We start from the raw sequence: 144,179 nt of genomic DNA, 5'->3' as shown, positions 1-144,179 counted from the left end.
CAAAAACATCTGGAGACCCCAGGTTGAGAACCACTGTCTTAGGGCTTTTCCACTTCCATGGGGGTCCTGCGCCCCTAACCCCCAGCACATGTGGAAGGCCAACTGTATATAAAAAAGCTTTAGTCTGAGGCCTCTTCTACACTGCTATATAAAATCCAGATTATCTACTTTGAACTAGATTATGTGGCAATGTAAAGGTAGATAAAGGTTTTCCCCTGACATTAAGTTTAATCGTGTCCATATCTGGGAGTTGGTGCTCATCTCCATTTCTAAACTGAAGAGCAGGTGTTGTCCGTAGACACCTCCAAGATTATGTGGCCAGCATGACTAAATGGAGTGCTGTTACCTTCCCGTCTCAGCAGTATGTATTGATCTACTCACATTTGCATGTTTTTGAACTGCTAGGTTGGCAGAAGCTGGGGCTAACAGTGGGAGCTTATCCCACTCCCTAAATTTGAAGCACCGACCTTTCAGTCAGCAAGTTCCGCAACTCAGCAGTTTAATCCACTACGCCACTGGTGGCTCCAGACCCCTACTACATTGCCATATAATCCAGATTATCTGCTTTGAACTGGATTATTTGAGTCTACACTGCCATATAATCAAGTTCAAAGCAGATCATCTGGATTTTATACGGCAGTGCAGAAGGGGCCCTAGAGTTTATGGAAAACTAAAATGTAGCTGACATAGTACAGTGTCATTTTTTTTAAGCAGAGGGAAGCTTAAAAGGACATGCAGCAGCAATGGATTATTGGGGTGGTGTGAAGTGACCCTGACAGTTGGCCAAAGGAAGTGAAGCATCAGCTGAAAAAAATCCAAATATCCTTCCCTTAACTAAAAATCCCAGGTACCACTGGGTGGAACCATGGCAGTTAAAAGTGGAATCTTAGTGCTATACTTGTCAAATGTGAAAGGCCCAGGGGTATTGGGCAGGGTTTCAATGACTCACTATAATGCTGATTTCTGGTGCAATGGAGGGCGAACCTTTTGGAAGGAGGGCCAGGGAGGTGGGTAGGCCACTGTTGGCAACCATTAGTCCCTCCCATTATAACAATAATTCCTGCTCTAGGCCAATTTCTCCCAAACGGGCGTATCGCTTTGGCCCACACAAAGCATAAAGAGAGGCCACACGCAGCGCCAACAGAGAAGCAAAAATGTGCTGCTGGTGGCCATGGCGAACATTTTGGGTGGCCACATATTGAGCAATTATACCCTTGGCTTCCTGGAAAGGCCTCGGGTTCCGGCACCTTCAAGAAGCAAGGGAATGGCCCTGGGTTCCAATCTGCTTCCGTATTCTACTTGAAGAACAAGCCAAAGGAGAACCAGAGCTAGGCTTTCCACATCTCTGCGCTCGGCCATCCAAGCTCCTCCCTGCCTTTGCTGTTGCTCCCAGCTGCGGCAGCCAAGCAAAGGCGGCGGAGAGGTGGCGGAGGGGGAGATGGAATTTTTTCCTCTGGCTCCCAGCCAAAGGCTCAGCCTGACTGCTGGGCTAGCGACTGGGGGAGGGAAGAGAGAGAGAAAGGGACGGAAGGAGGGAGCCGGGGAAGGAGAGCCTCTCTCTTTCTCTCCCTCTCTGCAGCCAACCAGCCATACAAGTGCATGCAGAGGAGATGTATGCAGTTGCACACACAGAGAAGGCAATATGCTTACAAACCTCCATGCCATCCAGCTCCCAGAGGGAGAGGCACTCATCAGGGTTCTCCCATTTGCGTGACCAGAAGACCACTCTGGCAGTAAAGGAACAACACCAAAGAAAGCACTTCCCACTCACTGTTGGTCATTTTTGTGCTTGCAGGAGTGAAAGGCTGGGGGGAGGATGTAAAACCAGTAGAACAGTTTTTCTGCATGTGTAGGAGCCGATACATGGAAGCTGGGGGATGAAAATGGAACCTGTCTCCCTCTCAGCAACCATTCTAGTTAGGAAGGTCCAAAGACCTGAAATTTCCAGGTCAAAAGTTGAGAACTAGGGAAAGTTCCTGGCAGAGCCAGCCCTAGGTATTTTTCAAGTATAGGCGAACAGAATTTTGGCGCCACCCCCCCCCCCCAAACCAATCGCTGAAAAATAAAAGCGTTGGATAAGCAAAAATGTTGGATAATAAGGAGGGATTAAGGAAAAGCCTATTAAACATAAAATTACATTAAGATTTTACAAATTAAGCACCAAAACATCATGTTTTACTACAAATCAACAGAAAAAGCAGTCTTGACTGCGCCCCCATATGTTTTGCGCCCCAAGCGACCGCTTAATTTGCCTCATTGTTGGACCGGCGCTGGATCCTGGTGATGCCATTAAGCATTATGCATTTAGTATCAACTATAGTTGCTCCCAGTTTGTCTCACACACACATGAATGCATACATGGATCCACTTTAAATCTGGTTTCCGCCTCCTACTCAATTCTGTGGTTTGTAATTTAGTGAGGCCCAGAATCTCTATGGCTGAATAGTATAACAGCCCTTCCCTAAACTATAAATCTCAAGGCAGATCCAGACAGCAGGAAACTCCATTTCGACTTGAGTTTATAAAACCCGGGTCAGGGCGGACTGTAGTCCACACACTGCCAAAAAAGTCAGCGCTTTCTGCGGGTGCTGTTTACATGTTCTCCTACTGGGAGAACAGGGAGACAGCCCCCACTCCTCACCAACCACCGCTCCCCCACCCCCTTTAAAAATAAAAAGTTACCCAGCCTCCATTAGCGTGGTGCCGGAGCTCTCTTGGTGCATAGGAATGAAAAGGAAGGGCAGGAGCGATTTTCCTCTTTCCCCCGTTTCTCCTGGTATGTCATTTCTATGCAGGCAAGGTAACTTCTTTTACTTTAAAAGAAGTTTTTGGGAGGTTTGGGGAAGGGGTTAAAGCCCTCTTGCATTTCCCAGATCAGATTCAGCCCGGAAAACACAGGGCGGCTGTGCAGATGGTCCTTTCAGAAGTCCCAGAACTTCTGACTGGCTAGTCAGCGGCCATAGTGCATTTATCCCGCACCTTCCAAACAAGTGCAGAACAAACCCACTGATAATTTAATTTGCTAAAAAGCATGGTTTTCCTGCTTTGCGGCTAAAGCATTCGCCATTTTGTGGGGCATCATCTGGATGCCCCCCATGAATATCCGAGAGGGCAGGCATTGTGTACCCTGTCTGGATGTGCCCCCAGAATTCGGCAGGAGGCAGAAACTGGATTTAAAGTGGATCCATGCTAGTGTGATGAGGTCTTTACAAATTATTTTCCTGGTTGAAACACTTAAGGGGTTGTTCCCAGATCAAGGTGAAAGGAAGTAATTTCTCTTCTCACATCAGGAAGAACTTCCTCACTGTGAGAGCTGTTCGGCAGTGGAACTCTCTCCCCCAGACTGTGGTGGAGGCTCCTTGTTTGGAGGCTTTTAAACAGAGGCTGGATGGCCATCTGTCGGGGGTGCTTTGAATACAATTTCCTGCTTCTTGGCAGGGGGTTGGACTGGATGGCCCATGAGGTCTCTTCCAACTCTACTATTCTATGATTCTATGACTCACGTAGGGAGATGAGGAACATTGGATCTAGCCTCCTTGCTTCTAGATAGATGGAGAATGCAGTGAATGAACCCAGGTACTATAACAACTGAAAAGGAAGGTTGAAGCTAACTCTGTAGTCCCATAGACATCATGGAGATTCTTTGCAAATTGAAACTTCCAACCTGTATCAAGCTGCTGCCCTATAAAACCAGTTGGAGAGTTGCGCACAGTCATGGGACTTCAGAAGATGGGTAAAAATGCCCTTCCTATGACACTTGCACCTCTCTTCAAGCACGGAGCCCACCAGATCCCATTACATGTCGATCTACTTCTGGTAGGGCTCTGTGCCTGAAGAGAGGTACAAACATTGCAGAAGACAGTGCTGGCAGGTAAGGCAGGTCGCAGGCCTCTGGGATTGCCCCACTGGCCCATGGATTTGCCACGGTGGCTGGTGAATTGCCCTGCTACCCCTCATCAATGTGATGGCTCCTTTGTCTCAATGTTGAATAAGGTCCATGGTTAGTCATGGAAATCAGCCTCAGATGGAGGCAACTGCCAACCCCTCCAAACAAATCTTGCTGAGAAAATCCCATGAGAGGTTTGTCCAAGGGTCTCCATAAATTGGAAACAACTTGACTGCACACAACTTTTCCTTTTGCCCAGAACTGAGTCCACCAAAACTAGAGAGTTTGCTCTCTTCTCACCTTCCTGGGGGCCGGGCTGTGGCACAGGCTGTTTAGCAGCTGCAATAAATCACTCTGACCATGAGGTCATGAGTTCGAGGCCAGCCCATGGCAAGGTGAGCACCCGTCAATTAAAAATAAAAAATAGCCCCTGCTTGTTGCTGACCTAGCAACCTGAAAGATAGTTGCATCTATCAAGTAGGAAATAAGGTACCACTTATAAAAGTGGGGAGGCAAGTTTAACTAATTTATGACTTGGAATGAGGAAGTGCCATCAGAGTGGATGATGAAGCAGCTGCTGTGGCCAGAATCGAACATCCCCTCAGGAGAAGATTACATTGCCTCTGCGTCTGTCTGTCTTGGTCTCTGTTTGATGTCTTTATGGGCATTGAATGTTTGCCCTATGTGTGTATAATGTGATCCTCCCTGAGTCCCCTTCGGGGTGAGAAGGGCGGAATATAAATACTGTAAATAACTGGAGACTCGGGGCTAGGCCTCAAGATCTAATTACAGGCTCTTCTCCTCAAAGCCTCAAAGCTAGGAAGACACACTCTCTGGTCTTTGGCTTCAGATTTGGAGGAGGGGAGACAATGTCTACCCAGGATTTATACTTCCAAAGCTTCTGCTTCCTTGTTGTTGTCCTCTTCCTTCCTTCTATAACCCTGGCTTATCTTTCTCCAAATGCTCCAATTTTGTCCCATTTTTTCCTTTAAAAAAAAAACCTCACAGTGAGGATGTTCTTGTTGAGGCGCATCATAGCTTAGGCCACCACAGCCCAGTTTTGGATCCAGGCACAGCAGCTGAGAGTGAAAACTATTGTGGCTGTTGTGTAGAGCTGCACCTCTAATCACAAAACTAACTTCCACTCACAAGCATGAACATTTCTAGATTATCTCCTGCTTATGGGTTTTATTTGGAACTAATAGAACACAGAGTCCAGTCAGTCATAAAGGCCATTGTGGCATTTTCCCCTGGGAACAGAAATAGTTGCCCAGGCTGGCAACAGTCATGTGATTCATGAGACTAGAGCCAGATCCAGACTTTATGTGAGATATGGAGGATGCCACTTAAATAAACCTTACTTTAAGTTGAGGATACTATCTACTCATGAATCATACAACATTGGAAAACCAATGGGCTTTCAGATACTGGTGAAAAGTCAGGAGAAAATGCTGCTAGAACATGGCCATGCAGCCCGGAAACCACACAATGTTCCTATTCAATTTGGCATACACAGCCTAAATGAATTATCTGCCATTCTATTTTGCAGCAGCATTAAAAATGTCTCTTGTTCTCTCTCCACCTCTCATTCTCTCTCATATCTTACTTCAAATATCACAAACTGAGTTCAAAGTGGAAAAGTGCTTTGCATTTAATGAACTGCGGAAGATGAAGGAAGGAGCAGAATCTTGCTCTTCCTTGTAGGCAGAAACAAACTGCTGAGGCTTTTCCTAGCTTATTTCTTCTTTCTCAATCATTTTTGCTATCTTTACCCTCTGATGGCACTTGGCCACACACCTCCTGGTTTTCATTTGTGCCGTGTTGGTGGGATTAGCCTTCCCAGTCCCCAACCTGTAGTAACATTCTGGATGGTTTCTATCAAGACCTGATTTAGAGCCAGCTTTGCTCCAAAGCTGACACAGCCCCAAACCCCACCATTACATATGAATGCCCTATCACAGATGAATTGCCACAGATTAAATTTACATATCACATGAAGTCAATCCAAGGCCAGGACTCTCAGGTTAATTCCCACCTGCAGTTAAGTCCTTGTATTATGAAACATCAAACGCTGCGCTAGTAAGAATGAATACGCAATTTATGAAAATTGCTCCAATTAGCCAGAGACTTTCACTTGCCAGCTTTTTTGTTTTTTAAAAAACAGTTCCTTCTCTTGCTTCTCTAAGAGCAGAAAAACACAGCTACATTTTGGAGGAAAACATTTTTCATTCTCTTACTTACTTACTACTTAGTCAATCCCTCTTTGTCCAAGTATGATGACCTTCCAAGTTCAGTGTCCTGATGGTGGATCCGTAGGTGACTATAGAGCCTTATTCTTGACCCACGTGTTCTTCCACAGTGAGGACATTTGTTTCCAGGTCGAAGGCGGTCCTGGCCAGGGTTGGCTTGACGCACCTTCCTCTTGGCACGTTTCTTCCTTTCGCCCTCAGTTCGTGCCTCTTCAAATTCCACAGCACTGCTGGTCACAGCTAACCTCCACTTAGAGTACTCCAGAGGCAGAGCTTCCCAGTTCTCAGTGTCTATGTCACAATTTTTAAGGTTAGCTTTCTCCCTTTCTCCCTCAGTTTGTGCCTCTTCAAATTCCACAGCACTGCTGGTCACAGCTGACCTCCAGTTAGATTGCTCAAGGGCCAAGGTTTCCCAGTTCTCAGTGTCTATGCCACAGTTTTTAAGGTTAGCTTTGAGCTCATCTTTAAATCTCTTTTCCAGTCCACCAACATTCCATTTTCCATTCTTGAGTTGGGAGTATAGTAACTGCTTTCGAAGCAGATCAGGCATTCGGACAACGTGGCTAGTCCAACGGAGTTAATGGCATAGGAGCATTGCTTCAGTGCTAGTGGTCTTTGCTTCCTCCAGCATGCTGACATTTGTCTGCCTGTCTTCCCAAAAGATTTGTAGATTTTTTCGGAAGCAATGGTGATGGAGTTGAGGAGTGACATCTGTAGACAGTCCGTGTTTCGCACATGCATAACAGTGTAGGAAGGACAATAGCTTTATAAACAAGTGCCTTGGTATCCCTACGGATGTCCCAATCCTCAAACACTCTCTGCTTCATTTAAAAAAAGCTGCACTCGCAGAGCTCAGGTGTTGTATTCCAGTGTCAATGTTGACTTTTGTGGAGAGGTGGCTGCCAAGGTAGCGGAAATGGTCAACATTTTCTAACATTACACCATTAAGCAGTATTTCTGGCATTACAGAGGGCTTGACTGGTGCCTGCTGGAAGAACACTTTGGTTTTCTCAATGTTCAATGAGAGGCCGAGCTTCTCGTGTGCTTCTGCAAAGGTTTTTAGAGTGGCTTGTAGGTCTTCTTCCAAATGTGCACAGATTACGTTATCATTTTCATTATCATAGCAGTGGAAAGAGCTTCATGAAATAAATGTATGGGTTATTTTTAATGCACAGGAGCATGGATTATGAAAATATGTGCACTTGTAAAAGGACCAGGCGCAGAGCTTTTTCTATTTCTGCCCCTGCCTTACGGAATGCCTTGTCGCCCTATATGAGAGCCATGCGTGAGTTAGGGCCTTTTACCCTAGCACTCAAGACCTGGCTCTTTACTAGAGCTTTTAATCTATGTTAATTTTATCAATATTTGTATGTATGTTTTTATCCTTTACAATTTTATCTTGTAAATTGCCTAGAGCATCTTGGATGGAGGGCGATTAATAAGTAATTAAATGATGATGATGATGATGATGATGATGATGATGATGATGATGATGATGATGATGATGATGATGATGAATATTTTTAGGAAAGAGTTTTTCTCCCTCCGAAGGTGTAATTAAACCATTTCAGGAAGCACCTTTCTATATATATATTGGATTCCCTTCCCTGACTTGCATAGTGTCCATAGTATGAGTTTCCAATCTGCAGAATAAATAGCATTTCATCCACTTCTCACAGCGAGGCTATTCTTTCTCGCTGAGCATCAAAGACCTTAGTAGCAGCCATAAACCCCATTAAACCTTGCTACAGAAGCCAATTACCACCTGTAAACACATTAGACTTGATCAGTGACAGACTAATCCGCCCAACAGCAAAGAAGAACTCAAATTGGGGGATCGAGAGACACCAGTCAAAACAGGTCGGGGAAGAAACCAGAAAGCTTCTCAAAAGGAGAAGGAAGGAGAGAAGAGAAGTCAAACATGGTGATACCAGATTGCAGAACTGCAAAGGGAGCTAGGCTTTCCTAGCAAAAGTGTGTCCTAAAGTGGATTGTTTCTTCTAATTCTATATCTTGCTAATTACGCCTGCCCCAGTTCAAGCCAATGCTAATCCCTTTTATTCTGCATTATTTTCCATTTGTCCTTCCAGTAGGATGGCTATAAATAAACTGGAGCAAACAACAACAGCATGTTGGGGAGTGACAACTTGGCAAGCCAGGAAAATGCCACGAAGCAGTTCGTAGTTAGAAACTGGGAATGGGACCCAGGAATTGAGGAGCCGGTCCGTTAAGATGGGTAGGGGGGTTATTATAAATCCTGCTGAAACCTGCCCATTTTGCACTCTCATTTTGTGTTTGGATCATGAGGTTTCCTAGGTCAGGAGGTATCAATGGTGGAGCCCAGAACTGAACATAGCATTCCAAGTGAGGTTTGACCAAAGCAGAATAGAATCATATTATTACTTCCATTGGTCTAGACACCATACCCCAATTGATGCAGCCTAGGACCGTATCACATTAGGAAATACTCCATTTGTGAGATTGTTTGAGAATGATTTTGAATGGGTCCCATCACATCCCGTCAGAATTCGATCGGGATCTGTCTGCAAAGTGTTGCAGAAACGGATTATTTGCAGATGGAATTCTAATTGTGTTTTCTGAAATACTACAGATTTTTCCGTTGCTGAAACACTGTTTTTATGTGCGATAGGAAAATCTGTATGCATCCCATCAGCAACAATACTTTTTAGAAGGACACAGAGTGATATAGGGGGTGTTTTGAATGGATCGGGAGGAGCCAGCCTTCCATGGTATCATGAGTCATTTAGCCAAAGAAAAAAGAAGAAAAAAAAAAGGTGAGCATTAGATGCGAGTAAATAGGGTATTTCAGGGTTGTTGTATGTCTTTCGGGCTGTGTGGCCATGTTCCAGAAGTATTCTCTCCTGACATTTCACCCACATCTATGGCAGGGCATCCTCAGAGGTTGTGAGGTATGGAAAAGACAGATGCAGGCGAAACGTCAGGAGAGTATACTTCTGGAACTTGGCCACACAGCCCAAAAGACATACAACAACCCTGTGATCCCGGCCATGAAAGCCTTCAACAACACAATAGGGTTTTTGTTTGTTTACACGATCACGCTGCTCTTAAACTTCCAATCAAATAGGAATGGAAAGAATATTTGTAAATATGCAAAACCTTGTTGACAAACATTTTTTGTTAAATTATTGGAAAAAATCCTGATTATGACTCTTGAAGTGATGAGACTCTTCTTCAGCTTGGAGAAACAGGACACCTTTGTGTCTTCATTTTTAGGCCTGTTCCTGAGGTTGTTTGGGGTGCTGATTCATAAAATTGCATTAGAGAGACCTCATCAGCTCTAGATGATTAATATGGTTTTCTGTGGGAGAGCAGATGGCTACTACAGGATGGCATATGTTTTGCATCAGAAATGAGAGCTGATGTGGTCAATCCAATGCAATTTTCTGAATCAGCACCCCAAATAACCAAACCGAATCTAAAGTTGACCAAAAACTGACTTGTAACCCTTTTGGTAGTAATGTTGGAGAGTGATCCCTGGTCAAGTGGTTCCTGGTCAAAAAAAAAAAAGGTTGGGAACCACTGCTGTAATTTAAACCCATTGCTCCTGGTCTCCAGGACCACAGAAAACAAACCTGTTCCCTCTTCCTTATGACATCCTTTCAAATATTTAAACATAGTTATAGTGTCTCCTCTCAGCCTTCTCTTCTGCAGGCTAAACATGCCCAGTTCTTTATGGTTAACTTGTGCTGCAAGGTGTCCACAGAATTACATTGGTGCACCTAGAGATTGCTAGAGAAAGTCTAAACCACAAATGTGGAGGGATAACTGTAAATTATGATATGAATAGGATACTCCTGGTGAAATCATTGCTTGACTTAATTCTTCATTTAGTATGGAATTTCCCTTCTTCCTTTCCTACAATAGGATTAGATATGACTCATTGTTGATTCAGGTCTAAATATGACTTATTATTTAGCTCAGAGTCTTTTGACCGAGCCTCTATCCAGAAACTTCATTTATATTAGACAGGGCTTCCACTCTCAAGGTCCAGTCAAACCCTCAGTCTGTAATTACTTTCCAGGATCTATAGATGGTTCCAGGAATGAAACATAGGCAGGTTGTTCTCCTCTGATTTCAGTGATTTTTTCTTTCTTTCTGTTTTAGATTGCAACATCCCTTTCAGCAACAAATACCATATATACTTGAGTATAAGCCGACCCTTATATAAGCTGAGGCACTTAATTTTACCACAAAAAAACTGGGAAAACATTGACTCCAGTATAAGCCGAGATACCAATAAAATTACATTAATTGAGGCATCAGTAGTTTACATGTTTTTGAATCTTTGCATCAAACTGTAATTTAACATATGACTGTTCAACTCTGATTAAATCATTATTATCATCTTCTTCAATGTAAATGTGCTTATGTATCCTTTTAATAATAATAGTGAAATAATAAATGTAATAATAATGATAAATGCAGTAAAATAATAAATGTAATAATCAATAGAGTAAAATAATAAATGTAATAATCAATAGAGTAAAATAATAAAAATAGAGTAAAATAAATATAAAAGTAACAACAATAATAAAGTAAAATAATAAATTTAATAATAATAATTAATAGAGTAAAATAATAAATGTAACAATACCAATAATAATAGAGAAAAATAATAAATATACCATATATACTTGAGTATAAGCCGACCTGAATATAAGCCCACCAGGACCCTCACCCAGCCGAGGAGGTTTTTTTTTTCATTCCTAAAAAAGGGCTGAAAAACTAGGCTTATACTTGAGTATATACAGTAGATGAAAGATTTAAGTAAAACAAAGTAGAATGGACTTAGTGGGAAATTATTCAGCACAGAACGCAAAGACATCTGTGTTCACCATAGGAATCTGGACTGAGCTATGCTATCACTATCATTCCTTCCAACTGCCCTAATATTCTAGAAGCATCCCAGTTAATCCTCTGTTGTCTCACTCTTTCAGCTACTTTTAAAACATCCTAGTTTCTTTCTATTTCTCCCACTTTTCTTGTTTGGCCTCAGCTTATTTCAGTTATTGCTAACTGAGCTCAAAGTACAATTTTCATTCTCGATAGTTAATTTAGCAAGGAAGAGAGGGAAGGAAGGGTTGATTTTTACTTTTCCTAGGAAGTGCAGGCAAGAGCAAAGCACAGGAGCATGTCCTAGCATGTCTTCTCTTCCTCAATCATTTCTGCGATATCGATCACACTCTGATGTTGCGTGGCCACATGTGTCTCAGTTTTCACTTGTGAAATGTTGGCGGGTATGTGCTATACATTTCCTATTGCTTTTGCTCACGCTTTGCTTTATTTCCTCCACTCCGTCGTTCCATTTCTATATTGTCCAGAATGGTTTAATAAACACATTTAAAACAACAATAGAACACATTATGTGTTCCCTCTTTGGTTGCCAGGTCATGAGGCTGCCAGCTGCCTATACTTTTATAGACCAGTGGAATCTGCAACAAAATGATGTGGAGTGTTCTAATTCAATATATTTCAGGGTACTACATTGGATCTCCAATCCCCATTTCCCATTCTCTTCTCCAACAGATCCTCAGCCTTCGACCCACTAAGTAGTATAATATGGACACTGTTGCATGTTCCACCAGCCCAAGAAATCAAATTCACATTTACCCAAAGCAAGACTTTCTCAGTGCCAGCTCCTCAGGTCCCATTCACACTGCCATATAATGCACTTCAATGCATTTAAGCTGCATTATGAAACTGCATTACATGGCAGTGTAAATGGGAATTCAGTTTTGGAATTCACTCCCAAGGGAAGTCAGGCTGTCTGGGTGGCTCCAAACCAACAGAACTTCTAGCAAGTGGCCAAGACATTCTTTCAAATAGGCTTTGATCCCTGAAACCAGGGTTGGCCTCTGGGAGTGTTTTAACTAGGTTCATATGTAGGTTTTGTGTTGGTTTGGTTTATTTATAAAGATGTTTTCATAGAATGTTTTAGTAAGATGGTATAATAACAATTAGATAGATGCTTTTGAACTGTGGTGTTGGAGGGAAATCCTGAGAGTGCCTTGGACCGCAAGAAGATCCAACCAGTCCATACTCTGGGAAAGTTGAAGTATTTTGGCCACATCGTGAGAAAACAGGAAAGCTTGGAAAAGATCATGATGCTGGGGAAAATGGAAGGAAAAAGGAAGAGAGGCCGACCAAGGGCAAGATGGATGGATGGTATCCTTGAAGTGACTGGCTTGACCTTGAAGGAGATGGCTGCGGCTGGTCCATGAGGTCATAAAGAGTTGGAAGTGACTGAAGGAATAAACAACAAATAAAAACAACTATATCATAACATACAAAGACATTTTTCATCTCTAACAGGCTGAGAGATGGGAAACAAATAGTTTGAATTATAATAAATATATAATTTTGGGCAAGTTATACAGCCTCAGAGGAAGGCAATGACACACAGCTTCTGAACAAATCTTGCAAAGAAATTCTCATATTTATTTATTTACAGTATTTATAGTTCACCCTGCTCATCCCGAGGGGGACTCAGAGCGGCTTACAGAACACACATATGGCAAACATTCAATGACGATTATACAATTCACAAGAACAGACAACACGAACAGAGGTAAAGGCAGGGTTGTTGTATGTTTTCCAGGCTGTATGGCCATGTTTCTGATGTTTTGCCCACATCTATGGCAGGCATCCTCAGAGGTTGTGAGGTAAAAACAGTTTTTCCCATCTTATTTCTGGCATCTTGGAGGCTGTGCTCGACTCCGGCCACTGGGGAGGAGGAGTAATGTTGCTCCATCTTCAATGCCGAGGAGCTTTCGTCCAATCGATGTCATTAAGGGCACTTTTTAAAATACTTCCATGCTAAAAACAGTACCTATTTATCTACTCGCATTTCTGCTTTTGACCTGCTAGGTGGGCAGGTGAGCTAGGGCTGATGGGAAGTGCTCACCCCAATCCGGGCTTGAACTGCCAATCTTTTGATCGGCAGGATTTTTCTGCAGCACGGCGGTTTAGCCTGCAGTGCTAAGCCCAGCCTCATAGATTCCATAATAATAATAATAATAATAATAATAATAATAATAATAATAATAATAATAATAATGACATCACACAGTCCTAAACAATTAGGAAGTGTTCGACTTGTGATTGTGTAATACAAAATCCAGCATATATATCTCATTTGCTGTGTCATACTATGTTTTTGTGTTGACGATAATAATAATAATAATAATAATAATAATAATAATAATAATAATAATAATAATATAGTCATGGCTCAAGGCAGAGTACAACTCAGTTAAAATACACAATCATCAAATACATTCATATATTAAAACATTTCATAAAATACACGTATTAACAATAATAATCTCAATGCTGATGCTGCTAAAATATCCTTTCACATAGACAAATGGCACTGTAGAAAAGCTAAACAAAGGAAAAGTATAAAAAGACTGTAAAAAGGAGCTTCTTTTTCAGAGGTTTAGTTAACTGATGTGTATCTGTGATGTCTTTCACAAACAGCATTGTATCATTCCATCGCAGCCTTCTAAACATTTGCTCCCTGGTTTTAATCGGACATTATTAATAATTTTTTAATGCAAGGTAACTCTTTATCTTTTGAGATTTCTATAAAGCTGGACCAGCCTTAGTACGATAGCCTCGCCACATGTCATAGTCACAGTGGGAGCTTCACTTGTGCTATGAGCCCAGCTTCAGAATTTGCCTTGTATATGTCCAAATTATAAGGCTGAGCAATGAGCTCTTGACTATGATTCATGCTTTTAAAAAAAAATCCATGCATTCATGTATACCCTGATGATATTGACATAACTAGCACTTTAGCCCAGTTTCCTACAGATCTTATCCATGATTTTATCACGATGTATTATATGTGTTTTTATAATTTGTTTTATTGTTGTTTGATTTGTTTTACTGCTTGTTTTTATATTGTCATGACCGGGGCTTGACCCCATGTAAGCTGCCCCGAGTCCCTTTGGGGCGGGGTATAAAATAATAATAATAATAATAATAATAATAATAATAATAATAATTATTATTATTATTATTATTATTATTATATGGTCACAATCTTAGTTACTGCCAAATCGATACCAAAGAATGAAAAGTTACTGTCTAAATGAACTGTGGCAAAACACAACCACAGAAGTAGGTAAATATATACTGAATTGTGTCACATCTAACACCTTCCTATGACTAATCTCACTCAGCCGACAAACTTTGGCAATCACAACAATGCAATGTTCAACATATGTATTTTGCAGTGGGAACAACTGTTAAATTAAATAATATTGTGAAAGGAGTTAAAATACACCTACATGGCATTACAACAAGCAATATGATAGATGCCATCGCTAGAATGCTGTCAAGCATCACCAACAAATCCACAGTTGATAATGACAGCAAAATGAATTGCTGAAAATATTTGTTCGGTATTGATAGCTAGATCCCTGACTCACTATATTATACCATGACTTCATTTGACATAATGCTAAACTATGGTTGAGGACTATGTGAATGAAACACTTTGGATTTGTCTGCTTTCCTTTCTATTCCTTCTGCTGCTAATGCAAGGAGTGCATTGGGATTTTTGACTTCTGTTTTCAAACATCATGCCCAGATATGGACAAACAAATTAACTTTCGCTGTGAACCATACAATGGTGGAACCGTAGAATATGATTTACATTAAAAGCATTTCAATATAATTTTAAAATATTCAAATTGACAAACATTTAAACAGAGTTAAAGATCAATGGTATTCAAAAAAATCCAAAGTTAAAATCCATATAAACATATTCAAAGCTAAAACTGCAGCAGTTTGGCACCACTTTAACCGCCATGGTCCAATGCTATGGAATAATGGGAGTTATAGTTTGGGGAGGCACCAACATTATTGAACAGAGAGGACAAAAGGTCTAGCTCCCATGCATCCATAGCATTGAGCCATATCAGTTAAGTGGTGTCAAACTGCATTAATTCTACAGTGCAGATGGATCCTCAGACAAGCTCATATAGGGAGGTACACAAAACAGCTTGGACCTAAGCTATAAAGTATTCTTAATACGTTGCACAGTCATACTTTTACCCTGTTTTTCTTGTTTTTGCAATTATCGTAGAAGCATTGCTGATGGATTTGCGATTATTAATAAACAAACATTGACATTTAGGTCTCTGTTCCCAGAGAAACCATTTCAGTCAATATAAAAAGAGGAAAGAGAGAGCAAGAGAGAAAAAATCTTCCTGTACCTTTTAAGACTAAATTGTTTTTATTTTGGCATGGGTTGTTGTAGATATAAACCCACTTCTTTGGTTGCAGTACTGTGGAGTATTAAGGCCCTTCCTCTTTTTTACACTGCAAGAAACCAATATGCATACTTGTTTGAAAACTTCTCAGTCATTATTAGTCAAAGGTATTATTGGTCCTACTATAGTTCTTGTGTTCTTCATTACAAACTAGTCAAACATGGTAAGATTGTGATATGATATAAATTCTTACTGCAAGAGTTAAATCTTCTCTCTCCCTTTTCCCATCAGCTACTTCCCGGCCCCTATTCATTTCTGGGAGCTTAATTTATGCACAATACCAAGGGCTTGCATCCCTTCCTTCCTTCCTTCCTTCCTTCCTTCCTTCCTTCCTTCCTTCCTTCCTTCCTTCCTTCCTTCCTTCCTTCACAGTACACACATACATACATGGCAAACATTCAGTTCCATTTATACATTGACAAGACAGTATATATAGGCTTTTCCCCATCGTCGGCATCTTGGAGGCTTGTGCCCAGTTCTGACCACAGGGGGGTGCTGCTGCTCCATCTCCCTGCTGAAAAGCTTTGTTCTTCCTTAATCGAATTGCCGGCATTTTTTTGGCATTTTTTATGGGTGCCTTAATACCTCCCCGCTTTTAAGAGGTAACTATTTATCTACTCACATTTTGCTTTCAAGCTACTACCCTGTTTCCCCTAAAATAAGACATCCCCAAAAAATATGACCTAGTAGAGGTTTTGCTTAATTGCTAAAAATAAGGCCTCCCCCAAAAGTAAGACCTAGCAAAGTTTTTGTTTCGAAGCATGTCCAACAGAACTCCAGAGCATGCAGGATCGGTAAATGTAAGTACCATAGAGTTTTGTACATGGAAATATTGGTAGAAACAAGAAATTCTTGATAGGATTCGGTTTGTCTGGTTATGCTGGTTTCTGATAACAACTACTGTACAGTATATAATAAATGTTCATTTTTTCGTTCAACAATAAATGTGAATTCTTCTTCATGGAAAAATAAGACATCCCCTGAAAATAAGACTTAGAGCATCTTTGGGAGCAAAAATTAATATAAGACACTGTCTTATTTTCGGGGAAACACGGTAGGTAGGCAGAAGCTGGGCTAAAGGCCAGGAGCTCACCCCAACCTGGGCTTCAAACTGTCAACCTTTTGGTTGGCAAGATTTACTGCAGCTGATGTTTAAACTGCTGTTTCTTCCCTCCCTCCCTCCCTCCCTCCCTTCCTTCCTTCCTTCCTTCCTTCCTTCCTTCCTTCCTTCCTTCCTTCCATCCATCCATCCATCCGTCCATCTCTGAATTATTGTTTTCACTATTCAGTCCTGTTTTCCTAGGCTACTTATGGTTCCTTTTTCAGATTACTTCGCATACTCTTTTTCCAATTCACTTTTCCTCTGACACATTGTAAATGTTTTGTTTGGCATTTCATTTTTGCTGCTTATTTACCTTGTCTTACACTGACTACTGTTTCAATGTCCGTTGTTTACCATCATTGTTTAAACTATCTTGTTGGGCCCTAAATTGGGTACAAATATTAACAATGTGGCTTTCTAGTGCTTCCCCAAGTTTCTCCTAATGAAGATTTTGGAACACTTAATCTGTAGATTAGGAGTGGCTGGCATGGGGGGATTACGGCGTGGAAGTTTTTCTCCACAAGTGAAAGTCTGGCTACTTGAATGATGGGCAAGTACCATATATCCCATACCTCTCTAGCAGTTGCCCTATCAAAGATCAGAATGTCCTCTCTGCAATTAAATTAAAAGAGGATGTATATACCACTTTAGTTGCCATGACTCAATGCAATGGAATTCTGGGAGTTGTAGTTTGGTGAGACACCAGCAATATTTGGCAGAGGAGGCTACAACTCCCAGGATTCCATAGTGTTGAGCCATGGCAGTTACGTTGGTACGGGGGATCATATTTTTAGTATGAGAATTTGGTTAACCGTTAAAATTCATGAGTAAATCAGGTTTTTCTTTTTGATCTGAAAAATTTCGGGGGTTGTTTGAATCCCTTAACTACGGGTTTCCTCCTGACCTATAAACAGAATACTGACAGGATGGGGCAAACCTCATGTGATGGGACCTGATCAAAATCATTCTCAAACAGTCTCAGAAACAGAGCATTTCCTAATGTGATAATGTACTGGCGTGACACTGCTTTATATTTGATCCCAGAGGAGGCGCAATGGGTTAAATTCTTGTGCTAACTGCTGACCTCAAGGTTGGGTTGCTGACCTGAAGGTTGGCAGTTCAAAACGGCGAGATGGGGTGAGCTCCCGTGTGTCAGCTCTAGCTTGCAGAGAAATGAGAAAATGTCAACACATCCACGTGTCCCCTAGGCAATGTCTTTGTGGACCAGTGGTCCCCAACCTGTGGTCCATGGATCACCAGTGGTCCCCAAGAACTAAAATATGTTCCACAGCCTCACTGTTCCTACACAGTTACAACAAGAGCAACTGATCTCACAAAAGCCATTTATACTGCCAAGGCAACAGGGATGTCATAGGAAGGGAGAGGCGACTACCCACAAAAGGAGCCACAAGCCTCCTGACTGCTGCTTCTCCTCCCCCTCCCTCCCCCTGAACGAAGCTGTTCCATGTGGTGCATGGAAGCGGAGGCACCTTGGTGTCTTTGTTTTTAGGCTTGTTCCTGGAGTTATTTGGAGTGCTGATTCAGAAAATTGCATTTGGATAGACCACGTCAGCGCTAGATTATTAAATTGGTTTTCTGTGGGCGAGCAAATGGCGACTGCTGGATGGCATATGTTCTGTATCAGAAACTGGAGCTGATGTGATCTGTCCAATGCAATTTTCTGAATCAGTACCTCAAATAACTAAACCGAATCTAAAGTTGAGCAAAAACTGATTCGTAACCCTTTTGGTACTAATGCTGGAGAGTGGACCTTGGTGAAGTTGTCCCTAGTCAAACTGGTCCCTGGACAAAGTGGTCCCTGGGAACAAGGTTGGGAACAAGAATATATAACAAGAGAGAAACTAAATGGAAGGAACACAAACACGAGGAAGAAGATTGGAAGTCACAATATGGGACTCTTAGAAGACCCTATTCCCCCTCCCACAGTTCCGATCCCTTCCCCCCCCCTTTTCCCTGTTATTCTCTCCCCAGATTCCTCACAATCTCCATATTTTTAACCTATGTAGAAGAAAAGCCTTAATAAATATCATTTTTTAAAAAAGGTTGAGAACCACTGTTGTGGACAGCCAATTCTCTCACACCAGAAACAACTTGCAATATGTTCCCAAGTTGCTTCTGACACGATAAAAATATCCCAGATTATCTGGCAGCGTAGACTCACATAATCCAGTGCGAAACAGATAATCTGCGATTTTTTGCGTGTCAGGAGCGACTTGAGAAACTGCAAGTCGCTTCTGGAGTGAGAGAATTGGCCGTCTGCAAGGACATTGCCCAGGGGATGCCTGGATGTTTTGATGTTTTTACCATCCATGTGGGAGGCTTCTCTCATGTCCCCACATGGAGCTGGAGCTGATAGAGGAAGCTCATCCATGCTCTCCCCGAGTGGTATTCGAACATGGCAGCTTTCAGATCAGCAACACCTTAAAGTCAAAATAATCTGGGATCAGATCCTAGGATATAGGGCAGTGCAGAAGTGACCCGTCTGGATCCTAGGATATCCTGATCCTGATCTAGATCCTAGATCAGATCCAGAGCCGGTCCAACAATGAGGCAAATTAAGCGGTTGCTTGGGGCGCAAAACATACAGGGGTGCAGACGAGACTGCTTTTTCTGTTGATTTCTTGTACAACATGATGTTTTGGTGCTTAATTTGTAAAATCTTAATGTAATTTGCTGTTTAATAGGCTTTTCCTTAATCCCTCCTTATTCTCCAACATTTTTGCTTATCCAGTGCTTTTATTTTTCAGTTATTAGTTTGGGGCTGGGCGCCAAAATTCTGTTCGCCTACACTTGAAAAATACCTAGGGCCGGCTCTGATCAGATCCTAGGACAATGATAGGCAAGCTTTTGCACTTGGTGTGTCAAAATTCACCAAAAAACCTAGCATGACTTCGGTGGTGTGTCACTTTGAGAAAAAAAACACAATTTCGCAATATGTATAGTTTAAATAACAAAAAATGTATAATTGTAATATTTAACTGTATTTAATAAATCAAAAACTATTTACTACCATTATTTCCATGTACAACTATCTATGGTACCTCTTGCAGTTTCCACGCTGATTTCTCTCTATTGTAGTTTCAATGTAGTCATGAATAATGAATAATGTAATAGTAGTAATATGATAATATACTACAATAATAATAGAATAATAATAGAATAATATAATAATAATCTATCTATCTATACAGTAGAGTCTCACTTATCCAGCGTTCTGGATTATCCAACGCATTTTTGTAGTCAATGTTTTCAATACATCGTGATATTTTGGTGCTAAATTCGTAAATGCAGCAATTATTACATAGCATTACTGCGTATTGAACTACTTTTTCTGTCAAATTTGTTGTATAATATGTTTTGGTGCTTCATTTGTAAAATAACTTAATTTGATGTTTAATAGGCTTTTTCTTAATCTCTGCTTATTATCCAACATATTCGCTTATCCAACGTTCTGTCGGCCCGTTTATGTTGGATAAGTGAGAATCTACTGTATATATAAATGTAATGTGCATAATTCCCATGGAGTAAACAACAAAACCACTGGACCAAATCCCACCAAATTTGGCCACAAAAGGCATAGTCATCCAATCAATCTGCATGTGGCAGCGTGGCAGCAAAAATGGCTAGGCGTGTCAGTGCTGACACGCGTGTCATAGGTTGGCCATCACTGTCCTAGGATATAGGGCGGCGAAGAAAGGACCCGAGGTAGCCCTTGAAAAGGAGTTTGACACCCCTGCTGTAGCCTTCCAAGAGGGAAAGGCCTTCTGCACATGCTCAGGGGCACGCTATTTTCTTTTCCCTGCCTTGGCACCCCAAAGGTTTCTCTTTTTCTCTGTCTCTGTGTCTCTTCCAGTTAGTTGCTTATCACTGGGTTATCACTTGACCAGGTCAGCTGCTTCTAGAGCCCAGGAATGAGATCAGGGATTCAGACTTTCTGATCCACCCCCCCCCCCCCCTGCTCTAAGAGGTCACCCTTATTTCCCTGTCTGACTGTAGAGGGCACCCCTTTCATTATTGGGGGGGGAGAAAAGAGAAGGCAGCAGAGCCTTTTGCAGCAAAAGCAGGCAGACAGGCAGAGGGAGAAAGAAAGAGGGGCAGTGTTGGCTGGCTGGGCTTTCTTTCCTCCTCTCGTTCGCCCTCCCTTCCCTTTCTTCCTCCCTCCTTCTTTTCCGGGAGGGGATCCAACATCCAACCTCTCTTTTCTCTCTCTCTCTCTCTCTCTCTCTCTCTCTCTCTCTCTCTCTCTCTCTCTCTCTCTCCCCACCAATGACATCACCAGCACCCCCAAAGAGCCTCTCCCAGCATGCAGCGTTGCCGGTGGAGACGCAGAGGAGGAGGAAGAAGAGGAGGAGGAGGAGGAGGCAGCAAGAGCAGCAAGAGCAGCAAGAGAGGCAGCTTCAGGGCTCGGCAGGTGAGTGTCCTGGCAAGTGAAAGCCCAGGGGCTGGCTGGGGGCCACCCTCCTCTCCAACCCTATCCCGCTATCAACACTGGGGGCACCTCCTTTTCTTTCCCACACCCTTCTTTTCCTCCCCTCTGCGCCTTCTCTTTCTCCCTAATCTTCTCCCCTCCTGTCACTTTCTCCTTCCCTCTTCTTTCCCTCGTTGACTCCTTCCAAATCTCCCCCAATCCTTTCCGTTCTGGTCTCTCTCTCATGCTTTTCCCCCCACTCTCCCTTTCCTCCCCCCGCTCCTCTTGAAGCTTTCTCTCTCTAGTTTTGCATTGGAAACAAGAGAAGAGGTGAGAGAAGCCGGCTTCGTCTCTGCTCCCCTTCGATGCCAAAATTCCCCTGCAAAAGCAAACAAACGAAAAAACCTCAACATTTTGCATGTTTGGTTGCGTTGCTGCTTCCTCATTCTCTGCTCCGTTTGAATTCCAGCAAGCCTCTTCAGATATATCTATATACAGTAGAGTCTCACTTATCCAACATTCGCTTATCCAACGTTCTGGATTATCCAACGCATTTTTGTAGTCAATGTTTTCAATATATCGTGATTTTTTGGTGCTAAATTCATAAATATAGTAATTACTACATAGCATTACTGCGTATTGAACTACTTTTTCCATCAAATTTGTTGTATAACATGATGTTTTGGTGCTTAATTTGTAAAATCACAACCTAATTTGATGTTTAATAGGCTTCTCCTTCATCTCTCCTTATTATCCAACATATTCGCTTATCCAATGTTCTGCCGGCCTGTTTATGTTGGATAAGTGAGACTCTACTGTATATATCTATATAGACAGGCCAACTTGCAATAGAATATATATATATACAGTAGAGTCTCACTTATCCAACACTCGCTTATCCAACGTTCTGGATTATCCAACGCATTTTTGTAGTCAATGTTTTCAATATATCATGATATTTAAGTACGAAATTTGTAAATACAGTAATTACTACATAGCATTACTGTGTATTGAACTACTTTTTCTGCCAAATTTGTTGTATAACATGATGTTTTGGTGCTTAATTTGTAAAATCATGACCTAATTTGATGTTTAATAGGCTTCTTCTTAATCTCTCCTTATTATCCGACATATTCACTTATCCAACATTCTGCCGGCCCGTTTATGTTGGATAAGTGAGACTCTACTGTATATATATATATGTATATATATACATACATACAGTAGAGTCTCACTTACCCAAGCCTCGCTTATTCAAGCCTCTGGATAATCCAAGCCATTTTTGTAGTCAATGTTTTCAATATACAGTAGAGTCTCACTTATCCAACATAAACGGGCAGGCAGAACGTTGGATAAGTGAATATGTTGGATAATAAGGAGGGATTAAGGAAAGGCCTATTAAACATCAAATTAGGTTATGATTTTACAAATTATGCACCAAAACATCATGTTATACAACAAATTTGACAGAAAAAGTAGTTCAATACGCAGAAATGCTATGTAGTAATTACTGTATTTACGCATTTAGCACCAAAATATCATGATGTTTTGCAAACATTGACTACAAAAATGCGTTGAATAATCCAGAATGTTGGATAAGTGAGACTCTACTGTATCTATATAGACAGGCCAACTTGCAATAGAATATATATATATATATATATATACACACATACAGTAGAGTCTCACTTATCCAAGCCTCGCTTATCCAAGCCTCTGGATAAGCGAATATTTTGGATAATAAGGAGGGATTAAGGAAAAGCCTATTAAACATCAAATTAGGTTGTGATTTTACAAATTAAGCACCAAAACATTATGTTATACAACAATTTTGACAGAAAAAGCAGTTCAATACGCAGTAATGTTATGTTTTAATTACTGTATTTACGAATTTAGCACCAAAATATTACGATATATTGAAAACATTGACTACAAAAATGGCTTGGATTATCCAGAGGCTTGGATAAGCGAGGCTTGGATAAGTGAGACTCTACTGTATGTAATAGGCCTTTCCTTAATCCCTCCTTATTATCCAACATATTCACTTATCCAATACACACACACATATATAACTATATATATATGTATATGTATATCATATAGGCATGCCACCTTGCAATACACACACACAACTTTATATATTTTATATATATATATATATGTTGCACATAGGCATGCCACCTTGCAATATATATACACAAATATATGTAATATTTATATAAGATATATATATATATACACATACATACATACACACACACATAACTTGCAATATATATATTGCATATATGCATGCCACCTTGCAGTATATATATACCAATATATGTAATATTTATATGATATATATATACACACATATATAACTTGCTATATATATATATACACAATATATATACACAAATATATATACACAAATGCAATATATATACACAAATATATGTAATATTTATATTATATATTTATATACCCACACACATAACTTGAAATATATATATATAGATACAGATATATATTGCATATAGGCATGCCAATATACATATGGCTAGTTGGCGTGCCTATCTATATCTATAGCAAGTTGAAATTCCTTGCTTTTTTTCACCCCTGCTTCAGTCCCAGCAACCTACATGAAATATTATTTTTGTGAGATGTCTTGCCTTGCATTACTTCAAACCCCACTCCAGTCTTTCCCAAGTTCTCCCGCATCCCTTCTTTCCCCTTCTTTGCCTTGTTTCTGCTCCTTCTAGCCTAACTTCTTTCACCAGGTCACATGCATTGCTTCTAAAATCATTCTCTGTTTTGTCTAAGGCTTTCATGGCCGGAATCACTGAGTTGCTGTGAGTTTCTCGGACTGTATGGCCATGTTCTAGAAGCATTCTCTCCTGATGTTTCGCCCACATCTATGGCAGGCATCCTCAAAGATTGTGAGATCTGTTGAAAACGAGACAAGTGTGGTTTATATATCTGTGGAATAACATCCAGGGTGGGAGAAAGAACTCTTGTCTGTTTGAGGCAAGGGTGAATGTTGCAATTGATCACCTTGATTAGCATTGAATAGCCTTGTAGCATGTGTATAATCTCAACAGAACGGAGGAAACCATGAAAATGAACACAAAATCTGGTTGCCAGTATTTTAAAAACTCTAAAATCAGGACAGTAAATAAAGAAAAACACCCAAAAACAGAGGAATTCCAGACAAGAAACAATCAGGGGCAGCTAATCACCTCCCAACAAAGGATTCCCCCAGGCAGAAAGCAGCCAAGCTGTGAAGCTGCAAGTCTATTCAGTACTAATCAAGGTGATAAATTGCAACATTCACCCTTGCCTCAAAAAGACAAGAGTTCTTTCTCCCACCCTGGACATTATTCCACAGATATATAAACCCCACTTGCCTAATTTCCAACAAACCTCACAACCTCTGAGAATGCCTGCCATAGATGTAGGTGAAACGTCAGGAGATAATGTTTCTGGAACATGGCGATACAGCCCAGAGACCTCACAGCAACCCACTATCTATAGCAAGCTGGCATGCCTTGCTTCTTTTTGCCCCTGCTTCAGTCCCAACAACCTATAAGAAATATTATTTTTGGGAGTTGCCTTGCCTTGCATTACTTCGCAACCCCTCTCCAGTCTCCAGTCTTTCCCAAGTTATCTCGCATTCCTTCTTTCCCCTTCTCTGCCCTGTTTCTGCCCCTTCTAGCCCAACATCTTTCACCAGGTCACATGCATTGCTTCTCAAATCATTCTCTGCTCGATTCCAACCCCCAAATCTTTTCCCAAGTTGGTTTGCATTCCTTCTGTTTCAAGTCCTTTCAAACCTTCCAACGTTTTGGCAAGTTGGCTTGTAACTCAGGGACCTGACATAGAATCATAGAGTTGGAAGAGACCTCATGGGCCATCCAGTCCAATCCCCTGCCAAAAAGCAGGAAAATTGCATTCAAAGCACCCTGACAGAGTCTCTGCTTAAAAGCCTCCAAAGGAGGAGTCTCCACCAGCAGAGAGTTCCACTGCTGAACAGCTCTCACAGTTAGGACGTTTGTCCTAATGTTCAGAGGTGGAATCTCTTTTCCTGTAGTTTGAAGCCATTGTTTGGCATCCTAGTCTCCAGGGCAGCAGAAAACAAGCTTACTCCCCCCTCCCTATGACTTCCCAGACCTGTAGCGAGGAGGGGGGGGGTTAGGGGTTCACCCCCCCCCCAAATGTTCAGGTTATTAAAAAAACCTGGTTTACTCATGAATTTTAACTGGTTAACCAAATCCCCATGCTAAGTCTATGAGACTCAAAACATTAAGAGTCCCTCCAGGCACTCTCTCAAGCAGACATTGACAGGTTTGTAATTGGGGGGGGGGGAGGTTCTAGGGGTTCAACCTCCCCAAAATTTTCAAAACCCCTCCCGAAATTTTTTTTCTGGCTACGGCCCTGTGACTTCCCCTCACCTATTTATACATGGCCTGCATCATGTCACCTCTCAGCCTTCTCTTCTGCAGGCTAAACATGCCCATCTCTTTGAGCCGCTCCTCATAGGGCTTGTTCTCCAGACCCTTGATCATTTGAGTCGCCCTCCTCTGGACACATTTCTTTTTCCCTTTCTTCTCTTGGAGCGTTTCCCTCCCTCCACTCCTAAGAAAGGAGAGTTTCCCCCTTTAAAAGACAAATCGCAATGGGAAGAGAGGCGAGGAAGGTCCTCCCCTCTGCAGGTGCCTTGGCCAGCCAGCCCCTTTCCACCCCCCCCTTCTTTTTTCCTTTTCCTCCCCCCTCTTCCCTCCCTCCCGTTTCCCCTGCGGGGCCCCTTTCCACTCGGCCTCTTGCGCTGTGTATTTTCCTGTGCAAGAAGCCTGGAAAAGGGGGTGGGTTCACAAAAAAGGGGGGCGAGAGAAAGAGAAAGAGAAGCAGATTGGAGGTCAAGTTCGGAGAGGGGGGACCCAAGAGGAGGAGGAGAAAGGAGAGACTTCTCTTTCTCCCTCCCCAAATCAGAGAGGCGGGTGGGCATCAAAATGACAGACCCCCCTCTCTCTTTCCCTTCTTTCTCCCCAACCTTCCCCCCAGCCCTTTTCTCCTCTCCCCTCCGAGGTACACCTTATAGACACATAACATAGTCTTTGTTCCTCTGGATCTCTCGCCCGACCCTCCTCCTCCTCGACTACTACAAGGCACACTTTGTGGGAAGCTCTCCAAGCAAAGGGAAGAGTGGCTCTGGCACAGACACATCCAGACCCTCCCCGAGGAGCAGGTAGGTGAGCAGGAATTGGGGCAGGAAGGCTCGGGATGTGGTGGGCAGATCATATAGAAGCCATAGAGGCCTTAGGATTTATTTTATTTATCGTACAGTTGTAACGTATTTACAAACACAAACAAAGTTAAAAGCTTAATATTATACTAAATGTCCTTTGACCAGTAGTTGGCCACTTGGAGTGCCTCTGGTGTTGCTATAAGAAGGTCCTCCATTGTGCATGTGGCAGGGCTCACATTGCATTGTAGTTGGTGGTCTGTGGTTTGCTCTTCTCCACACTCGCATGTCGTGGACTCCACTTTGTAGCCCCATTTTCTTAAGGTTGGCTCTGCTTCTTGTGCCAGTCTGTTCAGCGGCTTCCAAGTCGCCCAGTCTTCTGTGTGCCCTTCCTTAGGATAAGATGGCATTGCAAGTGGCTCACCGTCCTCATAATCTCATATTTGGCCTTCTGCTATGGTCCCCATCTAAGAAAGCAATGTCTTGCTCTTGTGTATAGCAGCACATCGTCGGTCTCCTTCCTTTTGCAATGGGTGCGGGGTATTCCGTTCTAACAGCCTCCAGATTGGGGAAAGAGGTTCAAAAATATCTTTCTGTATCCTTTACCCCTTATCCGCATGCATTTGTGTGCAAAATCAAGCAAAAAAAAAAAAAAAGGTTGTCATTGGAATTGCAACGAAAGGATAGTCATGCTTAGACAGTAACCAGAACTGATTGCCAATCACTTAGCCCTTTATATCTGCATTCTCTGCATTCAGCTGGGCTAATGTATTGATTCCATGGATCTTTTAACTGATTCTATTTTAATAGAGGAGGTTTTATCCAATTGATATACAGTACCTGTATAATGTCTTCATGTTGATGCATTCTATGTGTTATGTATTTTATGTATGGCATCTTTATGCGCTATTTTGTAAGCCGCCCCAAGTCCTGATGGGAGATGGTGGTGGGGTATAAATAAAGTTTTATTATTTTTGGGGAGTTGTTGTGTGTTTTCCGGGCGGTATGGCCATGTTCCAGAAGTATTCTCTCCTGACGTTTTGCCCACATCTATGGCAGGCATCCTCAGAGGTTGTGAGGTATCTGAGTATGCCTGCCATCAATGTGGGCGAAACGTCAGGAGAGAATACTTCTGGAAGATGGCCATACAGCCTGGAAAACACACAACTACCCTGTGATTCTGGCCATGAAAGCCTTCGACAACAATTATTATTATTATTATTATTATTATTATTATTATTATTATTATTATTTTATTGTATGACACAGAAGACAAGATAGATATGCTGGATTTTGTTTCACAAAATCGCAAGTCGAACACTACCCAAGCGTTTAGGACTGTGTGATGTTATTATTATTATTATTATTATTTTATTATGACACAGCAAACAAGATAGATATGCTGGATTTCGTATCACAAAATCACAAGTCGAACACTTCCTAAGTGTCTAGGACTGTGTGATGTATTTTCGGATGATGCATGCAGATCCCAGTAGGGTGGCCTTTTGCAGTTGGCAGATCGTAATTTTGTCAATGTCTATTGTTTCCAAATGCCGGCTGAGATCTTTTGGCACGGCACCCAGTGTGCCGATCACCACTGGGACCACCTGCACTGGTTTCTGCCAGTCTTTGAAGTTCAATCTTGAGGTCCTAATAGCGGCTGAGTTTTTCCTGTTGTTTTTCGTCAATGTGACTGTCACCTGGGATGGCAACATCAATGATCCAAACATTATCATTATATTATATTATTATTAGTATATTATTATCATCATCATTATTATTAGAGGTCTCGGTGGGGATGCAGCAAGCTGGTGGGGGGAATGGATATGCACCCCATTCATTGGCAAGTTTGAGAAAGGTGGGGAAAAAGATAGATGTGGAAATGGGGCCTGGAATGGAAAGGGTATTATGGGATGTTGGTATGGTGGCTGTAGAGGAATCTGCTCATTTGGACAATTATGAATTACGGTATGATTTGATTGTGTGTTCTGTATCTTTTGTGCATGTTTTGGGATCTGAAGAAAGTGAACCTCTCCGCCGCCAGCAATAATGACCTTTATTAAAGATAGTGGTGTTACTCTACTCCTATATCCCCCCTTTTATTCTTTTTGCTGGTCTCCCTCATTCTCTTTCCTGTGTCCCTGGATTCTGCCATTCCACTGCCCATATAATTTATTCATCCCAAGATGCACCTCTCTGCAGTTGCAGGCAGGCATGGGGGAGGGGGGCCAGAGGAGATCGCCCCCACTTTCCCTCCCATCCCCGTAGATTTTGCTGGTGCTTGTGGCCCCTCTCCTGCCTTTAGGAGGACAAGGGAAGAGGAGGGCATTTGGGGAGCCTTGGGGCACAGTTGTGGCTGGATTTGTGGAAGAGCGGAAAGCTAAGGTTTAAGAGAAAGGGGGGGGGGCAGAGGAATGGGGGAAGCGCAACATGAGAGTCGGGGGAGGAGCTCAAGAAAAGCAGCAAGTACAGCTTGGGGTTCAGAGCAGGAGGAGTAAAATGGGGACTATTTTCCAGGGTTTCCCACAATTGCCTTCCTTCTCCGTTCTGCTAGTGTTGGCTGGGAATTTGCAAACTTGGCAATAGGATTAAATTGGGACAAAGGTGTTGGATATCATGGGTTGATGTGAGTTTTCCGGGATGTATGTCCATGTTTTAGAAGCGTTCTCTCCTGACATTTCGCCTACATCTATGACAAGCATCCTCAGAAGTTATGAAGTGTTCGAAACTAGGCAAGTGGGGTTTCTATATCTGTGGAATGTTCAGGGTGGGAGAAAGAACTCTTGTCTGTTTGAGGCAAATGTGAAAGTTTCAGTTGGCCAGCTTGATTAGTATTGAATAGCCTGGCAGTTTCAAAGCCTAGCTGTGTCCTGCTTGGAGGAATCCTTTGTTGGGAGGTGTGTTTTTTTTTCATGTCAGGAGTGACTTGAGAGATTGCAAGTCGCTTCTGGTGTGAGAAAATTGGCCGTCTGCAAGGACGTTGCCCAGGGGACGCCTGGATGTTTTTTGATGTTTTTACCATCCTTGTGGGAGGCTTCTCTCATGTCCTCGCATGGAGCTGGAGCTGATAGAGGGAGCTCATCCGCGCTCTCCCCAGGTTGGATTCGAACCTGGCAGCCTTTGGGTCAGCAACCCAACCTTCAAGTCGCAAGGCTTTAATCCACTACGCCATTGGGGGCTCCACCGTTGGGATGTGTTAACTGGCCCTGATTGTTTCTTATCTTGATTTCCCCTGTTTTCTGAATGTTGTTCTTTGATTACTGCCCTGATTTTAGAATTTTTAATACTGGTAGCCAGATTTTGTTCATTTTCATGGTTTTGTCCTTTCTGTTGAAATTGTCTACTTGCTTGTGGTTGACAATGGTTGACATGGTGGTTGTTGGAGTGGTTCAGCCTTGCTGTGTTCTCACATAATATGCTGTGTCCAGGTTGGTTCCTCCAGTACTCTGCTATGGCTGACTTCTCTGGTTGAGTTGGTCTTTAGTACCTTTCATGTGCCTTGGTTTTTAGGTAGGGCATGGAACTTGGTTTTGGGGATGGGCCGAAAGGTCCAAGATTCAAACCCCGGGAGTGGCGTGAGCAGCCGCTGTTAGCTCCAGCTCCTGCCAACCTAGCAGTTCGAAAACATGCCAATGTGAGTAGATCAATAGGTACCACTCCGGCAGGAAGGTAATGGCGCTCCATGCAGTCATGTCGGCCACATGACCTTGGAGGTGTCTACGGACAACGCCGGCTCTTCGGCTTAGAAATGGAGATGAGCACCAACCTCCAGAGTCAGACATGACTGGACTTAACGTCAGGGGAAAACCTTTACCTTTACAGTCAGGGCAGGAAGCAAAAAGATGAATGGAGCTTGGAGAGCAAAATATGCATCTTGAAATTCCCAATGTGTTTTGGCCACCTCCAGATCAGGTCCAGGATTCAGGACTCCGCTTCCCCTGCATGCTTCTCCTGGATTCAGCTCCCTGCCAGAACTGCTTTGGCTGCTCTTTTCTGAGCACTGCAGCGCACGCAAGGGGTTAATGTCTAGCAGTCTCCTTGGTAGGGAAGGGCAGGTCTGGAATTAAAGGGTCAAGGGGGAGAGACCCAGCTGCAGCCTGTCTGTGAAGCCAGACAGGGTCAGAGGTCATGGGCGAGGTCAGGGGTCTCTCCCAGCGCAGCCTCCAGCCTCCGTTCATTGGCAGAGCTTTGCCTAAGCATAAATCAGTTTGCCTAGGAGGGGAGCGGGGGCTTTGGGGGCTGCAAGCAGGGATGGGGGCTGGGAGGCAGCCGGGCTTGCTGGTGGTGCGGGAAGAGCAGGAGAGCGGCTCTCCGCCAGGAATCCTTGGTGCTTGTCCCTTATATAACACAGCCTTACAGTCCTCCATGCGTGAAAATACCCTCTCCCTCCACTCCTCCCCATTCGTCTCTCTCGGTAGAGAAGAGACAAATCCATAGACCACAGACAGGCAAAACCTCACATGCATGTGTATGCACCACAATGGAGCTGAGCTTTGCTAACGTGAACCCCATCTATCCTTGAAAAAAATAATAAGTTAACACATGTTTGGTCACCATCTCTGCAGTCCAAGGAAACTGATGCATATGTTCTTCATCAAAGGTGCCAGGGCATCTGCGCATGCGTGAGTGCATGCGAGCAGGCTCTGCTAAGATGTTCCAGGGTGGGGCACCATCTTAGGATCGGGGTGGCTGGAATCATCGACTCTTTATCCTCTGGCAGAGATTGTACCTTTAGATGGGTAGATAAATAGGATTTTGGCCTGCATAAATAGGAGTCTAGTGTCCAGATCCAGGGAAGTCATGCTCCCCCTCTATTCTGCCTTGGTCAGAGTCACACTGTGTCCAATTCATAGAATCATAGAGTAGTAGAGTTGGAAGAGACCTCATGGGCCATCCAGTCCAACCCCCTGCCAAGAAGCAGGAAATCGCATTCAAAGCACCCCCGACAGATGGCCATCCAGCCTCTGCTTAAAAGCCTCCAAAGAAGGAGCCTCCACCACAGTCCGGGGCAGAGAGTTCCACTGCCAAACAGCCCTCACAGTGAGGAAGTTCTTCCTGATGTTCAGGAAGAACTTCTGTGCACCTCTGTGGAAGGGAGATGTTGACAAGCTGGAATGTGTCCAGAGGAGGATGGATAAAGTGATCAAGGGACTGGAGAACAAGTCCTATGAGGAGTGGCTTAAAGAGTTTGGCATATTTAGCCTTTGAAGAGACGGCTGAGGGAAGACATGATATGGGCCATGTATCAAAATATGTGGGGAAATCACAGAGAGGAAGGAGCGAGCTTGTTTTCTGTTGCCGTGAGAACTAGGACGCAGAACAATGGCTTCAAACTATAGGAAAGGAGATTCCACTTGAACATTAGGAAGAATTTCCTCACTGTGACATCTATTCAGCAGTGGAACTCTCTGCCCCGTAGTATGGTGGAGGCTCCTTCTTTGAAGGCTTTTAAACAGAACCTGGATGAGGGTGCTTTGAGTGTGGCTTTCCTGCTTCTTGGCAGGGGGTTGGACTGGATGACCCATGAGGTCTCTTCCAACTCTCTGATTCCATGCTTCTGTGATTCTATGACTACAGCTAGGGAAGGCTGGATCATCCGTTTATCTTGTTCCTAAATACACAGAAGCTTCTCTGTCCACATAGTATTGTCAGCATTTATGCATCCCATGCAAGCTTATGTTTTCCTTCAGTCTAGTGTCCAGTTCACTCCGGCCAGTACGTGATATACATCATCACAGAAACAGTTACAAAAGGTACATTCAGGGTTTGCTTCCATGGCTTTTCTGCCAAAACACAGACATCCCTTTAGGCCCTTCCCTTTATTGACAGTGGGAGCTCTGTGTAGTGGATCTGGAAATGGAAGGGTGAAGTTCCTGGCATGTTTAATCTCTAATGTAAATCAAAGAATTATAGAGTTGGAAGAGACCTCATGGGCCATCTAGACAAACCTCCTGCCAAGAAGCAGGAAAATTGCATTCAGTGTACCCATGACATAGGGCCATCCAGCCTCTGCTTAAAAGCCTCCAAAGAAGATGCCTCCAAATGATAAGTAATGGTGAGTTTGGATTATTGCTGCCACACTCAGCCACATCCCCATGCTATGAATCCATACTATGAATTCTCAGATATAGGAGTGAAGACACTTTGTGCATTCTTCATCCTTGTGAGTAGAAGATACGTGTCCATGTTATATATGGACTGCAAATTCAGTGATATTTTGGTGGTTGTTAGCTAGTGTTGGGAGCAACAGTTGACTGCATATTATGTTTTTTGTGAAAAATATGTACAGTATATAAATCTTGGAGTTGCCTCTTTTGTGGGGAGAACTGCCACCTCGGTTTGTGACCTACTTTCTTCACTCCCACGCAAGAGTTTCCGAGAAATTTTTGAGGAGTGGATCTCTAGCTGGATTCTCCCTAGTTGGTTTAGCAGCAACAATATTCATGCAGGTTATTTAATATGAACATAAGCAACCCTCTGTATCTCTGTCTGCATGCGCAGTTTGATTGGAATGCTTTTAATGTGCTCAGTTGTGGGTGAACCCTTTGATCCCACACTTCAGGTCAGTGAAAGTTTCACTAAGCTGATAGAGAAGAGGTGGTGGGCCAGGGACATGGGAATACTTGCAAAAATTTGTGTATGGCTATGTAGCTGGTGGACTCTAAAATGCTTGTGAACACCCATGTCGGGATGTGCGGAATTTGCGTGTTTTGGATCATGCTCATCAATGCGGAGGCAATCTTTTGTGCACTCGGGCGCAAACCTGCATTCACATACCATATCTATAGCCCCATCCCCCATGTACTTTCACTCCCTGTGTTAGAGCCAGAATCCTCTTAAGAACTTGACCTCCCGACCAGCTCTAAGGCGATGTGTATGTGTGTGTGTGTGAGAGAGAGAGAGAAAGCAGGGAGGGAATTTCAGCAGAGAAGGCCAGATGGGGGAAGGGAGCTTATTGCAGTGGTCCCATTATCACCTCTTCTCCTTTCCCCCGTCCCTCCTCCCTTTACCTTTCTTCTCTTTCTTTCTCCCCTTTTCCCTATGGCTTTCACAGTTTGGGTCTCTCACCACATCATCACTGTTGACACAGAGTTGGGAAACCCCCCTTTCAATATCTCTTTCTCTTTGTTATGGTTGTTGGAAATGTTGGAGATGCCCAGCTGCTCTTGTTGGTGGTTAGAAGGGCTTGGAGAGGAAGGTGGGCATACTGGTGCCCATTGACATGAAGTTAGAGTTCAGACCATTACAAGATGAATTGCCAGTCCAAACTGGTGTATATGTTGGAACCTGAATATGTCAGACAAATGCATTCATTCAGTGTAAAAAAAATTAGTAGAAATTAGTAGAAAGTTTTTAACTTTGTTTGTGGTATTTTATACATTATAACTGTATTCTCAATTGGTTTCTGACACAATAAATTAATAGTGTAAAAAACCCCAATATTCACAGTAGTACATTTTCTCTAATCCCTGCCTGTCCAGATAAAGTATATGTTATGGGTGTCCATTAATTGCACCTGTGATTGTTTAGTTGGCGCCCTGTTTCAACCTGTTTTTCCATTCAGTTGTTGCAAGAAACAGGCTGCACTTCATGTCTCCCCATTCATCCATCTTCACCAGTGGTTCCCAACCAGTGGTCCGTGGACTACCAGTGGTCTGCAAGAACTAAAATATATGATCCAAAGCCTCATGGTTACTACTACAAATAATAACATAGGCAACCCAATTTTTTTTCTTGGTTCCTTCATTTTTAGGCCTGTTCCTGGGGTTTTTTGGGGGTTCTGATTCAGAAAATTGCATTGGAGAGACCACATCAGCTCTAGATTATTAAATATGGTTTTCTGTGGATGAGCAGATGATGACTACTGGCTGGCATATGTTCTGTATCAGAAACTAGAGCTGATGTGGTCTATCCAATGCAATTTTCTGAATCAGCACCCCAAATAACCAAACTGAATCTAAAGTTGACCAAAAACTGATTCGTAACCCTTTTGGTACTAAAGTGGTCCCTGGTCAATAAAAGGTTGGGAACCACTGATCTCCACTATCGGGGTTCCCATAACTCATTCATCACACTATAGCAGACATGGGCAAACTTGGGCCCTCCCAGTGTTTTGGACGTCAACTCTCATAATCCCTATAGCCAGGCTGTTAGCAATTGTGAGAGGTGAAGTCCAAATTACCTGGAGGGCTGAAGTTTGCCCATGCCTGCTCTATAGACCGTAATATGTTTCTGCTCCTTGTCCTAAACTTCCAGTCCAGTTACTTATTAACGCACCTGTTTTTCCATTCTTCTTATCTCCACCCCACTCAGGATTGCCATATAGTCTGTGTGTCCTCCTACCCATGCATTTTAACTTTCATCCTTCATATCCATATTTATCTAACCATCTCAGTGCACCCAACTATTTCAGCACAACACCATTTTCCAACAGCTTGTCCTACCTACTACTGTCTGGTGGAAAACGTTTTCTTATGGTATATGGCCAAGTTTCTGGATATGCAGCGGAAGCTGGTGGTTTCCATATCAGTGGAGTAGTGAATTCAGTCTGAACTTTACAGGAGTGTTCCAAAGTGCTGAACCCTGTCCCTCAAATAGCTTCAGCATCTTGGATAGCACCATCAAAATTTGGACTGAAATCCAGGGCACATTTATCACCCCACTAACTTGGAAGCAACTTTCTGCCAATCTGTATGTGCTGAGATAGAACCAGAAGCAGGCCTTAGGATCTGAAGATGCTACCTGGAGATGGATGTGGGATCCAGAAAGTAGGTTTAAGGATTAATGTGTGTGGGGGAGGATGTATCAAGCCTTTCAACTTCTTTTTGGGATCTGAGTTTGTGTGCACAGCATTTTCCATCCATGCCAGTCATAGTCTCTTTCTCTGCTTGCAAATATTTTCGGGAACCCAAGGTGAATGGATTTGAAGTGGGTGTGTTTTTATGAGAGGCTGATACTTTCTTCATTGTTGTGCCTAGAAAGAGAGAATTCAGGTGCAAAAAAAGTGAATGGGGAAGGAGGATGCTTTTGTCCCAGTACTGTGTCTGGGAACTTGGGGTGAACGTGGGCAGGAGGGAGGAAGGAAACTGTAATTTTGGATCAGAATGGAGCACTTGGTATATCATATTAGAATCATGACTTGGAGACAAAACAGCATAGAAGGATATGTCCATCTTTTTTGGCAGAACCAATTTGTTATAGCCCAGATGCATTGAGTTCTGTAGGGAGGGCAGAGCTTCTACAACTCCACCTACATTTGCTAATAGGGTTTTCCCTTTCTTTCTGGGGTGTCAGAAAACGGTAAGGTGGAAAGTTCATTGTCATCCGGTTGGTGGTTAGAAGGGCTTGGAGAGGAAGGTGGGGATACTGGTGCCCTTTGACATGTGGTTCCCAGTCTTTTGGCGTCCAGGTGTTTTGGACTTCAGCTCCCACAGTTCCTAACAGCTGGTAAGCTGGCTGGGATTTCTGGGAGTTGAAGTCCAAAATACCTGGATGCCCAAAGGTTTGGAATCACTGCTATAGATAGATTGGGCTTTTGCAGAAAAATAAATCTTATGGAAGTCTGGTTCCTATTTCCATATCCTGGCCTCCTCTAACCTAGGGCAACTCAAAGTGCTGGGTTACAACTCTCATCATCTCCAGCCACCATGGACCTTGGCCATGCGATTGTTGTGTGTTTTCCGGCAGTATGGCCATGTTCCAGAAGTATTCTCTCCTGACGTTTCGCCCACATCTATGGCAGGCGTCCTCAGAGGTTGTGACCATGTGGGCAGCCAATGATGGTGATAGTCATTATGATGATGAAGGATGCTAGGTTAGGGAAAATGGCCAATGGCTTAAAGTTCAGTCCAAGACTTCCTCACCTATTAGAAAAATTTCGGAGCTTTTTGCACACACTAGTTATTATGAGAAATATAGGGTAGGTGGATTTATAGTCTTGTACGTAGCAATTTTGGCATGAATGGTGGTATTTTGGGGGTTACAGGAGTGCTTCTCTATAGAAACTTGGTTTTCTTTTGGAAATGAGATTATCTGAGGAAGTTGCTGACTAAGGTACACATCATGTCTCCATATGACTAGTGAATGACAGCAGTTGCCCTATTCTGTTGCCTCCTTGCCTTGCATGTGGAGGGGGGGTAAAAAGGAAATTCAGATCTACGTTTATGATAGTAAGCATAGAACCAGGTGGCGTAGGAGGCATCCAGATTATCACTGGCTATAAGGGTGTACTCAGTTGCATATGGTTTGTCTGTCAGTTCCCAGAAGGGGAGCACTGGTAACAGAATGCAGAATCTCCTTCACTGTCTGAGCAGTCAGGCAAAGCTCCAATGTATCCATGGTGGCTGTGTTTGATTGTTAGCTAGGGGTTTACTAGGATCCATGGAATGCAAAAATTGTACAGAGCCTCAGAAATCATTTCTTCTTAAGGAGGGTGTTGGGGGCAGACTTTAACTTTGCTGATCAAAGGCCTTTGTCCATTTCTTGGAACCAGTTTTTGGAGCAGGTTAGTCAAATAAAACCCAAGCTTTTTGGGCAATGCTTTGTAGTCTACCATGATTTCCATATCTTTTCAAAAGTTAGTTCCTTAATCCAGACCAGGGAGCGAATGGCAGACCACAAGCAAAGAATTCGATCCCATTGCTTATTTTTAGAGCAGAGCTATTGAAGGTGGTTGTCCTTGGATCACTGCTGTTCCATAAGCAGCAGCATTATTATTATTATTATTATTATTATTATTATTATTATTTTATTGTATGACACAGCAAACAAGATAGATATGCTGGATTTCGTTTTCACAAAATCACAAGTCGAACACTTCCCAAGTGTCTAGGACTGTGTGATGTATTTTCGGATGATGCTTGCAGATCCCAACTGTGATGTCTGGTGTGTTGTGTTCCAGAACTTTGTCAGTCTGGATTCGGAAGTCCCACAGTATCTTTGTGTGCCCATTTTCCAATACTTTTGCAGGTTTGTGATCCCACCAGTACTTTACTGCTGGGAGTGGTACTTGAGGCATAAGATTATTATTATTATTATTATTATTATTATTATTATTATTATTATTATTATTATTAATTTGTACCCTGCCCTATTTCCCAAGGGACGTATGATTCTAGAGCTCCCAGGAAAGAAAGAAATAACATGTTATAGCTAATGAGCACAGATATTTGTGGCACGTGTGGAGTTAGGAGAGAACTGCTATTCTCCCACATGAGATAGCTTTTGTAGCCGAGATGAATATTTTCATGTTGTGTTTCATTTAAAACAAAACAAAGACAAGACTTTCTTTGGTATAAGGCACTCAATTTAGAATGCACTTTTCTTTTAAAAGAAAACAATCCATTATAAACCTCTCTATTCTCTTGCTAGCTAGACAAGCTCCAAATATTGGGGATGCTTGGGCAAGATTGCCACAGTGAAAATTGTAAAGGGTTCCTGCACTTCTTGTGTAGGGTTTCAGTAGATATTGCCGGGTTGTGTGACAAACAATATCTGGAAATTGCCTTTTCTTTGCTACTGCTAAAGGTACAGGAGCCCCCTTGAGTTTTCAGAATGGCAACCCAAGGGTTTCCCAAAGTGCTGTTCTTTAAGGGGGTAATAACAACAACAACAACAACAACAACAACAACTTTATTTTTGTATCCCACTCCCATCTCCCCAAGGGGACTCGGGGCGGCTCACATGGGGAACAAGCCCAACAAATACAACAAAATACAAACAAAATAAAATGCATCCTAATCATATCAATAAATTAATACATCAGCAAGTATACGTTGAATAATACAGAATGTTGCATAAGTGAAGCTTGGATAAGTGAGACTGCTCTATGAACCTCCTCTGATATGTGGATTCTGGGAGTTGTAGTCCAAATATTTCCCAAGCTCTAATTGTGTCCCTCCCTTTAGCCCTTGTTGGGTGGATTCTGGAAGTTGTAGTCCAAAATAACAACAACAACAACAATAATATATTATGTAATAATAATAATAATAATAATAATAATTATTATTATTATTATTATTATTATTATTATTATTATTTCGTACTCGCCTCTTCTCATGGCTTAAAGTGAGTCACTGCATTCTCAACATAACCACTTTCCCTATCGCGGGGTGGATTCTGGGAGTTATAGTCCACCAGAATGCCTGGAGGAAAGGGGAAAGGATCAGCAGCTTTATGCTCAATTTAAGCCCCCAGTTTAATTCCTGACATCTCCAGCAAGACCTCTGGTCTGAAACCAGTGCTGACAATATGTTGCTATATGGACCAGTGACCTGAAGCCATGCCTTACTTTCCAGTGGTCATGACTGGTGAGGTTTGGGTGGTTAGGCGAGGAGAAAGCTGTGTAGCTGGGAGGGACGATGGCACGTAACAATGATGCTCAGCAGGTTGCAGCAAATTAGTCTTTTTGCCTCAGGTGACAAGACATCTAACAAGCTTTGATGGTGGCGGCTGTCACAGAAGTTCCGTTGCCAGGAATGAGGCATTTGCTCACACCACAAAATTTAGCTACGGCAGCCTGAACCTCATTATGGATGAGATTGGAGGATTTGAGATCAATATGTGTTTGAAATGCGTGCATCCTGCCTTTCCCTTGTGTATTGTGCTGACCTCCTGGTTTCTCGATCTCTATTGTACGTCTCCTTTGCTTCTTGGGTGGAGTCATTGCACCGACTTCAGCTTGTGAACACTTTCCTCCCCAGTCCATCCTTTGTGTCACGTTGGGAATCTCTGGCCTCCTTGCGTGGTTGTCTTGAGGCCGTGTGTGCTTTTGTGCTCTTGGTGACACTGCAGTCGGTTGCTGCTGTGCCTCCGCTCTGCTCTTTTCCCTCTTTGTCGTGTCGTTTTTGCGCATGGATTGAGGTTGTTTTTTGGTTTGGTTTTTTTTACCTGTATGTGCATTCATTTGGTATTGTAATTTATCCGCTGGCGGGTGATGTATGTGGCTGCCGGGTTCTTTGTCTGCATCCCTGTCTTGTGTGCTTTATATACAGATCGCTGCAAATCACGGATGCCACGTTCGTTCGGCGTGAGTCTTCTGGCTCCGCATAGGTGTTGCTTGAGCCTGGCCACCCTCCCACCAGCCGTTGTGGGGCACATGTGTGTGTGTCTTATGTGAGTGGCCTGGACGGCTGCTCCCGCCCTGCTTGCCCAGAGTGTCTCAGGTGCGAGACTGACTCCGCTGGGACTCTGCCCCAACCCCACCCCCGTCCTGTCTGTGTCTCAGCCCGGCTCCCCCTCCCCAAGATCCCCCTTCAGGGGTCAGGGAGTGCCAGCGAGACAGTCTGCCGCCATGGCAACCGGACCTAACACAGGCTTCAGCCTGACAGTTCGGCTCCCCCTTAACCCTTTCCAGGTCCGGACCCTCGCTATCGCCCCTCCTCACCAGTGGAGCACTGGGGGTCTCCTCTTGCAGCAACATCTATCCCATAGTAGCTCCTTGGAGCAAGCCATGTCTCATGCTCTTAAAACTCCACCCTTGGAAACACAAAAGTCCCCTTCAGTTGCATAACTGCTTCTGTGCTGGACAGTTGCTGCACACCTTTATAACCTCTGCATCTTTGGGTGCATCTGCGCTTTAGAATTAATGCAGTCAGACACCACTTTTCACTGCCATGACTCCATGAATGTTTAAGTATGCTTTGGAACATCTTTGTAACATTCTTGCATCTTTTGGTGCATCTACACAGTGGAATGGAGCCCTCGGTGGTACAGCGGATTAAAATAATAATAATAATAATAATAATAATAATAATAATAATAATAATAATAATAATAACAACAACAACAACACTGTCCGAATTTTTAGCACTGATACCAGCATGGAGTTTGGCTTGGACAAATGTTCAACAGTGGCATTGAAGAAGGGAAAAATCATTGAAAGTGAGGGCATAAATATGCCTAATGGCCAAACAATAAAGTGTCACCAGCCAGAGGCCTATAAATATCTGGGCATATTACAGCTCGACAACATCAAGCACGAACATGTGAAGACTGTGGTCAGTAAAGAATACACACAAAGGGTCGGAAAAATTCTCAAAAGCAAGCTCAATGGAGGCAACACCATCAAGGCCATAAACACCTGGGCCATACCTGTCATAAGATATACTGCTGGCATCATAAACTGGACACAGATGGAACTGGACAATTTGGACAGAAAAACAAGAAAACTCATGACCATTCATCATTCACTGCACCCTTGCAGTGATGTTGACCGGCTATATCTGCCTAGAAGATCAGGGGGCAGAAGACTCTTACGAGTAAAACAAGCAGTCAAAGAAGACGAACGTGCCCTGGCAGAATATGTAAAGCAAAGTGAAGAACCTGCTTTGATTGAAGTCAAAAATCAGAAACTCCTCAAAGCACAGCAGACAAAAACTCAGTACAAGAAAACCACACTACAAAATAGAGCTGACAGCTGGCACAACAAAACATTGCATGGAAAGTTCCTTGACAAAATTGAAGGAAAAGCTGATAAGGAGAAGACCTGGCTCTGGCTCACGAATGGGACCCTGAAGAAGGAGACAGAAGGCCTGATCCTTGCAGCCCAGGAGCAAGCCATCAGAACAAATGCAATTAAGGCCAAGATCGAAAAATCAGCTGATGACCCAAAATGCAGACTCTGCAAGGAAACTGACGAAACCATTGATCATATCCTCAGCTGCTGTAAGAAAATCGCACAGACAGACTACAAACAGAGGCACACTATGTGGTCCAAATGATTCATTGGAACTTGTGCCTCAAGTACCACCTCCCAGCAGTAAAGAACTGGTGGGATCACAAACCTGCAAAGTTTGTGGAAAATGAACACGCAAAGATACTGTGGGAATTCCGAATCCAGACTGACAAAGTTCTGGAACACAACACACCAGACATCACAGTTGTGGAAAAGAAAAAGGTTTGGATCATTGATGTTGCCATCTCAGGTGACAATCGCATTGACGAAAAACAACAGGAAAAACTCAACCGCTATCAGGACCTCAAGATTGAACTTCAAAGACTCTGGCAGAAACCAGTGCAGGTGGTCCCGGTGGTGATGGTCACACTGGGTGCCGTGCCAAAAGATCTCAACCGGCATTTGGAAACAATAGACATTGACAAAATTACGATCTGTCAACTGCAAAAGGCCACCCTGCTGGGATCTGCACGCATCATCCGAAAATACATCACACAGTCCTAGACACTTGGGAAGTGTTTGACTTGTGATTTTGTGATATGAAATCTAGCATATCTATCTTGTTTGCTGTGTCATACAATAAAATAATAATAATAATAATAACTTTATTTGTATTCCACCCTATCTCCCCAAGGGGACTCAGGGCGGATTCCAACATACAATGGCAAACATTCAATGCCTCCGTAAACAAACAATATTGACATAAAATCCCAGAGAAACCCCACATATAAAAATCACATTAAACCCTAACATCAAATTAAAGCCTAACATCAATAAATTAAACTGCATGTAGTCAAACAAAATTATACAATAACAAAATCCAAACAAACATCCACATTAATTTACAGCAGCCAACTAGAGTTAAACTGTTGAGCTGCTCTACTTGCTGAGCGAAAGATCGCCGTTTTGAATCCGGGGAGCGGAGTGAGCTCCTGCTGTTAGCCCCAGCTCCTGCGAACCTAGCAGTTCAAAAACATGTAAATGTGATTGGATCAATAGGTACCACTCCAGCGGGAAGGTAATGGTGCTCCATGCAGTCATGCCAGCCACATGACCTTGGAGGCATCTACGGACAACGCCGGCTCTTTGGCTTAGAAATTGAGACAAGCACCAACCCCCAGAGTCGGACACGACTAGACTTAATGTCAGGGGAAAACCTTTACTTTTACCTACACAGTGGAATTAATGCAGTTTGTCACCACTTGAACTGCTGTGACTCAATTCCATGGAATCCTGGGAACTGTAGTTTGGTGAAGCACTAGGATGCTTTGGCAGAGAAGTCAGATTTAGCTTTCCTTAAAAATGAGGTGAAATGTATTTCTTTCTATTTTCAAAAGAGACAAGAGAATATTTGCATCATGAGAGCAGCAGTCTTGGTATTTAAAGGTGCATCTACACCAGGCATGGGCAAACTTTGGCCCTCCAGGTGTTTTGGACTCCAACTCCCACAATTGGGAGCAGCAGGATGTTAGGAATTGTGGGAGTTGAAGTCCAAAACACCTGGAAAGCCAAAATTTGCCCATGCCTGATCTACACTGTAGAATTGATGCAGTTTGAGAGCACTTGAACTGCTATGTCTTCGATCCCTTCTACCCTACCATATAACATCCAGATTATTTGCTTTGAACAGAAATATATAACAATGTAGATTCATATAATCCAGCTCAATGTGGATTATCTGCTTTGATAATCTGGGAGTCTTAATCCCATGAAAACATGGGAGCTGTTGTTTTACAAGGTCTTTCGCCTTTCATGTCAACGATTGCTGGTGCTGCATCAAACTACTAGGATTCCATAGCATTGAGCCATGAAAGTTAAGTCGATCCCAAACTTCATTAATTCTACAGTATTAGAAATCAGGGGGATATATAGGGGTATTCATGGGAAATATAACATTCCTTGCCAACTCTACCCACCACCTAATATTGTTTTGTAGTAGGTAGAGTTGGCCATTTTCCCACCACGTAATACTAGCTGTGAATATGGATAGCATTTGAGCCTTGGGGATATATTTAGCTGCTAGAAGAATACCAGATTTCCCCCCGCTTCTGCATCGTAGCTTAAAGAACTTCCCTATTATATAACCTTATTTGAAACTCTCAAAATTATGTTACCGAAGAGTTAGATTTATATAATGCAGTGGCAAGCATACAAGATTGTCAGAATTAAGTGTAAAAATATATATATGGGGTTTGAAGCAAGAGGGAAACAAGCATTTTGAAATGATTGATTTTCCGGGTTGGGCCAACTGTAGATCTCTCTCAAAGGAGGGAAGCTGACTTCTCTCCCACTCCTCCCTTAATGTGAAGCCTATATTCAAGCAAACCTATTTTTACCCAAACAAATGTTGGGATTTATTGTAGACAGTGAGGCTTGACAATAAACAGCAGCTGCCACAAGCTGAAAGGATTGCCAGCAAGTCCAGAGAAAAGAAAAGGTGAGGACGCCAAAAGAGAATGGATTCTTCTCCCAGGCAGGAATATCTTAACCCAAGAATGGTGAATTGGGCTCCTGTACCCTATAGTGGACCTAAATACCCTAAAGTACGGTCTTATTTTGGAAGCTAAGCAGGTTTCGCCTTGGTCAGTACATGGATGGGAAATCATCAGCAAATACGGTAATACCAGGTACTATAGCCTCTATTGGGGCCCTCGGTGGCGCAGCGTATTGAAGCGCTGAGCTGCTGAACGTGCAGACTGAAAGGTTGCAGGTTCGAATCCGGGGAGCGGATTGAGCGTCTGCTGTTAGCCCCAGTTTCTCCCAACCTAGCAGTTCAAAAACAAGAAAATGTGAGTAGATCCATAGGTAAGGGAAGGTAACGACGCTCCATGCAGTCATGCTAGCCACATGACCTTGGAAGTTTCTACGGACAACGCCGGCTCTTCGGCTTAGAAATGGAGATGAGCACCAACCCCCAGAGTTGGACACGACTGGACTTAATGTCAGGGGGAAACCTTTACCTTTACCTACCCTATAGTGGGCCTAAATACCCTAAAGCACAGTCTGATTTTGGAAGCTAAGCAGGTTTCGCCTTGGTCAGTACATTGATGGGAGACCATCAGCAAATACAGTAATAGCCGGTCTATAGCCTCTATTTTGTAGGAAAGACTGGCAAAACCATCTCCTGAGCATTCCTTGTCTAAGAAAATCCTATGCAATTCATGGGGTCTTATAAATTCATAGATAATTTGAAGGCACACGCACAACATATAGTAGGTTAGTACATGAAGGGATTTAAATACATTTAAATCTTTTTTGGCATTATCATGCAAGAAGCTGCACTCACAGAAATTTTCTTCCATTCACAACAGTTAAAGTTCAGAAAACCATAAAGCTGAAAGAGCTTCCTTGTAGCCTTCATGTGAATGTCACCCAGCCTATAACCTTTTGGAAGGAAGTTTCAAGGCAACGGCTAAAGAAACTTCTCACACCTCCATCCAATATGTTCCCATTCTTTCATAGAATCATAGAGTTGGAAGAGATCTTGTGGGCCATCTAGTCTAACCCCTGCCAAGAAGCAGGATAATCGCATTCAAAGCACCTCCGAGAAATGGCCATCCAGCCTCTGCTTAAAAGTCTCCAAAGAAGGAGCCTCTACCACACTCCTGGGCAGAGAGTTCCACTGCTGAACAGCTCTCACTGTTAGGAAGTCCTTCCTAATGTTCAGGTGGAATCTCCTTTCTTTCCTATAGTTTGAAGCCATTGTTCCGCATCCTTGTCTCCAGGGCAGAAAGAAAACAAGCCTGCCCCCTCCTCCTCATGACTTCCCCTCACATATTTAGACATGGCCATCATGTCTCCTCTCGGCCTTCTCTTCTGCAGGCTGAACATGCCCAGCTCTTTAAGCGTCTCCTCACAGGGCTTGTTCTCCAGACCCTTGATCATTCCAGCTTGACAACATCTCCCTTCAATTGTGGTGCCCAGAACTGGACACAGTATTCCAGGTGTGGCCTGACCAAGGCAGAATAGAGGGGGAGCATGACTTCCCTGGATCTAGACACTAGACTCCTGTTTATGCAGGCCAAAATCCCATTGGCTTTTTTAGTCGCCACATCACATTGTTGTCTCATTGTTTCCTCTGGTGCTTCTGTCTATCATAAAGCATATGGATGGTTGCGTTATAAGAACTTTTAAGAATACAGTCCCTTGGCGGATGTGATCCTCTCTGTAGTAGGATATCCTTGGAGTTGTAATTCAGTGACTTCTGGGGAACTATACTCGTCTTACCTCTTCAGCAGAAAAAAATTATATTATATATTTCAGTTCTTAGAATTAAGTGGAGCATGATGAGTGAGTGTGTAAGTCAGACCAGCCCTCATGGTGTGTGTATGTGTATAATATATACAGTAGAGTCTCACTTATCCAACATAAACGGGCCAGCAGAATGTGAATATGTTGGATAATAAGGAGGCATTAAGGAAAAACCTATTAAACATCAAATTAGTTTATGATTTTACAAATTAAGCACCAAAACATCATGTTATACAACAAATTTGACAGAAAAAGTAGTTCAATATGCAGTAATGCTATGTAGTAATTACTGTATTTACGAATTTAGGACCAAAATATCATGATGTATTGAAAACATTGACTACAAAAATGCATTGGATAATCCAGAACATTGGATAAGCGAGACTCTACTGTACTTTATTTCCCTTGCGTATTACTGTTCTGCTACAGAGTGATCACAACTGCTATGGTCGTTGAGCACATCAAGTTTAAATCAGGAGCATAGTCAATCTAAGGTAGATGTTACTATGTTTATACATTCTTCCTTTGCACTATTGGATCTCTTTATCTCAATCACAGCCAGTGTCATGTTGTTAAAGTGGTCAGTTAGAGCAGGAAGTGGACACTCCACCCTGGTTACAGCAGCAGCCCTAGAACAACACTGACCTGCTGACCATTTTGGTGGGGCAGGAGGGGAAAGCCTTTGTGTTGCTTAGCGACTGTTGCAGGCTCTTCCTCCACCCCGATTCTTGAGAAATTATTGCTGCGCATGGGGTGGGGTCAGCGCTGTAGGAAGCAAGCATGGCAGCGGAGGCGGTTCATGTGTTGCCTCTTTGGTGACTTGTAATTTTCCCCCTCAATATATCAGTGCAAAATGTGTGACTTGAAAAACCACTAAAAAGTAGAGGAAGATACTAACACTTCAGAACAGAACATTAATAATTGCTATTTATGTTAAAATAGCAAGCTGTCTCAGTGTCCAAATGCTAGCAGAGACAAAAAAGAGACCAGGCCCTGGAAAGGGGTCAATTGTCACTCAAGGTCCAAACTGGGATGGCAGGGAGACGTCGCCATATATTTCAGCAAAAGTCCTTCAGCCCATGGTGGACTTCAAGGAAGAGAAATGTTGTGATGGGTTGCACTTTCAAAACTGGTCCTTAATGCAACCATGGGCCCATTCACATGGCAAAATTAGAGTCCTGCGGTTCCATGTTTAGCTGCCTTGCTAGGATACAATGTGATTTGTAGTTTGGAGGGTCCTTGGAACACTCAAGAAGAGAGCTCTAGTACTTGTATGTCCATATGTTCCTTCAGGGTTCTGCTGACTTGGGTCCCTTCCACACAGCTGAATAAAATTCCACATTTTCTGCTTTGAACTGGAATATATGGCAGTGTGGACTCAGATAACCCACACAACCCTGTATCCCAGAATATCAAGGCAGAAAACCCCACACTTTCTACTTTGAACTGGAATATATGGCAGTGTGGACTCAGATAACCCATACAACCCTATATCCCAGAATATCAAGGCAGAAAACCCCACACTTTCTACTTTGAACTGGAATATATGGCAGTGTGGACTCAGATAACACACACAACCCTATATCCCAGAATATCAAGGCAGAAAACCCCACACTTTCTACTTTGAACTGGAATATATGGCAGTGTGGACTCAGATAACACACACAACCCTATATCCCAGAATATCAAGGCAGAAAACCCCACACTTTCTACTTTGAACTGGATTATCTGAGTCCACGCTGCCATATATTTCAGTTCAAAGCAGATAATGTGGGATTTTATTCCACTGTGTGGAAGGGGCCCCAGTTCTAAGTAGATACTGTGGGATTTTCTGCCTTGATATTCTGGGTTATATGGCTGTGTGGAAGGGCCCTTAGGTAACTCCATGAGTTTCTTAGGATTTTCTTAAGCAAAGAACACTCAGAGGTTCTTTAGCCAACTACAGATCCATATTTCCATAAATCTCAGCAATGCTAATTAATGTGAAATCAGAGATCTGTGTTGGTTTAGTGTTAAATGGCTCCAGAATTCTGCGTCCAGTTCTCATGTCTGGGTTTTTCAACAGACTTTGGGTCCTTTTGAAGTCTGGTGGGTTTGTGCTGTGAGTGTAGCTGACATATCAAATGTCACTTGAAATTGATACATCATCCAAATAATATTCTTAAATGGGGGGACTTTGGGGGTACAAAACAATCTTGCTGCTGCATCTGGTTGTGGGCCAAACTCCCCCCTTCCCCAGCCCGTGGTGGAAACCATTTTTCCTGCTTATTTTTTCTCCTCTTTCTTTCACACAGTCTCTTTTCTTACAGAGAGTCACGCCCCCTTTCCTTAATCTCTCACCCTCTTCTTCCCTGCTTAATAGACTGACTGCAGAGGGATAGGTTATTTTTGCCAGAGATCCAAACTGATTAGTTCCACCTCTTCAACTTTATCTTCCCCAACATTACTTTGTCTGTTTCATCTTCTCCACCATGTCTTGTAGTTTTTTCAGATGTTTGTGGTAGAATTTATTTTTCTTCACCCTCTGCCACTCTTCTTCCATCACTCCAACTGTTCTGGCTTTTATTGCCAATTACTTTTTGCCAATTCAGTGAAGTGAGCACCACATGAAATAAGTATGTGGTTGGCCACAAGCTAGCCACGACCTGGAAATAGGTTTGGTGATCTCTGTGTTCTTGTATCCCGATACAGTTACAGTTGACCTCTATACTTTCTCTTCCTATCACTCTAATAATAATAATAATAATAATAATAATAATAATAATAATAATAATAATAATAATAACAACTACTTTATTTTTATACCCTGCCCCATCTCCCCGGAGGGGACTCGGAGCGGCTTACATGGGGGCCGAGCCCGAAACATACAGCAATAAAACGATAATAATAAATATTCCAGCAGTAAAACATCAACATCAATAAAACCATCATAAAAATCAACATACAGCACAAAATGCTAAAAACAGGAGACTAAACACGGATCTGGGCCAAGGTGCAGAATATATAAAAATGGGAGAGGTAGTTTCTCATCCAAAGTAGTCCATAAAGTGCAAAGTAGTAGTGGCAAAGTATCCTGTAGTTGGATGGGCAGATAGTTCAACCTAATAATTAATCGTCGAAGGCCTTTTGGAAGAGCCAGGTCTAAGACATTGAACCCCCCGGTGGTGCAGTGGGTTAAACCCTTGTGCTGGCAGGACTGATGACTTGAAGGTCAGGTTGCTGACCTGAAAGTTGCCAGTTCGAATCCAACCCAGGGAGAGCGCAGATAAGCTCCCTCTATCAGCTCCATCTCCATGCGGAGACATGAGAGAAGCCTCCCACAAGGATGGTAAAAACATCAAAACATCCGGGCATCCCTGGGCAACGTCCTTGCAGACAGCCAATTATCTCACACCAGAAGTGACGCAGTTTCTCGAGTTGCTCCTGACATGAAAAAAAAAAACTCTTAAGACATTGAAAGGTCACTTTCTCTCCCCAGTTATTCCATCCTTTCTCACCTTGTTGCTCAAGGGATACTCAAGCGTAAGACTCCAGGAGGTGAAGGTTCAAATCTCCACTTGGAAGTGGAGATTAGAAGTGGAGATTTGAACCAAGTGGAGATTTGAACCTTCATGTCCCAGAGTCTTACTCTTGAGTATCCCTTGAGCAACAGGATGAGAAAGGATGGAATAACTGGGGAGAGAAAGCGACCTTTCAATGTCTTAAAGGTTTCATCCAAGGAAAACTCTTGGATGACCTTGGGCAAGTCATATTCTTGCCTCTTAATCAATGGCAACTTCCTCTGAACTAATCGTGTCAAAAAAAGAACCCTTTGATAATCTATTTAATTGTGGGAAAATGTGCAAGTCTAAATCCTCAAAAGCCAGAGTCATTGCATTGACTGGATTTATCTATCTGTTCATTCACAATGAAATTCAATAGCTCTACTATATTTGGAACTGGCCAACAGAAATTGAATCATAATATGAGTGGCACATTGTGCTCAACACCTCTGCAGCAGTATCTCCTTTGGTTTGTCCCTTGCCTGGGCCATTTCTGACATCGAACCTCTTCTTGGTTATCTCAAATTACTCCACAATCTGAAGATCAGTCCTGGGGACCTCTACTGAAATAACAGGATAGAATATTGTTGCATTGATTTTGAAGGAGCATCAAGATACTCACTTCCAAGTCCAGGTCAAGATGCTGATACTTTGGGTTGGGATACAAATCTTTGCAAGGAATCTTGCTTTATATCAGTCTGCCTGTGAGTTAGTCATCAAAGCATGCAGTTCTCCAAGGACGTGTGCACAAAGGAGAGAACTTTCCCAGTTGTGGCTCCCCCAGCTATAGAATATTTTCTTGACTGAAGCCAACATTGTGATTGTTTTAGTGCCAGATCAAAACCAGTTCGTTTGCCAGGGCAATTTAAGATCAGCTGATCCTTCCTGTTTCATTGTTTTGGCTGCATTTCTTTGCCTTGATGTCATAATGGTTTTAATTATCCAGTTCTTTAAATTATATTTCTACAGACATATGGAAGATGTGTGGTTTTAAAACATTATTATAAATGTTTTAAATGAAACCTGCAAAATACAAACTTTAGGAGGAAAGCCTGGGGGAAATTGTGCATCTGATTCTTTAAGGTGTGCATGGCCCAAACACCTACATCTGAGCCAAGAAAACCACTGTGTTGCTATGAGTTTTCCGGGCTATATGGCCATGTTCCAGAAGCATTCTCTCCTGACGTTCTGCCCACATTTATGGCAGGCATCCTCAGAGGTTGTGAGGTCTGTTGGAAACTAAGCAAGTGGGGTTTATATATCTGAGGAATGTACAAGCTGGGAGAAAGAACTGTTGTCTATTGGAGGAAAGTGTGAATGTTGCAGTTGGCCACCTTGATTAGCACTGAATAGCTTTGCAGCTTCAAAGCCTGACTGCTTCCTGCCTGGGGGAATCCTTTGTTAGGAGGTGTTTGCTGACCCTGGTTGTTTCCTGTCTGGAATTCCGCTGTTTTCTGAGTGTTGTTCTTTATTGACTGTCTTGAAACAATCAGGGTCAGCTAACACCTCCTACCAAAGGATCCCCACAGGCAGGAAACAGCCAGGCTTTGAAGCTGCAAAGCTCCTCACTGCTAATCAAGGTGGCCAATTGCAACATTCACACTTGCCTCCAACAGACAAGAGTTCTTTCTCCCACCTTGGAGATTCCACAGATATATAAAACTCACTTGCCTAGTTTCCAACAGACCTCACAACCTCTGAGGATGCCTGCTGTAGATGTGGGCAAAACATCAGGAGAGAATGCTTCTGGAACATGACCGTACAGCCCGGAAAACTCACAGCAACCCAGTGATTCCGGCCATGAAAGCCTTCGGCAACACAAGAAAACCACTGATGATTACCAGGCCGACTTCTCCCTACAGCATAGGATAGAGAATCTAGCCCACAAACCTTTCTTCCTCCCCAGACTCCTTATCTCCTTGACTACTGTGCCTCCACCATTACTAATCTACAATCTCTGCAATCAATGTAAGAGAGGGGTTACGGGGAGCATAAAAAAGATTTAAAACTTTGGTCCCTGTTCCTCTGTGCACTCAGTACATGATTAGAGATAACGGTCTAGCAGTGGAAAAGAGGGATATCTTGCCTTTCTCTACTGATTGATGAGAAGAGAACTCCCTTTACCACCACTTGATGTTTGGATATCTGTCTAGCAAAACTGGAAAGCGTATTGCCATCCGGAGACTATTATACTGCAACTCCCAGCATTCCTCACCTTTAAACTGTATTTGCTCATTCTGCTGAGAATTACAGTGACACCGTTTCTCACTTTATGTTTGGTGGAAAAGAAAGAAACAAGCACCTTCTTCTCATTGGCATCTTTGGTCATTGTTATTTTTGTTTCACCCTGATTCCTTTAGATTTTGCTTACTGGTGGTGTCTAATCCCCCGCAGGAATGGGACAATTTGACCAAAAGAATTTACCCACTTCTGCCACAGCATCTCTCATTCTCATATGGTTCAGTAGGGATGCTACCAAAATAGTGCTTCTACCTGGAATTGGACTTAGTGTCAACTTGAGATTGATCATCATAGAATCATAGATTCTTAGAACTGCAAGAGATCACAAGGACGATGGACTCAAACTTCCTGCAATGCAGGAAAAAAAATTCCAGCACTCTTGAAAGGTGCCAGTCCAACCTGTGTTTTGTTACCTCCAAAGACCACCTTCTGAGGCAGTCTATTCCACTGCCAAAAAGCTCTCGTGATAAAAATTATTTATAATTTTAGATGGAATTTTTATTGTTTATATTGTTTATATTGGTTTTATTGTATGGCTGTTTATTTTATGTAACATTGGGCTTGTTCCCCATGTGAGCCGCCCCGAGTCCCCCTGGGGGAGATTAAGTATTATTATTATTTTTATTATTATTATGGAATCTATTTAATTTGAACCCATATAAAGAGATTCCACCATATTGTGTCAGAAGTGACTTGAGAACATACTGCAAGTCGCTTCTGGTGTGAGAGAATTGGCGGTCTACAGAAACGTTGCCCAGGGGATGCCCTGATGTGTTTCTGGGAGGCTTCTCTCATGTCCCCACAAGCTAGAGCTGTCAGACGGGAGCTCACCCTGTCTCACAGATTCAAACAGGCAACCTGCAGGTCAGCAGTTCAGCCGGCACAAGGGTTTAACCTATTGCGTCACCCTCCACCATATGTGCAAGTAAGGGAGAATGTGAAGTCGGGTATAGGGTTGTATGTTCCTTTTGCTTCCAACACTGCACAGAAATGGAAAATCCAGTATGATGGGTTGCAAGAATGCTGTCAGGGATGGTGACAAAAACCTTAAAGCACAAGGAGAATTTGTTGTTAACTGCCATCAAATTGATTTCGATTTCTGGTGACCTATGAGCGAAGAATCTTCAAGTCACTGTAACAGTAACAGTTCTTGCAAACTCAGGGCAACAACAACAACAAAAACCTATTACCCACCTTTCCTTGCAGCTCAAGGTTGGTTACAACATAGTTAAAATGTAAGGTAAAACAAAGCACTATTAAAATATATATAACAATACACACGGGTAAAATGTAGCTTAAGATTTCCCAATAAAATGCAGGTTAGAATTGACAAGTTAAAATTTACTATTTTATTTATTTACTATGTTTATACCCTGCCCTTCTAAGAGGTGCCTTGCAATAGGTAACAGTTACATACCATCTCAAACAAACATGCAATAAAATAAACCTATACATTAAAACATCAAATTAAAAAGCAATGTAAACATTAAAACCTATTATTAAAGCTACACAATCATAGTCAAGGCCTAGGTAGACCTACCGGAAGAGATAGATCTCAAGTTGTGTCTATGACTTCTCTGATTGAGTATATAGAAAGGAGCAATTCCAAGGAGAAAGAAAGATAATGGGTGATAGTGCATGGATCTCAAATCAAGGAAACCGTTCTGAAAGTATTCCTACTTCTTTATTCTCCTTAATTTGAGGAACCTTTTATTTATTTGCCAGCATTTGGAACTTTAAGGCTCTCTGAGTCCTGATGCAGTTTTGAAGAAAACTCAAACCACTAAGTTTCCAAGAAGAAGGAAAGGTGGTCAGTGCAAAGCCTTGGTTTCTTTACTTTTCAAATGTATTTTGACATTTATGACTGATTCTCCCTGCTGAACTGGACATTACTATTTTCATGATGAGAATCTATCTATGTCTGCTTCCTCTTGTCTCTCCCCATTCACCCCCCCCCCTTTCATAGCACTTCAAAAAACTAAACAACAATCATAATTTTACTTGTTTATTCCAAAGATGAATATAAAAAGCTCAAAGCAGAAATATCAAATCTGTGGATCTCCGATTATTGTTGGATTGTAGCCATTAAATATCTCTGGTTATTGACCAAACTGATGGAGTCCAATGGGAGTTGGAAGGCAAGAAGATTTGGAGGCCAACAACATCTGGAAAGCCACAGAGTCTGACTGGCCAAGTTGTAGGCAATTTGATCCAGCAGCATGTTAATATTTGTAGCTTGGAGAAGAGAAAACGGAGAGGTGACATGCTAGCCATCTTTAAATATATGAAGGGGTGTCACATAAAAGATGGAGCAAAGTTTTATTTTGCTGCTCCATAGACTTGAACATGAACCAGCAGATGCCAATTCCCAGAGAATTTTAGGAATATCTCAAAGAGTGGTGGTCTTGGATGGCCATTTCTAAGGAGTGCTTTCGTTGTGTTTTCCTGCATGGCAGGGAGTTGGAGTGGTTGGCTTTTATAGACCATCAAGCTTTAAGATTCTGTTATTGTAATACAGTAAGCTTGCTTATAGTGTACATATAATTATGATGCCTACACATATTGTAATGTGGGTGAGATTTTTTTATCGTGTCAGGAGCAAATTGAGAATATACTGCAAGTTGGGGTTGTTGTGTGTTTTCTGGTTTGTATGGCCGTGTTCCGGAAGCATTATCTCCTGATGTTTCACCCACATCTATGGCAGGCATCCTCAGAGGTTGTGAGGTAACTTGCTTCTGGTGGAGAGAATTGGCCATCTACAGAGACGTTGCCCAGGAGATGCCCAGATGTGTTACCATCCTGTGGGAGACTTCTCTTATGTCTCCACATGGGAAGCTGGGGCTGACAGATGGGAGCTCACCCCATCTTGCTGATTTGAACCACTGACCTTCAAATCTTCAGGCCAGCAGGTCAGCTGGCACAATAGTTTAACCCATTGCTCCACCGCGGTAGGGGATGAAAGTGGAGTGCAATGATATTGTGGGTAGGCAGAAATATAGGTATATCAGATGTCTACCTTATTAGGCGGAGCCCTGGTGGCAAAGTGTGTTAAAGCACTGAGCTGCTGAACTTGCAGACCGAAAGGTCCCAGGTTCAAATCTGGGGAGCAGAGTGAGCGCCTGCTGTTGCTCCAGCTTCTGCCAACCTAGCAGTTCAGAAACATGCCAATGTGAGTAGATCAATAGGTACCGCTCCGGCGGGAAGGTAAGGGCGCTCCATGCAGTCATGCTGGCCACATGATCTTGGAGGTGTCTACGCACAACGCCGGCTCTTCGGCTTAGAAATGGAGTAAAGCACCAACCCTCAGAGTCAGACATGACTGGACTTAACGTCAGGGGAAACCTTTACCTTTACTACCTTATTAGGCAATTCAATCGTCCTTCCACATTTGTGGATTTAATCTTTGTGGATTTGATTATTCATAAATTTGATTAATATGTTATCTTTAGGAATCTTTGGATCCTCCAACACAAGGTCAAATCTACTCTGGAGGAATGAGAGATCCTAGAGAGAACATTTTTCTAGGCATTGTAGATCCTCCTGGGCAATTTTATGATCCACGTCTACTGGAGAACTTACCAATATCTATAGAGAGTTTTCTCTCAAGTAAAAAATAATAATTTACATTTTTGACACTTTCGCGGGGGGTCCTCTGCCTCTAACACCCGACAAATGTGGAGGACATGTCGTACTGCAAGATTTAGTGGGGAACTGTGCTTTGCATAAATATTCTACATAGGACTAAATCTGTTTACAAAAGACAGGTCTAATTGCATCTATTAATAGTGTCTTTGTATGGAGCCACTATGGTCAGAGGCAGTATATCTCTTACTAATAAGGTGCTAGGATTAAACAAAGGACAGTCATCGCCTCGTGCTTGTTGGCAAAACTCCTAGAGGCTTCTGGCTGGTCCTAGTTGAAAAAAATACAGGATTAAATGGACCTTTGTCTGAGTCTGTAGGAGAGGAGACATAGCTCAGTGGAAGGGTATCTGCTTTGCATGCAAAATCCATGGCATTTTTTTTCCTTGCATAAAGGGGTCAGGTGGTAGGTGGTGGGAAAGTGCTCTGCTTGAGTCTGTGTGGCACTCTTGCTCCCAATGGTTTGGTCTTTGGCTGCCCCGCTTTTTTTGAACTTTGGGTTATAGAACCCCTAACCATTGGTTGTGCTGGCTGGGACTTCTCAAAACCAATTTATGAAAATTAGTCGACTCCACAATATTATTATTATTATTATTATTATTATTATTATTAGCGACATTTATATCCCGCCCTTCTCACCCCAAAGGGGACTCAGGGCAGCTTACAAGTTATAGGTACATCTATATATATAAAAGAGTGATGGCATCAGGGCAGCAGACAAAACAACAAAACTACAGGCCCCCCAATCTCGAAATTTGACAACACAACCCATCATTCATGGCTCTAGGTTGATACAACAAAAAGAAAAGAACAATAAAGTCCTAATTACAGGGAGAGGAATAATAGTTTTTATCCAATTGCTGCCAGTTTGAAGGCTAAGCTCCACCCACTTGGTCTCCTAGCAACCTACTCAGCCCAGGGGACAGGCACAGTTAGGCCTCAGGCCTCTTCCACAGATTATCAGATTTTAATTGGAGACTCAAGGCTCTTCCACACAGCTATATAACCCATTTAGAGTGTTATATTATCTGCTTTAAACTGGATTATCTTGACTCCACACTGCCATATAATCCACTTCAGTGTGCATACTAAACATAAAGACAACCATACAACAGACATTCAATACCACCACTACCTCAACAATTTCTCACCAACACCACCAGACAACGCCACAGCAACGCGTGGCCGGGCACAGCTAGTACAATATATTATATTATTGGTATAGCACAATATAAGCATTATATATTGCTATATTGTACTATATCATTATGCTGTAATATTATTAGTAATATTACATGTAATATATAATAAACGATTATAATAGTGTGATATTTATTTATTTACATCATTTTTACCCCGCCCTTCTCACCCGGAGGGACTCAGGGCGACTTACAACAGTCGGCAAATTACATTGCCCAAAATACATTCAATAAAACAACGACATATCAATAAACAATAAAACAGTACCACATCAATTAAAACTCTAATTAGACTCTATTAAACCATGAATTATAAAATTTAAAATTATTATTATATTGTATTATATTATAATATTATTATCATTATTATATGTATATACAGTGCAATATATTATATTATTAGTATAGCATAATATTAGTATTATTATATTGTTATATTGACATAGGAGACATAGTGCTATATCTTGTACAAGATATATTCCAGTGTTCCTAATACAATATTGTATTATTTTGGTTGGATCACAATCTAGAAAAGTCTGACTTTATATCTACATGGCGTCAACCTGTTGGTTCCTTTAAAAAAAAAACCTCCAAAAAGTGCAGTTTGGCCTTCTAAAGAAGCCTTAGAAGGCACTGTAACTATCAAGGGAACATTTCCTCGTGGAAATTGATGCTTTACGTATGTCTGCATGGTACATTTAGCATGAAGTTTGAAGCATGGGATTCAAGCACGTTTACAACATGCTTGATTCTTTAAAGCTCTTAAGTCCAGGTGCTCTGGCTGTCTCATGCTTCGTGACATGATTGATGAGAAGAGCAATGGGGCTCTTCAGTCTGGAGGGCCCCAGTTCTCCTTGTTAACCCATAAACATCCCTAGAGAAAAGCAGCTCAGTTTTAAAAGTTCTGCAGAATCTGCCTGCTTTAGCTGTCTTGCAGATGGAACTTTTCTAAGACTCTGTGGCCAGGACCTTCTTGCATGCCAGTGGAACATGTTCCAGAAGCATTCTCTCCTGATGTTTCACCCACATCTATGGCAGGCATCCTCAGAGGTTGTGAGATTTGTTGGAAACTAGGCAAGTGGGAATTCTAAAATCAGAACAGTAAATAAAGAACAATACTTAGAAAACAGGAAAATTCCAGACAGGAAACAATCAGGGGAAGCTACACCACCTACCAAAGGATTCCCCCAGGCAGGAAGCAGCCAGGCTTTGAATCTGGCATGCTATTCAATGCTAATCAAGGTGGCCAATTGCAATTGGGCAGACAAGAGTTCCTTCTCCCCCCATAGACTTTCCACAGATATAAGTTTAGTTGGCTTCAGCTCGGTCTGGTCTAAGGTTTGTGTACAAGGTTTTGTGGATGAATGGCTCAAGTATTTTGTATTACAGTAGAATCTCACTTATCCAGGCCTCACATATCCAAGCTTCTGGATTATCCAAGCCATTTTTGTAGTCAATATTTTCAATATATCGTGATATTTTGGTGCTAAATTCGTAAATACAGTAATTACAACATAACATTACTGCGTATTGAACTACTTTTTCTGTCGAATTTGTTGTATAACATGATGTTTTGGTGCTTAATTTGTAAAATCATAACCTAATTTGATGTTTAATAGGCTTTTCCATAATCCCTCCTTATTATCCAAGATATTCGCTTATCCAAGCTTCTGCCGGCCCGTTTAGCTTGGATAAGTGAGACTCTACTGTATTTTAAATCTGTTTTTAATTGCTTATGTTTTATTCTTTTGTATTGTTGTATATTGGCATCGAATTCTGCCAGTTTTGTAAGCCGCCCTGAGTCCCTTCGGGTGAGAAGGGCGGGATAGAAATGATGGAAATAAATAAATAAATAAATATAAACCCCCACGTTTCTAGTTTCCAACAAACCTCACAACCTCTGAGGATGCCTGCCATAGATGTGGGTGAAACGTCAGGAGAGAATGCTTCTGAAACATGGCCATAAACTCACAGCAACCCCATGATTCCAGCCATGAAAGCTTTCGACAACAGAAAAGTACTTCTGTACTTACTGCAAAATTTGCATACCATGTTTTAACCCAATGCTTACCCCCTAGAACTGGGTACATTATACTTCAGGCTCGAGGGTCCAATTGATGGCCATCATTTAAGAATGAAAAAAGGATTTTTCAGCAGGTAAGATTTGTTTGGCCATTTTTAGTTTACAGTTTCTTTTTCATTTCAGCAGGATTCGCCAACTACCGTATATTATTGCTTGCCTATGGACATCCTGTTCTCTGCACCCTGCAGGCTGTCTAATCTGGACGGAACGGGTCAATGAGTTCATTGGATGTTTCTGTGACAGCACCATCCATCCACAGGAATTAATATTGGGGGCGTAACTGTTGGCATCCGGAGGACCACAGCTTTTCATGTAACAGCAAAAGCAAACTGCTTGGCCTTAAGGCTGTGAAGATAGGCTCCAATGCGTGTGGGCACTGCCAAGGAAAATTCATACCCTCCCACACTTCACAGAAGAAAATATGCTTGAGGGACCTCCGTTTTCATACCTAGGAACACTGCTTGAGCATCACTGTCATCCATTTCTAGTCTGTCTGTTGTTCTCCTGTATTCACATATTTTGCAATAGCTTGTTCTCCACAGATTTAGATACCAAGGTGCTATATCTTAAAGGGATGCAACAAAATGATGTGTTGGTCTCAGAATGTGCAATCATAGTTTCAAAACGTATGCCAGCATCTGCAGCATGTAAACTGGCACGATGCACACTTTAGTGTCCAAACACATGTCTCCATATTTTATTTTATTTTTTCCGTGTCAGGAGCAACCGGAGTTGCTTCTGGAGTGAGAGAATTGGCCGTCTGCAAGGACGTTGCCCAGGGGACGCCCAGATGTTTTGATGTTTTTACCATCCTTGTGGGAGGCTTCTCTCATGTCCCCGCATGGAGCTGGAGCTGATAGAGGGAGCTCATCTGCGCTCTCCCCGGGTGGGATTCGAACCTGGCAGCTTTCAGGTCAGCAACCCAACCTTCAAGTCATGAGGCTTTTATCCCCTAGGCCACCGGAGGCTCATATGTCTCCATATGAAAGTCCTATTAAAACAAGTTATGTCCCTAGGTTTTGCATACACATAAATATAACTTGTAGAACCCCTGATGATTCTAGAAGCTAAGAACAAGAACTACATTTTGACATGACATCTCCCAAATACAAAGTAAGAACAGCAACGTTATTTAGTTAGCATAGCACTACAGAGCATAGCATAGAATAATATGGACTGGTATGCAGGGACAGTTGGAGCATATGAAAATCTAAAAAGCCAATGGCACCACAGGGCAAATAATAACACTAATCCAAGATTTTGGGAGCTTTTGTGTCTCCTCCCTGCAATTAGGAGATATAGAATGCCTTATCTAAATATTTATCTTCCATAATGTATGCAGACTAGGCTTTTGGCATAGAATTTAGCCTACGTTGGCATAAAAAGGTAAGCTGGGTCCATGTTGATCACTGCCCCCAATTTTGATACAGTTTGTGTAGAAAATATAGATGTTGGCACTTTCAGACTATTGCATTGTAGTTTCCCCAATGGTTGCTTCTATTTTGTTTTGTCTCAAGTAGCAAATGGAGGTGGTGTAGTTCTTGCAAGTGTAAACAAATGTCCTTGCAGAGCAGAGTTCTGCAAAATGTGGCCCACAGCGTTCTGTTTCTAGTTCACATAAGTATTATCTGCTTGTTCCATTTCCATTGTTTCTTCTGCAACACAGGTATCCTTTTTGCACTATCTTTGATTGTAGTTTTCATATGTTATGTAGAAACAACACAAATCATGTAGGGATCAAAAGCAAGAGTTGTACATGTTTTTAAAGGGAAGAAAAGTAAGAAATGTCTGCAACATATAGATTACTTTCCCACTTCCCTAAATTTACCACTGTAAATCTTCTTTAACTATCACCATTTCATTCTATGGAATTGTGGAATCTGCAATATAGGGAGGGAGGGAGTTCTAGTACCTCACTAGACTACACATCCCAAGATGCCATAAATAGTGGTTCTCAACCTGTGGGTCCCCAGGTGTTTTGGCCTACAACTCCCAGAAATCCCAGCTGTTAGGATTTCTGGGAGTTGAGGACCAAATCAACTGGGGACCCACAGGTTGAGAGCCACTGCCATAGGATCTTGCTTTGTCTGTTAAAATAGAGCCCTAGTACTATAGTAGTGTAGAGCAGTGGTTCTCAACCTCTGAATCTCCAGATATTTTGTCCTACAACTCCCATAAATACCAGCCAGTTTACCATCTGTTAGGATTTCTGGGAGTTGAAGGCCAAAACATCTGGAGACCCACAGGTTGAGAACAACTGGTGTAGAGTGAAAGGGCCATTTTGATGTGTCGTAGACATGCAAACCATTTATTTATAGTTTGGACAGGTGTTGTAAAGTGTTAACACCTGTAGTTCTACATTCAGAAATGGGTTTCATCACCCCAAGCGGCTGTTGACTATATACTATTGAAGATCTGTAGTTTAGAATCCCCTGACATCTCAACCCTCTTAGTCCTGACTACCGTAGAAGCATTAAATCAGTTGGATTTATCTAAAAGTTGACTCGCCACTCAACAATTGGTATAGTAGTGTATAGTTGGGACAAACAAATAGGATGCTAGCCTTCATGATACTGCAGACATTTGTAATGGAGTGCCTCTCTTTTGAATCATTGGATCACGTTGGAAAAATCTAACCAGAAGACTTAAGATAAAAGAACAGAGAATACACGCGAGTCCCTGGAGGCCCCATTTGCTTAGGAGACAGATTTCAGTGCAGCGTTAAGGCCACTGTTTTCATCAACAGCCATTACAGCACTTCTTTCTCAAACCCTTTTATTTACGTTTTTGAAAATTCTGAATTTACAATGGCAAGTCAAGCAATACTGTAGAGCTACAGTGGATTGATTTCGATATAGCTATGTATTACTGAGAATCTTTCCTTTGGTTAACGTTCAGAATAAGATGGCCTTCAGGTTCTTCTTTGAGCTTGTAACTCAAAGGCAGTGCAGATGGGGGAGCATGCAATCCTGCAGAATCTGAAAGAGAAATTTTAGACCTGGAGTGGAGAGTAGAACATTGGTTTGGAGGAAGGCTGTTGAATAATATCTGTTTTGAAGTTGGTGGTTATTGTTGTTTGCCATAAAGTCAACTTCGACTTACGACAGTCTATGAAAGAGAGACCTCCAAGAGCTTTGGTCCTCAACCACCTTGCTCAGGTCTGCAAAGCTCAGGGCTGTGGCTTCCTTGATTTATTCAATCCAGCTATAATGCAACCTTCCTTTTTCCATATTGCCTTTCAGTTTTCCAAGCATTATTCTGTTTTCCAGTGAGTTGTGGTGTTGTTGAGTCCCAAAATATGGCAGCCTTAGTTTAATCATCTTGGAGATTTTGAAGGCCTATTGCCATAAACCTTAAACATTTTCAGTGTAGTGCTAATCTTCATGTTTTGAAGTTGGTGGTTATTGTTGTTTGCCATAAAGTCAACTTCGACTTACGACAGTCTATGAAAGAGAGACCTCCAAGAGCTTTGGTCCTCAACCACCTTGCTCAGGTCTGCAAAGCTCAGGGCTGTGGCTTCCTTGATTTATTCAATCCAGCTATAATGCAACCTTCCTTTTTCCATATTGCCTTTCAGTTTTCCAAGCATTATTCTGTTTTCCAGTGAGTTGTGGTGTTGTTGAGTCCCAAAATATGGCAGCCTTAGTTTAATCATCTTGGAGATTTTGAAGGCCTATTGCCATAAACCTTAAACATTTTCAGTGTAGTGCTAATCTTCATGCTAAAAAGATCAAAATGAAATACATTTTTCTAAAACGATTAAGATGAAATACAACTGGAGCCCTCGGAGAGCTGGAACCTGGCATTAAGTGTAGGCATCATGATTTATTCACCCATATATTATAAAATAGAAGATCAGTGCAGGCACCACTTAGTTTTATAAAATGGTTGTTCTGAACTTACCAACTAATTGCATTGTGTTTTTTCCATCTGGAATAACCCATGGCATGTAAGAAGGTAGATTTTTTTTTTCTGAACAGTAACTTGTACTTCAACCAGTAGCTGAGGCAGATATCTTCATCAGCAAGGCTGCAGTGACATCCATAGAAATCAGTCAGGCAGAAATGGATGGACATGACCAAGGTGCCCATTTTGGAAATTTTGAGCAGAATAGAGAATTCAACTAATCTTGTCTAGGCTATTTAAGAATGTGCTCTTATTCTTCAAGGAGACTGGCATCACAAAGGGTCTCCTTTACCTTCCTCTCTACATTTGAAAGTGTCTAGGCATGTTAAGACCAAGTATGACATTATTTCTGGAACTGAGTCCATAGGATGTGGAGGTATCCAAGTGAATTGGTGGATCTGTTTCCATGACCAGAAAGTAGTTAGAGGTAGACACAAAGTTTGACAGTATCTGCAAACCACTATATAGATGGGGTGCCTTGCATTGTTCAGTCTTCCTCTTGCTATAAGACATTATTCACCGTAAGAAGCGACCTCAAAGAAACTACAGGATGAGGCCCCTTACTTCAACATTTTACGAAATGCAATAATTACCCTTTGTAGACAGAGGAAAAAGATATTCTTATAGGTTATTAGTAGCAAAGCTTTTGCTTGAAGTAAATAGCTATAATAAGGGTTTTTTGTGTGCTCTGTGCCAAAACAAATCACCATAATTTTCTGTTCAGAATAAATTTAAATATAGATTAATCTGCAGTGTAAGTAGCCTAATTCCCACCTGCTCATATCCCTGTTCTCTATTTGCATTAATTCTCAGTAATCACTTCGCAACCTTAATGTAGCTGCTTTGGCAATGTGTTACTTTTAAATGCATGTGGCAATATCTTTTATTAAGTTAACTGAAAATGTACAAATTAGTGAACAGGCTTTGATGGGCTCCAGAAGTCTGTGATGTTTTAAGAAAAAGGCAAATTGTGTGGCTTCAGCATCAGTTTACTTCTTGTGTTGTCGAAGGCTTTCATGGCCGGGATCACAAGGTTACTGTATGTTTTCCGGGCTGTATGGCCATGTTCTAGAAGTATACAGCCCGGAAAACATACAACAACCCAGTTTACTTCTTCCTTCCTCATCCAAAAAACCACTCTTTATTAGCTCTCCTTATGAAGATATACTGTAAATTTGGATTTTTTCCCCCTTATTTACTGAACATTTGCTAGGAATAGTCTTGGTTCTGTTCCCATTCAGTTTGGTTGGACTTATAAAAGATACACCGCTGGTAGATTGTCCCCTGTGAATTTCCTGGCATCTCAAGCATGATGCTAGAGAGAGAGAGAGAAAATGAAATTCCAGCATCAGATATTTAAATACCTTGGAAGGCAGGAACCTTGTATTTTTCTTGTCAAACTTCACAGTCCATATTTTCTCCTGTTTGGGGAATTCAAACTCTCTCATCTTGCAGAACAGCAAGTGAGGGGATGGCTGAGGGAAAAGATTTCTGAGAAAATGTGGGCTAATTCAGGTACTTACCTGGCCCAAAGTTTGCATTCCTAACATAATTGTGATATGACTTCAAAGAAATGACTGTAAGTATTTAAAAAACTTTATTTGCAGCTGCCTCTTTCCTCTTTTTTAGTTGAGCTATGCAGCTAGGGTCTTTTTTCTCAGAATTATTCATTATATTTCTGAACATGGTGGAAGGTATGGCTGTATTGGGGTTGTTTTGTTTTTGTTCATTAATTTTATTCTTGAAGGAAGCAATGAGGAATTTTACCAGTTTTCCTCTCGCTGTGGGAAAGTCTTCAGAAACCCTTGCAGGTTTTGTAGGCTGTTTGCAATTTAGAGCTTAATTTACACAAAATTCACATGTGGCATAGCGCAGGAAACAAGATTTTTTCTGCACAGAATGACTTTCTGTGAAAAACTTGTATTTTGGGACTCATCTGTGCAGAATTTGCACATGGGATTTTTGTGTACAGAAAATTGCATTTCTGTGCAGGAGATAGAAAATTGTCAGTAAAATACTAACATAGACCTGCAAAGAAGCCGTGGTGGTGCAGCAGGTTAAACCACTGAGCTGCCGAACTTGCTGACCAGAAGGTTGGCAGTTCAAATCTGCAGGATAGGGTGAGCTCCCGCTGTTAGCCCCAGCTTCTGCCAACCTAGCAGTTCGAAAACATGCAAATGTGAGTAGATCAATAGGTACCAATTCGGCAGGAAGGTAATGGTGCTCCATGCAGTCATGCCGGCCACATGACCTAGGAGGTGTCCATGGACAGTGCCGGCTCTTCAGCTTAGAAATGGAGATGACCACCAACCCCCAGAGTCGGATTTGACTAGACTTACTGTCAAAGGGAAATCTTTACCTTTACCTTTAGGCCTGGGGATCATACAACCTTTTCTTAAATGCATGCTGGTTTAAGATAATTTTAAAGTTGTAAATCCAAAAATGACCTCAGGTTTGCTCTATCATGTACAGTTTGCTTTCCACAATTTGTTTTGAGATTTTTATTTTGCAATACATGACTGAGTAAGGGTACTTTTGAGGGAATTTTTAAAAGCACTAAAAGAAATTGCAAAACTAAATAACAACTGACTTGACCAAAATATTGAATTTGTGAAAGGACTGTGTGTGGCATGATATTTTTATTATGTTTCTAAAATTCAGATACATTAAAAACAGCCACAATATTAACACAATATGTTTCCATTGCAAACCTATATAATTTTCTTTTTCATGTGCAGAAAATGTGTACGAATCCTGATTAAATCCTGATTGTATGCTTTGAACTGAATTATTTGGTAGTGTAGATTCATATAATCTAGTTCAAAGCAGGTAATGTGGATTATCTGTTTTGATAATCTGGGTTACATGGCAGTGTAGAAGGGGCTCCAGTCTTTCCACCCTTACAATCTCCATTTTTGGGGACATAAGATAAGGCCTTCTCAGTGGTTGCCTCTAAACACTGGAACCCCATTCCCAGGGCAGCCAGAAAAGCCTGCTCTTTGCTGTCCATCTATCAGCAGACAAAGACCTTTTTATTCCAACATTCTCTTAAAGGAGAACATTTTTGAAAGGACGGACTATGAGGGTGTCGAATAGCTTTCAACTAAACTGTTTTTAATTGCTTTCTATCTTAATTGAATTTTATCTTCTGAAGTGTAGGTTTGAATCATTTAAAAAACTGAATAGTTTAATTCCTTTTTAATAATCCCTTTTTGTATGTTTTTGACTTCTCTTTTCTTTTTCAAATTGTATGCCCTTGAGTCCCAATTTGAAGTGAAAAATCAATGAGGATGAGGAGGAATGGATCCATGCATGCAGATATTTTGTAGGTTGCTATTGGAATTGGTAATCCTTCTCCTGCAGTCTCCAAACCCTCTCTCCCCTTGCTTCAAGTAGTATGCTTACTAACATCATGTTGGGTTGTCCCTTGTAACATCATCCCCTCCCCTTTAATTCAGAAATGGCCCTACCTATGTCTTAAGTTTGGGAGCAGAAAGAGCAGTACGTGGGGTAGTCCTGACCTGGCAAGTATTCTTGCTAATGCTTATTAATCAACTTTATGTCCATTAAAGTAGTGTTTTGGCATAGGTATCATTTCGGGGTGGCCATTCTGGATGGCCTTGAACAAGTCATTTTTTCCCAGCCACAGAGGAAGGCAAAGGCAAACACCCTCTGAAGAAATCTTGCCAAGAATACGGTGAGATAGATTTTTCATAGGGTTGGAGGCACACAAACAGAGCAAGTGTACCCTACAGATACTTATTGGCTTCATGCCACTTACAGCTTCTAAAGGAAGGATTTTGGGAAATGCAATTTCTTTTGGAAATGCTATGTCCTTACTAAGTGTGTATAAGTGATTCCGAGTCACTTGTCAACTTATGGTGACCCCCATGAATGGGTTTTCTTAGGCAGGGAATCCTCAGAGATGGTTTTGTCTTGTGACTTCGAAAATCTAACCAACATCACCTTGCATTAATTGGCAGTCTCCCATCCTAGTACTAACCAGGACTGATCCTTGCTTAGCTTCCAAGACCAGATGGGATCTGGTGCCCAATCGCCCTTGGTTCTAGAATTCCAAAAGCAAAAGATGCTGTCTGTTACACCAATGTTGAGTCTGTCACAGATATGGCTTTTCTGTTTGAAATGCTATCTCTATCTACTCTGGTGCAAGCTTTGATAAAGGAAAGGAAACCATGTATTTCATGGTCATGTTTTTACATGCAGTAGCAATTGGAGATAACACCACTCCATGTCTATTTCCGTGTGTTTGCTTACTTTCAACGCTAATTTGTCCTCATGTGTTTTGCCTAATCAGTGCTCTGAATGTGTGGTTATTCACAAATGTGTCTATCCAGTGCACACAGAATAATCTGGTACATACCCTCCAACATTTCACATATGACAACTAGGCCAAGCTACATCAGAGGATGGTCAAAAATAACAAGAGTTATTCATGAGGAAGAACACACAAGCCACTGCAGCAGTTTGCTTTTGCAAGATCCTATTGGATTCCTCTCCTTCCTCCTCACTGAGTTAACTGAGTGCAAACTATTTTTTCACTTTGATTGCAGTTTTCAGGACAAAATTGAAAAGAAGAAAGAGTGCAAAACTGTGACGTCTTAAAATCAATTGGAAAAAGTGGAACAATCAGGACTATCACAGCCTGCACAGAACAAATGGAGGTATGCTGGTCCTACAAGTTTAGATGAGCTACACATCTGTTGCATGCGCTACAATATATCCAAATGTCTTATGGATATAAGAAGCTGCCTAAAACTGAGTCGGACTGTTTGTACATCAAGATTAGGTTTGTCTGCTCTGGCTGGCTGACTCAGGCACACATGGATTGTCTTCTTAACTATGATGCCTATGATCCTTCTTAGCAGGAGGAACCAGGGATAAAACCTGGGTTGTTATGCAGACAAAGTGTGATCTCTGTGCTGGAGATAAGAGGCCTATCCATTTCTGAGGAAGGATGAACTATGAGTATGGTGGCTTGTTTAAAATATAAATATAAACTCTGGTAGAATAACCCAGTCTTGAGAAATAGCTAGACATCTGGAAGCTACAAGTTAAGTAGTACAGTATCTCCCTTTCTAGTGGCCATGTTTGCTGGGAATTTCTGGGTTTCAGTCCAAAAAAGTACCTTTTCAAAGCCCTGGGAATAACCTCTCCATTCTTTGATGTATGTTCATTGACAACAAGGCATGAAGTGGCAAAATGTGTGTTTGGTAGAGTGAGGGGAGGCTTGTGTATGAAGGTTGTTGTTTGGGAGGAATTCCATAGCCAACATAGTTAAGGGATTGTGCTGTATTGGTCTGTGTATATTTATTCTTCTGAAGATATTCCTTTCTCCGAAGTCCCACTAGAATGTCATCCCACATCTTCAAGCTTCGTTGTATAACAAAAGAGTGGAAACATGCATTCAAAAACAAAATAACGAAAACCTAAATGCCAGGAATTCTAAGCTAGGTTCACACAATGGAAACCTTTCTCCAGATTGACTATGTTGACTGCCGCATCGAGGATCTAAGCAAAATACTGTACTTTGGGATGATCTAATCATAATCACATGCAAGGACTTGCATGATAGTTCAGTATTCAGTTTGTGTGTATCCTTCAACACTGGTAGTACACAAGTTAATTGTGATAGGTGACAGTGTGACTCAGTTTGCGTTTAGTGGTCCCACAAAAATATACCCAGAATGGCCTTAATATATGAAATTCGCTGCCGTAGGATATGGTGATGTCCATAGACATTGATGGACTTCAAGAAAAATTCAGATGCAATCAGGAAGAAATGTATGTCACTGGTCTCAGCCATAATGTAGTCATGGGCACTTCCAGATAAAGCATCTATGATGATAAGGCTCTCCTCTTTCATTCATAGAATCAATACGTCATCACATTCCACTCACAACCCTCCCATACCTTCCCTCTCTTCCTCTTGTCTTTTCCCTCTTTCTTGAGCTCAGGAAACTTATCATTTTGGATCACCACTCATCCCTACCACTGCTGACTGTTTTCTCAAAAAGCAATGACAGAGGAAAAATTGGACTAGGTGCACAATATTTTTACTGGTAGCTTCTGGAAAGACTGAATGTTCAGTGTATGTCCAAGTTGGGAGGAACTTGAAAATTGCAAGGTAATGACTGTTGCTTCCATGCCTGTTAGAGGGGCTTCTGGGGACATCTTGTTGGTTTCTGAGGGAAATCCGTTAGGTCTATTACGGTTGCCAGTGTGAAAACTTGAGAGGGCTTCTGTACCTGTAATTTTGCTTAAATGGAGATATTTCAACCGGTATAGCTTGTCACGCAACAAAGTAACATGCGACACCTACTGAAATTCCGTCTTTTAAGGTACAATAATCCTCCAGTTTTCATTACGCCAACTCTAGCTGAAATCCAGCCAGAACCTTCTCAGATAATTCTTGCTGTGCTCATCCCAACTCTGCTAGGTCAAGTTCTTTCTGAAAGTATGCCTTTTTTTCAAGACCCTTAAAATCCTGGAGATGGCAGTGGTGCTGCTTGTTCTCTATTTTAATTTTTTTTAATGCTCTGCAATTGTCGGGAAAGGAATGGGGGCACCAAGGAGGGAAACCTTTACATAGCATGGAGGATGTGAAAGAGGGACAGGGAAATCTAAAATGGCTGCCGGTCGGGCACTTTCGCACTATCGGCAAGCGTGAAAGTCCTAGCAAGCCCGCATGAAGAGGGGAAAGTTTGAGAGAGCGGACAGAAAACAATAGAGAACGATTTAAAAAATTTGAAAGTGTGTATGTTTTCAAGTGAGTTTCCCATTCAAGGCTGGGATTGAACGGGGAGCCGTTTTGGAACACTTTGAGACTGCTTGTGGAACTTCGGCACGGAGAGCGTGTTTTTTTGCTCACCGTGGGAGCTATTGTGTTCGGAGGAAAGAAATGCACCAAAAAGAGCAACTCGGTCTGGCCAAGGCCATATGCAAGGAGAACAGGCTGTGTAGAAGAGAACTAGTTCAAAGTGGGGTTTGTTACCCCAAACCAGACCCAGGTGCCTGCCCTCTGAATTTGGAAGGTTCCTGCCCAGCTGAGCCGAGTTGGGTGAAGTGGGAGGAGAGAGTTAACCACGGCTGTTGGATCATGGCCCAAACTCCACTTTTTTTCCCAGCGTCCCTCTCTCCTTTGCTCTCTCCCGCCCTCCCTTCTTCTCTCCCTTTCTCTTCCCCCCTCGGCTGGCAATCTGCACTCACTCATTCTCCCAGCAAAGCACCCCCAGCTCCCTCCCAGCTCCCCTCGGCCATTGTGCCCCACTCCCTCCGTTGTCTCCTCCCCAGCCTGCACCAAGCTGCCCCTGCTTGGCACTCCCTGGCAGGACTCCCGGCCTGTTGTCCCTCTCGCCCTCGGTGCCAGCCAAACCTCTCCATTTTCTTTCTCCCTCGCTTTCTAACCTGTGCTCTCTTGCTTTTGTCCCCCACAAAAAATCCCAGGTCATCTCCCCGCTCGAATCCTGATGATTGCGTCCCAGAAGATGAACCCATCCTGAGCAGGGTGAGGCATCAAGCTAGTTAAATCCTTTTCTCTGTTTGTTGCTCTCTCTCTCTCTTTTTAAAAAATTCGGTGCCAATTTTTTTAGAAAGTTTTGTTCCAAGCTAGCCGCGGTGCCGCGGATTGAGATCCGGGCCATCTCCAGGGTAGGATAATGGACTTTAGATACTATGGGGCTTTCCTTTGAGTTTGAGGGGAGACCAGGGTGGGGAATAATGGCGGAGATTCGTTCGGGGATTTCAAGGCATCCTGTGAAGAGTTAGGCAAGTGGATCGAAGTCATCAGTTGAATTCCAACATGATGGAGTCCAGGTTAATCCTGATAGCCAGTGGGCCTTATCTGTCCTTCCTCTATCCTATAAGCCCACCAGAAAAAGGCAGACAATAGATGAGCCCAGGCAAGTGGACCACGTTGCCGGCCGTTGGAGAAGACCCCATCTCCTTTTCTTCTAAGAAAGCCAAGGCTTGCAACGCTTTCGGTTTAGCTTTGCTGGTGTCTAGAAAATCCCAATGTCCGCTTCCTTTTATGGCTGACTCGGTTTCCCCCACTAATTCTGGCACATGGCTTCAGTTCTCACCCCTTTGTGGGGGGATTCTTGGACATGGCTTCAACCGTATCAGCAGATCCCAGCAGGCAAGATTCTTTCTCAGCACAGATTCATTGCTTGCTTTTACTATTCCTCCATGGTTCTAGATTTCAGAGGCAGTTCCCCCCCTTTGAACACTAGCCTGCAGCTCCCCCATGCTCAGTTGTAAAATTATTTGACCGCAGTGCAGTTGTGTAACAGGACTAAAGGCCTTTCAGGAATTCCCCCATCAGCCTCTGGGCTGGAAGATCACCGCAGAATTAGAGAAGGGGGGTGCTTGAAGCCTTGTGATTCCCAGGGAATCTGATCTGGTTGGACTATAGAGCTCAGGAGGAAAATGCAGCTGTGTAGTTTTTTTTGGTGGGGGGGAGACAATACAGACGTTCAATTCTCATTTGGACACCTTCTTCTACGATCAGCTCTGCATTTTTTTTTCCTGTGCCTGCCTCTGCAAACTGGGCGGAGGGGAGGGTTTAGCAAACATGGGAGCAAAAGAACAAGGGTTATCTGAAGGGGAAAAGGAGGGCTGTAACAATATGCTTGAGAGAAGAGCATGGCTAGTGTGGAGGAATAAGACAGGGCTGTGGGGGAAGCTGCAGTGGATCAGTGGAGAGAAAAAGAGGGAGGGAAGGAGGCTTGCAGCATTGATGGGAAGCTGTATGCGCCGCACTAAGAAGGGGGCTGGCGGGTGCCATGGGCGATGGATCGGCACAGGGAGGGTGGACTGGCATGATGCCAAGGCCTAGGCGGCCGTTGCTAGGAAACCCAGGTTCCCTTGGCAGCCAGACCGCTGTTTCACTTTCATTAAAGGATGAGAGAGACGGAGACAGAGAAGAAATGGGAAAGGGGGGGAGTTCAGGTCAGGCGCAACCATTAGCAGGGGGGGTGGCAGTAGTGGAGTTGGGTCAAGCAGCACTGCTTGGAGTCACAAGGCTGGGTGCAGAGCCCGGGGCTGGCTTGGAATGCCAATTGGAGGCGGGTGGGATGGTGTGCTTCGTCCCTCTCCCCGCCCCCCCTTTGTGATTCCTGGGAATCGGGAAAAGAACAAATTTGTCCCTCGCCAATACATTTTTATGCAGTGTATGTATGCTTCCCAGGCCGTCCTTTCACAGTAAGGAACAGAGAAATGGATTGAGCCATAGATGGGGTGCTGTTAGAGTAGGTGTGTACGAGAAGCACAAAAGAATGCAAGATGCAGTGTGGCAGTAAATACCACTTCAAGAGACAAGAGATGCATATATCTGCACACCCTTAAGCCCTTAATAGGGAAACCAATACAGAAGACAAACTACACTGGCTCCCACCTTAACTCCCACCTTAACCCTTCTATCATTGGGGAAATAGTGATGTTTTGGGCCTGATACCTTCTGGAGCCCCTGATGGCTCAGTGGGTTAAACCGCTGAACTGCTGAACTTACTGACCGAAAGGTCGGCAGTTCAAATGCAGGGAGCGGAGTGAGCTCCCGCTGTTAGCTTCTGCCAAACTAACAGTTCGAAAACATGCAAATGTGAGTAGAACAATAGGTACCACTCTGGCGGGAAGGTAACAGCTGTCCATACAGTCATGCCGGCCACATGACCTTGGTGTCTACGGACAATGCCGGCTCTTTGGCTTAGAAATGGAGATGAGCACCAATCCCAGAGTCAGCCACGACTAGACTTAATGTCCGGGGAAAATCTTTACCTTTACCCTACCTTTCTTCTTTGTCCCACCAAAGTGGGAGTCTTCATTTGGCTGCCATTATCTCATCTGGCCACCCTGCCTGATAGGGTTGGCAGCTGTGGGTGCATGGATGGGGCAGGGGGCGTGATTGGCAGGCATATGCTTGGGAGCATAGCTGTGCTTGGGAGCTGATGAGGCCCAGGGAGGGGGTTCACGCTGGGCAAATATTGGCTGGCACTTAGGAAGACGGGTTGCTGGGGAAAGGAGACGGTCCGCAGACTGGCACGCCAGCAGCAGCTGGTAATCATGCCTGGGGTGTATGTACTGGAATAAAGGCTGTCTCTTGAGGGTCGAGAAGAAAAGAAGGGAAGATAGATGGCACCGAATAGGGAGGAGAGCTTCTCCGGTTGGCACTTACGGGTTGGCACAGGGGATGGCAGGTAATGATATATGCGAGAATAGTTAGCAGGGATGTTTTCCCCCATCTTCTCCCACTCCCCTTGGCATTTTGAGGCCAGGCTGTCCAGCAGAGAAGCCCTTGCAAGCAGGTGGGTTGGGGTGGAGGGGCTGGCTGGCTGGCACTCGGGGGGCCAGTCTGCTGGCGGGCAAGTTGGCACAGCATACCGCAATACAGCGTGATGTGAATTCATTAGAGGCCAGAGTGAGAGAGCGAGACAGGAAAAAAAGAGAAGTGATAGGCAGGGGGTTGGCGGGGGAGATGGGAGATGGGCACTGACCCAAAGGCCAGACAATGGCAGCAGGTAACCATGGTGATGCGCCCGGCTGTGCCAGCCTAGCTGCGAAAGTGGGGAGAGAGCTATCCAGACGATCCCTGGGGAAATGCCCGCCCACAGTGTCGTGGGGTACCAAAGGTGGGGTACACCTTTTTCATCCTGCCTTTCTGTCTACTATTTATGAATGTATAGTTTGTGCCAACATACAGTACCCCTCTCCCCCCGCCCTGGTCTTATCCTTCTGTGCCCTTATTCCATTTCTTCCTCCTTAGCTATCTCCCCATCCTTCTCACACTTCTGCCTATTTTTTATTTGCCTCTCTTGCTGTCTCACTCACCCACCCGTATCCTGACCCCCACCGCCACCACCTGCAGCTCCCTAATTGTGCCCCTTTTCTTTCCAGCCAGCTCCCATCCATATAACATTCCTCGCTCCAGCCCAGACCCTCCTGTATTGACGGTGGCGCCCGGGGGTGGGGGCAGGGAGGTGGCACGGTGCCCAGATCTCAGCATTTCTCACTGCCTGCACGTCCCTATCTTTCTCCTCCATTGTCTGTCTCAGGCTTTTGCCTCCCCCCGCCCCGGTTTGCTCTCGCTCTCCCTGTCACAATCATGGTTGCTGAATACGTTTCTCTCTCCACACATGTTTGACTACTTTCATCATTGCCATCCTACACCTCTCTTCTGAATGTATTTGTATAAAATGTCCAGTTAATAGGTATTCTGGTCAGCTCATTGTCTTCACTTCATTCGAACACAAGAGCTTAAGGGAAACCTTGCTTTGTGGCCTGTAGTCTTCTTGTCCCAACATGGTTATCCATCAAATGTCATTTTTCAGTTGTGCAGGAGTGTGTATGTGTGTAGGAACCTGTATCTAGGTTTTATTTTATTTTCCCTTCCCTTTCCAGACTCATTTCCTGCTTGGGCTTTCTTTATCCCTTTCTGCAATTCTGTGATTGACTTTGAACCTTGTGTCTGCTGCGGCAATGATGTCGAGTGAAAGCACAAGGCAGCTTCCATGTATTATGCTCTTTTAGAGCAAAACCTGAATGCAAGGAGTGTTGACTGCAGTGAGAGACCAGAAGCAGTTATGAAATGGGGGGATATAGGTTAGCCCAGTGGTTCTCAACCTGTGGGTCCCCAGATGTTTTGGCTTTCAACTCCCAGAAATCCTAACAGCTGGTAAACTGGCTGGGATTTTGCAAAGTTGTCGACCAAAACACCTGAGGACCCACAGACTGAGAACCACTGGCTTGGCATCATAACCAAACGTCACCATGATTCCAAGATGAATTTCCAAGAAATCAGGCTAGAACTGTAAATCCATGCAGATTATCAATGAAGGACCTGAAATGAATGTGTAAGTCTTCAGTTTGGGTGTGACATCTTCACCCTAAGGGAATCATTCCCAAAACAACCCCAAGGGGGAAAATACTACCTCGAAATGTAGCCCAAAGTTAGGGATAAACCAGGGTTGTAGTTGTAGGGAGGAGCAAAACATTGTTTGTCGAAGTTCTGCTTCGCCAATGAAATGTTCCTTCAATCCCCAAATTTGTAGCTTTTCAGAATTAAACACTGAAAATTGTTCACACTCACTGGGTTAATCTCATAACCAAACTTCACCATGATTCCAAGATGACTTTCCAAGAAGCCAGGCTAGAACTGTAAATCCATGCAAATTACCAACGAAAAGCCTCAAATGAACGTGTGGGTCTTCAGTTTGGGTGTGACATCTTCATCCTGAGGCAATAATTCCCAAAACAACCCCAAAGGGGAAAATACTATCTCAAAATGTAGCCCACCAGGGTTATAGTTGTAGGGAGGAGCAAAACATTGCTTCTCAAAGTTCTGCCTCGCCAATGAAATGTTCCTTCAATCCTCAAATTTGTAGCTTTTCAGAATTAAACACTGAAAATTGTTCACACCTAAAGCTCTTAATATTTGCCATGTTTGCATTCTTTTGGCCACTTAATCTTCTCTTTCTATTTGAATCCATAAATTGTGTTGTCTAAACACACAATGGAAATTTCTAGCTGCTGCCATTCTAGAAAAAAATTGGAGAAGTGAAGAAAAATTTCATTTGGGGAAATTTTATCCCTACTCTAATTACAATCATGAGATGAACACCCTAAATCTTAAAAAATCAGTTAATCTTTTCAAAACTCTTCCATCTTATCCTGAAATTCCTTGGCCAAGAAGCAACACTTTCATTCCTTTCCTAGTGAATTTTGATTGAGGGTTTGTTAAGTCACCTTCTGAGATATTTTTCTCCTTTTTGAGCAAAATTAGTTTAGTTCCCTTTTCTAATTGTTCCGGTATTTGTGTTTGAGGAGAAATTCCAAGATTTTTCCCCTTTATATTTGCTTCAGATTAGGTTTAGGTAGCAATGTTTCCATATGGTTCAAGGGTCCGTCCTGACTCTTAGGTATGTATTCACTGACATACAAATTCCCTGCAGGAAAAAAAACTAGAGCCCCATTCAGCCCAAATCTTCAGAGCTTGGATGCTTTTGTGAATTTTGTGGCTGGGAATTGGCCAAGAAGAGTTTATGTAGGATCCCATGGACAGATACTTTCTTATCTTCTGCCCCAAAGGGGGAGATTATGGGATTGAGATCTACTTCACGAACATCTCTCAAGGCAAAACCACCCTAACGTAATAGACCTCTCATACTTCTTATTCAAATACAGCTGCTGAACTCTTGAGTTGGTAAAACTTATGGTCACCCCATGGATTTTATAGGGTTTTCTTAGGCAAGGAATAATTCTTCTGAAACATTGCACATGATATTATCAGCTCCTGTCTCTTTTCTTTTATATTCAGGTTGATTGAAAAATAGTGTCTATGAGCAAGTGCAGAGATAGTTATTTATTATTTATTTATTAGTGACATTTATATCCCGCCCTTCTCACCCCAAAGGGGACTCAGGGCAGCTTACAAGTTATATATACATACAATATTATTAGTATAGCACACTATAAGCACTACATAAGCATTATATATTATTATATTGTACTATACAACTATATTGCAATATTATTACTAATATTACATGCAATACAAATATAAAATTATAATAGTGTATTATTATTATTATTATCATTATTACATTGTATTACATCATTATATTATCAATGTGTCTATCTGGCCATTTCTTCCTTCCCTCTTCTCTCTCATCCATACACACATTGTTTTTGTTGCCATCATGTTGACTTTGACTTATGTTGACCCTATGCTCGAAAGACCTCCAAGCCACCCACTTAGACCTGCAAATTTTGGGTAACCATGGCTTTCTACATTGAGTTTATCCATCTGGAATAGGGGTCTTCTTTTTCTCCAAATGACCTGTATGCACATCTCCGCTGTCTAATGACAACGCATCTCTGAAGGCCATTATGAAGCTGCTCCTTCCCAGATTGGTTTGTGCCTCTGTGCATTTTCTTCTGTTCAGACTTCAGTCCCTGTAGTGGTGAGGTTCACTTTTTTTAAGAATTATCCTGTCATTGCACCCTCAATATTACAAACTGTACCTAATCTGGAAACTCCAAATCCACTAGAAGTCATGATTATTTTTGTTTTGTTTGTATGAACCCCTTAAAACAAAATACAACCTTTTTTCCCTTTGGTAGGCTGAGAACTAGAACACCCATTAGCGGTTCATGCATCCAGAAGGAAGTGGGGAAAGGCACCCCCTAGAGGTAAGATGATTTCATTACCCTGACTTTAATCATCAAGTGTTTAATCGAATTTTCGAAGAAATATAAACCAGAAAGATAGTCTGCATTGTTGCTCTTGTTTGTGCCTTAGCCTTGTGCTGATTTCTTATTTCACATATAGAGAAATACAACCAGGAAGGCAATGACTTGGTTACCTAAACTGTAATAACTTTACATATTGTACTATTTCAATTATTTCAATGGGTCACGGTGGTGCAGCAGGTTAAACTGTTAAGCTGCAGAACTTAGCGGTACAAATCCACAGGATAGGGTGAGCTCCCATTGTTAGCCCCAGCTTCTGCCAACCTAGTAGTTCAAAAAACATGCAAACATGAGTAGATCAATAGGTACTGCTTCAGCGGGAAGGTATCAGCACTCCATGGAGTCGTGCTGGCCACATGACTTTGGAGGTGTCTACGGACAACGCCGGCTCTTAAGCTTAGATATGGAGATGAGCACCACTCCCCAGAGTTGGAGTCGACTAGACTTAATGTCAAGGGAAAGCCTTTACCTTTACTATTATTTCAATGGGAGTAGAGTGGATTAGTGGTTTGATCGGCTCGGGACACCAATGTTTCAATCCATGCTCAGCCATGAAATCCACTGGATGACCTTAGGGGTGTCACACTCTCTTATCTTCAGAGGAAGGCAATTGCAAACCCTTCTGAACAAATTTTGCAAAGAAAATCCTGTAGCCTGTAAAAGAGTTGCCTTAAGCCAGGTCATCATAGATTGGAAATGACCACATCAAGAAATGATCAGAAATGGGAAGAAATACATTTTCTATCTAAAACTCTCAAAAACCACCAGCCAAATAAAACATAATCAAAAGGGTAACTATCCCAGGCTCTGGCCACAAAGCATTTGATGCCTTAAACCTGAAGCTGTTTGAGATTCCCTCACTTGTCAAAATCGTATCATAGAGGTGATTTCCAAGGAAACAACAAGTGAAGAAAAAGTTATGCATTGTGCTTTATCTGCCTATGCGTTCATCATCATCATCATCTTTATTATAAATATTAATAAGTTGCTTCTGGTGTGAGAGAATTGCCATCTGCAAGGACATTCTCAGGGGACGCCAGGATGTTTTACCATCCTGTGGGAGGCTTCTCTCATGTCCCCGCATGGGAAGCTGGAGCTGATATATGGGAGCTCACCCTACTCCCCGGATTCAAACAGCCGACCTTTCAGTCTGCAGTCCTGCCGGCACAAGGGTTTAACCCAGTGGTTCTCAACCTGTGGGTCCCCAGATGTTTTGGCCTACAACTCCCAGAAATCCCAGCAAGTTTACCAGCTGTTAGGATTTCTGGGAGTTGAAGACCAAAACATTTGGGGACCCACAGGCTGAGAACCACTGGTTTAACCCATTGTGACAGTGGGGACTCCTATTTTAAAGTCTGACATCGTATCCACAAGCCTTGCATCTCAATTCAAACCATACTATCCTGAGTAAACAGAACAAACCAGCCTTCCAGATGTTTTTTATATATATATAATTTTTATTGAGTTTCTACAACACATCACGCTAAAATAAGTAGAAAGAAAAAGAGAGAAAGAAAAAACAAACAAAAAAAAAACAGAAATTAGAAACCCCTTACACTTACATACTTGTAGTACTTCCCAACTTCCCTTTTGGGGATCTAATTTAAGTCAGTTTTTATAATTGTTTCCCAAGTCCTGATTGTATTGGTATGTCCCCGTTTGTTCCTTCGGTGGCAAGGCCTGTTTCTTACTGCATGTCCATATACTTTTTATATTGATCCCAGTCTGTCCTTTTAATTGGTTGTCCTCTATACATCTTCAATAAAAATGTTAGTTCATCCATATCTCTTATGTCCTCAATTTTCTCGAGCCATTCTTCCTTTCCCGGAGTTAGTTGTGATTTCCAATGTTTTGCAAAAATGATCCTTGCAGCTGTATTGATATATGTGAATAATTTGTCGTCGTTTATGTTAAATTGTGTTTCTGAGTCTGTCAGGTTTAGTAGATAATATTCTGGTTTCATTGGAAATTTTTTCCCCAATATTTTCTGAGATTCTGTATGTATCATTTTCCAAAATTTGCCCGCTTCTGGACATGTCCACCAAGCATGGTAATACGATCCTATATGGTCTTTGCATTTCCAGCAGGAGTTTTGAGTTCCCTTATACATTTTTCCTAGCTTTTGGGGTGTAATATACCACCTATGGAAGGATTTCAACCAGTTCTCCTTTAAGTCCCACGCATAAGTATATTTTATTTTCTTCTTCCATAACGTTTCCCACTCTGCCATCGTTATTGCATGTCCTATATTTTGTGCCCATTTCACCATACATCCTTTAACTTCTTCTGCTGCATTTGTCCATTCTAGTAGTTTATCATAGATTTTGGTTATTTCTTTCTTATCTGATTGGAGGATCTTATCCCAAAATTTCTCGTTGGAACAAAAGCCCACTTTGTTGTCTATCACAAATTTTTCCTTAATTTGAGCGTATTGTAACCACGTTAGGTTTCTGTATCTTCTTTTTAGTTCTTCTAAGGATCTAATTTGGAATTCATTATTTTTCTTAATTAAAATGTCTTTATATGTAGGCCATTGTGACCAACCTAATAATTTCCTATTATTCTCTTCCAGTGGGGAGACCCATAGTGGGGTTTTATCGTACATATATTTTTTATATTTTTCCCAAACTTTAATCAATGATGAGCGTATAAAATGATTTCCAAAGATTTTTTCTATATGTTTTTTATCGTACCATATGTACGCATGCCACCCCCTTCTCAAATCAAAGCACTCTATGTTTAGTATATTCTCCTTTTTGAGATTACACCAATCTTTGATCCACGTCAAAGCACAAGCATCTGCATACAGCTTTAAATTCGGCAAGCCAAATCCGCCTCGGTCTTTTTTCTCCGTCTCTTGGCCTTCCAGATGTTAAAGTATCACAACTCACATCAGTTGTTATGTCTCATGATGAGGAAGACAGGACTTGTACTCCAGCATCTAGAGGGCAGCCTAAGATGACAAGGTGAAACCATAGATAATAGTGAACCCAAATGAAATGGACTTCTGGACCAAGAATACCATAGACACATGCTAGGGAACCTAGAAAATGCCATATTGTGTTGGAATTGGATAAGTGAAATTTATTTATTTATTTATTTATTTACAGCATTTATATTCCGCCCTTCTCACCCCGAAGGGGACTCAGGGTGGATCACATTACACATATAGGCAAACATTCAATGCCTTTTAACATAGAACAAAGACAAACAAACATAGGCTCCGAGGGGCCTCGAACTCATGACCTCCTGGTCAGAGTGATTCATTGCAGTTAATTGCAGCTGGCTTGCTCTTCCGCCTGCACCACAGCCCGGGCCCAAACATTATGTGCCCTGGTGGCGCAGCGTGTTAAAGCGCTGAGCTGCTGAACTTGCGTACCAAAAGATCACAGGTTCGAATCCAGGGAGCAGAGTGAGCTCCAACTCTTAGCCCCAGCTTCTGCCAACTTAGCAGTTTGAAAACATGCAAACGTGAGTAGATCAATAGGTACCGCTTTGGCGGGAAGGTAATGACGCTCCATGCAGTCATGCCAGCCACATGGCCTTGGAGGTGTCTACAGACAACGCCGGCTCTTCAGCTTAGAAATGGAGATGAGCACCAACCCCCAGAGTCGGACACAACTGAATTTAACATCGGGGGAAACCTTTACCTTTATTATGCTAGGAAACCTAGAAAATGCTATATTTTGTTGACATTGGATAAGTGAAGCATTAAAGTATAGGGATGGTTTCTTATTTGGAAAACCGGCTTTATGCTCCTAATATCAGGGAATGAATTGCAGGCAATCTGGAGCTCTTGCAATGCCCTTGCAATGTTTTTGAGCTCTTGTTCAGCTCCCAGTGCCTGAGGCTTCAAACTGCCCAGCAATAGGAAGCTTTTATACTGGCAAGGGCTGGCACAAAACGAATGGCTGTCTTGGACAAGAGCTGAATGCAAATCCCTTTCAGTCTGGATAGCTTTGTTGCCGGCCTTTATGTCTCAACCTGAATTCCCTGTCACAAAAATGGTGCTTGGGTGAAAGAACGGCTCTTGTAGTCATTCAGGATGTAGATCGAGCTGCTACTCCACTGAGTGCCTAAAAGCATGTTTTGAAATCTGCCAAGAAATCTGGTTTGGAAAACAGACCATTGCTAGCAACATCTATTCCAGGCCTGGCATTTCAGACAAGCTCTGCTTTCTCTGAAACCCGTCAAAAATTCCAATTCTGGCAACCTCATCCCCTTGGTCCCCAATCTGAAAAACATCTCAAGGCAATTGAAATTGAAATTTGCACAGATTGATTTGATGTGCATGATTAAATCCGGGAATTGGGTTTACCCCAAATGCCATAAAGTATGTATTTTTAATCGAAAATCCTGGATAGCATATCTTTAAAGAATAGTATGAAAGCACTCTTTTGGGGAGTAAATTTTGGATGTGGCATACAATAGATAGATCAATAGATTGATCCATAGTTTATTCTTGTGTATTAAACCCAAGTCTGACTTCTGTAAGGACCCAGCTTTTTTAAAGGCATCTATATAATACAACATTTTGCATTATTGGGTGTGTTTCTATAATTTTATGGGTGTGTTGTGGTAGATTAAGTGTTTGTCTATGAGTTTGGAGATGAGAGTTTGAATCCCTGCTCAGCCACTGATGATCCAAAGCAAGTCACATTCCCCTCTCAACAAATTTTGCCAAGGAAACCCTGCCTTAGCCTCTGTAAGTTGGAAATGACTTGAAAGCATACAAAGCTAATAAAATATTCTACATTTTGTGGTTAGAACAGAGACAGCAGAATGCCAATGGCACAAGAGTGCCCCCTTGTGTTTTTCTTCTTGAAATGCCACTCTACCTCATTTTTGTTCTTTTCTTTATTCCTCTATCAGTATGAGGCTTTTGTTGTGCTATTGTCCTTCCTTATTCCTATACTTTTCAGAGTCTGGAAGGATGCGTATGCAGAACAACCCAGGGAGCAGTTTTACCAGCAAGAAAGAAACCAGCCTCTAAAAAACAAAGACATACATTAAAACTTTGCACTTGCTTTTCTTATTCAGGAAACTACACAATTATAGTCCTATGATTCCACTTTAGGAGCCATGATAACATATCATAGAGTTGGAAGAGACCTCGTGGGCCATCCAGGCCAACCCCCTGCCAAGAAGCAGGAAAATCCCATTCAATCCAGCCTCTGCTTAAAAGCCCCCAAAGAAGGAGCCTCCACCACAGTCTGGGGCAGAGAGTTCCACTGCTGAACAGCTCTCACAGTTAGAAAGTTTTTCCTAATGTTCAGGTGGAATCTCCTTTACTGTAGTTTAAAGCCATTGTTCTGCGTCCTAGTCCCCAGGGCAGAAGAAAACAAGCTTTCTCTCTCCTCCCTATGACTTCCCCTCACATCTTGATACATGCCCTCATCATGACTCCTCACAGCCTTCTCTTCTGCAGGCTAAACATGCCCAACTCTTTAAGCCACTCTTCATAAGGGTCGTTCTCCAGACTCTTGATCATTTGAGTCGCCCTCTGGACACATTCCAGCTTGTCAACATCTCCCTTCAATTGCGGTGCCCAGAATTGGACACAGTATTCCAGGTGTGGTCTGACCAAGACATGACTTCCCTGGATCTAGACACTATACTCCCTTTTGATGCAGCCCAAAATCTCATTGGCTTTTTTAAGCTGCCATATCACATTATTGGCTCATGTTTAACTTGTTCCCCACAAGGACTCCAAGATCTTTTTCACACGTACTGCTATTGAGCCAGGCGTCCCCTTTCTGTATCTTTGTATATCATTTTTTCTGCCCAAGTGGAGTATCTTTCATTTGTTCCTATTGAACTTAATTTTGTTAGTTTTCTCCAATCTTCTCTCTAATCTGTTAAAATTGTTGTGAATTCTGCTCCTTTCTTCTGGAGTATTAGCTATCCTAGGCATCCTCAGCTTGAGTCCCCGTTGGGGAGATGGAGGCGGCATATAAAAATAAAATTATTATTATTATTATTTGAAACACAACAAGATGAGTCCACAGCATACACTCTGCTGGCTGTTGTATTGGATCACACGTTGGACACTTCCCAAGTGTCTAGGACTGTGATGTATCAGGGAATAATGCGTGCAGATCCCAGTAAGGTGGCCTTCTGCAGCTGGCAGGTGGTAATTTTGTCAGTGCCGATAGTGTTTAAGTGCAGGCCAAGGTGTTTGGGCACTGCACCCAGTGTGCCGATCACCACTGGGACCACCTTGACTGGCTTGTGCCAGAGTCTTTGTAATTCAATCTTTGAATACTCATATTATTATATAAAAGTATGACACAGCAAAGAAGATACTGGATTTCGTTTCACAACGAAGACTTCCCAAGTGTCTAGGACTGTGTGATGTATTTTCGGATGATGCGTGCAGATCCCAGCAGGGTGGCCTTTTGCAGTTGGCAGATCGTAATTTTGTCAATGTCTATTGTTTCCAAATGCTGGCTGAGATCTTTTGGCACGGCACCCATTGTGCCCATCACCACCGGGACCACCTGTACTGGTTTCTGCCAGAGTCTTTGAAGTTCAATCTCGAGGTCCTGATAGCAGCTGAGTTTTTCCTGTTGTTTTTCGTCAATGCGACTGTCACCTGGGATGGCGACATCAATGATCCAAACCTTTTTCTTTCCCACAACTGTGATGTCTGGTGTGTTGTGTTCCAGAACCTTGTCAGTCTGGATTTGGAAGTCCCACAGTATCTAATAATTATTATCATCATCATCATCATCATCCTGGGATATGCATTTTAAGCAGGGATGAAGGAAATTCACTTCCAGAGAGTTCTAGTGCCTCTACAAACTCCAAACTCCAGAATTCTATAATGCCATGATGCTTGAGCTATAACTGTGTAGTGTGAAATGGGAGAAGTGCGGACATAGCTTGGATCTCAGTTGGAAGGGGATTCTACAGCATGAGAACCATTACACAAAATGCTGCTTTTGGGGCTTCACACAGATCTCAAGCTGCTTGGAGTGTCTTTGGTGTAATATTTCTGTGGGGCTTTGAAAACGAGATCTTCCAAACCTAATTGCATACTCAGTATTAGAGCAATGGGAGAGCAAAAATGTTTGAAAGAGGAAGCCTAAGGCAGCAGGTGCTTGCTGCGTGTTGATGTTTTGGTGTGCTGGCATTGATCTCAACCTTTGATCCCTACTCACATCCAACCTTTCAGGAGGAACTCAGGCACATTACTAAGGGTGTAATCCAGTTGTTAGTGCCAGTTAAAATAGGCCCACTAAACCAGTGGCACTCACCTGAATGTTGACTTCCCAAATTCTTGCTAATTCAATGAGCCTAATCCAGTTTCAGAGACAATGTGGCAAGGGTTCAATTCCCCTTTCAGCCATGATGAATAGGAGTCTACGCATGGAGATTTTGAAGCAAGAATGGACCAGGTGCATCCAGTCAAGTGTTCATGGTCTGCAGTTTCTCACAGCCCTAGTCACAAAGCTAATAGTGAGGGCTGATGGGAGTTGCAGTCCTGCCATAGGTTGCCCACTTCTGGGATAAGCTATTTTTTTAAATTTGTTTAGGTATTTTAATTACCGTATATACTCGAATATAAGCCGAGGCACCTAATTTTACCACAAAAAAACTGGGAAAACATTAACTCCAGTATAAGCCAAGAGTGGTAAATTTCAGAAATAAAAATAGATACCAATAAAATTACATTAATTGAGGCATCAGTAGGTTAAATGTTTTTGAGTATTTACATAAAGCTCAAATTTAAGGTAAGACTGTCCAACTGTGGTTAAATCATTATTCTCATCTTCTTCAATGTAAATGTGCTTAATGTATCCTTTTAATAATAATAAAATACCCTGTTTCCCCTAAAATAAGACATCCCCAAAAAATAAGACCTAGTAGAGGTTTTGCTGAATTGCTAAATATAAGGCCTCCCCTGAAAGTAAGACCTAGCAAAGTTTTTGTTTGGAAGCATGCCCGGCGCCCACCAAACAAAACACCATAGCATGCAGGATTGGTAAATGTACATACCAGTTGTATATGGAAATAATGGTAGTAACAAGAAATTCTTGACAGAAGTCACAGTTTGTCTGGTTTGGTTATGTTGGTTTGTGATGACAACTACTGTACAGTATAGAATAAATGTTCATTTTTTGTTCAACAATAAATGTGAATTCTTCTTCATGGAAAAATAAGACATCCCCTGAAAATAAGACCTAGCACATCTTTGGGAGTAAAAAATAATATAAGACACTGTCTTATTTTCGGGAAAACACGGTAATACATGTAATAACAATAATAAATACAGGAAAATAATACATGTAATAATAAATAGAGTAAAATAATAAATGTAATAATAATAATAATAATGTAAAATAAATGTAATAGTAGCAACAATAATAGAGAAAAATAATAAATGTAATAATACCAATAATAATAGAGAAAAATAATAAATTTACCATATATTTTTGAGTATAAGCTGACCCAAATATAAGCCAACCAGGACCCTCACCCGAGTATAAGCCGAGGGCGGCTTTTTCAGTCTTATAAAAAGGGCTGAAAAACTAGGCTTATACTTGAGTATATACAGTACCTTATTTTTATCACACCTTTATCCTTATGTAGGGACTCAGGGTGGCAAACAATAAATATAAAACAATATGACATTGAAGTTATTGCATAGATTTATCATAGAATAATAGACTTAGAAGAGACCACATGGGCCATGCAGGAAAAATACAATCAAAATACCCCTGACTGAGACCCCATCTACACTGCCATATAAAATCCAGATTATCTGCTTTGAACTGGATTATATGGCAGTGTAGATTCACATAATCCAATTCAAAACAGAAAACGTGGATTATGTGCTTTGCTCATCTGGACTATATGGCAGCATAGAAGGGGCCTCAGTTCAAAGCAGATAATGTGGATTATGTGCGTTGTTAATCTGGATTATATAGCTAGCAGGCATTGCCTAGTGGCCTAGTGGTTGTGGGAGCTGTCCTTTGCTTTGTAAACGTCTAGTATCCAGCAGTGCATTGGAACTTTACTTCCTAGTAAACATATGTTTGTCCGTGTATGCCTTCGAGCCATTTCTGAATTATGGCAACTCTAAGGTGAAGCTATCACAGTATTATCTTGGCATGTCTTGTTCAAGAGGGTTAAACATTGATTTCCTATGTGACTTGCCCAGTGTCACTCAATGGAATTTCATGGCCAAGCAGGGATTTGCACCCTCATCTCAGAGTCTTAGTCCTCCTTTGAAACCACTCCATAATGAGAGTGCATATAGGGTTGTGTTAATTAGAAAACTAAATCTTAAGCTTGTATCCTGAAAGGTTGGTTTATGTTAAATGCAAATGAGAAAAGGACAGCTTCTATTCCAGGTATTTAGACTCCCACTCCTAAAAACTCCAAAACATCTGGAACACCAAAGTATGGAGTAGCTTTATATGTCAAAAACAGTTACGTTGCAGAAGAAATGCAAGACTGTAATCCGGGAAACCAGCTTGAAAGCATCTGGATAAGAATCAAGGGAACCGGGACTCAAAAAGATCTTGTCGTGGGTGTCTACTACAGACCTCCGAGTCAGGATGAAGGACTTGATGAAGCCTTCTGTCAACAGCTGACCAAACAGGCACAAAGAAGAGATATAGTAGTCATGGGCGATTTTAATTATCCCGATATGTGCTGGAAAACAAACTCAGCCAAGAGTACAAAGTCCAACAAATTCCTCACTTGCCTTGCAGATAATTTTATGGTCCAGAAGGTAGAAGAGGCAACAAGGGGATCAGCAACTCTTGATCTAATCTTAACAAATGTGGAAGACCTGATCAATACAGTTGAAGTGGTTGGATCCTTAGGGGCAAGTGACCATGTGCTCCTGCAGTTTGCAATACAAAGGAATGCTGAAACTAAGATAAGTCAAACACGCATTCTGGACTTTAAGAGAGCTGACTTCCAAAAAATGAAGGAATTACTGAGCGGCATTCCATGGACGCCGATATTAAAAAACAAGGGAGTTAAGGATGGATGGGAGTTTTTCAAAAGTGAAATACTCAAGGCGCAAATGCAAACAGTGCCAACAAAGAAGAAAAATAAGACAAGTGCAAAGAAGCCAGAATGGATGTCCAAAGAACTTCTAACTGAGCTAAAGCTCAAAAGTGACATGCACAAGAAGTGGAAAAGGGGAGAAATCACCAAAGAAGAATTCAAACGTATAGCCAACACCTGTAGGGAAAAGGTTCGCAAGGCTAAAGCGCAAAATGAGCTCAGGCTTGCCAGGGACATAAAAAACAACAAAAAAGGCTTTTTTGCTTACGTTGGTAGAAAAAGGAAGAAAAAGGAGGCGATAGGGCCATTGCAAGGAGAAGATGGGGTGATGGCGACAGGGGACAGGGAAAAGGCAGAACTACTTAATGCCTTCTTTGCCTCGGTCTTCTCAGAAAAAGAAAGCCATCTTCAACCTCAGCAACACGGAATGGATGAAGGATTGGGGGAAATCCAACCCCAAATAGGGAAACAAGTTGTCCAGGAACACTTGGCCTCTCTAAACGAATTCAAGTCCCCAGGGCCAGATCAGCTACATCCAAGAGTACTGAAGGAACTAGCGGAAGTTATTTCAGAACCACTGGCAATTATCTTCGAGAGTTCTTGGAGAACGGGAGAAGTCCCAGCAGATTGGAGGAGGGCGAATGTGGTCCCTATCTTCAAGAAGGGAAAAAAGAACGACCCAAACAATTACCGTCCGGTCAGCCTCACATCGATACCAGGCAAGATTCTGGAAAAGATCATTAAGGAAGTGGTCTGCGAACACTTAGAAACAAATGCGGTCATTGCTAATAGTCAACACGGATTTACCAAAAACAAGTCATGCCAGACTAATCTGATCTCTTTTTTCGATAGAGTTACGAGTTGGGTCGATACAGGGAATGCTGTGGTTGTAGCGTATCTGGATTTCAGTAAGGCCTTCGACAAAGTCCCCCACGACCTTCTGGCAAACAAACTAGTAAAATGTGGGCTAGACAAAACTACGGTTAGGTGGATCTGTAATTGGCTAAGCAAACGAACCCAAAGGATGCTCACCAATGCGTCGTCTTCATCATGGAAAGAAGTGACAAGTGGAGTGCCGCAGGGCTCCGTCCTGGGCCCGGTTCTGTTCAACATCTTTATTAACGACTTAGACGAAGGGTTAGAAGGCACGATCATCAAGTTTGCAGACGACACAAAACTGGGAGGGATAGCTAACACTCCAGAAGACAGGAGCAGAATTCAAAACGATCTTGACAGACTAGAGAGATGGGCCAAAACTAACAAAATGAAGTTCAACAGGGACAAATGCAAGATACTTCACTTCGGCAGAAAAAATGGAAATCAAAGATACAGAATGGGGGACGCCTGGCTTGACAGCAGTGTGTGCGAAAAAGACCTTGGAGTCCTTGTGGACAACAAGTTAAACATGAGCCAACGATGTGATGCGGCTGCTAAAAAAGCCAATGGGATTCTGGCCTGCATCAATAGGGGAATAGCGTCTAGATCCAGGGAAGTCATGCTCCCCCTCTATTCTGCCTTGGTCAGACCACACCTGGAATACTGCGTCCAATTTTGGGCACCACAGTTGAAGGGAGATGTTGACAAGCTGGAAAGCGTCCAGAGGAGGGCGACTAAAATGATTAAGGGTCTGGAGAACAAGCCCTATGAGGAGCGGCTTAAAGAGCTGGGCATGTTTAGCCTGCAGAAGAGAAGGCTGAGAGGAGACATGATAGCCATGTACAAATATGTGAAGGGAAGTCATAGGGAAGAGGGAGCAAGCTTGTTTTCTGCTGCCCTGCAGACTAGGACACGGAACAATGGCTTCAAACTACAGGAAAGGAGATTCCACCTGAACATCAGGAAGAACTTCCTCACTGTGAGGGCTGTTCGACAGTGGAACTCTCTCCCCCAGACTGTGGTGGAGGCTTCTTCTTTGGAGGCTTTTAAGCAGAGGCTGGATGGCCATCTGTCGGGGGTGCTTTGAATGCGATTTCCTGCTTCTTAGCAGGGGGTTGGACTGGATGGCCCATGTGGTCTCTTCCAACTCTACTATTCTATGATTCTATGGGAATTATCGTTCTAGACCACAGTCAAATTGCTAATAGGCACCCCCAGTTTCCATCCTAGTGTTGGAAGAGTGCTACTGAGAATAATGGCTGTAACCATGAGATGTTTATAGACTTGAGTTGAGACAAAAGAAGCCCTCTCGTTCAACACATAAAACTCAATCAAACCTTGGGCTTAGTAAGTGGCTTCAAACACCAGTTGAAAAAGGCCAGTTCCATGGAGCTCCCTCTTCCTCGCTGAGGCATTTAGTCTCTTGTGTACCCAATAAGTATTTATTTATCATGCCAGAAGCTAATTGAGAATTGCTTCTGGTGTGAGAGAATCAGCCGTCTACAAAGACGTTGCCCAGAGGATGCCCAGATGTGTTACTATCCTGTGGGGAGGCTTCTTCCATGTCCCCTACCCAATGAGTAGACACCCCCTTATGAGTTTGTTGCATTTTGTACCTCCACAGTATGCATTTCAAGCAACTCACTATGTTTATTCCTCTTTTCTTTCATTTCTCCCACCATCTCCAGAGTTTTTCTTCCCTACGGTGCCGGTATCTCCAGCTCTTCTCATAACCTGTCCATGGTCAGAACGCATTATAAGCCAGACCACCTGACCCCTGTTGTGTGGTTTTGCCAGTTGCCATAAACCCGTAGATCCGAACTTGCGGTACAACTGATTCACACAAGCTCGAGTCTGTGGGTATGTGTCGACCTCGGCCAAGGCGTCTGGACCCACTGCTGCAACAGACCTTCTTTCCGGATTTGGGGTTTAGGCAGTCTTCCCCTTAAAAGAGTACGACAGCTGTTGTTTCCAAGGGAAGGAATTAGTCTTTTCACCTCCAGCTCCTCATTCTTCTCAAGAAGTCCTTCAGTAGCCAATGTAGAGTATTGTAGTCAATACACATTTGTAGAGAACTTCCACTTATATATTTTAAAAATTACAGCATGATTCTAGTCCTTGTACCTGTATAATTCAGCTTGAAATACAAAACTTGCTGAAATTTCTGAAGCCATTCCAATTCTTTGGGGCAGGCCATTCATGTCCTATTTAGTTTCAAGTTCTGAACTAACAACTGAAAAGTAACAGCAATTACATTCTATAGCAGCAGTAACAAAATAATATGATGAAATACAGAAGCTGTGTGTTCTTACAATCTTGGTTGGAATTGAGCAAGTTACAAAATTGGGTGGCAGACTTCTCCTCAGCACTAGTAGGCATAATAGTCCTGCCAGGACCCTTCCACTCAGCCATATAATCCAGAAAATCCCACTGCTTTGAAATCGATTATCTGAGTCCACACTGCCATATATTCCACTTCAAAGCAGAAAACGTGGGATTTTATTCAGCTGTGTGGAAGGGGTCATAGTCATCCTCAAGTCTTCCCCCAACAATTGGTAGGATTGAGCATTCACTGGGGCTTATCTGCATGCATGCATGAGCTACGATCATTTTGTCAAGTTGTCAAGCCATTCTTCTAAAACAGTGGTTCCCAACCTGTGGTCCGTGGACCACCAGTGGTCTGCAAGAACTAAAACATGGTCCACGGCCTCACCTTTACTACTACGGATAATAACACAGCCCAACCAACCTAAAAAAAGTTTTTCTTTGTGTCTTTGTTTTTAAGTCTGGGGTTATTTAGGATGCTGGCTCAGAAACTGCATTGGATAGACCACATCAGCTCTGGATTTTTAAAATATGGTTTTCTGTGGGCAAGCAGATGGCAACAACTGGATGGCATATGTTCTGAGCTAATGTGGTCTATCCAATGCAATTTTCTGAACCCCAAACAACCAAACCAAATCTAAAGTTGACCAAAAAATTGATTCATAACCCTTTTGGTACTAATATTGGAGAGTGGTTCCTGGTCAAAATGGTCCCTGGTAAAAAAAAAAAAAAGTTGGGAACCACTGTTATAAGCCAGAGAATTTGCAAATGTTACCTGGGAATAGCAGCCTTTGGCCTGGAAGCCTTTATCTCTGATTTTTGAGGCCAGATATTATGATAAGGGGAAGCATTTTGGACTCTGTTCAGTCTGCAAAAATAGGACTAGGAGGGATCCCTCTTGTTCAAAGGCCCATGAAAACGTGAAGCCAGGACTTTCTTCTCTTGCCCATAGCGTAGAAGAAGGCTGACCCCTCAGAGAGGAAATGTCCTTCCTTGTCTTTCTTTAGACAGCAGATTAGAGGGAGCAAACATGCCTGTCTCTTACAGCTGAATTGCCTCTTGCAGATGAAAATCAGTCTTCCGTGGAACCGGTGTCTTCCTGCTTGGACCTTGTTACATTTCCAGATGAAATTTCCTCTTCTTCCTCCTCCTCCTCCTCCTTCTCCAGATCTCCGGCGTGCCTCGAGTTGAGGTAGTAGGTTGTATGGTTTAGAATAACACCATCAGGAGATAACTGTACAGCCTCCTAGCTTTCCCCGGGGCAACGCCACAGTATGAGAGAGAGAGAGACAAGAGAGAGACAAGTTGGTCCGCTTGGCTGTGAGGTGCCAGCCGCCAGAAGGGTGAGTAGCAATGAAATTTCCTACTGCTAGAAAACAGCTTGGCTTAACCTCAGAAATTCCCCTCATGTGATAATGCACCAGAAGGCAAGCCCATGTATGGGGCTGTTTGTATGTTATCAGTTCGGTGTGAGCATGAAAGAGAGGGGGGCCGAGGCATTGGCTACAGATTTCAGCTGTTTGCCATTCCCTTTATTTTGCTCGAAAGTGTAGGCAATGCCTCAGGCTGGAGAGAGACAGTAATGTAAAATGACATTAAAATCACTCAAGAAAGGCTTCACTTCCCATAGTGTGCACACATTTGTTTAGGATTGTCTCTTAAATGTGGGTGAAACTTCAGGAGAGAGTGCTTCTGGAACAAGGCTATATCACCTTTGCCCATTTAATGTTGGTGTTGAAGAACATGGTTTCACTGAGCAGAAAATTACATAGCAATTTGAAGTCCTGATGGTCATCACACAACACACAGAGCACTGATATGCCATAAAGGTTTTCTTTCATGTGCTGTTGTGAGAGTTTGTGGTCTGGCTGCCTCAGTTTAAGCTAGCTTAGAACTGCATTAAATGCTCAGTGCAGATGGTGCCCAAGATGCCAAAAACCCTGCGTTGTGCAATGTAGGCATTTAATTAAGGTCAAAATATGTGGATCATGTAATATTTTATTGTGGACAATTTGTACATAGTACAAAGAAGGCGCACAGCCAGGTGAATTAAATCTGCACTTTTTCTTATTTGGTATTCAGGAAGAGCATGAACTTGTTAATATTACTTCCTGATTGTCAACTTTGCATGTTCTGAATTTTATTACTGTTTCGAGAAATTGTCAGCACTACTTTGGTCCTGCTTTCCCCTTTCAGTACACAGTTACTGCGGATTTGCTGTGGGTTATCCAGGCTGTATGGTCATGTTCCAGAAGCATTTTCTCCTGATGTTTCGCCCACATTTATGGCAGGCATCCTCAGAGGTTATCAGGCATATTGGAAACTAGGCAAATAGGATGTATATATCTGTGGAAGGTCCAGGGTAGGAGAAAGAACTCTTGTCTGTTGGAGGCAAGTGTGAATGTTGCAATAAATCACCTTGATTAGCATTGAAAAGCTAATTGTAGCTTCAAAGCATGGCTGCTTCCTGCCTAAGGGAAACCTTTGTTGGGAGGTGTTAGCTGGGTGTAATTGTTTCATGTCTGGAATTCCCCTGTTTTCAGAGTGTTGTTCTTTATTTACCATCCTGAGTTTAGAGTATTTTAATACTGGTAGCCAGATTTTGTTCATTTTCATAGACATTTGGGGGAATTCCCAACAAAGGATTCCCCCAGGCAGGAATCAGCCAGCTCTTGAAGCTGCAAGGATTTTCAATGCTAATCAAGTTGATTAATTGCAACAGTCACACTTGCCTCCAACAGACAGGAGTTCTTTCTCTCACCTTAGACCTTCACAGATATATAAACCTCCCTTGCTTAGTTTCCAATATACTTCACAACCTTTCTGTTGAAATCGCCCACAGATGTGGGAAAAACATCAGTAGAGAATGCTTCTGGAACAATGCCATATAGTCCGGAAAACTCACAGCAACCCAGTGATTCCGGCCATGAAAGCCTTTGACAACACAAGTTATTGTACGGTTTTGGGATGATACTAGGTGAAAAAATATCCTGCAAATCTGTTTGATTAGAGGAGAAAACATAATGATTGTATACGCCACTCCTGGCAATCCTGCTTTCAAACACTGTTCTATTTTCCGTGAAGGAAACTCCCACACTTTTCATCTTCTCAAGTATCAGAAGCCAGAGCCTAAATCAGAATTTCAGTAGCCAAAAAATCCACCGGTAGAAGATGTGATTCTGTTTTTTGATGGAAAATTGTAGCTCTGCAAAATAAATTATGTAAAAACAGTGTGCAAACTTGTGTAAAGTTTGCAGAATTCAACTTTAAAACGTTGTAGAGATAGATAATATAAGCTACGTATAGTCCTAGACAGATTTTCCTGGATTGTCTTCTGATTTCCTCCCTCCTCTCAATTGTATCTCCCCCCCCCCTCCTCTTTCATCTTCACACACATGTAATTTGGTGTTAGCAACAGTTTTAAAACCTGTGTATTATGCATGATATGTAAAATCCAGGAATTGGTTGCTGCTGGATACACTTGTCCTAGGTAACTGACCTAGAAAAAAAAAAGATGAAAATCACAGAAAATCATGGCAAAGACGTGAATAAAGGATCATATTGGGTGAAATTACTATGGGCACAAGAAAAAAACAGAGGAAAGCGTCAAGGTCCCAGAGAAATTATTACATTTTTTATTTTGACCACCCTTCAAAGAACTTACGATGAGTTAGAATCAGAATAATAGAATCATTAGTTGGAAGAGACCTCATGGGCCATCCAGTCCAATCTCCTGCTAAGAAGCAGGAAAATTGCATTCAAAGCATCCCTGACAGATGGCCATCCAGCCTCTGCTTAAAAGCCTCCAATGGAGAGGTCTCCACTACACTCCGGGGCAGAGAGTTCCACTGCTGAACAGCTCTCAGAGTGAGGAAGTTCTTCCTAATATTCAGGCTGTCCCCTCATGCCCCATTCTATTTTATCATTGCAGCGAAGTAGCTTAAGATGTGAATTGGCAAGTGGTCCTAGGTTATTCTCTTAGTGTCATGACAAAACAAGAATTTGAACACTCTTTGTAATTGACCCAACCTGGGACTCTCCTGATGTACTCCAGCAATGCCATTCCAGTAAAGAGATGGAAGGCGTTCCAGAAACCATTGAGTCCAATCTCCTCTTTGGCTGCTTCATGCAAAGACTTCAGTTAAAGCAACTCCAACTGGAAGCGTCCCCATCCCCTTTAGATATTTAGATATTTAACGCTTTAGATATTTAAGAGTGCAGACATGTCCGGCTCCTTCGACATTTCATGATGGGTATGAGAAAAATTTTGTTCTCCATACCAATCTTGGCCCTTAAGACTAGACATGGTTGTCCTCCATGCCCATCTTGGCTATTTAGAGTAGTTCAGTTCCTCTGAAGTTCTAGTTAAATTCCTTTGGGGAGTGTCTGGTTCAGGAAAGCCTTCCCAAATAGTCCACATCCTATGCGGGGTGCTCAAAAGCTTTTTGGTGCAAGAGATATGCTTCAAACAGAATCCTCAAGTGAAGATGCTCCTCAAGTGAAGTAGAGGGTTTGCCATGGGGTATTGTGAAGATCTGTTAATGTATTTACTTGTTGCATCTATTCCATGAAAAAGAAGGCAGTTTCACATATCAGTGGTGCTTGTTGATCATGTTGTTCTGTGCATAGGAATCCCAAATATGCCATTCTCTTAATGAACTTTTAACAGCTTGTTGTCTCCACACAATTTGGGACATGGGAATGCCATTGTTCACAAGAGCTGGATTTTGGTTGTGTTTTCTTTAGAGTGAAAGAATTGAGAAATTTGGATCCATGGTAGGGACTCTGAGTATGGAATTTGATTATATGTGGGCTTATTTCAGGTGAATTATTCTGGAATAAAAGACTGGAATCCTCGGAAGTGATATTTCCATCTCTGTTCATGGTGCCTGCCAAGATGATGTGTGTTTGCACAATTGTGAGCATGCAGAGGTGCTGGAATATGTGGACTGAGCTGGGCTTTGTAACCTTTACAAACGGTGCACATGGTACGGAGAGGCTCTTTGTCTCTCTGTGTGAATCGTCCTTGTTTGTGTTGTGAGCGGCCGTCTGGTGTGGTGAGGAGGCTACATTATGGGATGTAGTCTTTGTTAACAATGCAAAGCTCTTCTGAAGGGAAAATGTGCTTGGCTTAGGTAGCACTGATTTTTGGGGGATGAGGCATAGAGATGACTTTTTTGGGAAGCTCTCTGAATGAGAAGGGCCAGGTGGCTTTGTTTAGGTATGGCTCACCTGGTCACTCCAAAACTGAGCATATCCCCAAATTTATTTTCGAGTGTTACCTTTTGTGTTGCTTTGTGTGTTGTATAACAAAGTCTGTATTTCAGACAAACCATATAGGAACATAGGAAAGAGGGCTTTGCTGAACCAGACTAAGGTTCAGTTAAGTTCAACCTTCAGGTGCTTCTGGAAGGTGAGAATCCAGACAGAAAGAGATTGGTTGGTGTTCCCTATTTGTTCTTACTAGTTGGTACTTTGAGATATACTGGCCCTGAAAATGGAAGTTCTATTCAACTAGTTCAGCTAGTTTGGACCGACAATTCACTCATCTGTGGATTTGTCTCAACCTTTTTTCAAGCCACTCCTGATAACATCCCATCTCCCACGATTTTTCTGTCCCGGACAATGGGGCAAAAGTACTATGCTATGTATTTGCAGTCCCTTCATGTTGCATGTGATATTGCACATGGAACGCTGTTGTGCTCTCTCAGGATGTGATCATGTATGATGGTTGTGTGCTGTTGACCTGTGGTGGACCATGCAGCATTATATGTCTGGCTGTGATCCCATGTAGATTGGCGTGGCATGACGGTGTGTGCCAGGACCCTTTTTATCTGTATTATCCGTGTGGCGTTTGGCACCCAATGTTGCGCAGCATTGTCCTGGGTTTGTCATGCTGCATGCCCTTGCCGGCTGGCCGCGAAGACTGTGGGCAAAGCCACACCTGCCTAACTCACCTGCTGCTCATTGTCTCGGTTTGCTGCCATTTGAATTTTTCCCAGCCAGCTCCCTCCCTCCTCTCCTCCGCCGCTCCCTCTTCTCCCCTCCTTCTCTCTCTCTCTCCGCCCTCCCTGCCGTCTGGATCCAGGCAAGTCTGATAAAGTTCCATTCCAGACAACAGCCGCATTGCGTTGCTACAGCATAGACAGCGGCCCAGGGAGAGAGAGAGAGAGAGGGAGAGGGAGAGAGAAATGTACAGCCAGAGCAAAGCGCTGATGGGGAGATGGGGGAGAGCAAGCAAGAGAGCATCCATCCCTGAGCCAGAGCCAATGCCTAGGATGGAGGACAGCAGCCGAGGAGCCTGGATGGCAAACGAAGACCAGAACAGGTTACCCTTTCCTGTGCCTGTGGGAGCTCTCAAACCCCAGAGCGATTGGGATGGAGGGTGGGAATGGGCAGGGGAATTGGGAGGACCAGGATGGAGACCGAGGGAAGGTATGGGGTGGGTGGGGGGAGTGGAAAGAAACAGGTGATGGAGACCAAGGGGAGGGGAAAGGGCTGGCAGATCAGCACGAAGGAGAGAGAAGGAAGTGGCGGCTTAGCAGCCTTGGGGAGGGTGGGGTAGAGATGGAGGTGGCAAGCAAGGAATGGGATATTATGGACCTCCAGGTGCAGGAAGTCTTAAGCACAGATCCTGTTGCCTAGTTCTTATAAAGGTGAGAGCTGTCGCAAATCTGAGCCTTTGGGGGTCATGGAAGTAGGACAATGACCAAGCATGGCACGTTTGATGGAGCAGGGGAAATATATCTGGATTGAAGATGGCCATCTTCACCTCTTTCTCATCAGAGAGGTGATAAGGGGATAGCTGTGACATGCTGCCTCTCCCCATCCTATTCCTGGGAGCAAGGGCATAGAGAGGAGCCCTCTTTCAATAGGGTTCAACAGTTGCCACTTGGAGCAGCTCCACCTAGGATTTGGGTTTCTTTCTGAAGGACCTGCTCCAAGGATTTTAAGCCAGGGCTTTCTCCATCACCTACTTCCTCACGTAACCATGGATTCTCAAGCCCATTTCTCAGGACTCCTTGCCTTTCTCCCAAAAGGAGACCAACATCCCCCTTTTGTGCAATCATCAAAAGGATTTTGCACCCACAAAGATGCAACCCACCCCGGGGACCACACCCACCCCAGGGATTCCCATCCCCACACGCTCTTCAGGCACAAAGCTTGGCCGTTTTCTTCCCCTTTAAAATATGCAGATAGACACACAAAACATTGTGGGAAGATTCCTCCAGGATTGGACAAGGATGGAGAGTCCTGTGTGGGAGGGAACTGTGTATCTGCTGGAAACCGAAAGACTGGGGAGATGGTTCCTTCAGCATTTGTGATGGATTGTGTGCAAGATGATGTTTGATGTGGCAACTTGTAAGCCGTGCAATATATTTATATGGTAAGTTATGTATGTAAAGGGGGTGGGTGTATCATGCCACATGTGTGTGCCATAGACCTATCCATTGTTGCACCCGTAGACAGTGTGTGGAGAAGATGCTTTGGAAGAGGAGCACTGTTGGGTAGAGGGGCGTGCGCATGGAGAGGGTATTGTTTGTGAAGAGGGTGGTGTGGTGCGTAGGTAGTGGAGAGTGGCTTTTGTTTGGTGTAAGTGCCAAGGTGAAGGCGTGAAAGGGATAACTGAAGAGCAAAACAGGCAGCACTTGTGCATGTTATGTAGCAAAACCAGGGCTGTTGGGGGAGGAAGTGGAAGGGGGTGTTGCTGTTTGTGTGCCTATGCTGTGATTGTGCACATTTGTAACTGTTCCCTTGGACAGAATACCCGTCTAAGCAACTGTGCGGTCTGGACAATTTTACTATTCCTGGATATTTGTGTGTATCAGTAGCATGTTTGAGAGGTGTTTGCATCCAACATAACCTGACATTGATGAAAGTTGTGCGTGCAAGAAACAGGAGCAAATTATGTGTTGTATGGGAAAAGATAAATATATAGATGGAGGCCCTAGTGTTAACTGAAAATGGTTGCAAGCATGATGACAATAGGGGTGTGTGCATGTCTGTGTGTGTTACATGTCCTTTGTAGTCTGCTAGGTTGTTAGGTGTCCTTTTTGGGAACTCACATATATATAGTTGCATGTATCATGTGTGTGATATTCCGGAACTATTCTTTGTGCAGTTTTCAGTTCAGCTCATCAATGTGTCCCTCGAGTGACAATGAGAAGAGATGCCTCCTTTCAGCCAGGTAAGTGACAAAGGGGAAATATGGGGGGACACCTCTTTTTTGTGTGTGTTTAGGAGGTCAGTGACATGGCGCAACACCCTTTCCCATACAGTGCTTACCAGTTTCAGTCCTGAGTCTCTGTGGGTCTCCATTTCTGTGGCTCTGCTCCCTATATCCTTCTTGCTATCCTGAGGACCATTTCACACAATGCCACCATCCGGATGGCCAATACCCTTCGCCACCTTGGCCTTATGGGGACATTTTGGGCATTTGTCACACCAACAGATGTGGCCACTTTCTCGCGCCATCTCCAAACAATCCCAGCTTGCCACAGCTCTTGGCAAACCAGTCAGACAGACAGACACAAACAGGGACCTGCCAAAGAAACGGATCAGCTGTCGCTAGTGCCATGGCAGGGAGGGTTTGGCCCCGAGAGAGTCCGCGGTTCTGAATGAGGAACGCAGTCTATACCTTGGACTAATTTTTGGCAAAGATCTCACACACCAGGAACAGGTATAACCATCACCATATTCAACCGTCTTAGGACAACCCACTCCCTTGGTTTGAAGCTGACCCAAAGACGGGACTTCCCAGAGGATCCAGCCCTGAAATTTGATTTTCCATTCGCAGCCGCAAGGTGACGGACGCCATTTCTGTGTCCTCTCTGTTATATGCTGGAAGATTCCAGAAATGTAGGCCCATGTCTTTCCTTGCACACAGAGAAGTCTCTCTGAAATCGCTAAGCCTTGCAGTATAGGGATGCCATAAACACATGGCATCTCTATACTGCAAGGCTTAGCGATTAGTTAAGGCTAAGATTGCTCTCCAGTAAGTAGGCTTTTGCAAAAAAAAAAAAAATGTATTTCTAATATGTATATTAAGACATCCCAGCAGCATCTCCAAGCTGTGCTAAAAACTGACCCACTTTCCACAAACTTCTCATTCGACATCTATCAGAAGGGAGATCAGGCCAAAGTGTTTCTCTGAATGGAAAGTTCCCAATGAAAGCTGCCTTTTAATGGCACCCACAGCCTTCTTACAACAGTTCTTTTCATTGGGAATTGTTGCCTGGCTTCCTTTTATGTCAGTTTCATAATACTTTACTTTTTCTTACTTTGCATTCATGTCTCTTCATCAGCTTCTTCTAAACATCTTTTTACAATTCTGTTTCTGGAGGTTTTGCGGTTCTCAGACCAAACGTCACCCAAAACTATCCCGACTTTACGCTATCCATTTGCAAGATGGCCTTTTTAAAATTCTTTCCACAATTGCATTCTCCTTAAGTTTGACCCTTTTGGTTGTCTTTAGGCAAAGAAACTGTGGCAGAGGAAGGAAGACCATCCTGCACCAAAGGTAAGGTGAATTCAAGAAAGTTAAAACTCAGCCAAAGAGCATCAAAGCCGAGAAACCAAAACGGAAGAAAGAATTCTGGGGTTGTATTGGAAAGCTTGAGGAGACTACTGCTACTACCGGTAGTAAATAGCAAATGACAAATCACCCTTTGTGTTTCTGCTCAGCAAGCACTGCCTTTTGCATCATGGTTCCTTCATAGGATGAGCTCATCTTTGGAGGCAGAGATCTTAGCAGTTGCAAAGGGCGATGGATGTAAGGTGGCTGGTTGGAAAGAAGGTAGTTGCCCTGATTTAAGCGGCATTTTGGGAATGGATTGTTGTGCGCATTTTTGGACAGGCGGTATTTTCGCAAGGATTAAGAAAGTGTTGGATTAGCTGATATTACAGAGAGGATGGTTTCTACATCCAGGGTGAAAATAGGGAGGCTTAACCATGAAACACAAAGAGATACCAAGCTTTAAGATCCCTTGGACCTTGCATTCTCTAACTCATAATTATTTTCTCTCCCTAATCTCAAGTATTTAGGTTTGGTTTTTGACATTTAGTAATCTCAAATGGAAGCACTCTGAATATCTTCAAGAGCCTCCATTTACATTCTATTTCACAGCTACATGCAGATGTCACAATAAGTAATAAAGAACCAACTTTAGGAGGAATAGGGCTGTCAAATATCTCAACAGATCTCTCAATAGAGGGATCTGCATTAAAGTGGTAGATCCCTCTATTGAGGGATTATGATCTAGAATTAGATCAAGGTTAGGTTGAAAAGCAAGAGTGTGTTTTTGTGTTGTCAAAGGCTTTCATGGCCGGAATCACTGGGTTGCTGTGAGTTTTCCGGGCTGTATGGCTATGTTCTTCCTAAAAAGTATAATATAACCAAAAACACACTGGGTTGCTGTGTGTTTTCTGGGATGTATGGCCATGTTCCAGAAGCATTCTCTCCTGACGTTTCACCCACATCTATGGCAGGCATGTGGACAATTTCAACAGAAAGGAGGAAACCCTGAAAATGAACAAAACCTGGCTACTGTACTCTAAAATCTGTACAGTAAATAAAGAACAACACTCTGAAAACAGGGGAACTCCAGACAGGAAACAACCAAGGCCAGTTAACACCTTCCAACAAAGGATTCCCCCAGACAGGAATTAGCCAGGCCTTAAAGCTGCAAATCTTTGCAATGCTAATCAAGGTGATTAATTGCACATTTGCCTCCAACAGACAAGAATTCTTTCTCCCACCCTGGACCTTCCACAGATATATAAACCGCCCTTGTCTAGTTTCCAATATACCTCACAACCTCAGAGGATGCCTTCCATAGATGTGGGCGAAACGTCAGGAGAGAATGCTTCTGGAACATGGCCATACAGCTCAGAAAACTCACAGCAACCCAGCGTGGTTTTGGTTATGTTATACTTTTTAGAAAGAACTAACAGAAAGATGGAGAAATGTCTCCGCTGAACCTTAGGTTTCATGTTTCAGAGCTCCGCTTTTGCAAAAGAAGGAAGGCTTTATTAAGTATAATTAGTATATGATATTAAGGGTCCTTGGGGAAATGGGGGTGAAATCTGAAAAGCATGCTTGCATCTCCAAAACGTTTTTTGATTGCAACTTTCAGGCTCCCTTGACAGCATGGCACACTTGGAATTGTAATCCAAAACGTAAATGTTTCAAAGCTCACCTCTAAAGAAAGTTTCAAGCTAGACATTTAGTAGCTGTTTTTATTTATCCCTGCCTTGTTAATCTTCTACTTTCTTGTCTCTTATGCCATCTTTGTTAGGTTTTTTCCAGGTTGGAGGAATCATTGTTTTTTTTCTGTATCCCTCCCTTTCTACCCAGACTTTATTGTCCTGTTTCCACTTTCATGCTTCTTGTTTCCTTACTTTCGGGCATCTTCTCTGTCCCTGAGACCCTTAACCTGTGAGGAAGCCCAGAGGTCACAGGTGAGGTTCTTGGGAACTGAGCGGAGAGCCACCCCACGGACCCCACGGAGCAACCGAATCACAAACACACCTATTTAGTACCCTACATTGCATTTTATATGTTTCTTGTTCAGCCATGATCTTGCGGAGTAAAGGAAAGAGAGAGGCCATATCTAAAACTTGAGTACCAACTCAACAGAGTGTCTCCTCTTGTACCGTATCTAGCTGCATCTTTTGAATTTCTATCAAAATAAGTGAGCCCCATTTCAGTTCTGCTTGCTCTTTATTCTAATATTTCATTAATATTCAAATAACATTTGGGGAGTAGAAGAGAACTAGAAGGAAATAGGCACACATTCTATCTCTGTTTCGAACTATTTGCCTTTGCAAAGAGCCTTGGGAAACAGGGTTCTTTGAAAACACTAAGGACTCCTTTTCCAAAGATCCCTAGATATTTCCTTCTCCCTCGAAGCTAAATTTTGGAATCCCTCAAGGGAAAGATTCCATATTTGTACTAGTGTGGCAATGGGAGTCATAATGTGAGGATCCCCATTGCCACAAACCCAAGGGAATCCAAAAATGCAGGCATGTGGATGGATCTGCTTTGAATCATAGAATAGTAGAGTTGGAAGAGACCTTATGGGCCATCCAGTCCAACCCCCTGCCAAGAAGCAGGAAATCACATTCAAAGCACCCCCGACAGATGGCCATCCAGCCTTTGCTTAAAAGCCTCCAAAGAAGGAGCCTCCACCACAGCCCGGGGGAGAGAGTTCCACTGTCTAACAGCCCTCACAGTGAGGAAGTTCTTCCCGATGTTCAGGTGGAATCTCCTTTCCTGTAGTTTGAAGCCATTGTTCCGCGTCCTAGTCTCCAGGGCAGCAGAAAACAAGCTGGCTCCCTCCTCCCTATGACTTTCCCTCACATATTTATACATGGTTATCATGTCTCCTCTCAGCCTTCTCTTCTGCAGGCTAAACATGCCCAGTTCTTTAAGCCGCTTCTCATAGGGTTTGTTCTCCAGACCCTTGATCATTTTAGTTGCCCTCCTCCTTGAGTTTCTGTTCAGATGGAAAAGTGGCATATGAATAAATAAATACAATAAAGTAATCCCTGCCAACAAACCAATTCTAGCCTTCTTCACTTCCACCAGCAACAGGCATGTGAAGTTAATGGGACTCATTTTGAAGTCAAGATACCCTAAATATCTTGCATCACAATAGAGATAGTTCTCAACAGTCAATTTCCCTCCCTCCAGGCAGTATAAAGATTGTATTATCAAAGGCTTTTGTGGCCATGGCCAGAATCACTGGATTGCTGTGAGTTTTCTGGACTGTATGGCCATGTTCCAAAAGCATTCTATCCTGGCGTTTTGTCCACATTCTCAGAGGCTGCAAGGTATCATAGATGTGGGCGAAATGTCAGGAGAGAATGCTTCTGGAATATGGCCATACAATCCAGAAACCTCACAGCAACCCAGTATGAAGATTGTGTTGTCGAAGGCTTTCATGTCTGGAATCACTGGTTTGCTGTGAGTTTTCCAGGCTGTATGGCCATGTTTCAGAAGCATTTCTCTCCTGACATTTTGCCTGATGCCTGCCATAGATGTGGTCAAAACTTCAGGAGAGAATGCTTCTGGAATATAGCCATACAGCCCGGAAAATTCACAGCCACCCAGTAGAAAGATTGTAGTCAAATTCTGTAGGAACAAGGAAGCCTGAGGCTAACCAGAAAAGTCCCTGATACTGAATTAAAACAGTTGCTCATCCTAACTAGAATAGACCTGTTGAATCAATCCTTTTGCAGTGTTTTTAAAACAATTTGAAGCAACTCATTTATTTAAAAACTGAAGATTCTAACTCTTTTAAATTAAAGTTTTTAAAGCAATGTTTTAATAGGAATGATTGTGGCCTTTTCTACACTGTGCTTATATCCCAGGATCTGATCCCAGGTTATCTGCTTTGAACTGGGTTATGAGTCTCCACTGCCATATAATCTGGGATAAACAGATAATCTGGAATCAGATCCTGGGACAAGGAGCTGCAGTGGCACAATGAGATAATCCTTGTACCTGCTGAATAGTTAAAAAATAAAAATAAAGGTGAAGGTTTGAATCCATGAGATGAGGTGAGCTCCCGTCTGTCAGCTCTAGCTAGCCGGGACACGAGAGAAGCCTCCCAGGAGAATAGTAACACATCCGGGCGTCCCCTGGGGAACATCTCTGTAGACAGCCGATTCTCTCTCACCAGAAGCGACTTGTCTCAAATTTGCTTCTGACATGATTTTAAAAAAATCTGGGATATAAGGACAGTGTAGAAGGGGTTTGTGTTATGATATTAAAATAATTGTAACACATATTTCCATTGGTTTTTCAAACTGATGTTGCAAGAAACTTTGAATCCCATTCTGGAAGAAATGGACGATATAAATTAGATAGGTAGGTAAGTAGATAGATAGATAGATAGATAGATAGATAGATAGATAGATAGATAGATAGATAGATAGATAGATAGATAGATAGATAGACAGACAGACAGACAGACAGACAGACAGATAGAGATAGCTTTGTGGGTACAGCTTAAGTATGCATTGTGTCTTGAGCAAAACAGTGCACTGGGATAACACCAGCATTTACATGGACAAGATCTTTACTCTGAGGAATCTCAACTGGAGTAAGACAAACATGTGTAGGCTAGGAATTGCTGGATTGCTTAAAACCTTTGTCAAGCTCTGTTTGCAACAACCAAAGGTACCCCTGCAGCATGGCTGTGTTTCTGTCTCATGTCCAAATGGATCTCTTTGGAGCAGAGGATGTCTGTTCCGACGTTTGCATCGTGGGACTTAAAGCAGCTGCAAATACACAGGATGATGGGTGATTCTGCAGTAAGGTGAAGCATGGAGGGGAAAATCCTCTGCTTCCCAACCCAAGGGAGCAGGTTTGACTGGTGTCTCTGTGCCTTTAAAGCGAATCCGAAGGAGATACCATCAAATAACTGATCCCCTCTATCTTGGCAGCATTGTAGTTTCCTTATCGCACACATGCATCTCGAACAGAATGAACAGCAGCCAAGTCCTATGATGCCATCATCTTCACCAACTTGTTGCAATAACAGTTTATGTGTGCATGTCTATTCTATTAAATATATATATTTAATCCAACCCGCTGTTTCGGTGAATTTCTTTCACATGCTGTATTCCAAGGACTCTGCACAATGGTAAGAGGAAACTAGAAGAATAAAAAGATGTGTTGTCGAAGGGTTTCATGGCCGGGATCACAGGGTTGCTGTATGTATTCCGGGCTGTATAGCCATGTTCTAGAAGTATTCTCTCCTGATGTTTCGCCCACCTCTATGGCAGGCATCCTCAACCTCTGAGGATGCCTGCCATAGATGTGGGCAAAACGTCAGGAGAGAATACTTCTAGAACATGGCCATACAGCCCGGAATATATACAACAATCCAATAAAAATATGGTTATTATTAGTGTTAGTGATGCTGTAATAAGGAACACTTACAAAGTTTTACTTGTAGTATTAAAGCGGGTAGCAACTTGCAAAGATACAACAAAAAGCACAAGCCAAGGTAGAGTTCAGGGCCTCACAATATAGAGGAAGCTGCTCTCAAAACAATCCCATTTTACAAAATAGGAGTTGGACATCATCATCATTTTGTTGTCGAAGGCTTTTATGGCTGGAATAACTAGGTTGCTGTGAGTTTTCCGGGCTGTATGGCCATGACCCAGAAGCATTCTCTTCTGACATTCCACCCACATCTATGGCAGGCATCCTCAGAGGTTGTGAGGTCTGTTGGAAACTAGGCAAGTGAGATTTATATATTTGTGGAATAATATCCAGGGTGAGAGAAAGAACTCTTGTCTGTTTGAGGCAAGTGTGAATGTTGCAATAAATCACCTTGATTAGCATTTAAAGGCCTTGCAGATTCAAGGCCTGGCTGCTTCCTGCCTGAGGGAATCCTTTCTGGGGAGGTATTAGCTGGCCCTTACAAGAAACAGTCAGGGCCAACTAACACCTCCCAACAAAGAAACAATCAACAGACAAGAAAAATCAGGGCCGGCTAACACCTCCTAACAAAGAAACAACAAACAAACAAAAAACAATCAGGGCCAGCTAAGACATCCCAACAAAGGATTTCCCCTGGCAGGAAGCATTCAGTCTTTGACGCTGCAAGGTCATTAAATACTAATCAAGGTGATCAATTACAACATTCACACATGCCTCAAAAAGGTAAGAGTTCTTTCTCCCACCCTGGACTGTCCACAGATATATCAACTCCACTTGCCTAGTTTCCTACAAACATCATTACCTCTAAGGATGCCTGCCATAGATGAGGGTGTTTATTTTCATGGTTTCCTCCTTTCTGTTAAAATTGTCCACATGCCTGCCGTAGATGTGGGTGACACATCAGGAGAGAGTGCTTCTGGAACATGGCAATAAAGCCCAGAAAACCCAATAATAATTTTATTTCTCACCCACCTCTTCTCATGGCTTGAGATGGGTCCAGGACAGTTAATACACACCAATACTATTAAAAAAAATCTACAAACACAATAAAACCTCCAAGTGTGAAGAGCAAGGCAATGGTATATCAGTCCCAGATGTCATGTATGTAAGGAAAAGTAGTGTAAAGTGTGCAGTGGGGAAAAATGGAAAGGGGGGGGGGGGCAACATAGGTCCTGATGGATTCCCAGTGGGAACAAGGATGGCCCTACTATTAGGCTTGTTGAGCTATTGCTCTTTCTTGGGGGACAGAACTATCTTTCAATGGACCTGTGTAAGAAGTAATGAAACTATTTGCATTTATTCTTCTGACAAAAGAGACACTGCCTTCTTCATTTCTGGCAGCAAAATATCTTGGACTGTTGCAGGAATGAGTCTAGGCGGATGGCTAGGGCAATGTATCTGCTGCAGGAAAGTCCTAGTTGCTTTCTGTGCATGATTTTACGCTTCCATGCCAGCAGAGGGCAGTATATAAATGGAAATCCCTGGGAGGAATGTCAAAGCGGAAAGGAACCAAGGACAATGGCAATGACTTAGAATTCCACCTGAATATTCATTTCTCCATGCAGTCATGCCGGCCACATGATCTTGGAGGTGTCTACGGACAACGCCGGCTTTTTGGCTTAGGAATGGAGATGAGCACCAACCCCCAGAGTCAGACATGACTGGACTTAACGTCAGGGCAAACCTTTACCTTTACCTTTATTCATTTCTTATATTTCCAGTCCAGCTTTTTACAGGAAATACAGGCAAGAAGGATAATTGAAAACCAAGATGATGACACGTCTCATTAGCGGTTGCTCACAAAGCCCATCAATTACATAATATTATTGCAGTCAGAATTTTCTGATAGAACTCTATGGTGAGAAAATCACTGAGTTGCTGTGAGTTTTCCGGGCCATGTTCCAGAAGCATTCTCTCCTGATGTTTCACCTACATCTATGGCAGGCATCCTCAGAGGTTGTGAAGTCAGGGCCAGCTAACACCTCCCACCAAAGGATTCCCCCAGGCAGGAAGCAGCCAGGCTTTGAAGCTGCAAGGCCATTCAGTGCTAATCAAAGTGGTCAATTGCAACATTCACACTAGCCTCAAGCAGACAAGAGTTCTTTCTCCCACAGATATGTAAACCCCACTTGTCTAGTTTCCAACAGATTTTACATCTCTGAGGATGCATGCGAAATGTCAGGAGAGATTGCTTCTGGAACATGGCCATACAGCCCAGAAAACTCACAGCAACTCAAGAATTTTAATAATTGCTATGGCTTTAGCTTGGAATACATTCATTTCTGCTTTTTTCATTTTTTATTTATTGAAATAGATAAACATTTGTGTGTGTTTGTTGCATTCAGAGCAATACTTTCCAGCTATTAATCTAGATGTGGGCGAAACGTCAGGAGAGAATACTTAATAATAATAAATAATAATAAACTTTATTTTTATATCCCGTCCCATCTCCCCGAAGGGACTCGGGGCGGCTCACAACAGGGACAAGCCCGAACAACAACAACATATTTTAACATAAACTTAAAACATTCCAACAATACACAAAATAAAATAATGGAACATGGCCATACAGCCCGAAAAACATACAACAACCCCATTTTTAATCCGTTTCAATGATTTTAACTTAATTTTTAATTAATTGCATTGATATTTTATTTTATTTTAGCGTTGGTATATTTTGGGGATTTTAAATGGTATCAAAATGCTTCTAATGTAAGCCCCTTTGAGTCTCATTTGTGTGGAGAGAAAAAGTGGGGTATAAATAAATAAACATCATAATAATAGTGTCAGAATTGTGGGTGAGAGTGAAATGTTTCAGCTGGTACAGAGAATTATCGGAACATAGCCTAAAACATTGAATCGTTGAAAGAAAATTGAGACCCATAGCAACAAATAAATTGTTATTGTTGTTGAAGGATAAGCCGTGAGCAACTGTGGATGGTGCATGATGCATAACACATAGGAGTTTACTAGCAGTGCCCAGCCACGTGTTGCTGTGGCAAAGTGTGGTGGTATGGGAAATAAAGTATTGAGGAACACAACTGAGGGGGCTGCTAGGACACAAAATGTGCAAGGCCTAAAGGGGACGGGGCCTACCCTTCTGACTGGCAGCCAGGGGGAGAACAGCTCTTCCTCGTCCTGTATAATTTGGACTTTATTTTTCTAGGTTTTTTTATTGAAAGACATAGATTGGATGACTATGTCTTTTGTGACCAAATTTGGTGTGATTTGGTGCAGTGTTTTTGTTGTTTACACAATGGAAAAAATGCACATTACATTTTTATATAGATAGATTGCACAAGGCAGGCACATTGCAATTTCAACAAGATAACAGTGGGACCAGGGCATTCTTAAGTGTCAGAATTTGGACTGGAAACCTTGCTTATCATCAAACCTATAAGTAGTGGAATTGGCAAACCTAGTATCAACTAAGTAGGAGAGTCCCAATGGACATAGGAAGCCCAAGAGACACGAAGCAGGAAGAGGTGGCTTTGCTTTGTGGCTCAAGATTCCCATTTATCCTGCTATTGATCATGCCATCGTGGACAAAGAGAGACCCTCCTGCCATTTTAGCGCATATGCAAGTGCATCCCAATTTAAAAGACATATTGCCCGGCTTCAAGCCGAGCTGTCTGGTTGCCATGGAGACAGAGGCTTAAGGTGTACGGATGCCTTCTCTTCCCTGTCCGCATGCACACAATGCCCACCCCGCCTCGCTCCCCACTGCCATGATGCCAAGGGAATCCATAACCGAACAGACATAAGGCACCGACTGCGGGGGATCTCTCATCTTCCCCACGTGAACCGTTTTCCTGTCTTGGCTTCTTTGTTTCAGCAAAGAGCATCCATGTTCCCACCCATGCGCTAGTTGCAAAGAGGGTGGTTTTGAGACACGGACACCTCTGCTCCAAAGTTGGGCAAACCCAGCAGGTAAAGGTGTCCCACCGATTTGTACAGTAAGGTGCTTTCTAACCCAGTGTTGCATCCCTGTGGTGGGAGGCCATGTGAAAATCTCAAACTAACAAGGGTTTGAACTAGAATTTTGGAAATGTTGCATAGAATCTTGAAGTGGGAAGAGACCCCAAAGGCCATCCAGTCCAACCCCCTTCTGCCATGCAGGGACACACAGTCAAAGCACTCCAACAGATGTCCTGACCTACTGTATTTGCACTTGGTTTGATAACTGCACAGTCACAGATAGGAAGATGCTCCAAAGGATCACTATTAAGCAAAAAGCGGGTGCTAGAAATAATATATGAAAGCTGACTGGCGCAACCTGGGGATCACAACCAGATACTGTTAAGACATCTACTCTTGTGCTTTCCTACTCTGCTGCTGAATACGCATACCCAGTGTGGAATACATCTCACCACGTTAAAACAGTGGATTTGTCTCTTAATGAGACATGCCGCATTATCACGGGATGTCTACGCCCTACACCACTGGAGAAATTATACTGTTTAGCTCAGGCATGGGCAAACTTCAATGGTGTTTTGGGCTTCATCTCCCACAATTCTTAATAGCCAGTAAGCTGGCTGGGATTTTTGGGAATTGAAGTCCAAAATACCTGGAGATCTGAAGTTTGCCCATGCCTGGTTTAGCCAGTATTTCCCCACCGGTATTGCATCCATCAGAAAGTAGTAGCCTATAATGAAAGGACAAAGGTATTGACATCTCCAGCCCATCCTCTGTTTGGATATCAGCCAGCATGCCAATGACTTAAATCAAGAAATAGATTTCTAAAATCTACAGATATACTTGCAGGTGCACCTCAGCAAGCAAGAACCCAAAAGTGGCAGGCTAAACCCCAGAACCTTAATCAGTGACTGACACCGAATGAGAGACTCCCTCCTGGGCACACCGAAGACTGGACAACTTGGAAGGCACTGAGTAGACTGCGTTCTGGCACCATGAGGTGCAGAGCCAATTTTAAGAAATAGGGCTACAAAGTGGAGTCCACGACATGCGAGTGTGGACAAGAGCAAACCACAGACCACTTACTACAATGCAGCCTGAGCCCTGCCACATGCACAATGGAGGACCTTCTTATAGCAACACAAGAGGCACTCCAAGTGGACAGCTTCTGGTCAAAGGAAATTTAACATAATGCCAAGTTTTTAACTTTGTTTGACATTCCACAGATACATAAACCCCACTTGCCTAGTTTCCAACAGACCTCACAACCTCTGAGGAAGCCTGCCATAGATGTGGGTGAAACATCAGGAGAGAATGCTGTGCATTAAATATAAATTTAGACAGAACTGGCTTGCTGTGATTTTCTGGGTTGTATGGCCATGTTCCAGAAACATTATCTCCTGACATTTCACCCAGCAGCCAGGCTTTGAAGCTGCAAGGGCATTCAGTACTAATCAGGGTGGCCAATTGCAACAGTCACACTTGCCTTAAACAGACAAAAGAGTTTTTCTCCCACCCTGGACATTTCACAGATATATAAACCCCACTTGCCTAGTTTCCAACAGACCTCACAACCTCTAAGGTTGCCTGCCATAGATGTGGGTGAAACGTCAGGAGAGAATGCTTTTGGAATATGACCATACAGCCTGGAAGACTCATAGCAACCCAAACCTTAATTTTGCTATTTAATATAAAAGATGCCATTTTACTACCCCACTGTCTACAATAGGATTTGAGCATCCATGGATTTGGTATCCACAAAAAAAAAAAACCCAAACCACACCAGATACAAAGGAACGTATCAAACCAAAACCTCCTCCACCCTTTTCTTTATTTTTTTTAAAAAGGGTTACATTGCTATAATCGGTTCGTGAAATGGAATTATTTTGGTGTAGCACTATATAACTCTTAAGTAATTTAGATGGGGAAAAATATGAGGAGATGAAAAATTGCCCTACAAACTATAAGACCACTTCAGCCAACCTCATCCCCGGGTTTTTTCAGAAAACGTACTTTACGTAATGAGCATTTATGTGGAGCTCCTCTTTAAGCCCATTTAGAAACATCAAAGGATCTGGCTTGCATTATTTTGTTATTGAAGCTGTATTATCAGTATTAACTGTATTGCATCCAGGGCTCAAGGTTGCCATGGCTGCTTATTTACTTGCAAGCAGCTGCTATTCTTGTTGGGAACCCTAGAGTCTCTTTGGTCATCAGAGAGAGAGAGAGAGAGAAAAGGAGGCTTCCAGTTTCCTTCCTTCCTTAAAGCTCTAAGAAAGCCAGATCTATACATTCATTCCACAAACTGGGACTCTCACTGTTCCATTGTTTCTCTTTAGTCACCAAGGTAAAAGTATATGTTCAAAAACTAGTCGCCACTAGCCACAAATCTGCATTGATTCCTAGCTATCAAAATGATTAAAGAGCTATTTAGCACTATCAAAGACTAAAGGCGAAATGGAGATATACAAACCCCCTGAAGCCACAATCTGGTCAAGAGATAACGATAACATTATGTTGTCACAGGCTTTCATGGATGGAAATCACTGGGTTGCTATGGGTTTTTCAGGTTGTATGGTCATGGTCCCGTATCATTCTCTCCTGACATTTCTCCAGCATCTCTGGCCGGCATCTTCAGAGGTTCTGTTGGCAGTGAAGCAAGTGGAGTGTGTATATATCTGTGGAATGTCCTGGATGAGAAAAGTACCCTTGTCTGTTTAAAAAAAGTGTGAATGTTGCAATTACCACCACTCAGAAACAGGAGAACTCGAGACAGCAAACAATCAAGTGCTAGTTAACACCTCCCAAGCAGAGGAAGCCTCCGGGCAACAGAGGCCAGGCTAGCTCAATGCAGATACTCTCACTGATTAGCTTTGCATCTTCATGGATACGCAATGCTATTCAAGCTTGCTAATTGCAACATTCACACTTTTTAAAAACAGACAAGGGCACCCTGGTCATTCCACTGGTGTGTGTGTGTGTGCGTGCGTGCGTGCGCGCGTGCCGGTCACAAGACCAGGAGGTGTCTATGGACAACGCAGGCTTCTCAGCTTGGAAATGGAGTAGAGTACCTCCCAGAGCCAGAGAAGAGAACCACCTCCAGAGCCAGAAATGAAAGAAGTCTTTAGCTTTGTCTGTGCATTTGTGTCTCAATGTATTACATTGTATCAAAGCATTGGATGTTTGCCTGTGTCTGTTTATATGCTGTAATCCGGTTAGAGTCCACTTGGGGAATATAAATAAAGTTGTTGTTGTTGTTGTTGTTATTATTATTATTGACACAACGACATTGTATGACACAGCAAACAAGATAGATATGCTGGATTTCTATCACAAAATCACAAGGCAAACACTTCCCAAGTGTTTAGGACTGTATTATTATTATTATTATTATTATTATTATTATTATTATTATTATTATTAGTATTGACACAACGACGTTGTATGACACAGCAAACAAGATAGATATGCTGGATTTCGTTTCACAAAACCACAAGTCGAACACTTCCCAAGTGTCTAGGACTGTGTGATGTATTTTCGGATGATGCGTGCAGATCCCAGCAGGGTGGCCTTTTGCAGTTGGCAGATCGTAATTTTGTCAATGTCTATTACTTCCAAATGCCAGCTGAGATCTTTTGGCACGGCACCCAGAGTGCCCATCACCACCGGGACCACCTGCACTGGTTTCTGCCAGAGTCTTTGAAGTTCAATCTTGAGGTCCTGATAGCGGCTGAGTTTTTCCTGTTGTTTTTCATCAATGCGACTGTCACCTGGGATGGCAACATCAATTATCCAAACCTTGTTCTTTTCCACAACTGTGATGTCTGGTGTGTTGTGTTCCAGAACTTTGTCAGTCTGGATTCGGAAGTCCCACAGTATCTTTGCGTGTTCATTTTCCAGGACCTTTGCTGGTTTGTGATCCCACCAGTTCTTTCCTGCTGGCAGGTGGTACTTGAGGCATAAGTTCCAATGGATCATTTGGGCCACACAGTTGTGCCTCTGTTTGTAGTCTGTCTGTGCAATTTTCTTACCGCAGCTGAGGATATGATCAATGGTTTCGTCAGCTTCCTTGCACAGTCTGTATTTTGGGTCATCAGCTGATTTTTCGATCTTGGCCTTAATTGCATTTGTTCTGATGGCTTGCTCCTGGGATGCAAGGATCAGGCCTTCTGTCTCCTTCTTCAGGGTCCCATTCGTGAGCCATAGCCAGGTCTTCTCCTTATCAGTTTTCCCTTCAATTTTGTCAAGGAACTTTCCATGCAATGTTTTGTTGTGCCAGCTGTCAGCTCTAGTTTGTAGTGCAGTTTTCTTGTACTGGTTTTTTGTCTGTTGTGTTTTGAGGAGTTTCTGATTTTTGACTTCAATCAAAACAGGTTCTTCACTTTGCTTTACATATTCTGCCAGGGCATATTCTTCTTCTTTGACTGCTTGTTTTACTTGTAAGAGTCCTCTACCCCCGATCTTCTAGGCAGATATAGCCGGTCAACATCACTGCGAGGGTGCAGTGCATGATGAATGGTCATGAATTTTCTTGTTTTTCTGTCCAAATTGTCCAGTTCCATCTGTGTCCAGTTTATGATGCCAGCAGTATATCTTATGACAGGTATGGCCCAGGTGTTTATGGCCTTGATGGTGTTGCCTACATTGAGCTTGTTTTTGAGAATTTTTCTGACCCTTTGTATGTATTCTTTACTGACCACAGTCTTCACATGTTCATGCTTGATGTTGTCCAGCTGTAATATGCCCAGATATTTATAGGCCTCTGGCTGGTGACACTTTATTGTTTGGCCATTAGGCATATTTATGCCCTCACTTTCAATGATTTTTCCCTTCTTCAATGCCACTGTCGAACATTTGTCCAAGCCAAACTCCATGCTGATATCAGTGCTAAAAATTCGGACAGTGTTAGTCAGAGACTGGATTTCAGTTTCCGTTTTTCCATACAGCTTCAGGTCATCCATGTACATCAGATGCGAAATTTTGTGAGAATTCTTAGATGATGATGATGATGATGATGATTATTATTATTATTATTATTATTATTACACTTCACTTGATTCACTGCCACCAGCACCTCTAAAGATGGAAGCGCAGATCAGGTGAAATGGTGGCCCCCCGACTCTGGAACACCCTCCCCAAGGATCTCAGACAGGCCCCTACATTGGCAGTCTTCAGAAAGAACTTGAAGACCTGGCTGTTCCAATGTGCCTTCCCAGATTAACAGGAAATCTCCAATACCAAGTCCCATAAGCATCTTATTAGAATTAAGATTGCATATCGCACTCTGCACTTGCCCTATAAGCCTTATATATCACCTGTCACACCAGCACTTTTAATCTTGTACCCATTATTCTGGCCTGGCCCAGTTCTATTGTGTTTTAGCGTATTGTTATTGCTTGTGGTTTATACTGTTTTAATTCTTTTAATTTGCTTTTGTTTGTATTGTTATATTGTGTGTTGAGGCCTTGGCCTTTGTAAGCCGCATCGAGTCCTTCAGTAGATGCTAGCGGGGTACAAATAAAGTTTAATAATAATAATAATAATAATAATAATAATAATAATAATAATAATAATAATAATGATGTCAGGAGAGAATGCTGCTGGAACATGGCCATACAGCTCGAAAAACTCACAGCAAACCATGATCACATTGTTTGTGCTCTCTCAGAATTTGTAAAAGCTTTTACCCCCATTCTTGAATGTGGAAACAACTCTGACTTTGACAGTGAGCATTTTAAGTTAAAATATAATTTGTGAAGGAGCCCCCGGTGGTGCAGTGGATTAAACCGCTGAGCTGCTGAACTTGCTGACTGAAAGGTCGGAGGTTCGAAACCTGGGAGTGGGGTGAGCTCCTGCTGTTAGTCCCAGTTTCTGCCAACCTAGCAGTTCGAAAACATGCAAATGTGAGTAGATCAATAGGTACTGCTCTGGCGGGAAGGTAACGGCGCTCCATGCACATGACTTTGGAGGTGTCTATGGACAATGCCAGCTTTTTGGCTAAGAAATGGAGATGAGCACCAACCCACAGAGTTGGACATGACTAGACTTAACATCAGAGTAGAATCTTTACCCTTTGCCTATACTTTGTGATCTCAGTTGTTTGTCTCCTCACCCCAGGATGGCATAATGGTTTGAAGATTACATATCTGGAGACCAGGGTTTTAATCCCAGCTTAGTCATGAACCCAATAGGTGACCTTGGGCAAGTCACATTCTCTCAACCTCCTCTGAACCAATCTTGCTAAGAAACTCCAGTGCTAGGTCCGCCTTAGGGTCACTATGGATCAGAAACAAATGGAAGGCACACAACAACAGCTTCCAATGAAAGAATGAGCAATTAAAAAAATGAACCTTCTCATATAAAGTCTTTCCCTCCATGAAATTTTCCTATAGCTCCTAAATTTCAAGCATTGCAGGGACTTAACTCCAACTGAACGTTTAGAAGTATGATTGGGGCATCCTGAATAAAGGAATACAGGCGGTAAATTGAAGAGTTTTAAGTGTAAAAGGTTTTTACTGACTTGCTTTCTGTAATGCTAATAATAATAATAATAATAATAATAATAATAATAATAATAATGACCCAAAATGCAGACTGTGCAAGGAAACCAACAAAACCATTGATCATATCCTCAGCTGCTGTAAGAAAATCGCACAGACAGACTATAAACAGAGGCACAACTATGTGGCCCAAATGATTCATTGGAACTTATGCCTCAAGTACCACCTCCCAGCAGTAAAGAACTGGTGGGATCACAAACCTGCAAAAGTATTGGAAAATGAGCACGCAAAGATACTGTGGGACTTCCGAATCCAGACTGACAAAGTTCTGGAACACAACACATCAGACATCACAGTTGTGAAAAAGAAAAAGGTTTGAATCATTGATGTCGCCATCCCAGGTGACAGTCGCATTGACGAAAAACAACTGGAAAAACTCAACCGCTATCAGGACCTCAAGATTGAACTTCAAAGACTCTGGCAGAAACCAGTGCAGGTGGTCCCGGTGGTGATCGGCACATTGGGTGCCGTGCGAAAAGATCTCAGCCGGCATTTGGAAACAATAGACATTGACAACTGCAAAAGGCCACCCTACTGGGATCTGCACGCATCATCTGAAAATACATCACACAGTCCTAGACACTTGGGAAGTGTTCGACTTGTGATTTTGTGATACGAAATCCAGCATATCTATCTTGTTTGCTGTGTCATAATAAAATATAATAATAATAATAATAATAATAATAATAATTTATTCTTGTATCCCACCACCATCTCCCCGAAGGGACTTGGGACGGCTTACAACAGGGACATGCCCAGAATAACAACATAACATCATAAAAACAGTGTTTTAAAACAGTAGTTAACACAATGCAGCGATAAAATGTGCACATAAATAAATACCTTAAAACTCAACATCAATACACATATAATAAAACGTGAATAGTGCATGGACTCTGAAAGGGTCCATGAGTAAAATCAGGGCAGAAAGGGACGAACTAAGAAATGTGGGAAATTGAGCAAAAATCATTTTTGGGAGCAAAGTTGTTATTAAGGGGGTGCAGTGACCTCATTTTGCACCTGCTCTACTTTCACCTCTGTCCCCGAATCTATGTAATTTAATACAGCCTGCAGATTAGATGACATTATCTAACTTTGGTTTAGAAGGAAGATGGTAATGATACCTGTGACAGCGTAACACCTAATCCCCTTATTTACTAAACATTTCCAGGAGGATGAGTCCTCCTCATGTGTGTTTATTAGAACACACAGAAACCTATTTCTGCCCTCAAATATGTTTGAATGTTAAAAAAAATGGGTTTGTTTCTCTGTTCTCTCTGTAACATTTGTAATAGTTGATTGTTCGGCTCATTCAAAATGCAGAAAGACAGGCAAATTTTGTGCAAATGCATGGCAATATTTGCATGTTATCAAAATTGCTCAACAAAAAAAGAAAGGAAAGAAGTACGTTGTCATCTTTCTTTTTCTCCTAAAGTAAATTTGCTTTGCAATAGTAAAGGAGTCTGCAGCAGAAAAGATGGGAAAGGAGAGGAAATGCAAAAAAAAGGGAAGTTGAATTTTCAAAGGAAGAGTAAATATTGATGATCGGGGAACAGCTTCTTTCATTAAGATTTCTGTCTAATGTGTTGTCGAAGGCTTTCATGCCATGAATCACTGGGTTCATGTGAGTTTTCTGGGCTGTCCAGCCATGTTCCAGAAGCATTCTCTCCTGACGTCTCACCCACATCTATGACAGGTATCCTCAGAGGTTGTGAGGTCTGTTAGAAACTAGGCAAATGAGGTTTATATATCTGTGAAGTGTCCAGGGTGGGAGAAAAACACTTTTCTGTTTTAGGCAAGTGTGAATTGGCCATTTTGATTAGCACTGAATGCCCTTGCAGCTTCAAAGCCTGGCTACTGGGTGAAACGTCAGGAGAGAATGCTTCTGGAACATGACCATACAACCCAGAAAACTCACACAAACCAGTTCTGTCTAAATTTATATTTAATGCACAGCATTTGAGGACATCACTAGGAGCAATGTCCTAGATCTCAAGTTTTGTTCCAAAAACCTCAGAGCCTGAGTCAGCAATCCTAGTTAAGAAAAATAAGGAGTTATGTCAACGGTTGGACCTATACTGCCATATAAATCAGATTATGAAAGCAGATAATCCACATTATTTGCTTAGAACTAGATTATATGGGTCTACACTGCCATATAATCCAATTCTAAGCAGACAATCTGGGTTTTATATGGCAATGTAGATGGGGCTAAAGTTATCCTGGGAAAAGATAAATATCGAAAATAGATTTGTGGCCATTTGCTGTGGGTTTTGTTCCAAACATGTCAGGGAGCCTTTTAGGGATCCTCCCATCTCACAACAACCCTGTGAGGTAGTTCAGGCTGAAACCGATCCAATGTTCCATAGTGACTTTCATGAGGAAATATCTCTGCCAAATCTGAGTCCATCTGAACCGCAGCACCATGTTGACTTTCCCAGTTTGAATGTCAACTATCAATCCAGATGTTGTGACACAATTCTTTCCAGTTTACACATAGCCAAATATACTGTATTGAAATGGATATCTAGAAGAGAAATATTCATTGGACATATATGGAATGCCCAAAATCATAGTGCCTTTAATTCAAAGTGGCTCTTCAGATGTTGAAGTACAACTCCCTGCATTCCTTAATCTATGCACATCTGGAAGGGATAGTTTGCCCAGCTCTGCATTCTTGGAGTGAGGCCGTAGCCTCAAGCAACAGTTTTGGGATACTGTGAAAGGGCTGTTAATTATTTTACTTTTGATGTTGTATTTTTTATTACAGTGAATAGAAAGACGTATTTGTGGGAATTTCAGCCACATATTTCAGAATAACTTGGCAGCTGGTGTCTCTTATGCTGGTGAATGGGTTTGGGATTTTGAGTAGATCCTTTGAACTTTTTTTTTTTTCGTGTCAGGAGCAACCGGAGTTGCTTCTGGAGTGAGAGAATTGGCCGTCTGCAAGGACGTTGCCCAGGGGACGCCCGGATGTTTTGATGTTTTTACCATCCTTGTGGGAGGCTTCTCTCATGTCCCCGCATGGAGCTGGAGCTGATAGAGGGAGCTCATCCACACTCTCCCCAGGTGGGATTCGAACCTGGCAGCTTTCAGGTCAGCAACCCAACCTTCAAGTCACTTAGTCCACTACGCCATCTGGAGGCTCCATCCTTTGAACTATCCTTTGGGTAGTTCAAAGGATCTACCCAAAGTGCTGAACCTTTCCCCTAAATGACTTTGATGTCTAGGAAAGCTTTTTTGAAGTTCAGACTAAAACCCAGAGCAGATACCTTATTTCATCAAATTAATATTAGATACTAACATGGAGAAGTAGACCATAAATCACTTTCTGCAAAATGATTTGGATCAGCTGGTGGCGCAATGGATTAAATCCTTGTGCCAGCAGGACTGCTGACTGACAGGTCAATGGTTCGAATCTAGGGAGAGCAGGGAGAGCTCCCCTCTGTTAGCTCCAGCTCCCCATGTGGCAATATGAGAGTAGCCTCCCACAGGATAGTAAAACATCAAACATCTGGGCATGCCCTGGGCAACATCCTTGCAGACAGCCAATTCTCTCACACCAGAAGTTTCTCAAATCGCACCTGACACCAAAAAAGAGCCTTGTTGAATATGGAAACAAACAGGAAGCTAGTGAAGAGATTTGGAGGAGAATTAATTAGAGGGTTTGATTGACCCTTCGCTTAGTCATTCCAAAACCTTTTCCAATGTGACACTACAGATACCAGAACCATAACATTACAACAAATGCTCTGGAACCCCATTATGACATATTAAAGGATTCTTTTCTTGGTTAGGGCTCTTTCCCAGCAAGAAGATTTATTTCTAGGCATCCAGCAATGGCTACCAGGTTTCTTTTGCCCCTCTGGCTATCTTCCCCAGCATTGGCTTGCCTCTACTGCTTCTCCAACGGTGCCGAGCGCCTTCAGGTGTGCCAGTATTTCTTGGGCCATGAGAGTGAGCAGCATGGAGCTTGCCTGCAGGCGTTGAAGGTAGCCTTTGAGCCTTACCTTTCAACCAAGGTGGGTGAGTGTCATCCCATTAACTAGTGAACTGAAAGGAAAATTGAGGCCATAAGTGCTCTCAATGTGCAAAATATTGCAGCTGGGGATGGCATCAAGCTTCCATTGGAAGACTTACATATCTTTCACACTACGGTACATCATTATTAGGCTTCCTTTCAACTTATAGTCATGGCCCCATTCTGTGGAAATTTGGTATTAGAAGTTTCGTGAGATGTTTAGAATTTTCTGCCAGAAAGCTTGAGCGTGCCCTCAACTACCAGCATTGCATGGGATTCACTATGACAGTTAAAATGGCATCAAAGTACAATAAACAATGTGCATTGTGCAGGCATCTTTGGGTCCCAAATTTGTGACCTCTGAATAAGGTAAAGGTAAAGGTTTTCCTCTGATATTAAGTCTAGTTGTGTCCGACTCTGGGGATGGGTGCTCATTTCCATTTCTAAGCTGAAGAGCCGGTGTTGTCCATAGACACCTCCTGGGTCTTGTGGCTGGCATGACTGCATGGAGCACCATTACCCTCCCACTAGAGCAGTACCTATTGGTCTACTCACATTTGCGTGTTTTCAAACTGCTACATTGGCAGAAGCTGGGGTTAACAGTGGGAGCTCACTCCGCTACCCGGATTTGAACCACTGACCTTTCGGTCAGCAAGTTCCACAGCTCAGTGGTTTAACCCGCTGCAGCACTGGTGCAGCCCTTTGGATTAAAGGAATTCACCTTCCTTGTCTTAACTGACCAACTGATTCGTATGGGACATGTTGATATCTTCTGCTTGATGCTGGTCCAGGTGGTGCTTCCACCTCAATGTTCAGAACTTGGCTGGCTCTGTCCTTTGCCTGCAAATGTCTTGGAACTTGGAGCTGAAGTTTAGTGAGGCATCAGCACTCTTTGGCAGAAAGGCTAATGACCTTGCAAAACTACAACTCCCGGGATTCCATAGCAGAGCCATGGTTGTTAAATTGGTATCAAACTGCATTCATTCTCCTTCCATTCTTTCCAAGATGCGAATGAAATGCCAAAGTTGAAAGACACCTTTTCCAGGATCATCTTCTTCATGGAGGAGAAAGGCACGGCCAAAGGTGAGACATTGCAGAACTTCAAGTAAGTACCGTATATACTTGAGTATAAGCCGACCCTAATATAAGCCGAGGCACCTAATTCTACCACAAAAAACTGGGAAAATTTATTGACTCAAGTATAAGCCGAGGGTGAGAAATGCAGCAGCTACTGGTAAATTTCAAAAATAAAATTAGATACCAATAAAATTATATTAATTGAGGCATCAGTGGGTTAAATGTTTTGAATATTTACTGTATTTCAAAGAAAAACAGTAAACTAACTCTATAAGTAGAAAAGCAACAATAACTTTACAATAATCATAATCAGCAACAACAACAACTTCATTTGTACCCTGCCCAATCTATCTCCCCCTGGGGACTCAGGCCAGCTTCCAACATAGTAACAGGCAAACATATAATGCCTACATAAACAATGCAGAGCTAGATATAGATCTATCATGATATATACTAATTTCACATGTGTATTTTCCCCTGAAATCTTTGCAAATCCTCTCTCTATGTGCATTTTCCTCCTGCAATATTTCCAAGCCCGATTTATCAATGTTTATATCTATCTAGATGTGTGGGTGTGGGTGTGCAGTGCACACACGCATTTTCCCTCTGCACTTGCAAACATGTGAGGGTAAAATTCATATAAAATTCATATATAAAATTAATGTATACATATAGGAACAGATATACAGGTACATGGAAATCTCTAGTTATCTATATTTACATAGGATTTGCAAAGACCTGTAAACATACGAGGGGAAAATTCATATATTAATGTATTTGTAGGGGGAACATCTATATAAATATTTAGAAGCTTTGGGGCATGCATTTACCCAAGGAAGAAATGCAAGCAAAGTCCCCCTAAAAACAACTTTGCCCTCTTTTCTCCTGCCCTTTCCCACCTCTTTTCTTTCTCCTTTTTTCAAACTCTAAAAGTAGCCAGAAAAGGCTTTTTAAAACTTCTCTCCCCCTCCCAAAAAAACCCACCTCATTTTTATTTCCTTAGGAATAAAAAGAAATTCACACCTTCTGTTGCTCTCTTTTTCCTCCTTCCCTCTTTTTGGACTCAAATGTTCTTGCAATAATAGTAGTAGTAGTAGTAGTAGTAGTAATAATAATAATAATAGTAACGAATCATGCAAATTTGCAAGAATATCTTTTTTTTTCTTCCCCTTCTGCCCATGCAATCTGGCTTGCAAGGGTTTCTCTCACACTCTCCTTTTGCTTTTGAAAACATTCGCTTCTTCTCTGTCTCTCTCTCTCAAAAAAATATAAGATAACCAGCCTGGGAGGAGAAGCAGAGGAGAGAGGTTTTGGAAAAGAAAACATACTGTGGCTGCGCTGCTGGCTTGACCTTGACCCGAATATAAGCCGGGGGAGGCTTTTTCAGCTCATAAATAAGGGCTGAAAAACTTGGCTTATCTTCGAGTATATATGATAACTTTAAGTAATTGTATGTCTCACTCTATCCAGAGGACTTGAGGCAGGTGAGAGGAGGTATTGCAGGGTGGGGCAGGCAGATTCCACTATGTAGGGTTTGCTTTATGGTTTGTTTCTAACTGGAACCAGAAAGCAAAGGTGGGGAACTCTTGAAGACCAGGGGATTGCATTATTCTCCAAAGGGATTTTGGAGAATAACACAATGTGACAACATTTGGGGGGGGGGGGCAATCTGTTCCTTGTTTGAAAGTGTTATTTCCTGTTTAATTGTGCAGTACTTACTTTGAAAGTAGTTGTTATACTCCAGAAACTTTGTTTTTGTAGCAACCAGACTATATTGAATTGGTTGAGACTCAATGAGATATTCATTGAAAAGCAGCAGCATGATGTGCTGTAGGATGTGCCGCAAAAACAAGGTTTTTGCAGTTTTAATCAACCTTTTCCATGTTTTTGTAATAGAATCAATTAGGAAATGACATTTATAACACAGGAACAAAAATAATGTTACATAATATAGTCTACCACAATGGCTCCTAGATGTTTGCCACCTGCCTTCCCTTTGTAGTGTGCCTTTAAGTTGTTTCCAGCTAGGATGAACCTATTACAGGTTTTCTTGGAAAGACATATTCAGAGGGATTTGCCTTTGCCTTCTTCTGAGGCTGAGAGTGTGTGACTGGCCCAAGGTCAGCTAGTGGGTTTCCACCACGGAGCATGTTCTCCAGAGTTGTATCCAAAACAATCAAGCCACCACACCATGCTAGTTCTCATAAGAGGGAAAAGAAGGGGTCTATTTTTGGTCATATTTGGAACTCGGTTCTTGGTCCAAAATTCAAAGATTGTCAACCATGGAATGATCTCCATCCGGCATTTTGTGCTTTTACTCAGACCTATTTGTGATCTTGTTCTGAGCTATCCTACAACCTAATTTTGGGGAGTAGATTAGATTTTTTAAAAATGAATAAATAAATGGGTTGCTGGGAGTTTTCCAGGCTGTATGACCATGTTCAAGAAGCATTCTCTTCTGACGTTTCACCCACATCTATGGCAGGCATCTTCAGAGGTGGTATCTGTTGGAAAATAGGAAAGTCGGGTTTATATATCTGTGGAATTTCCAGGGTGGGAGAAAAAAAGAACTCTTGTCTGTTGGAGGCAAGTGTGAATGTTGCAGTTGGCCACCTTGGTTAGCATTGAATGCCTTACAGCTTCAAAGCCTGGCTGTTTCCTGACTGGGGGAATCCTTTGTTGTCTGGCTATCAGTATTTAAAAAACTCTAAAATCAAGACAGTAAATAAAAAGCAACACTAAAAAAAACAGGAATTCCAGACAGGAAATAATCAGGGCCAGCTAACACCTCCCAACAAAGGATTGCCCCAGGCAGGAAGCAGCCAGGATTTGAAGCTGCAAGACCATTCAATGCTAATCAAAGAGGCCAACTGCAACATTCACACTTGCCTCAAACAGACAAGAGTTCTTTCTCCCACCCTGGATATTCCACAGATATATAAACCCCACTTGCCTAGTTTCCAACAGACCCCCACAACTTCTGAGGATGCCTACCATAGATGTGGGGAAACATAAGGAGAGAATGCTTCTGGAACATGGCCATACAGCTTGGAAACCCACAGCAACCCAGTGATTAAGGCCATGAAAGCCTTCAACAACAGAATAAATGAATGGTGGTCAGAGATGCTGCCGGGATTCTTTGTTCCAAGATGTCGACTAAGTATAGGAGTCATGCAAAGTTCCAGATGTAGGAGGCCTGTCATTCCAGCCATCCTAGCTAGCATAACCAATGGCGAGGAATGCTAGGAATTGCTGTCGAACAACATTTGGAGGGCTGTATGATTTCCACCTAAGTGTAGACAAGGTACAGCACCTGATTCTTTGGTCAGCTATGGATTTGGCAAAAGGCTGTGCTCATAGCACCAAAGGAAACAGGGCCAACAAACCTACAACGTTTTCTTTCTATAGTTCCCTATCGAATAGGCATCTCAGAGGCTGCAGAAGAGGTCAAGTCAGAGGTGGCAAACCTCAAAAAAGGTACAGAAGGGCTGCTGGGGGGATCATTGGGCGATTGGACAGAACCTGCTCTTCTTTATTCTACATTGTTGAATTAATACAGTGTAACACTTCTTTAGCTGCCATGGCTCAATGCTATGGAATGCTATTTGTCATTTGACAAGCCACCAGCACTTTTTGGCATTAAAGGCGAAAGACCTTGTACCAACTTCCATGATTTAATTGCATTGAGCCATGGAAGTTAAAATGGTGTCAAACGACATTAATTCTATAGTCTAGATGAGCACGCTCAGAGTTTTCTTTCTTTTTTCTCCTTTTTAACCTCCCCTTTAGTTTTGCATTGTCAGAGGGAACAGATATTGTTTTTATATATCTAAGGGAGAGGAAACGACTTTATGTATGGGTTTGAAGACATAAACTGTTGGGATATAGGCCCGGGCTGTGGCGCAGGCTGGTGAGCAGCCGGCTGCAGCCAGCTGCAACAAATCACTCTGACCAAGAAGTCATGAGTTCAAGGCCAGCTCGGAGCCTGCGTTTGTCTCTGTCTATGTTCTATGTTAAGGCATTGAATGTTTGTCTTATATGTGTAATGTGATCCGCCCTGAGTCCCCTTCAGGGTGAGAAGGGCGGAATATAAATACTGTAAATAAATAAATAAATATTCATTTGTTAATGCAAAACCAAGCAGAAGTAAATATTGCTGAGGCATTCCTATTAGTATCTCTGTAGATCTCAGGAAACTATTTCTTGATTCAAGGTGTTGGCATGCTGGCTGATATCTGAATGAAGATGGGCCGGAGATGACACTGCCTTGGTCCTTTCATTACAGGCTGCTGCTTCCTGGCAGATGTCAGGTGGTGCAATGCCAGCTAAACAGTATAATTTCTCCAGTGGTGTGGGACGTAGACATCATGTGATAGTGCGGCAGTTAACATGTAAATCACTATGAAAGCTTTCCCACCACCTCAAACATATATTCTAACTCACTAAGTAAACACAATTCAACTATTTTCTGCTTTCCAGCTCCAGCCTGCATTCCTCCATGTGGTAAGTCCAGAAACCATCTGATCTTTTTAAAAATCTCGTCCCTGCATTCCATTTTTGTAAGTCCCCCAGAGCACCTCTTTCCCTTCTGGCTCATGAATCTATTTTCAGCACTCCTTTTATTGTATTCCACAGGGTTCCAGATAAATGCCCGTTACTATACCTGCTCAACATGTAGTTTTGAGGACTGCCAGCTGCCTATCGATTGCCCAAGTACATTCTCTTTGGCTCTTTCTGTGATTTTCTGTCTTAGGTAAGGTGACTTGATAGTGGGAGAATGGATGATGATGATAGGAAATAAACTTTGGAGTCCAGACTCTGGAAGGATAAAGGTATTACAACATTTCCCAGATGAAAACCGAGATACATATGGCCCAGAGATGTAGAGAGATCCCAAAATGGCAAAAAGGATTAACTGAGAAATGATGCACCAGTTTGCTTTTGCCTGAGCCTACTGGGAAGGAGAAGAATTTATTCCACTCCTTTCTTTTCTTTCCTGATGAGTTAACTGAGTGCCATATAATCAGGGCCCTTATACACTGCCATAAAATCCAGTTTCTGATCCAAGATTACACAATGTAAAATGATATTTGTTCCTGGGTTATTTATGTCATTTCCTAATTGATTCTATCATTAAAACACTTACTTACTTACTTACTTAGGCGATCCCTCGTAGTTCGAGGATGATGGTCTTCCAGCCGTAGGATCCTGTGGGTGGGTTCTTAGGTGGCTGAAGAGACCTATTCTTGATCTGCATGTTCTCCCGCAGTGAGGACCTCGGTTTCTGGGTCAGGGTTGGCTTGACGGGCTTTCCTCTTGGCACGTTTCTCCCTTAAGCCCTCCATTCGTGCCTCTTCGAGCTCCACAGCACTGCTGGTCACAGCTGACCTCCAATTAGAGCGCTCAAGGGCCAGGGCTTCCCAGTTCTCAGTGTCTATGCCACAGTTTTTAAGGTTGGCTTTAAGCCCATCTTTAAATCTCTTTTCTTGAGGTCGGAGTAGAGTAACTGCTTTGGGAGATGGAGATCGGGCATTCGGACAACGTGGCCAGGCCAGCGGAGTTGATGGCATAGGAGCATCGCTTCAATGCTTGTGGTCTTTGCTTCTTCAAGCACGCTGACATTTGTCCACCTGTCTTCCCAAGAGATTTGAAGGATTTTTCTGAGGCAACGCTGATGGATTTTTCTGAGGCAACGCTCCAGGAGTTGAGTGTGACGTCTGTAGACCGTCCACATTTCCCAGACGTAGAGCAGGGTTGGGAGGACAATGGCTTTGTAAACAAGCACCTTGGTATCTCTACGGATGTCCCGGTCATCAAACACTCTCTGCTTCATTTGGAAAAATGCTGCACTCGCAGAGCTCAGGCGGTGTTGTATTTCAGTGTCGATGTTGACTTTTGGGGAGAGGTGGCTGCCAAGGTAGCGGAAATGGTCAACATTTTCTAACGTGACACCATTAAGCTGTATTCCTGGCTTTGCAGAGGGATTAGCTGGTGCCTGTTGGAAGAGCACTTTGGTTTTCCCTATATTCAATGAGAGGCCGAGCTTCTCGTATGTTTCTGCGAAGGTGTTTAGAGTGTCTTGTAGGTCTTCTTCTGAATGCGCACAGACTACGTTGTCATCGGCATACTGGAGTTCCATAACAGATGTTGTGGTGACCTTGGTTTTGGCATTCAGTCCGCTGAGGTTAAATAGCTTGCCATCTGTCCGATAGATGATTTCCACTCCGGTGGGAAGCTTCCCATCAACAAGGTGAAGTATCATAACAATGAAGATGGAAAATAAGGAGGGGGCAATAACACATCCCTGCTTGACACCTGATTCCACCTTAAATGGGTCACTTTGGAAGCCGTTGCTGTCCAAGACTGTTGCCATCATGTCATCATGGAGGAGCCGAATTAAAACACAGGGAAAGTTTATTAAACTGCAGCATATTTTGCTATAGTTTTCGATGAATATCTCATTGAGTTTCAACTAATTCCACATATATTGTGTCAACCTCAAAAATTAAGTTTCTAGAGTATAACAACTACTTTCAAAGTAAGTACCGCACAATGAAACAGGAATAACACTTTCAAACCAGGAACATTTTTCCCCAAATTTTATTATCTGTTTCAAACTGGATTAAATGGCAGTGTAGACTCTTGCAATCCAGTTCAAATCAGATAATCTGGGATCGGATACTGGATTATATGGCAGTGTAGATCCAGCCTCAGTTTGCAACAATTGAGATAATGGGGAGAAATAGAACGATTAGAGAAGAATGAATATTTTAAAGAGGATGAAAAAGCGAAGCATTTGAAAATTAATCAGGACTCAAATTCAGGACAGTTGGGAGATAAGTGATAGGGTTAGATAATGGGAGGGGAGATAAGAGATGAGAAAAAGCTCCCAAAGTTTTGTCCACAGAAGGAAATCACTCCACTGGATATCTCTATAGGGTCATGAGAAATCTTCAAGAACTACTGCCAGTTGTGTAGCTACCAGGCATGTTAATGGATAGATTCTGCTAAAAACAAATTAATGTTATATCCCTCCCATACCCCTTTATTTACCCTTTAACTCCATAACCTCCAGTACAGGATATTGACAAAAAGGAAGGGGCTGCAACTCTTCTCAGCTGTGAGGTTAAGTTCGAGATTCCCCGAGATCGGACAATCCGGTGGAAATTTGCTAAGGATGTAAGTGATTCTCTGGGGGCTCTGAATAACTTAAGAACAAAACCTTTATGGGAGCTGCCAGTTCACTGGCTGTGCCCTGGCTTTCTGAATTTATATTTTCTGTCCTTCAGTTGCAATGCTGAGGGAGGGAACCTTGCAAAAGTGCAGGAAAAGCATCAGCCTAAGACTATGCTGCATGAAAGCCTTCATTTAACATGGTCTCTGTCTTATTTAACTAGGGGATTTGGGGAGTTTGAAAAGTAATTTTTGGTCTAAGCTGTGTACTCTCAATAGTGATGCAGTGAAATTTCAGAAGTCCAAATTACCCACCAAGACAGCACAAGGATGCAGTTGACTTAAGCAATGAATATGGAGTATTAAAATGTACCTTGGGATGTTACTTTTGTGGATGACAACTCCCTAGCCAACAATGGCCAACATTCAAGGCAATAGTTTTAATTCCAAAAGGCAACGTGGCCAACCTTAGGGCATGGACGACATTCATAACACTGGCTATTTGAGCTTTAAGCCATGTGTGCTGCTGGAATGCAGCTCCAAAAGAAACACAAACGTCAATGGGGAGACTATCCCCCACTTTACCATCTAGTCTTAAGACTGAGCAGAGACTTTATATCCAAGGCCAGCCCTATCATTGGGTAAAGGATCATTCTCTCCAACAAGGGAAGTCTGCTATATTTGTCTTATTTTTCACAGTGCACAGCATAGAATCATAGAGTTGGTAGAGACTACATGGGCCATCTAGTCCAACCTCCTGCCATGCAGGAAAAGCACAATCAAAGTAACCCGACAGATGGCCATCCAGCCTCTGTTTAAAAGCTTCCAAGGAAGGAGCTCCCACCACACTCAAGAACAACACTCAAAAACAGAGGAATTCCAGACAAAAAACAATCAGGGCCAGCTAATCGCCTCCCAACAAAGGATTCCCCCAGGAGGGAAGAAGCCAAGCTTTGAAGCTGAAAGGCCATTCAGTGCTAATCAAGGTGATTACCTTGATTCACACTTGTGTCAAACAGACTAAAGTTCTTTCTACAACCCTGGGCATTCCATAAACCCTACTAGCCTAATTTCCAATTGACCTTACAATCTCTGAGGATGCTTGACATAAATGTGGGCAAAACATCAGGAGAGAATGCTTCTGGGTCATGGCCATACAGCCCGGAAAACTCACAGCAACCCAGTGATTCCGTCCATGAAAGCTTTCAACAACAAACCCATATGACAGCTGAGACACAAGTACTTTTGCTTTCTGGTGATCCAATGTACATAAAATTGTGCATACGAATTACAGTAGAGTCTCACTTATCCAACACAAACGGGCCGGCAGAACATTGGATATGCGAATATGTTGGATAATAAGGAGGAGTTAAAGAAAGGCCTATGAAACATCAAATTAGGTTATGATTTTACAAATTAAGCACCAAAACATCATGTTATACAACAAATTTGACAGAAAAAGTAGTTCAATATGCAGTAATTCTATGTAGCAATTACTGTATTTACGAATTTAGCACCAAAATATCATGATGTATTGAAAACATTGACTACAAAAATGCGTTGGATAATCCAGAACGTTGGATAAGCGAATGTTGGATAAGTGAGACTCTACTGTACCTCCAAAGTGCATATGTAAGATGTATCTGAATTCTATGAATTTCATGTTTCAGTGTGGGTCTCATCTCCAAAACATTTCATTATGTCCCTAAATATAAATACAGGTAGAGCAAAATCTTGGACACTTCTGATTCCTAGCATTTGGATCAGAGAAGCTCAACCTGCTATTGAAATGCAAGCATCTGACTTACAAATGACTCATAGTTAAGAATGGGGGTGAGACAATAGGAAGTGAAAGCGATCTACCCTTGGGAAGGGAAATTCACTCCTGAAAGAGTTATCATGGGAGAAGGTTTCTCAATTGAAGCTTTCTCACCAATCCTTGTTTCCGCAACAAGCCAAATTTTCCTAAATCCAATTGTCAAAGGGACAGAAAGTGAGATGAAAGCTTCTGAAACAGACACAGACAGCAAAACAAACAAAACAGGTGTGTTAACCCTTCCCTATGGTATCCAAAGGAGCCCTTGGTGGCACAGTGGGTTACCCCTTGAGCAGCTGAACTTGCAGACCAAAAGGTCGCAGGTTCGAATCCAGAGAGTGGAGTGAGCGCCCGCTGTTAGCTCCAGCTTCTGCCAACCTAGCAGTTCGAAAACATGGAAATGTGAGTAGATCAGTAGGTACCGTTCCAGCGGGAAGGTAACAGCACTCCATGCAGTCATGCCTATAGCCACATGACCTTGGAGGTGTCTACGGACAACGCCGGCTCTTCGGCTTAGAAATGGAGATGAGCACCAACCCCTAGAGTTGGACACGACTGGACTTAACGTCAGGGGAAGCCTTTACCTTTACTTATGGTCTCCAAAGCTGAAAAAGATATATTTTTGGCTGGAGTTACACTTAAAAATGTACCTGTTCCGGTTTACAAGCAAATCCGTTATCCCACCTATATCCTAGCCTCTGCACTTTATCACTGGCCTATGCTAGTACTCCTAATATATTGCACAACTATAATTTTATTTCCCTGCCCCAAGATTGAAGTGCCATTATGTCGCCCTTAGCTTCTGGCTATGCTTTTATTGTGTGATGTTGTGATTTTATAGTTCTGATGTATTAATTTGTTGTAATTGTTGTAACTGGAATGTATTGGGTCTCATCCAATATGTTGTATTTTATTGTATACGTATTGATGGGCTTGGGGCCCCTGGTCACACAGTGCATTAAAGCGCTGAGCTGCTGCACTTGCGGACCGAAAGGTCCCAGGTTCAAATCCCGGGAGCAGAATGAGCGCCCGCTGTTAGTCCCAGCTCCTGCCAACCTAGCAGTTCAAAAACATGCAAATGTGAGTAGATCAATAGGTACCGCTCCTGCGGGAATGTAACGGCGCTCCATGCAGTCATGCCGGCCACATGACCTGGAGATGTCTATGGACAACGCCGGCTCTTCGGCTTAGAAATGGAGATGAACACCAACCCCCAGAGTCGGTCACGACTAGACTTAACGTCAGGGGAAACCTTTACCTTTTACTATTGATGGGCTTGGTTCCCATGTAAGCCGCCCCGAGGCCCCTTGGGGAGATGGGGCGGGATACAAAAATAAAGTTGTTGTTGTTGTTGTTGTTGTTGTTATTAATCTTAAGAACAAACTTGCAGAACCTATCTTGTTTCTAACTTGGGGACTGCCTGTACAATCGAACCTGTATTCACAGATTCTATATCCATGGATTAAACCGCACTGGGTTGAAAATATGTTTTGAAAAATGAAAGCCTAGTTTTCAGCCCTAGTTATATAAGATATGACATTTTACTGTGCTTTTGTATATAACAGGACTTGAGCATCCATGGGTGATGGTATCCATAAGGGGTATCATCTGTCCTTTTACCTGTTTGTTTACTCTGTTGTTTTCCTGGCCCAGTCTGCAATCTCCACTTCTTCTATTCTGAGCATAAAAGAGACAGCTGGAGGAGTGGGGAGGCATCTCCCCCATCTCCGTTTCTCCCTGGATCCCTGCGGTTACATAAGAAAATAATTATCTTCCCACATACATTGTATCCAAAGCAAAAACTGAAATTGAAATCCAAAGCACGCTTACATAATCCCATTAACAATAATAGGGCCAACTTCAGAGAAAAATATGATGGGGATGAAATCATCTCTTCTATTTATTTATGTGTACGTCCCACTTGATATTTAATGAAACGGCTACAATTCAAAATGCGATGGCTGGAAGCCTGTCGGTTTGTCCCAGCTCTAGGATGCCCACACAAGCACGAAAAAGGGGCCAACATTGTACTGCGTTATACGATGACCCCTTCCACATTGCCATATGAAATCCAGATTATCTGCTTTGAACTGGATTATATGGCAGTGTAGACTGATATAATCCAATTCAAAGTAGATAATGTGGATTATCTCATTTGATCATCTGGATTATATGACAGTGTAGAACAGTGGTTCCCAAACTTATTTGGCCTACCGCCCCCTTTCCAGAAAAAAATATTATTCAGCGCCCCTTGGAAAGGAGTGTGGCTTAGAGGGGTGGGCGTGGCTCCGGCTCAAGAGGGCGGGGCTGAGCCTCTCCCCTATTTATTTATTTATTTATTTATTTATTTAATTTATATACCGCTCTTCTCCCCCAGGGGGACCCAGAGCGGTCTTACATAATGGCAAGATTAATGCCCCATATAATACAAAATATAGTAAAACAAACGATCGTAAAAACACACTTAAAAACCAATATTATACCCCATTTAAAACAGTAAGCACTGTGTGGCCATTACAACAGGGCCAGTAGCATTGGGCCAAAAGTCAGAGCCAGTCTGTATTCAATTACACATTAATCCAGCGAATACATCAGATTATATCGACCGTATCTTAGGATGGGCCAAAAGCTTGGTCCCACATCCAGGTCTTCAGCTGCTTCCTAAAAGACATGAGTGAGGGGGCTTCCCTAATCTCCCTTGGCAAGGAGTTCCACAGCCGCGGAGCCACCACCGAAAAAGCCCTGTCCCTCGTTCCAGCCAAATGCACCTGTGACGGCGACGGGACCGAGAGCAGGGCCTCACTGGAAGATCTTAATCTGCGGGGCGGCTCATAGGGGGAGATACGTTCGGAGAGGTAAGTTGGACCAGAGCCGTTTAAGGTTTTGTAGGCCAAAGCCAGCACTTTAAATTGTGCCCGGAAGCTAACAGGCAGCCAGTGGAGCTGCTTCAACAGAGGAGTTGTATGCTCCCTGTACAGCGCTCCAGTTAATAACCTGGCTGCGGAACGTTGGACTAGTTCCAGCTTCCGAACAGTCTTTGAAGGCAACCCCACGTAGAGCGCATTGCAATAGTCCAAACGAGATGTAACCAGAGCGTGGACCACCGTGGCCATGTCAGGCTTCCTAAGGTATGGGCGCAGTTGGCGCACAAGTTTGAGTTGTGCGAAGGCCCCCCTGGCCACTGCCGAAACCTGGGGTTCCAGGCTCAGCGATGAGTCCAGGAGGACACCCAAACTGCGAACCTGTGCCTTCAGGGGGAGTGCGACCCCATCCAGCACAGGCTGTAACCCTATACCCTGTTCGGCCTTACGACTGACCAGGAGGACCTCTGTCTTGTCTGGATTCAACTTCAATTTGTTCGCCCTCATCCAGTCCGACACAGCAGCCAGGCACCGGTTCAGGATTTGGACGGCCTCCTTGGAAGCTGGAGAAAAGGAGTGATAGAGTTGGACATCATCTGCGTACAGATGACACCGAACTCCAAAACTCCGGATGATCTCACCCAGCGGCTTCATGTAGATGTTAAACAACAAAGGGGACAGTACTGAACCCTGTGGGACTCCACAAGACAACGGTTGTGGAGCCGAACAGCTGTCCCCTATCAACACCTTCTGGGTACAGTCCTCAAGGAAGGACTGGAGCCACCGCAATGCAGTACCCCCAAGGCCCATTCCCACGAGGCGACCCAGAAGGATACCGTGGTCTACGGTATCGAAGGCCGCTGAGAGATCCAGGAGAACTAGCAGGGACACACTCCCCCTGTCGAGCTCTCTGCGGAGATCATCCACCAAGGAGACCAAGGCCGTCTCAGTTCCATGCCCCGGTCTGAAGCCAGACTGTGCCGGATCCAGATAATCAGTTGCTTCCAAGAATCCCTGGAGTTGCGAGGCAACCACGCGTTCCACGACCTTGCCCAAAAAGGGGAGATTGGAAACAGGCCGAAAGTTATTCCAATTAGTGGGGTCAAGTGATGGCTTCTTCAACAGCGGTTTTATTACGGCTTGTTTGAGGCCAGCTGGAAGTCTGCCTTCCCGGAGGGAGGCGTTCACCACCACTCTTACCCACTCGACCAACCCCCCTCTGGCTTCTTTAACCAGCCAGGATGGGCAGGGGTCTAGGATGCATGTGGTCGCTCTCGCTTCTCCAAGGACCTTGTCCACATCCTCGGGTTGCACAGATTGAAATGAATCCATCAAAATAGGACAAGCAGGTGCTCTTGCTACATCTTCGGAGATTGCATCAACTGTGGCGTCAAGCTCGGAACGAATCAAAGCGATTTTCTTTGAAAAGAACTGGGAAAAAGCTTCACATTTCTCTGCCACATCATCTGTGGGCGCAGTTTGAGGGGTGTTGTTAAGCAGCCCTCTGACAGTTCTAAAAAGCTCGGCAGGACGGTTTTTGGGCTTTAACCCGTGCTAAATTTGATTCGCTCCGTCGCTTTCGCCACACACGCTCTAGACGCCTCGTCTCGCGCTTCATCGCTGCCAACTCCCCGGAGTACCAGGGCGCTAGTTTAGCTCTGCGCATTGCGAGGGGCCGCTCTGGAGCGATCGTGTCTATTGCCCTGGCCATCTCCCCATTGTAGAGAGTGACCAGAGCATCAACAGAATCACCTACCGAGGAGGCGGGAACATCCCCAAGAGCCATCAGGAATCCATTTGGATCCATAAGCCTCCTGGGGCGGACCATCTTAATGGGTCCACCACCCCCGCGGAGGTTAGGGGTTGCAGTAATTCTAAACTTGACCAAGTGGTGGTCAGTCCATGACAGTGGGACTAACGAGAGCTCTTCCACACCACCACCATTCTCCCATCCCTGGCAAAATACCAAGTCCAATGTATGTCCAGCACAGTGGGTAGGGCCAGAAATCACTTGGGACAGTCCCATGGTTGCCATGGTATCCATGAAAACCTGAGCCGCTCCCGACAGGGTGGTCTCTGCGTGTATGTTGAAGTCTCCCAGCACAAGAAGCCGCTGAGACTCCAACACCAAGCTCGAGATCACCCTGGCTAGCTCAGTCAGGGAGTTTGTAGTGTTGCGGGGTGGACGGTACACTACAAATATCCCTATACTGTCCCGGTCTCCTACCCGCAGGTGGACGCTTTCAAATGAGGTAGATTGCGGGATGAGGCATCTGGTCACGGGGATAGAATCCCTATAGATTATTGCAACCCCACCTCCCCTCCCTCCGGATCTTGGCTGGTGCTGAACAGAGTAACCTGGAGGACAGAGCTGAGTGAGGTTAGGCCCACCCGACTCATCCAACCAGGTTTCTGTTATACAAGCCAGGTCTGCTCGCTCTTCTAATATCAGATCACTTATAGTGGTTGTTTTCCCATTAACTGATCTGGCATTCAACAGCACCAGCTTTAATCCATCAGGTCCGCCATCCCGGATACCCAGACTCACCTTGTCAGGAGACCCTTTTGGAATACGTTTTGGAACTAATAATGATCTCTGAAGGTCCCTAGGCCCAATTAACACATTTGGTCTCCTTTTCCCGTACCTCCCTTTTCCTATAACCGTCCCAATGGTGACTCCATGGCTGGCAGAACTCCCCCCATCCTCTGCACATCCCCCACTCTCCTCCCCTGACCATTGTTTAGCTGGGTCAGCCTGACTGCGCCAATTGAACAAGCCAGATGGTGGCACTTCCCACCCTCTTCCCACCCCCCTTACATAGTCTCCAAAACCCTCCAACACTCCCCCCTCCCCTTTTACATTCACATCCACGTTCCAATTACTGAAAGTGACCTGTGCAGAGGAATGGGAGATATTGTAAAAGCAGAATCCTAGTAACAGTTGGAGGCTATAAAGTGCACAGTACATAAGTAACAATAAAACTAAGGGGCTGGAGGAGCCAATCCTATATCTAAAGTGCCTATCTGTTAAATACATTGAATAAATTTCTATTGCCAAAAAACCAATCTGGTTCCGGGGGGCAGTCCCGATCAGTGATTACAACACCACCACATTTTAACATTAGGTTAGCAGCCACACAGGATTTTTAGCAGCTATACAGTACTGCTCTCAACTTCCCAGTCACAAGAGGATTGACGGCTCAGTTTAACAAAGACAAATTAACCCCCCGTCTTCCCAGGTCCAACCAAATTTAGATTAAATTCTGGCAATGGGTCCAACCCCAGAAGTCAGCCAGTGGTGGTAATAGCGATGGTATGGGCCCAGTCCAAGATGCAGGGCTGGGAGGGGGAGGGGGAGGTGGGCGGGGTCACAAATGGGCGTCCAGGACTGGCATGGGCGGAGTTACAAGCTCTGAGGCAGGGCTGAGCTTCTATCCTTGTCCTGCGGCACCTGCCAGGACACAGGGGGGTGTGGCTAGAGGAGGGGGCAGGGCCTCTTCCCAAGTGCCTGGCAGGGCTGAACCTCTATACCCTACCCCTGTGTTCTAACAAGCGCCTCAGGGGAGGTAAACAGAGGCTCAGCCCTGTCTCGCGGTCTTGGGAAGAGGCCCCGCCCCCACCCTTAGCCCCGCCCTTTAGCCCTAAAAGCCCTCTCAGGAGAGAAATAGAGGCTCAGCCCTGTTTCGGACTCTTGGAAGGAGGGCTCGCCCCCTTCCCTAGCTCCGCCCGATGTGTTCCAACAAGTGCCTCAGAAGAGGTATAGATTCTCAGCCCTGTCTTGAGCAATTGGGAAGAAGCCACGCCCACTCCTCTAGCTCCGCCCTCTGTGTCCTAACAGGCACCTTAGATGTTCAGCCCTGTCTCCAGCGCTTGGGAAGAGGCTACGCACTTCCCCTGGCCCTTTCCCCATGTCCTAATAGGTGCCATCATCACCCCCCTGGATCACTGCAGTACCCACCAGGGGGCGGTAGCGCCCACTTTGGAATTCACTGGTGTAGAAGGAGCCTAGGTCTCTGGAAGTCCAGGGTTCGAATCCTGCCTCACCATGAAAACTCTCTGGAAGATCCTTGGCACATCACACTCTCTTAGCCACATAGGAAGGCAATGGCAAATCTCCTTGAATTAATCTTGCCAAGGAAACTAAATGATGGTTTAATACTTTATGACTTAAATCCTATTTCAGTCCTCGAAAAGCCACAGGCATTGGCTTAGGGTGCATCAACACTGTAGAATGAAAACAGTGTGACACCATGTTAACTCCTATGGCTCAATGCTATGGGATCTTGAGAGTTGAAGTTTGGTGAGACCCCAGCAAACTTCTCTTTAACAAAAGAAGGCTGAATGAAGACCTTATAAAACTACAACTCCCACACTCCCATAACAATAAGCTATGGAAGTTAAAGTGATATCAATGTGCATATTTCTAAAGTGTAGATCAATGGTTCCCAACCTTTTTAGTCCAGGGACCACTTTGACCAGCGACCACTCTCCAACTTTAGCACCAAAAAGATTACGAATCAGTTTTTGGTCAACTTTAGATTCGGTTTGGTTATTTGGCACACTGATTCAGAAAAATTCATTGGATAGACCACATCAGCTCTAGTTTCTGAGACAGAACATATGCTATCTAGTAGGCGCCATCTGCTCGCCCACAGAAAACCATATTTAATAATCTATCCAATGCAGTTTTCTGAATCAGCGCTTCGAACAACCCCAGGAAAAGGCCTAAAAACAAGCCTTTCGTGGTTAGTCAGCCCCTCCCTTCCCCAACATCTCCATTGCCTCGGCACTATCGCTCCTGTTGCAACAGTGTAATAACAGTGAGGTTGCGGACCATATTTTAGTTCTTGGGGACCACTGGTGGTCCACGGGCCACAGGTTGGGAACCACTGGAGATGTGTTAGTTGTGTTTACTTTTCTGGGGATTCTTCATCCAACAATGAATTCCGTGGAGGTCTCTTCTAGTTGGAACTGAGTGGCAGAATTCAGCATTAATGGAGCGGCAATTTGGGTTCAGCACCACCTACCAACATATCCTTTATCCCATTCCCTTGTCCCATCTCCAACTCTGAGTCCCTCCTTGATTATCTTATACTTTTTTTGTATCTCTCCATCTGCAGCTCAGAACTGAGGACCTTTTTCTGTTCCAAGACCTGTCCTTTGGGTTCAATCCAACACTCCTCATCCGACCCACCTTGGGAGCCCACCATGGGACATTCATCTGCGAGATTGCAGAAGGAGATGACATTCTGCTCAGAAAGTACTTCTACGTCAATGGTGAGGACACAACAGTCACAGACATGTTGGGACAGAGAGTGCGAGCGGATTCTTTGTTGGGGGGACAGGATAAGAAGGTTCAAAAAGAGAATAGATTACATTTTGTTTTGCTCAAGGAAAGAAGACCATCACAGTATGCCCTGCAATGAAACTTTGCAATGTGGCATAGAGGTAGCAAATTGCTCCCATGTCAATGGAAGTGGTGAATCTGCTCCGGTTTTTATTCTGAAGCTATCCAAAGGGTAAAACCAATTGTGAGAATGTAATACTCCAGAAGAGTCCTGACTGGTGCAGAATATAGTGAGACTATTGCATCTTTCAACCTGGAAACTATGTTTGTTATTGATGCACGTTAAAGTAGCATTGGCTTTGACTCTTGCTTTGTTAATGATCGATAAGAATCCCAGGGTCATAAAATCATAGAAGCCTAGATTTGGAAGAGACCACAAATGTTAACCAATCTGACCCTCTCTGCAGTGTAAGAATGCACAAACAAAGCACTCCCTAAAGGTGGCCATCCATCCTCTGTTTAAAAGCCTTTAGGGAAGGAGATGCCACCGAACTCCAAGGCAGCACATTCTTTTCTTGAACAGCGTTTACTCTCTGCACGTTTTTCCTAATGTTTAGGTGGAGTATTTTTTCCTGTTGTTTGAATTTGCATGTAGTATTGCTGAACTATGCACCCTCCCTGAATCCTAGTGTGTGCTAAAATGTCAAATTTTGAATCTGTAGATATTTTATTTATTATTTGCAGTATTTCTCTCCCACCTTTCTCTACCCCGGAGGGGGCTCAAGGCGGCTTTACATAGAAGGCATCTACAGTAGAGTCTCACTTATCCAACGTTCTGGATTATCCAAAACATTTTTGTAATCAATGTTTTCAATACATCGTGATATTTTAGTGCTAAATTCATAAATACAGTAATTACTACATAGCATTACTGCGTATTGAACTACTTTTTCTGTCAAATTTGTTGTATAACATGATGTTTTGGTGCTTAATTTGTAAAATCATAACCTATTTTGATGTTTAATAGGCTTTTTCTTAATCTCTCCTTATTATCCAACATATTTATTTATTTATTATTTATTTATTTACAGTATTTATATTCCGCCCTTCTCACCCCGAAGGGGACTCAGGGCGGATCACATTATAACACACATAGGGCAAACATTCAATGCCCATAAACACATCAAACAGAGACTGAGAGACACACACAGAGGCAAGTTAACGTTCTTCTGAGGGGATGTTCGATTCTGGCCACAGGGGGGAGCAGCTGCTTCATCATCCACACTGACGGCACTTCCTCATTCCAGGTCGTAAATTAGTTAATCTTGCCTCCCCACTTTAGTGGTACCTTATCTCCTACTTGATAGATGCAACTATCTTTCGGGTTGCTAGGTCAGCAACGAACAGGGGCTTATCCAACATTCCCGGCCCGTTTATGTTGGATAAGTGAGACTCTACTATATTTGATGTCTTGATAACAGTACAACAATAAAAGACATTTTAAAAAATCATAAAATTCAAGTAAAAGAAAACATTTAAAATCACAGTCGTAATTAATCATATGATCCACAAGCAGAAACCAGGCTGTTCCTATAGTCATAACATATTGATCCATATCTGTTTGTTTATCGCACAGGTTCTCTATTTCATTTTGTAAAGATTGGGGAGCAGATGGCTGTGACCTGTCTTACCAACATAATTAGGAAGGTCCAAATGGACCAAAGGGAATGAATGGAGAAATGAGAGCTGGTGGGTAATGGTAACTGACTTTTTGGACCACAGTGCCTTGAATCCCTAGCTGGCTTAGCCAGTCTTGTAAACCTTTGAAAGGAATTCTTACTATTACTGTCTTTAAAAATGGGTTTGAAAAGTGATGAAATCTAGACTGTAAAATTGCCAGCAGAAAATGAGACATCTGAGTGGTTGGAACTTTCTGCCTCCTTTCTTGCAGTGACAGAGAAAAGGCTTGGGCTGGAAAAAGAGCTGCAAAGTATGTTCATTGCCATCCTGAATCCCCCACCGAAGGCAGAGCAGGAGATCGTGGAAAGACACCGGCCTTCCCTGGAAGACATGCTTTCGGGTCCAAACTTCTTGCGCAAAAAGAATGTCATTCTCCTCATCATAGGAATAGTCCTGGGCTCCATGGTCTTCACCATGGTGGCAATGTGAGTACTTCTAGCACATGCTTCTTGTGTGGCAGAGAGTTTAGAGCTGGATCTACATTGCCAAATAATGAAGTTTAGAACCCCCTTAAATGGCCAAGGTAGACCCATACCATGCAGTTTAACTGCATTGATCTGTATTATGTGGGTCTACATTGACTACATGCAGGCAGTCCCCAAATTATGAACAAGATGAATATTGTAGGTTTGTTCTTAAGTTGAATTTGTTTGTAAATCAGAACAGGTACTTTTAAAGTATAACTCCAGTCATATATTCATTCATACACACACACACACACACACACACACACACACACACACACACACACACAAGTTATGCCCAGCCACGCATTGCTGTTGCAAAGTGTGGTGGTTTGGAAAATAAAGTATTGAGGAATTGGTGGCACAGTAGTTAGTATATATTATTGTCTATTGTACTGTATGAATACTGCAATTAGACAAAAGCATTAGCACGTAATGGCCTTTCAGCTTCAAAGACTGGCTGCTTCCTCCCTGGGGAATTTTTTTGTTTGGAGGTGTTAGCTGGCCTTGATTGTTTCATGCTGGCTGACTGCATTGTCTGAACTTGGCCTACCTTACAGGGCTGTTGTGAGGTTAAAGCACAACAATGTATGCCACGTTGAACTCTCTGTAGCATTCTTGTCACGTGGCATTATCCCCATCTTTTTCTTAATGTGATTCAATGCCCCTAGCTTGGCTCTGGCAGGCCCAAAAAAACAGGCATCTTATTCGGACCCCAGTGTCTTTGCACAAGAGCATCAATTATGGGATCAGTACGAAATCGTCAGAACTTCTTAAATGTCTCCTTGTTACACAGCTGTTAAATCTTTCACCCAGAGATGTGGGACAAAACTCCTATTTTGTTGCTGGGTGCCTTCAAGCCAACTCCAACGTATGATAACCCTTATCATAGGGCTTTCTTGGCAAGATTTCTTGGAGGAGGTTTGCCTTCTCCTTCCCCTGATGCTGAGAGAATGTGACTTGCTCAAGGTCACCGAGTGGGTTTCCGTGCCTCCGCGGACATTCAAATCATCCCTGCAAAAATCATGATCCAACACTTCTACCAATGCACCAGGCTGCCTTTTTCCAAAGCCCCTCCTTCAGTACATTTTTCATTGCTGAATATATCCACAACACAGTCTTTCCAGCCACAAGAATAGGAAACCTGTTATAATTAACAACAACAACAACAACTTTATTTCTAGACCACTCTCTCTCCCCAAAGGGACTCAGGGCGGTTTACCGACACCAAACAAAAAGGCAAACAATGCCTCAAATGAGTACAAACACATCAAAATAATACAAGATAATGCATAGCAACAACAGTAAGCTTACAACAAAAAATTAAACATTGAGATGAAAATAATCAAAAACAATCCAATAAGACATAGTAAACTAAAACATGAGTAAAACATTACAACATATACGCTAAAAGCAACTAAGATACAATTACATTAAAATAATAATAATAATAATAATAATAATAATAATAATAATAATAATAATACTTTATTTACTGTATATCCCGCCACCATCTCGGGGTGGCTCAAGAACACTCAAGGTGTGACATACAAAATACAAGGAGTGCAAAACAAAACATAGAAAAATAAACAGTCAAGCACAACATCATAAATTCACAGTACCCTTGGTAAAAACAATAAAATACAGCAATTGCTGTAGATAAAATAGCAGTATTTGATCTCACAATTGTGAAGTGCAAATATGGAATCTAAAGGCTTTAAAATGGCTAAAAACATAAAATACAAGTGGGTTAGCCAGCGTTCCAATTGGTTAAAATATCCTAGTCGTCGTCCTCTCCATATGCTAAAATGCATACGTACCGTATATACTCGAGTATAAGCCGACTTGAATATAAGCCGAGGCACCTAATTTTACCACAAAAAACTGGGATAACTTATTGACTTGAGTATAAGCCGAGGGTGGGAAATGCAGCAGCTATGGGTAAATTTCAAAATAAAAAAAGATACCAATAAAATTTCATTAATTGAGGCATCAGTAGGTTAAATGTTTTTGAATATTTACCGTATTTCAAAGAAAAACAATAAACTAGCTCTATAAGTGGAAAAGTAGGGGCAACAAAAACAATATGATATCAACAATAACATAATAACAACAACAACTACTACTACTACTACTACTACTACTACTTCATTTGGATCCCACCCTATCTCCCCATGGGGACTCAACCTGGCTTCCAACATAGTAACAGGCAAACATTCAATGCTTATATAAATAATGCAGAGCTAGATATAGATCTATAATTATAGATACTAATTTCACATATGAAATATTTGCAAATCCCCTCTGTGTGTGTGTGTGTGTGTGCATTTCCCTCCTGTAATATAGGTAGGTAAGAATATATTCATATCTATCCAGACATCTCTCTTTATATAGATATTTGCAGAGACTTGCAAACATATGAGGGGAAATTCATATATAAAATTAATGTATATAGATAGATACACATATAAAAGTACATAAAGATGGCAAAAGTTTGCAAGGGGTTAATGCCTATATATCTGTAGGAGAGTTTAACAAATATTTCAGGGGGAAATGCTTTCATAAGATTAATGAATATATATTTTTCTTCTTCCTGACTTGCAAGCATGCTTCTCTCTTCAAAACATTCCCTTGATTAAGAGCGGGAGGCTTTGGAAAAGTAAACACACTGATAAGGGAGAAGAGAGAAATAGATCACATATTGCAAGCAATAGCCTGCAGGCTCCTTGCTGGCCTTGACCTTGTCCCGTTTATAAGCCGAGGGAGGCTTTTTCAGCTCATAAATAAGGGCTGAAAAACTCGGCTTATCTTCGAGTATATACGGTATGTTTTCAGAAGTTTCTTAAAGGAGAGTTAGACTCCAGTTTCACATCAGTCCCAGCTCGTATGACATAAGGTCAATGATATAACTTCCAATTTGGCACACAGAGCCCCCCATGACCAGCAAAAAATACTGGAGGTCTTTGGGGAAAATTCACCTTGATTTGGGGGAGTTGTAGTTCACCTACATCCAGATAGCACTGTGAACCCAAACACTGATGAATCTGAACCAAACTTGGCACACATACCTGATATGCCAAAATTTTATTACTGGAGGGGTTTGGGGGTAACTGACCTTCCTTTCTGGGAGTTGTAGTTCACCCACAACCAGAGAAACTGTGACCTCCTCCACCGATGATGGACCTGATCCAAATTTGGCACACAGAACCCCCAAGACCAACTCAACCTACTGGAGGGGTTTGAGGGGACTGATTCACCATAGTGGGAGTTGTAGTTTACTTTAAAGCCAGGCACACTGAACACTACCAACACTGAACACTATGCATCTAGAGCAAATTGGCTAACATAAGAAACTTTAAGTACTGTTGGAGTTTCTTGGGGTTAACCTAGCATGATGTCAGTTGTAGTCAATACACAATCTTATGCATTTTGTACAATTTAAAAAATGACTTTTTCAATGCCAGGTACCCAAGCTGGTTTAGAATAATAACCAGTTTGGTTTGAATGTTGGACTAGGGTCCTGGGAGACCAGAATTCGAATGCTCCTCTTGGCAATAGAAATCCAAGACCTTGGGCAAATCACGCTCTTTCATCCACTGAAAAGGGCAAGGAGAAACTTTTTCTGACCCAAAATGTTGTCAAGAAAACACCACAATAGGGTTGCTATAAGTCAGAAATAACATGAAGGCACACAACAGCAACACATATTTACAATATTATTATTTTTTTTACTTTCATCTTTTGCCCAGTTCATCAAATGACCTTTTTATTGCTTAAAAGTACTTTCCCTAAACCAAGCCTTGTTTTAGTTGTTGTGTGCCCTCAAGTCACTGCTAATTTAAGCCATCATGGGGTTTTCTTGGCAGATACAATCAGTGAAATACTAACTGGAGCCTTAACTACTAAGAAGAGAGGAACAAAAGTCCTTGCACCCTGCAGCATCATTAGGTCAGAGTAATCTAATCATTTCTTCCTAAACAGCCCAAGCTTACTTGTGGGTCTATTCAGATGTAAATATCCCATTGAGACCCAAAGCATCTCATCTATACAATTAAAAGGCACCTAACAAGGTAGCCTTAACTAATTAGCCACCCTATTGTGCTGCAAACCTGTATTTTTTTCTGATGCAAAGTCCACTCTTCTCAAATGGCAGTGAATGTTTTCTCTGTAATTTAATCACTCTCTTTTCGCCCTCTTTGCAACTATCTCCTCCACATCAGGACACTTTATCGCTGGGCCATGTGAATGGGAAAGGACTTTGTGGACCTGCCTTCCTCTCCTGCTTTCTTCCCACCATCCTGTTTTAGTAAAAAAAACCAAAAAAACTCTGTATACCTTGACGTCATATTTGTTATTGCTGCTATTTTATTTGCATTTGACTTTGATTTATGACGATTGATTCCATGAACGAGAGACCCCCAAGAGCTCCTGGTGTCAACTCACGTCTTGCTAACTCTTGCTAACTGTGACTTCAGTGATTGAATCCATTCACTTGTGTGACCTCATGTTGTTCCTGACTTATGTTGACTATATCATTATTATTATTATTATTAAACTTATATACCGCTACTCCCAGTTTGGCTCGGAGCGGTTTACAAAAATAGATTAAAACAATACACTTGGCTTTAAAATAACAATAAAAACAACAATAAAAGCAACAATAAAAACAGACATAGCCCCGAGTTTTTCACCCATTGAAAGCTTGTCGGAAGAGCCAGGTTTTGCAGGCTTTCCGAAAGGTAAGTAAGTCTCGGGTGGTTCGAGTTTCATCTGGCAAGGCATTCATATCACTGGGTTGTTGTTGTTTTTTTTTTGCTATTGCTTTTTTTTAAATTTAATTTTTATTGAAGTTTATTATTAAAAACAAACAAACAAACATGTAACATAAGTAAAGAACATACAGACATACCATTGTGCAAAAAAAAAGGGAACGAAGAATAACGTGGATTACATGTACAAATGTGTGTGTGTGTGTGTATTTGGGTGTATTTCTTTCAACTAAATTGAAAGAAAGAGAGAACAAAACAAAAACAGAAAAGAAAAAAAGAAAGAATATATATATATATATAT

The 144,179-nt window shown here is 42.6% G+C and overlaps 1 protein-coding gene, 1 long non-coding RNA gene and 3 other non-coding genes across 10 annotated transcripts; all 5 read left to right on the top strand.

The window, feature by feature from the left end:
• The first annotated feature begins 79,407 nt into the window (after positions 1-79,407).
• On the top strand, positions 79,408-143,780 carry spaca6 (sperm acrosome associated 6). Of its 5 annotated transcripts, XM_062962775.1 has the most exons (9): positions 118,475-118,696; positions 119,697-119,774; positions 123,177-123,245; positions 124,248-124,271; positions 124,404-124,481; positions 126,844-126,947; positions 136,739-136,895; positions 138,857-139,070; positions 143,330-143,780. In XM_062962775.1, exons 1-9 carry the CDS (start codon positions 118,510-118,512, stop codon positions 143,352-143,354), a joined length of 936 nt encoding a protein of 311 aa, XP_062818845.1. In that variant the 5' UTR covers positions 118,475-118,509; the 3' UTR covers positions 143,355-143,780. The 5 variants fall into 5 exon arrangements, 3 of the variants coding, with proteins under 3 accessions (XP_062818845.1, XP_062818843.1, XP_062818844.1); XM_062962773.1 differs by having other exon boundaries at positions 124,248-124,481; XM_062962774.1 differs by lacking the exon at positions 143,330-143,780 and adding an exon at positions 142,976-143,323 and having other exon boundaries at positions 124,248-124,481.
• On the top strand, positions 88,714-88,783 carry mir99b (microRNA mir-99b). Its single transcript, NR_129994.1, has one exon. It is a non-coding gene; the product is annotated as a microRNA mir-99b (primary transcript).
• Positions 90,412-90,510, top strand: mirlet7c-2 (microRNA let-7c-2). Its single transcript, NR_129815.1, has one exon. It is a non-coding gene; the product is annotated as a microRNA let-7c-2 (primary transcript).
• On the top strand, positions 100,644-100,733 carry mir125a (microRNA mir-125a). The gene has a single exon (NR_129835.1). It is a non-coding gene; the product is annotated as a microRNA mir-125a (primary transcript).
• LOC134293851 (uncharacterized) lies at positions 102,587-103,834 on the top strand. Of its 2 annotated transcripts, none has more exons than XR_010000819.1 (2): positions 102,587-103,120; positions 103,165-103,834. It is a non-coding gene; the product is annotated as an uncharacterized LOC134293851 (long non-coding RNA). The 2 variants fall into 2 exon arrangements; XR_010000818.1 differs by having other exon boundaries at positions 103,161-103,834.
• Positions 143,781-144,179: the final 399 nt, after the last annotated feature.

This window comes from Anolis carolinensis, unplaced genomic scaffold (genome assembly GCF_035594765.1).
Source record: "Anolis carolinensis isolate JA03-04 unplaced genomic scaffold, rAnoCar3.1.pri scaffold_10, whole genome shotgun sequence".
NCBI classification, from domain to species: domain Eukaryota; kingdom Metazoa; phylum Chordata; class Lepidosauria; order Squamata; family Dactyloidae; genus Anolis; species Anolis carolinensis.
This window is presented reverse-complemented; position numbering and strand designations above follow the sequence as displayed.

Bases quoted from the DNA above. Each gene is read 5' to 3' on its own strand.
- spaca6 (XM_062962773.1), top strand. From the start codon at position 118,510: ATGGCTACCAGGTTTCTTTTGCCCCTCTGGCTATCTTCCCCAGCATTG. The intron at 136,896-138,856 runs GTGAGGACACAA...CCTTTCTTGCAG, and splicing joins AAAGTACTTCTACGTCAATG to TGACAGAGAAAAGGCTTGGG. The intron at 139,071-143,329 runs GTGAGTACTTCT...CCTCCACATCAG, and splicing joins GTCTTCACCATGGTGGCAAT to GACACTTTATCGCTGGGCCA.